This window comes from Artibeus jamaicensis, unplaced genomic scaffold, assembly GCF_021234435.1.
Source record: "Artibeus jamaicensis isolate MK-2021 breed Jamaican fruit bat unplaced genomic scaffold, CSHL_Jam_final contig_384, whole genome shotgun sequence".
Lineage (NCBI taxonomy): Eukaryota > Metazoa > Chordata > Mammalia > Chiroptera > Phyllostomidae > Artibeus > Artibeus jamaicensis.
Window position 1 is genome coordinate 12387197 of NW_026521810.1, and position 141938 is coordinate 12529134.

Genomic DNA, 141938 nt, shown 5'->3' on the forward strand with positions numbered 1-141938 from the left:
TCCAGCCTCCAGGGAAATAAAGTTCTATGGTTTATAAGCCACCCTGTGTACTGCATTCTGTTGGAGCAGCCTGAAGGGATTAAGACAATAGGGAATGGGACAGAGACAAACAGTGACTTGGCCTGGTACACGGGGGCTGCTCTAGAGCATAAACCATATTGCTAAGTTGCTCCCTCTGAGGCAGGGGGCCAGCATTTTGTACCCCCATGTCTTAGTTCAGGCTGCTACAACAAATACCATCATCTGGGTGCTTAACCAGGAAACATTTCTTTCTCACAGTTCTAGAGGCTGGGAGTCTGAGATCAAGGTCGTGGCAGGTGTCTGGTGAGGACTCTGTTCACGGCTAGCTGCCTTCTTGTGGTGTCCTCACATGGTGGAAAGACATTGTCTCCTCCTCGCTCTCTCTTTTTTAGTCCTGACCCGAGGATGTTATATGTTTATTGATCTTAGAGAGACAGAGGAAGGCGGAGAGAGAGAGAGAAACATCTAGATTGTGGGTTCACACACGGGAGGCAACCGATTGCTATCTCTCTCTTCCTCTCTCTCTAAAATCAATAAACATATCCTTGGGTGAGGATTGAACAAATGCAACTGAGATGCCAATCTGGACATAGCACCCTATGAAAGTGGGACACTTTTCTTTGAGATGTGATACAATCCTTAAATGAGCAGCCACTGATATGTGGTGTTTCCGACAGGTCGACCACACTGGTATCAGAACCTAGTAGTGAGGATAAAAGTGGCATTTCTCACTGCCCCACTGAGGAGGAGTTGTGATTTTTTTGCTGCCACATCTGGACTCTGTGAGTCTGGAGGCCCTCATTCCCAAAGCAGGGATGTGCCCATGGAGCACACGGAATAAGTCCCACTGACTATAAGGTAGTGGGTGCTGTGGGGCCCAGGAGCAGCCCCCTCCTGGGGAACTGCTTGGAGGTGGAAGACCTATTTTCCCTGGGGAGTAATTCCTTCCCCCAGGTGACCGTAGCCAACGACTGAATGATATGGGGTATGAACGGTCAGGCCTCCTCGCCTCTAGGGTCATATCCTGTGGGTCTGACCAGGTCAGATTTAACCTGAGACCACATTCTTGCCTCCTTTCCTCTCCTACAGGTTTTTCTGGAAGGGAACGTCTTCCATCATATGCCCCAAACCACTGTCCCAGTGACTGCTTCCAGACAAGCGGAGCTAGACCCTTCCTCAGTCTCTCCAGTGAGGGCTGAGTCCCACTCTCACCTGTGAGAGCCGCTTTGTCTCCAGAGGGGGGCTGCCTGTGTATAGGGCCCCCTGAGGGGTGGAGACAGTGTGCCCAAGTCCTGAAGATGTTGCTTACACCCTTGGATTCAGGCAAAAAGTCCTCCAACACACTCTTTTCTGTTTCGCTCAAACCATTTTGACTGGGTTTAAGAGGACTCTGGACACCCGGCAACCCCCCTGCTGCCCCAGAGCGACTGGGACCTTCCAGTCTTTACCACTGCAGGTGGTGGGAAGTCCTGCTCACCCAGGGGGAGGGGGGAGCTAGTAAGTACTGGCCCACTGTCTGAATTATCCAAAAAAAAAAGGTTGTTGTATCTAGTATTTTTTTTTGCTTTAGCTAATCTTGGTGTCTCGTGTTTAAATGGATCACTCACACAACGTATTTAGTACGGACTCTGATAATGAAATGTTTTAACACCAAAATGTATTATAAAATGAATCATTCTAGATAACAAAGAGCTTAACACCTAAGGAAAGGAAAACTTATCCCTGCTTCTGAATAAGCCAAAAATCAGCCACCCCCATCTCATGTCAGGAGCAGAGATGATTGACAACCATCAGGGTACAGCCCGCGACAGAGAACCACCGCGGGGGAACATGGCAGTTTGCTTACCTTGATGTGAAGACACTTTCCACACTCAAAGCCAAAGAGCAGATAGACAGGATTTACTTTAAATGTAGGAAATGCGGTTTGCTTTCTCTAACCAGCAACAGGAATCTATTTGCATCCACACTGCAGGTCAAGACAGAGATGCCAACACCTGTTAGCCGATGCTGCTGCTGACGTCACAGGTGGTATTGGTAACAAGCAAACATCATAACTTATGCATGGACCTCCCGAAGGTCGGCTGTTTCCACACCATTGGAAGTCCTGCTTATCTACAGGAATAAGAACTAGATTAGGGTGGGAGAAAGAAGCTAATGTTTTAATCCACCCAGTCATAAAAACAACACCCAACGATGGGTCCTCAAAAGCTCTGTTGAGGAGAATTGACAGGAAATCAGGCACTGGGGCCAACAAAGGCCAGGTGGCAAATGACTGAGCAGTTTAATTGAGTTGGCTTCTTTCTAGTTACTTCATGTGGATTTTCACAAAACTTTGGTTAGTGGGTGAACATTCCAGCTGCTGTGTCTTGCGAACAATAAGAGGAATAGCGGCTTACACTGGATGGAAATAGACTTAGGGATGCATTAGGTATGGGCTGTGTCCCTGGCTTTTTCCCTACGTCATCTCACTTATTCCGTAGAACGGATTAATTAGGTGTTAACAACTTCCCTTCACAACTGAGGAAACAGAGGTGGGCGTGTATGCACGGTGCCAAACCTCCGAGAATGATTTCCTCTTCAAATTACCACCCACCCCTTGACTGGCATTAAGTTCCTAAAGACTACGGTGTTTGAGTTGGGTCTGTCCAGGAAGACAGAAGCCACTTAAATACTGAAAGAAAAGTGAACTTGACGCAATGAATGAAGGACAAAAGTGTTGGGAGGGATTGTAATTCAGGTAGGACCCAGTTGAACTGAAGGACACCCAGCTGGTGTCCCAGGGGAAAATCCCCCAACACTGGTGTCAAAGTCAAGTTTCCTGTGTAAGTAGTAAAGGAGACAGGTTCACAAGAGAAAGAAACGCAGGAGGGAAAACCGGTGTTCAGCTCAGACCCAAACCCCCTTTTGTGGAAGGAGGAGCAGCACTGGGATGCACAGACGGCAGAGGGGAGCTCGTGGAGCAAGCTCACGGAAAAAAGACGCGTGTCCACAGACGTCTGCACAGCACGGCACGCCAGAGGAGCCCGCTGGAATCAGTCTGTCGGAGAGGCCGAGGAGCGTTTTCTCTTTTTTTTAGATTTTATTTACTTATTTTTAGACAGGGGAAGGGAGGGAGATAAAGGGGGAGAGAGACGTGTGACCAGTTGCCTCTCTCACACCCCCAACCAGAGACCTGGCCCACGACCCAGGAATGTGCCCCGATCAGGAGGAATTGAACAGGCGACCCTGGTTTGCAGGATGACACCCAACCCACTGAGCCACACCAGTCAGGTCAGAAGGAGCATTTTTTCTTTCTTTTTTTTTTTTTTTTTTCATGAGAGGAAGAGAAGGAGAAAGAGAGGGAGAGAAATATCAATTTGTGATTGCCTCTTGCACATCCTCTATTGGGGACCTGGCCCGCAACACAGGCGTGTGCCCTGATTGGGAATCAAACCGGCAACTGTTAGGTTCACAGGCTGTGCTCAGTCCACTGAGCTGCACCAGCCAGGGCTGAAGGAGCATTTTGAATTAAACCTTTCCTTTGCATGAGAGCTTTTCATTTTATTATTTAACTTTCTGGTTATATTTTAAAAATCTCATCAGTGTTCACAGAACCATTTTTTTTTCCAAAAAGTTTTTGTGAAGTTTTCTTCCTTCAGAAAGTTTTACCTATCACGGACAGGCCTCATGTGACAGACTGAAATATAGAACTGAATTGACAGGGCCTTTGACCTTGGCGGTTCCCTGGAGCGGGGTGGTGGGAGTGGGCACTCTTCCTCAGGGAGGGGCCCAAAGGCTCTGTCGAAGGGTGAGGCAGTTCCGCCTCCAAAGTGCGACAGAGCAACCAAGACCTCAGGCTGAAGAAAGAGTAGTAAGTCTTATTTCATTCGGCATGATTGTGAGACAAACAGCTGGCTAATTAAACGTTTTCATTACTAGGGACTTTATGATCCATCTGGGACATAGTTCATCAGTTTTGGAAGGGGTAATGCACACTCACCTTTAAAATTACATCCCACAGACTTTCATTTGACCTTGATGCTGACCAGGGCACTTCTAAGACTTTGGATGAAAGTGTGGTCAGTGTGGCAGGGGAAACTCAGTGGGAAGAAGACTTGACGGGAAGGCTGTAAATTTGAAACTGAGGATGCTGCTTCAATGACTGTGGCCATTTTGCTGTAAGGATAGACGTGATGACAGCTGTGTTTCGGAAAGATTATTTGGTCACGATGTTCACAAAGACTGGTGAGGTAAAGAGGATAAAGCATGAAGGGCTGGGAAGCATCAAGTGACCGTGGTGACATCGGAGACCATGAGGGAAAGACAAATTGGGGTTATTTTGGTGTCCAAGTATAGGACACAAAGACCGGAGAGAGGGGAGAGGGGAGATGGGGATTCTGAAACTTGTTTCTTAGGAGCGTGACCCTTGGGCCCATGTGAGAAAGGTCCTGGCTTTAGAGGCTCCCAGTCTGGCCCTACCCTAGCTGTGACCTTCCCGATGGGTGAGACGTTTGGACATCGAGGATACAGCCGCCCCTTTCTGGACTATGCTAGGTGTCTGAGAACCAGAATTCACTGTCTAAATAGCCCAGCCCACGTCCTGGGCTGCACAGGCTCCTTCCCTGGGCCCACTCTCCAAGGGTCAATGGCATTGCTGGCGTGCACACCCCTGGGCCTGGGTGCTAGCCAAAGAAGAGCTGCTTGTGGATTGAGCTTCAGCTTCCTGGATGCAGTGTCCCCATGCAGGCATGCATGGCCCCTCACAGGGTGGGATGGAGTCAGCGGTGGGAAGAAACCGGGGGTGAGCCCTGAGCAGAGGCTGGGGCCATGCCTTGCAGTATTACCAGGTTCAGGCATGGACCCTGTGAGTCTGAGAATTCCAAAGGTCCTGGCTTCCAGGTCCTCCTTACAAACACACATTAGTAAGGTAGGAAGGTAGACATTTTATTCAGCAGCCCATTGGCTTGGTTTATAACTTTTATTTTTAAGATTTTACTTATTTTTAGAGTGAGGAAAGGAGAGAGAAAGAGAGGGAGAAAAACGTTGATGTGAGAGACATCGGTCAGCTGCCTGCTGCACGTGCCCCAGTCAGGTACCTGGCCCACAATCCAGGCATGTGTCCCCACAGGGAATCGAACTGGTGACCTTTTGCTTTGCAGGATGATGCCCAGCCGAGCCACAGTGGTCAGGGCTCCTTTTTATTCTTTTTAATGGTGTCTTTTAATGAGTGGAAATTCTTAATTTAAAAGTCACCTATTATCAATTTTTTCCTTTATTCCTAGAGACTTTTGTATTCTTTCTAACAAAGATTTACCTTTCACATTTAGAGGAATTAACTCGCAATGAATACCACTGATTTTATGTGAGGTTGATGTTGGGATTAATTTTGTCTCCCAATGGATATCCACTGGCCCAGCTCCATTTATCAAAAAGTCCATCCTTTCTCCCACTGATGTCACCTCTACTGTGCACCAAGTGACTATATGTGGGTCTCTTTTTATTGGTCGATTTGTCTCTCCTTGTGCCAAAATAGTACTTTCTCAAGTACTATAGCTTTGTGGTTAAATACTATGTTTTATAGGTCTTGATATTTGATAATGTAAATCCTCCAATTTTCTTCAAGAATGCCTTTGCTATTCTTGGTCCTTTGCATTTCTGTGTAACTTTTGGACTGCCATGTCAATTTCCTCAAATAGCCCTGCCCACGCTTTGTTTGGGGTTGCACTGATCTACCCCTCAGTTTGGCAACAGCTGACAGCTTAACAGTTCTGAGTCTTCCAGTCACGCACGTGGTGTAGTCTTCCATTTATTTGTGCTTCAAACACTTCTCCCAATTACATTTTGTTGTGTTCAGTGTAGGAATTGCAGTTTTTCCCTTGTCAATCAACACGTTGTACTCCTTAACCAAATATAATGAAATATGTCAAGGATATCTCAGTTTTAAAGTGTGTATTACTTAATTTCCAAGCAGCTTAATTCCACTGAGGTCAGAGAAAGTATTCAAAATTATTTTGATCCTTTGAAATTTGTTCAGGCTTCCTTCGTGTCCCAGCATATAATGAGTCTTAGTGAGTTTCTTACATCCTTTGCTTCCACTGTTGTTATTGGCTTTATGTCCAGTTTTGGAAGGGGTAATACACACTCCTGAGGAGAAGGCATGCTCAAATTCTGAGGTCCAGACTAGTAAGAGATGCACATTACTTTGTTCACGTTCTGTTGGCAGGAACTTGCATGCCCACATGGCAGGGCCCACTGGAAAGCAGATGGCAAGACCCTGAATTCTTACAGGGTCTTCCCTCTGTAAGATTTCAAGAGAGCTGCAGGGAGTCTCACACAGTTTTCCAGCTAAGCAACTCCAGTTGGGAAACAAACAAAAAAAAGTCTCTCCATAGCTCTGGTAGAAAAATTCCAATCAGACTGGCCAGATTTGGGTCACTGTTCTGTGTTAAACAATCACAATGGCAAAGGAGATGGAGTAGTCCTTCCTGCTGGGCCCAGCCTAGGTCCCACAGACCCACTGGAGGGAGAGGAAGCCGAGCACTGTCTCCCAACTCTTATCCCCAGGGACGGAGGGTTGCCCGGCTGGAGCATGTAAGTGCCCCACCTCTTCTGAGCCGTCCCCATTTCTTCTCCAGAAAGTTTCCTACAGCCAGTGTGGTCTTCAGGTGGTGGCGGAGCTGGAAGCCCCTGGGGAAAGTTGCCCTTCCCACCCCAGAAAACACAGGCAGAAATGGGAGAAAGAAGGGCGCCTTTATAATATTCAAGGTAGATACCTGCATACAGGATAGTCAGGACAATGCCAAGAGGTACTGGGGTGTTTGTTTCTGTGAAGTGTAAAGAGGCACTCGCCTGCCTGGTGTGGACGATTGATTTCTAGGAGGGTAGAAAGTTTCTCTGTTCCTCAAATGCACCAAATATTCCAAGGGACTTTAAAAACCACTAAGGAACAAAATAAAAACAGAGGCATGGGTACATGGGTACATGGGTCAGCTGGACAGAGTCCAGAGGGAGGGTATTGGAGGCTGAGGGGACTGGAAGAAATTAGCCAAAGAACATGTGTGCATACTTGCTTGGCCCATGGACACAGGCAACAATGTGGTAAAGGGGGAAGGGGCGGAGGCTGGGTTTAGGAGGGCAAGTTGGGAAAAATTGGAGACCTCTGTAATAGAGTCAACAATAAAAATAAATAAATTTTAAAAATAATAACCACTTTCCCACTCAGAAGGGAAATCAGTGTCCGAAGAAGGGAAAGTGACGGCCCAACACCTGTCTGTCGCGGGCTCCTGGGGCTTGTAGAGAGACCTAAAGTCAACCCCCAGAGGGTCTCAGCAGGTGAAAGGAGTCTCGACCCCAGTGCACCACAGCCGCCGGAGCGCTCCGCGGGTCCTCAGTGATCCTAAAACAGAAAAAGAAGGGAAGCACATCTTGGACACAGCTCGGGGCCTCAAAATTTTTGTTTTTATTCACAAAATGTCCCTTAAAAATAGTAGGTGGAAAAATGCCTCTTCTGTTTGCACAGCGACCCCCTCCCCCGCCGGCTGTAACCTTGAGCTCGGGAGGACGCGGTCCAGGCACGAGTCCATCTCCTGCGCACCTCCCCACGCCTCCATCTGGGACTCACAGCGCCTGCGGCTCCCGCAGCTGTGCGGGATCCCAGGGCGGGGGCGGGGCTGCATGGGCCGTGACTCCGGGCTCCGGAGGGGCGGGACGGGACGCGGGGCGGGGACTCTGGTGACGGGGACGCGTGAGGGCGGGGCGCGGGCCTGTGCAAGGGGTGGGGCCTGCGCGCTGGGCGGGGACGCGGTGGGCGGGGACGCGGTGACCGGGGCCTTTGCACCAAGGCCCCGGGGAATTGGGAACGCGCCCGGGCCGGGACGCGGCGGGAACTGGACCCAGGGGGAGCGGGGACGCGCGGAGGCGGGGCGTGGTCGGAGTTCCGAGCCCGGTGCGCAGGGCGGTGACCCTGGTGACGGGGCTGGGACTCGGGGACCGGGGCCTCTGCGACGCGCCGGCGGGTTCCACGCGGAGCTGGTCTGGTCCCTGCGCCCGGTGCTGGCGGCCTAGCCATGTTCACCTTCGTGGTGCGCGACGAGAACAGCAGCGTTTACGCTGAAGTCTCCCGGCTGCTGGTCGCCTCCGGCCACTGGAAGCGGCTACGGCGGGACAACCCCAGATTCAACCTGATGCTGGGAGAGCGGAACCGGCTGCCCTTCGGAAGACTGGGTGAGCGTCCCGGTTCCCGTGCGCACTCCGCCCCTGGGGCCCGCCAGAGCCAGCGCTTTTGTGTTAAGGCCACAGATCTTTTCCCCGTCACTCCTCCGGCGGATAAAACACGCATCCCTAAAGGTCTAAACCATCGTTCTTAACTTAATGTCTCTGGTCTTCAGAATCGGATTCGGACCCGAGTCACCGCGCGGCCCCCAGTCCACGGCCAGTCCTGCAGCTCAGAGGGCATAGGCCGCCCGGCCCCACATCCCCCGAGCCGACGCCCCCATCCTCGGGCCGCACTCCCCGCCCCCTCCATCCCGAGGCCCAGCGCCCTTCCATGGGAGGCTCGACGGCCCCCATCCCCGGGCCACGCGCCCCCTCTGCCCATCCCCCGTCCCAGGCCTGATGCCCCCCTCGCCTGGCCGACACCCCGATCAGGCAGGTCCTCAGGCTGAGCGCCGGGCAGGGAGGCTCCAAGAAGCCCAAGAAGCCGGGCCCAGGGTGACATCTGGCTGGAGGCTTGCTCCCGGTCTGGTGTGGGCGCGGGAGGGGCACTTGTGTGTGGTGAAAACCCGGAGGATTCAGCTCCCCCAAGGCACGGGTGAATCGCCAGGGGACTTGGAAAAGATCTGGATTCCAAAAGCAGGAGGTTCAGAGGGGCTGGGGACTTGTGATTTCAGACCGATCATTAGATTCACCCAAGAAAGTGTGTGTTCACAATTGTGGGTTCACAATGGGGGGCTGCATGCAGATTTTACACGACGCTGGGTTCACCCTCTGCCCTGCTTCCTTCACATGGTTGGAGCTGGCTTGGCGCCACCAGGTGCACGTGGCCCTGGGGAGGCGGTGGGGGTATGGACCACTCTCACTGCTCTTTAGATGACGTAATCCAGAAGTTGTGCAGGGGCTTCAACTCACCTCCGACCAACCTGAATGTAGCCTCAGGCGTCTCCCCGCTGCACGGTCACCAGGACCTGCAGCCTCTGCCCCGACAGCAGCGGAGTTCTCTGACAAATCCCCCTGGGGTGGGGGCCAAATCGCAGGCCAAGACACAAGCAGAGAATCGGTAATGAAGAAAAGCCATCGCGTCTTGGAAGGCAACTAAACAGAGCAGTGTTCTGTGTCCAGGAGAAGAAACAGTTTCTAGAAATAGGTGTGGCCAGGGGTGGGGAGGTCGAAGGGGCAGAGACGGAAAACCAACTGGCTGCTGTGAGCTTAGAGCCTTTGAATGGAGAGCCTGTGCTTGGATGGTGTGGGGAGTGGAGGGTGTGGCAGCACAGCCTCACTGGAGTCTTCTTTGGAATGGAGCCGTGAACCGCTCTTTACGGTTATACAAGGTTATGACGCATGGTGGGGTTGGCTCTGCCACCCCTCCCCCCCAGAAATCCTGGAGTACAGGGAACTTGCCTGAGATCCCCCTTTGTTAACTTTCTCCCCAAGAAGCCCTCCTTCTCCACAGAGAACACCTCCCCTCAAAGAAGAAAATCTGCTTATAGTCCGGAACATTTATTTCCTCCTCGCTCCGTCTACTTCCCCGCCTGCCTGACTTCCTTCCTCTTTGCAGTGCCTGGCTGTAAAAGCTTAGACGGCCTCCTAGCACTGAAAACACAGATGGCTCTGGCAGGGTTGTAGCAAGGTCCATGGCATCGCTGTGGCGGTCAGGACTAGGAAGGAGGAGCAGAAACCACCCAGCAGGTCTAGACCCACACGAGCCCCACAAAGTCAGCAGATGAGCAGTAAGCGTTTGGTGTGTGGGGGAAAGGAAGCAGCATCCCGCCACCCAAATCGTTTCATGCCTTCGCTGCATACATATTTGCCTTTTGCTTAAAGTGCACCAGGGGGGTCCCAAAGAGAAATTGGGTAAGGGGTCAGGGTGCCAAGGCCCCAGGTGAGAAGGTAGGCAGCCCAGGTGTGAGCCAGGAAGCTGGTGACAGCCAGGTAGTGCCTGAAACTTTTTATCCGCTTGTCTACTGTTCTCAGGTGAATTATTCTTACCTTCGAACTCCCTTTGTTTGGCTTTGTGCTTTTGTTGCTGGAAATTCAGTGCATTTTGTTAGGATTTTAAACAAAAAATTAGACTTTTGTTTTTATTTGTATGTTTTCTGCTCTAATTTTATCGAGCAAGGGACCTGCCATAAGATCTATTGAAAATGAGTTTCCTTATGGGGAAAAAAGTCCACTGCCTTCCTTTGCCTTCTGGTGGCTTTCTTACAAGCCTGCAGATGCAAATATGCTGGAGGACAAGGCACATCAATTCTGCTGCCTTCCCTGATGGCTGTAGGGACAAGGCTTGGGAGGTCAGGGCATGACTCCGCTGAAGTCCTAACTGTACAGAGGTAACTCACAAGTCGGTGTATGAAGCCAGGGAGGGGTGCAGTGGGGGTCTGAGAGAGGTGAAATGGGAAGCAGCCCTCCACCTCAAGAACAGACAGCCCTGGTGTGGCTCAGTGGATTGAGTGCCAGCCTGCAAAACAAAGGGTTGCCAGTTTGATTACCAATCAGAGCACATTCCTGGGTTGTGGGCTAAGTCCTCTGTTGGGTATGTGGGAGAGGTAACCAAACAATCAAGGTGTCTCACACATTGATGTTTCCCTCTCTTTCTCCCTCCCTTCCCCTCTCTCTAAAAATAAATAAATAAAATCTTTTTTTTAAAGAACAAACAAAAGCAGCAGTGGTCTCAGACAGCTCTACAATGTTGATATTATAGCGTCCACTATGGGGAGGCTGGGTGTGCCAGTGGAATGCTCAGGCGAGGGGCCGTACAGGCAGGCGCAGGGCAGCAAAATGATCCCTTCTCTAATCGCCAGTCCTGCAAGGGAGAGGGAAAGCTGGCCGTGACACAGCTGTTCGCTCTCCTGTGCGCGGGTGCATGGGTGCTGACCGGTTCCCGCCCCCTTCTGAGCCTCCCTTTCGTTCACAGGTCACGAGCCTGGGCTGGTGCAGTTGGTGAATTACTACAGGGGGGCTGACAAACTGTGTCGCAAAGCTTCTTTAGTGAAGTAAGTGTTCTTTAAAACCTGTTCTTCTTCTTTTACATAAATGGTGTTAGCTTTCATTGTGAAGCACTTAAGGAGAAATGTGGGGTTAGTTCTAAAGGGCGAAAGTACTTTTATCTAAAACGCCGACACATATCAGTTTTGGAGCTTCCTCTGATGGAGCTACTTCTATTGCAATCCAGAACTCTGCCATCTAGCACTTGATGAAGCCTGTCTGTCTCTGAGGCCAGGCTCCCAAATGCACAGCCTGGGACAGGCTTCTTCAGTGAGTGTTTTGCACTCCAGTGTCTGTCATCCAGTGTCAGTGGTGAGAAGTGGAACATTTCTGGGTACGGCTGGTCCCTGGAGAAGGGACACGCACAAGCCCTTGGCAGCCATCACACAGCAGCCAGAGCCCCCTCAAGAAGGACACCTGGCGAGGCATAACCGCATCTGCCACACTGCCCCTCTCTGCAGAGGTGGGTTTGGCAGGCGTCCTAAGAACAGTATTCTAAGACAGAGAAGCAATGTTATCCGCTTATCTTGTAATCCCAACTCTTCCTCTTGGTGTAGGCAAATTTCCTCATCCCTCTAAGCCCCAGTACGTCCCTCATGGGTAGTTGTGAGGATGGAATAAGGTGATGCATGCGAAGTGCGGGCCACAGCGGTTTATAGTGAGCGTTCGACTCTTTGCCTTTGTTTCCTTTTCTGTAAAATGGGAATAATAATAGTAAGTGCCTCGGAGTTGTTGGGATTGAATTCATTTATGCAAAGACTTTGAATAACGTCTGCCGGGCAGTTCACCCTGTACAAGTGAAAGTTCTTATCGTTACCATGGTTATGGCTACCACTGCTCTTGTTATCATTTCAGTAGGGAAGGCGGGAATGGCCCTTAAACTCAGGGCTGCAGCAGGTTCCATGGTTTCCCTCCGATGACTGCTGAAGACGTGCGTGCTGCCAAACAAACTGTCCTGGGGAGGAGGCAGGGGACACACGACTCAGTGACTCGCTCTCTCCCCGCGCACGTTTCTTTCTGGACTCTAGATATTTACCGGGTGGAGTGTTCATAGGCACGTGCCCTGTTTTGTTCAGAATCACTGGCCCCAGTGACTTCGTGTGCACCTCTCTCAGGGCTGGGCTTTCCCGCTTTGCCAGCTACTCCTAAAGGAGACCAGGTTTTCTGAAGTCTTCTTCTGATTACATATTTATTATATATTCACTGCGGAAGTTTTTTTCACTAGAACTAGAAATGAGGCATGCTTGTTTATCCAGATTACTTATTTAAAGATTACTATAAAATGTTTATTCAGTCTTTTTTCTACTGTGATTTTTTTTATGTAAAGATAAAAGTAGAATTTTACTTTTATAAGTAGGAGCAGAAGACGCTGTAAAATATATCCTTCGTATTTGCATATTTAGCAGCTGCAGTGAGGTTGAGCGAGTACAGGATTGGAGTGATGATCATGTCTGAGCAGGCGGCTGATCCCTGGGACCTTGGACAGCGCCACGCCGACACCTGCCCCGCCCCCTCCCGCCCCGCCCCCGCCCCCGCCAAGTGGTCCATCTGTAAAATGGGGATTGTGGTCATCACCCCTGCTCTTTGCCCCTTGGTGGCATGTGAGGCAGCCTCTGATGTCTTGACTTACGAAGGCTGGGGTTGTCCTCACCTTCACAAGTGTCCTTTATTCTCTCAGGTACCCTGAGAAGGACTGTAGTAATTCCAGGAGGTGATGGATCCCTTTGTCATTCTGTCTCCTTCCCATAATTTTGCATGGCTCAAAATGGCTCAGAAAGTTAAAAAAAAAAAAAAAAAAGAAGCCATGTTAAATGGCAGCTCGCAGAGGGCAGCTGGATTGCCCAGGGCCATGGCAGTCGGTGCTGGGCCAGGACCCGCCTCGCCTGTGCTCAGGGGGCTGTGGGCAGGGCGCCTGGGCATCGCCCAGGGGCTCCCTACACGGGATCCTGTACGGCAGGCGCCTTCCTGCTGTCCCTTCAGGAAGCGTCAGAAATTCACGAGGCCGGAGGCCACAGACTCAGAGAGCCCTGAGGGCTTTTCTTTTGGCTCAGGTTGGAGACTCTTTTCCTCTTAAGAGCATTTCTTCCGTGTGGATGTAAATCTTCATTCATGATTTCTTTCCAAATGGGCTTATGAGGAAATGGGACCAATGCAAGGGACTTCTGTAGCAGCTGGTCTCTTTTTTGTATAGGAAATGAAGGCTTTCAAATCGAGGTTACCCTGTAGGCCAGCGCTGTCCAACAGAAACAGCATGCTAGCCACATGTGTGATTTTAAATTTCCTAGTAGCCACAATAAAATTAGAACAAAGAAACAGGTGCAATTTTTCATCATACATTTTATTTAACCAAATAATCTAAAATATTATTTTGACATGTCATTAATATAAACAAGCAAATTATGTATTTTATATATTTTTTTTAAATTCTGAGTCTTCAAAATCTGGTGTATATTTTATATTTATAGCACATCTTAATTTAGACACCAAATTTTCATTGCAAACCCCTTTTTCTATATGTAGATTTCATAAATTTATGCATAAAAACGATTTGTATACCCAAGTTGTTCCCACCTATGTAAAAATTTTTTGACAACTGAATTGAATACCCCAAACCATTTTCCTTTAATAATCCCATGCACATTGACAAAAAGGTTCATTTTATTAGAAGAATTCACTTGGCTTTAAAGCAAAAGCATATATCATTTTTAAACTATATCCAAGTTAAATAAATCTACCAACTCTTGTGTTAACTCCGTGGTACTATTATCAAATTCAAAAGGGTATTTCATAAACTGAAAAGAAACTCTAAATTTATTAACATCACCCGAGTGTTCTTCAACACTTTCCTTAGTTTTTGCAGCCAATTTGCCGTCTGTTACAATTAAAATCTTCTGCATATTAAGTCATGTTATACAAAATTTGTAAAATCATTATTATGGACTTGGATTACAAAGTTGGAACATAAACTTTCATGCCTGTCTGGCTGGGGCAATAAATAAGGTCTTCTCTTCCCTTCTGCGGAGGTTTAAAATGAGCTTGTAGTAGTGCGAGAATCACACTGCCAGTTGTAATCTGTGATGATTGAGTGAAGTGTGAATCACTGAAAATAATGATTTGTCAAGCATTCTTTTTATTTCAAGAAAACCTCAGTTGGAATAAACTGTACCCTAAATCTTTGCAAAACTCTCCATCTGACTATCCTTGGCAAAGAACACGGCATCATTAAACATTGTCCTCTGTGTCTCGTAGCAGTTCTGTATTTGCAAGTGTATACTGAACCATTTTAACAGCTGTATCCATGATACTTTCCATGGAGTGGGCTTCAGAAAACTGAGTGCAGATGTTTCCAGGATGTATCAGACAGTCGAATGAAGCAATAAAGGAAATATCAGTCTTTTAAAAAATCCCAGTGAATCCAATTTTAACCCAGCCCAGCTGGAGTACTGTCCATTGTGATAGAAACTGATGTTTCAAAGCAAGCAGGTGAAGGTCTTCTCCCACAGGTGTAAAAGATCAAAAAGTAGCTACACAATGAGTTTGCTATTTTGTAGCCTGCAATTTGACAATGTTTTTTCATATATTTGCAAATCCTTTGAGGGAAATACACCCAAAGCGTACTCAGGCAGCATCTCTTCCATCACACCGCTCATCTAACGTGAATTTCTTTTAGTTTTCAAGTTTTGAATAAATCTTTAATATCGTTAGAAGTGTTTTGTACACTATGGGCAATTACTTAACTGGCTGAACTTGTTCATTTTTTGTAAAAAAATTTTTTAGTCTTTTCCTCAAAATAATTTTTTTGATCACACTTCCATCTAAAATGATTTTCTGTTCGTGTGTAGACTCCAGGCCATTTTATAGCTGACCAACGTTACGGGCACAGATTGTTAAAAATTTGTTTACATTTCTTGTTGAATAGTTTAATTTATTTCATTTGTATTTCATTCACAAATTGTGTTGATTCTTGTTTGACTCTTGAGAGGAAGATGCTTATCAAACTCAGTGTGCATTTGCTGAAAACGTCTCCTGTACACAGCGGAGTTTGTTCCACTCTGCCACAATGAGTTGTAGTGGTCCCCATTTCCCCCATTGCTCTCCCCTGCCCTGCCCATCCCCTCCCCCACATAAAATCCTCCCCGTTGTCCTTGTCCATGGGCCCTTTCTTTATACGTGTTCTGTGCCTATTTTTTAACTGGAAACATAATTATATTTCACTTCAGTTACCCATTTTGATTTACCTAGCTATCACTGTAACTCATGTTGCCTGCATCATAGACACATTATCATGTTTCAAAAGTGCATGGAAACCCCACGGGGACTGAATCGATCTGTTGTCCCTGGGTGGAATAGCGATGTATTTATACGTGGCCCCGGGACAACAGCGCCGGACCGGACCGGACCGGACCGGACCGGCACGCGTGGTGCAGCACAAGTGGCCTGGGCCTGCAGCGCTGGAAGTGCAGTGTCCTCCGACCGGAACAAGGAAGTGGTGCTCAGTGGACAAATATTTTGTGCTTTAGTCTCTAAATTAAAACTAAATTAAATTTAAAATTCAGTTCCTGAGTCATATGGGCCACATTTCAAGTGCCCAGGAGCCACATGTGGCCACTGGCCACCCTATTGGACAATGCAGATAGGGTTGGCCATTCGGTGAATTTGAAATGTATTTGTCTGTGCCTCTGAGTTCAAGTGACTCAAATCCTGTTGTCTTTAACTTTTAAATAATTTTGTTTTCAATTGCAATTTTAAATTCCTTTTCATATTTCTGCCATTTGCTCATAGACTGGGTTTTGCAGGTGAACCTTAACACAGACTTAATCTTAACAGTCTGCAGAAGAGGGAGCCCAGCTTGGGGCGGGCCTGTGAATGTCTTTGGTTCCTCCCTGGCTCTGATCCCTAGGGAGTGAGGGTCAGTGCAGAAGCAGGACTCGGGATGTGGGGACTTGCATCCTGCCTGAGTCTTACTACCTCGTGGTATTGGGGAACATACTTATCTGTAGCCCACTGCCTGATCTATGAAATGGGGTGCTGGTGCCTCTCCTGGGGGCACCAGCTGGAGAGCAGACATGGAGGGAAGCCCTTTATAAGCCCCGCTGTTTAGGAAGTGCCTTGCCCAGAGCCTGACTTTATCTTCTGTCATGTCATGTGATTTGGGGGTATGGGGACTGGAGGTGTGTTTAGTTACAACCACTGGAGTCCTGTGTCCCATTGGAAAGATTCCTCTTTTAGTCTGTCTTGAAGCCAGGAAGGTATTGGCTCAGGATTATTTCAAAGTTAAGTCTCCTTGGAGATGCATTTTGAAAAGCGCTAGGTTCTGGACATTAGATCCCTTTTGAACCAGCTGACACAGGCCTGTAAGGTTCATGGATAGCTATGTGCACCTGATAGTGCATTGCAGGTCGGCCCCAAAAGGCCAAGAGCAAAGACTGGGACGAGAAGGAGACTAGCCCCTGGCCCCAGTTATACCCAGCCTCCTCGATGACCTCTGGAGGTAGCGCAGGCTTTTCTGAATAGAGGGTCAGATTGCTAAGAAGGGAGATTGACCCTCTGTCATGTTCCAGGCTAATCAAGACAAGCCCAGAACTGGCCGAGTCCTGCACATGGTTCCCTGAGTCCTATGTGATTTATCCCACTAATCTCAAGACCCCAGCTGCTCCCGCACAGAATGGAATCCACCCACCAATCCCTAACTCGAGGACAGACGAAAGGGAATTCTTCCTGGCTTCTTACAACAAAAAGAAGGAAGATGGAGAGGGCAACGTTTGGATTGCAAAGTCGTCTGCTGGTGCCAAAGGTGAGCTGGCATCGTCATCCCTTCCTCCTGTCTCTGTAGGTTCCCAGTACTTTGTGCAATTGCGTGCTGACTTTTAATGATGTATTTGTCTGTAGTGATTTTTAAGGAGAGGGGAAGGGAGAGAGAGAAAAAGAGAAACATCAATTTATTATTCCACTTATTTGTGCATGCATTGGTTGATTCCAGTATGTGCCCCAACCAGGGATCAAACCTGCAACTTTGGTGAATCGAGATGATGCTCCAACCAATGACCTACCCAGCGAGGGCTGGTGATGTACTTAGATGGGTGACTCTTCTAACCTGAATCCTTGAGGTAGTTAGCACATCTAGTTATATAGTCTTAAATATTTATCTACACACTAATGACTCATACATGGACATCTCCAAGCACGCACATCTCCACATGTGTACATCTCCAGTGAGGTCTTTCCCTGTAAACTCCAGATCCAGTTGCACACTTCTGGACATTCGTTCCAGAGAAATGAAAACACGTCCACACAAAGCCTGTATGTGGTTGTTCACAGCAGCTTTATTCATAATAGCCCGAAACCTAAAACAACCCAGAATTTCTGGGTTGATTAGCAAACTTTGAATGATTAGGGTGAATGGTTAAGCAAACTTTGGTGAATTAACACCACAGAATACTACTCGGCACTAGAAGGGAGTGAACTACTGCTAAAAGCAGCAACTTGAATGAATCTCCAGAGAATTCTGCTGTGTGCAAAAACTGGTTCCCAAAGAGCACATGCCGTATGATCCTATTTATGTGACATTTCTGGAATGACAAAACTATAGAAACGGAGAGCAGATTAGTAGTTGTCAGGGAGGGGTGAAGGGGAGGGAGGCAGTTGTGGCTTTAAAAGAGCTACGGGAGGGATCCATGCAATAATGGAGTTGTGTACAATGGGAGAAGATGCTTGCAAATCATATCTCTTATAAGGCATCTGTATCCAGAATGTATAAAGAACTCTTATAACTCAATAATAAAAAGACAGTCCAAATTAAGAAGTGAGCAATGGATCTGAATAGAAATTTCTCTAAAGAAGACAAATAAGATAGCCAATAAGCACATGAAAACATGCTCAACATTATTAGTTATTAGGAAAATGCCAGTTAAAGTCACAGTGAGGTACCACTTCACACCCACTAAGAAGGCTATAATCCTGCAGATCGATAATAGCAAGTGTTGGCAGGATGTGAAAAATTGGAACTCTCATATGTTGGGGGAATGTAAAATGGTGCATCAGTTTTGGAAAGCAGTTTGATAGTCAGTCTCTCAAAAAGTTAAACATAGAATTACCAGATTATTCCACTCTTAGGTGTAACTCCCCAAAGAACTGAAAACATATGGGCACAAAAAACTTCTGTGCAAATTTTTATAGCAGCATTACCCATCAGAGCCAAACAACAGTGGAAATAACCTAACTGTCCATCAATTAATTGGTGAATGGTTGAGCAAAATGTGATATAACCATACGGTGGCATGATATTCTGTCATATGGAGGAATGAACATGCTACAATATGGATGAACCTGGAAAATACAATGGTCGGCAAAAACAGCCCAACTCGAAAAGGCCACGTGCTTGATGATTCTACTTATATGAGACATCTAAAGCAGGCAGCTTCATAATAGGTTACTGTCTGGCAGGGGCCAGGGCAAGGAAGGAATGGGCAGGGACCGCTAGTGGATAATGGGGTGTTTTAGAGGTGAGGAAAATGTTCTAAAATGAGATTGTTGTGATGGCTGCTGGAACGTACTAAAACCATTCAATTGTATGCTTTAAAGGGGTGGATTTTATGGCATGTAAAATATATATTGGTGAAGCTGTTAATGTTATTTAATGTTGATAAAGCTTACAGATACTTTGAATGTAGCCAATTTTTTTCTGTCACAAAGCTTCAGGGAATCCACTTGTACATTTGTATCTATGCCCTAATCTTCCTGGTATTTCCATAAGATACCAGGAATTTAGAAGTGGTCGCAGGCAGTACATACATACCTCGTGTTTATCCTGGTAGCCAGTGATCGACAGGAGAGCAGCACTTATTTAGCATGCTTAGGCTTTCAGAGTGTCTTTCAAAATGAAACATCACGATCGGAGCTTGCCACGCCAGTGTTTACAACCCTATATAGAGAAAACGTGGAACGACCCCGGGGCTTCCGCGTGGAGGGGAGAGTGAGTGACTGGAAAAGGGAAGGTGGAGAAAGCAGAGTGAGCGGCCAGGAAGAACCTCCTGCCTGTGTTTCCTGCTGTCGGTGTCTCCCCTCTGTTTGCAGAGAGCGGTTCCTCTTCGGATGAACTACGGCACTAATTTTCACTTTGATGTTGCCCTGTTAGGCGAAGGCATCCTTATCTCATCCGATGCTGCAGAACTTCTGGATTTCATAGACAACCAGGGCCAGGTGCACGTGATCCAGAAATACCTCGAGCGCCCTCTGCTCCTGGAGCCCGGTCATCGCAAGTTTGACATTCGGTAATGCACCCAAGTCCGTTCTTTCACTAATCTGAAAAAAAAAAAATTCAGCGGCGTGTGGTGAGGAGGGTGACAAGGAATGTGAGGAAGTGTTTCGCTGTGTTTAGTGTGTTCCCAAAATTGAGCACAGCTGAATGGAACCGAGCTTCCGTACCTAATTCTCTTTTTCTTTCAATATTTTTTTCTTTTCTTTGTCCTCCTTCTCTTCCTTCCTTCTTCTTCTTCTCCTTCTCTCCCACCTCCTCTTTTTTCTTCTTCTTTTATTATTTTTTTTACTTACTATTCTCTTTGATGAAAATGACTCGTGAATCCAAAAGGAAGGGTATAAATATATGGGCCTTGTACAAGAAGCAGAGAGATACACACGGAACACATAATTCAGACACAACAGATCATGTGACTCTGACAAATATAACATGTCCTGACCTTATTGTATCCCCCTTTTTAAGGATTTCATAAACACACCCCAGGTTTCTGGACTTTAACTTTCTCAGTGAAGGGCCGGCTGAGAGAAGAGGGGCGGGGCTTTCCGAAGCCGGAAGGCCCTGGGCCCAGCCTGCTCTCTGCCCTGCTGTTTGCTCCCCAGAAAGGACATGGTCTCTGCTGCCTTTATGTCCGGTCAGCTATTCGGTGTCAGACCCGCTGCAGGATGAACAGTCTTTTCTTAAAATTACTTAAAATCACCAAACACAGCAAATGGAGGTTTTATAGATTAACCTTTAAAACAAACCCATCAGATGTCTTTAAAATGCTCTGTCTTTTGAATGGATCAGAGTGTCCTCGTCACTGGTGGGGAAATGTTTTTTCAGATCCTTACAGTGGTCATTCACTTTCTTAGCTAGTGGTGGGGGCTTCCTTGTGTACTTTCAGATCCTACCTTCGTCCTCTCCCTCCGCCAGGAAGATCAGGGTGTGAGGATGATTGATACGTATATTTCTGATTTGAAGGAACTGTGGAGGACTTCAGTAAAACTGCCTTTGTTGACTTGCAGAAGCTGGGTCCTGGTGGATCACCAGTATAATATCTACCTCTACCGAGAGGGCGTGCTGCGGACCGCGTCAGAGCCGTACCACGTCGATAACTTCCAAGACAAAACCTGCCATTTGACCAATCACTGCATTCAAAAGGAATATTCAAAGAACTATGGGAAGTATGAGGAAGGGAATGAAATGTTCTTTGAGGAGTTCAATCAGTACCTGGCAAGTGCTCTGAACATCACCCTGGAGAGCAGTATCTTACTACAAATCAAGCACATCATAAGGTAACTAAACTGTATCTTTTGGTTATGTGTGTCTTGAAGAAGCTTTGGGAGTTTGTACCTTTCAAGGAATTATTCCACTTAGGCTGTCTAATTTAAAGACAAAGCTAATTTATAATTTTTAATCATCCTTTTGAAGGATGTTTGTAGGACCTCTGATGATGTCACTGCTTTCATTCCTTACATTGGTAGTTTTTATCTTGTCTATTTTTCTTGGATGGATTGGCTAAGGGTTTATCAATTTTATTAATTTTTTTAAAAGGTCAGGTTTTGGCTTGATTGATTTTCTCTTTTCATGTTTTATTATATGATTTATGCTATTTATTATTTCCTACTTTCTGTCTTTACATGGTGTTTAATCTGTTCTTTTTCTATTTTCCTTGTGAAAAGTTAAAACATTTGAGAGATTTCATTTTTTAAAACTATAAGCATTTAAGCCAGTTTCCCTCTAAGTACTCATTAGCCATTCCTCTAGATTTTGCTATGTTGGCTTTTTATTTTCATTTTATTAAAATACTTTCTTTTCTCTTGTGACTTCCTATTTGACTTATGTGTTATTAGAAATTTTGCTTAATTTTCAAATATTAGGGAATTTTTTTTCAGATGTCTTTCTGTTATCGATTCTACTTTAATACCACTGCAGTCAGAGAACATAGTTTGTATGCTTTCTTGTCTTTAAAATTTGTTAGTTCATCTCATGTCTCAGATATGGTCCATCTTCGTGAATGTTCCATGTGCACTAAGAATAACATCTACTCTGCTCCACTTAGGCAGTGTGCTATAAATATGAATTTGGTGAAGGTGGATGCTAGTATTGTTTAAGTCTTTTATATCTTAGCTGACTTTCTGTTCTACTTCTTCATTATCGAGAAGTCTCCAAGTATAATTTGGGCTTCTCTATGTCTCTTTTTAGTTTTGTCAGTTTTTGTTTCATATATTTTGAAGGACTAGTGTTAGGTGCATATAAATTTTGCTCTTTATCTATGGTAATATTTCTTATTTTGAAATTGATTTTTTACTATTAATATAGCCACTCCAGCTTTCTTTTTTCTTTTTTAGAATTTATTTATTATTTTTAGACAGAGGGGAAGGGAGGGAGAAAGAAAGGGAGAGAAACCTGAGTGTGTGGTTGCCTCTTGTGCACCCCTCATGGGGGAACCGAACCTGCAGCCCAGGCATGTGCCCTGACTGGGAATTGAACCAGCCACTCTTTGGTTCGTAGGCCAGTGCTCAACCACTGAACCGCACCAGCCAGGTGCTCCAGCTTTCTTTTGATTAGTGATATTTCCTTTCTACCCTTTTACTTTGATTCTAGTGGGCTCCGGTAGACATCACAGAGTTGGGTTTTGTTTTGTTCTGAATCCAATATCATAATCTCCGTCTTTAACTTGTATGTTTATGTCATTTAGATTTAATGTAAGTATTGGTTTGGTTGGGTTTATATCTACCATTTTATTATTTGGTTTATTTGTTCCCTCTTTTTAAATTTTTATTTGCTTTCATGTCTTCGTTTCCTGACCTCTTTTGAATTATTTGAACTGTTTTTAGAGTTCCATTTTCATTAATTAGTTGAATATTTGGCTGTATCTATATCTATCTAATTTTAGTAGTGATTCTAGGGATTAAAAAATATATGTACCTAATATGTCACAGTCTTCTTAGACTTAATAATTCACCACTTCCAATAAAATACAGAAATCTTATAACCTTGTAGTTCACTCGACTCTTCTCTATGTTATAGTTGCTATATGTGCATTACATCCATATACACTGAAGTCACTACCACATGTTATAATTTTTGGTTATACACGTGTATACACATTTACAAATGTTATACACATTTTTAAATGTATATAGTCAGGTTGGATTTTTAAAAAATACAAGGCTAACCTGTACGATGTCTACAAGAAATGCATTTAGATTAAAATAAGAAAAAACGTATTTTTTACCCAGATAGTTGCCATTGTCTTTGCTCTTCCTTTTGTCCCAAGGCCCCAGATTTCTCTCTGGTATTGTTTCCGGTCAGACTCCGTCATGTGTTTTCAGAGCAGTTCCGCTTGTGATAAGTCCTCTTCATTTTCCTTCCATCTTCTGAAAATGTCTTTATTTCACCTTATTCCTGAAGGATGTTTTCACTGGACTTACACAAGCATCATGTCAAACAAAAAAGTAAAAAAATAAAAGCCGTGTACAAGATGTAGACAGATTGATTCTATTCATATAAATTGAAAACACAAGCAAAGCTTAGTAATACATCATTTAGAGGAAGGTATCTACGCGGTAAAAATGGAGAGGCAGAGGAGCAATAAATACAAAATGCAAAGCAGCGCTTATCTGCAGAGAGCAGTCGGGAGGGGGCAGGAGGAGGCCAGGGACTCTGGGTGCGGGCGCCTGAGTGGTCACTGATGCTCCGTGTGTTCTGAAGTCTCGAGACGTTTTTATGTTAATATGTACAGTGAATATTCATCTGCATTTCCCCATATATTTTAACCCTTCATGTTGCTTGCTTTTCATGCATGCATGTTCTCGCTTTTGTCTAGGATCATTTTTCTCTTAAAAAACTCATTTTGGTGCTTTTTTATAAAGTTAGGTCTGCTGATGATGAGTAATCTCAGTTTTTTATTATCTGATATATTTATTTTGTCGTCACTTTTAAAGGACATTTGCTCTGGAAACAGATGGCTGGACCAGCAGTTAATATTTTTTTAGCACTTTGCAGGTGGCACATGCTATCTTCGAGCTTCTATCTGCTCTGTTGAGACGGCAGCCAGCATCTCAGCATTGCCCTTCATGATTCTTTTCTCTGTTTTAAAGATTCATTTTTGTCGATTTTATTAATTTTACTACGAGACGTGTGTAGTTTTCTTTGCACACACTCCCGCACAGCTTTCACAGTGCATCGAGAATCTGTGGCTGCGTGTGTTTCTCGTCTATTTCGGAATGTGCGTGGCCATCCTCTTTTTCATTATGGCGTTTCCCCCATTTTCCTTTCCTTCTGCGTGTGTAAAGTATGTGGACATTTATCCTTTCCACTGTGTCGCACTTCTTCTGTGGTTTTTGTGTGTCATTTTATCTCTTTCTTCAGTTATCAGAACCTGTTTTAAAAGTCTAAAAAGTAAAAAGTCCAAAGCTGTTAAAACTGCTGTTAAACTCAACTATTAAGTGCTTGGTTTCAGTCCTACTTTTCAGCTTGGAAGTTCCCACTGGATTCTTATTTTTAGACGGCCGTTCTCTTTTGAAATTCTCCCACTTATCTTGTATTTTCTTGGACACAGCAGTGACAGTTTTTAATATCATTGTTCCAACAGCTCCCAAATCTGGGTTACCTGTGGGCCAAATCTGGCCTGTAGCCTGTGTTCACATGACTATAAACCAAAAACGGTTTTTACATTTTAAAAGGCTGTAAAATAAGAATAGAAGAATATCCAACAGAGACTGTATATATCCTGCAAAACCTATAAAAAATGTTGACAGCCTCTGACTTATCATTTGTTACCTAGTGTCTGTTTTATCTCCTGGTCATGTTTCTTAACATGCTTGGAAATAATTTTTAATGTTATTATTCATGTATTGCAGCTTGCCAAATCCAGTGGAGATTTTTTTTAAACTGAGATATATGCATGCAGTAAAGTCCACAGATCTTAAATGTACAGCATAGTAAAACTTTAATGATGCATATACTCACCTAATCGTAACACAGATCAGAATATAAAACAGAACCACAGAAGACTCCCTGAACCACTTCAAAATATGGACTCCCTGGCAAAGACGGCTACTCTTTTGACTTTTTGGATCCCATTGCTTGCTCTTAAACATTATGTAAAGGAAATTATACTCTATTTCCTGTTTTGTGTTCGACTTTTTTCAATATTGTGTTTATGGGGTTCATCCATCTGTTGCACATAGCGGCAGTTGATCCTTTATCCTTTTTTATTACTATGTAATATTCCATGGTGTGACTGTTCCACAGTTTATCCCTCTCCAGTCGATGGACCTCTGGGTTTTGTCTCCTTATTTCAGACTTGGGAGCGATCTGCATTACCGTGTGTCAGGTTTCCTGTTCATCACAAGGGTTTCTCATCGACACGGGCCGGCTTGTGCACAAGCTTGTCTTTTCCCCACTGCAAGGCAGGCGCCCTTGTTGCCCACCAGGTGGCCTTTCGCGTGAGGCTCTGTTCCTGGGCCCTGTGCCTGTCCTGTGGGTCTGTTTACCTGCTCTGCCATTACCGCCGTCATGAAGACTGAGCCTTTCTCCTTAAATAGTTTTACATAGAGGCCAGCAGAATAATTACAAGGCTCAGAGCTCCATTTCCTCAGGGATTATAAATGATTAGAATTCTGATACCAAATAAATCAAGTATGCTGAAGAAACAATTCCTATCTTAGGCAACACATTTGTTGGATATTCGCTCCGCCCCCCCCCCCCCCCCCCCTTCTGTGCAGGAACGCTGTTACCTTGGTGCTGGGGGCTCTGCTCCTAAGGTGTTCACCTGGCTACCCGCCCCAAACCGCCCACTCCAGCTGAACAAAGATTCCTGTGTAAACTCCCAATGATGAGAAAACCTGCTTTAAAGTGACTTACCCATCTTGAGGCTCCAGCAGATACAAAGCAGTATTCAGTTTGGTTTGGTTCTGGCTCTCAGTCTTTCCTCTCTGTGCGGGAGCATAACGTGCCTTTCGCTCTTGGTCCTTCAGTGTGGTGAGGTTTTTTCTTTTTCCATCCCTCTCTCTCTCTTTACCATGAGCATCTATTAAATATTTTTTCTTAATTATAATGTTTGTTTTTTTAAAGAATGTACTATCCAATTTATAATGTTTTAATTCAAACAAAAGTTGAGGGTATTCTATAGCATAGCAATAGGATATAGGAAAAAAATGTGCTATACGGCTTGTCCCGGTGCAGGTTAAAGAAGAATGGAAGAAGAAATTCTTATTTCAGTTGGCACTTAACTGGCTCACTGTCCAAAATTATAGTAATAACAATAACAATAACAATAATATTACTATTTTAAAGATTTTGTTCATTTATTTTTAGAGAGAGGGGAAAGGAGGGAGAAAGAAAGGGAGAGAAACATCACTGTGAGACAGAAACATCAATCGGTTGCCTGTTTTATGTGCCCTGACCAGAGACCAAACCCGCAACCCAGGCACGTGCCCTGATCAGGAATTGAATTGGCGACCTTTCGCTTTGCAGGATGATGCCAAACCAACTAGCCACAGCAGTTAGGGCTCCAAAATTATTTTTAAAGGGTTAAACATACATATAGAAATATTCTCATTTTCGGGTAAAATAAAAGGAACCCCGGCTGAGTGGCTCAGTTGGCTGGAACATGGTCTCGTGCACCAAAGGGTTGCAGGCTCCATCTCTGGGCAGGGCACATACCCAGGATGCGGGTTTGCCCCCTGGTCTGAGTGTGTACAGGAGGCAACCAATGGATGGATGTTTCTCTCTCTCTCCCTTTTCCCCTCCTTCCTTCCCTTCCTTTCTATCTAAAATAAATAAACATATCCTTGGGCGAAGAGTAAAAAAATTAAAAATAAACACAGGGCAGTCGATATTTGGAGTGAGGGGAGTGGTGGAGAGAGCTTGGAGAGCAGGACGCTGGCCCCACGCTCACAGAGGCCGTGGGTCTCTGCAGTCCTGAGTGGAACCCGCTGCACGGACACGTCCTGGTCAGCCACAGGGAAGCCTGCACGTTTTTCCTTCTGACCGTCCCTGTGAGAAGGAGGACAGCTGTCTCTGGTAACTGTAGGGTCATCACAACATATTTTATTGCTAAGACAGGCATTTCCCCCAGCATTCAGTTAGGGTGAAATCAGGGAAGAGCTTCATAAAACAGAAATGGCCGAAGCACTCGGGTGGCTGTACTGGAGAACAGTGGTTTATCATGAGGTTCCCTGTGGAAGCACCTCGTTGGCCCCTTTCAGCACCCAGGGCGGGCGTTATTTCACCCCCGACTTTATGGAAGTGAGAGCCTGGCTTCGAGAGGCTCAAACACTGACCGAGGTTCTGGCCTCAGCAGGCTGACCGCTGACCTCACTTGCTTATTCACTATGTTTCTGAGATTCACTTTCAACTTTTAAATTTTGTTCTTCAAATGCTTATGTATTATATTGTGTTTTCAATTTTTCTGTGTTTTTTCATTTTTTCCAAGCAGTTGTTGATGTTAATAATTATTCTATTTCAACATATAGTTTCAATACATGTAGCTCTTCAATCTTTTAATTAGTAACGATTTGGCAATAGAAATGGAATAAGCTAAAGAAATGAATGAGGCCAATATTCTTTGTGCAAATTCTGCTCCTCGCTGATGAGTGGTCCATTTCCTTTATATGGGAAGAGGACATGAAACTGTTTTATTTATTACAAACAAAACGTGGCAGCTGCCATCCTGTGGGGAGGGACCCCCCACGTTTACAGGGGCCAGGGCGACAGCACCAAACTGAGAAAGCAGCCTCTACTTGTGAACACATGTTTGGTGGCAGAGTCTTCTGACAGGGTGCTCGACAAGGACAATTGTCTTGAATAATCTACTGGTAACAACTGTGAAAGAAAGAGTTAAGTCGAAGCTGATCTGTGCCAGCACATTGGACGTGCAGCCATCCAGGCCCATCTCCCGTGCTCCTCCTCCCTCGCACCCCGCTCTCAGCTAGCTCTCCCCTCTGCCCCGCAGGAGCTGCCTCATGAGCGTGGAGCCTGCCATCAGCACCCGGCACCTCCCGTACCAGAGCTTCCAGCTGTTTGGCTTCGACTTCATGGTGGACGAGGAGCTGAAGGTCTGGCTCATTGAGGTCAACGGCGCCCCTGCTTGTGCTCAGTAAGCCGAACACTGCTTGGTTGTAACAAGGGACAGTTGGTTTTGCAGTTGGAATGACTTGTCTCAACAAGGTGGTGGACTCGCGTGACCCTTGACCACCGTCAGGGGAGGCAGTGACTGGACAGGAGTCCCTGGGGAGGACCCGCTGGTGGGGGCTTTGCTGAGGCTTTTCCTTTCCCATTTTCTTGAGTGTGTTCAGCAGTCAGACTACTCATGGTGGGGTCGTTGCTGTGAGAGTTTCAAACAAAGCTAGTAACTGCCAGAGGCCATGCTCTTGGGTGACAAGTTGGGTGAGCAGGCTCCCGGAGTAGGGGAGATCGTGATGACCAAGAAGGGCAGGGCTCCCTGGGCAGGAAGTGGTCTGAGAGGCATCGGAGATGCAGTGGAGCTGGAGCTGGGATGTGAGAGGAGTGGGACCAGGGGACCAGGGGGAGCCCGTGGGAAGGGGACACAGCGTCCAGTGGGACCTTGCTCATTGCCCGGCTCCGTGAGGTGCCCTCGGAGAACCTGCCAGCCCTCGGAGAGCTCCTGCTCCTCCCAGGGAAGCCTGGTGTCAGTGTGGAGGCGTAAGGAGCAGGGAAGGGTCAGGTGAGCCAGGACTGTGCCGAGGAAGGCCGTACGCCGGAGGGAAAGTCGTTTGAACTTGACCCTTAAAGGCTGCTGATTATTCTGAGATCCACTTTCATCTCTTTCTCTGTGTCCCATCCTGGAAAGCCACATAAAGGTGAGTGTTCTCAAGGTCCTCAACTGGAAGCGACAGGCAGGCACTACCTGGTTAATTACCGTATGAATCGTGTTGTTACCAGCCTATAATAGAAACTAAATAGATTCGGTTTTAGGTATATGATTTTGAGAGGGGAGGACTTCAGGACTTGGGGAGGGGGCAGGGCTTACAGTGAGGTGGCTGGAAAGCCATGGGGGACCTGGGCCACACAGAGAGGGAAGAGGCAGTTGATGTGCCAAGCCCAGTTTTAGTCACCACCAACACTGCCTCACAGGCCTCCTGTCAATGTCCCTTATAAGTGGGAGGCTGAGTGGTTTGGAACATAGACGCGCCAGCCTTAGGGCACTAAAAAGGGACTGGGGAGTGGCCGGGGTTGGGGAGAAGGTCCTGTGTTGGGGAGGGTGACAACAGGGACCTGCCATTACATTGGGAGGGTGGGAACCAGATTTCCAATCTGCCTGGTGGACGCTGGAATGCAGGACAATAAAACCTCTGTTTTTCTAGAAAGGGGTGGCCTGGGCATTGCCCTTGGCTCCAGCCACCTGGATTCCAAACGTGTCTGGAGCACGTCCGGTGGGTGGCCCAGAGCATGATCCTGACGGTGTGGGTTTTCTCTCTGGACCACACATGTCTCATTTTACCCTGCGTTAGAATCAGCCCTGCAGGCAGTTTCAGGCCTCGTGGTCTTGGGCCTCATGAGCTGCCCCCGGAAACAGGCAGAAACCCTACAGGGATGAGTGGCCGTGGGCGATGGAGGGCCTCGTTCCTGTTCCGAAGGCACTAGATGGGAAGTTTTCCCCCGTAGCCTTTTTGCTTTGGTGCCTCCATTGGTCTGGACTAAGTCCAGACCCCTGGTCATGGCATCAGGGCCCTACGTGGCCAGGCCGGTGCCTTGCCTGCAGCCTCAGCTGGCGCCGACCCACTTCCCCAAACACCTGGCTTTCTCTCCTTCATGCTTCTCCTTACATTGTGCTTCCCTGTTCCCCTTCCCCAGCTCACTATCTCTCTGCCCCCTCCTTTGTTGTCTTCGTGTCTGCCTTTGCTCTCCTTCGTCCTCTTTTCTGCCCTGTCCTCCATTCTCTGTCTGACTTTGTTCATTCCCCTGGTCTCAGCTTAGCTGTCGTTCATAGGGAGTCTTTCCTAAAGTCCCCTCAACCACATGGAGTGAGTGCTTTTCATGGGGAGGCCTGCCCCTCCATGTGTCCCTACTGAAGACGCCAGGGCAGTCGACTGGAATTGCCAATCATCCCTGCAGTTCACGTGGGAGCGGGAGTTCTCTCTGTTCACCCGCGAGGCCTTCCAGAAACGTGGCAGGGGGCTGCCTGGTCTTCCCAGGGGGCCCTGTGCTATCTGCGCTGACGGTGGAAGCCAGTCGCATAAATGTGGTCACGGGATGGAATTTCTGTGGAAGATCCTGGTGAAAAAACTTTGGTTTTTTGCTTACACTTCGATGAACTTCCTCAATAATATCTTTTTAAACACGTTTCAGGAAGCTCTACGCAGAACTGTGCCAGGGTATCGTGGACATAGCCATATCGAGCGTCTTCCCGCCCCCCAGTGCCGAGCCACAGCAGAGCCAGCCGGCTGCATTCATCAGGCTGTGACCAGGGAGAAGCGCGGGTCCTGCTCCGGGGGAAGCAGAGAGGTCCGATCGCTCCACCTGAAGCCAAAATGAGAAAGAGGCCGCTCATAAAGACGCGGTGGAGGAGAGAGCGTGAGAGCGAAGGTGACGCCCCAAGGGGCTCTCAGGTGGCGCTCTCTGCACTACTGTTGAGATTTGAAAAGTGCAGCAAATTTCCCCCCAAGGGGAGAGAAGAATGTTCTTCTAGGGGGGAAATGCCAGGATTTGGTCCTTTTCTGTTTTTATCCTTCAAAGAGCTGGATTTCCATCCCAAGGCAGTGTTGTGGCCGCGCCTCTTCCTCCTGGGGACCACTGGACCTCTGCTTGGTGTCTCCATCTGCTGGAGCCTTTGTGCCTTAACTCTGTGCCCAGCTGCAACCTCTGTCTGCACGGGGATGGGATGCTAGAGCATTTGGGAGCTTGCCATATGTCCTTGCTGGTCCCCCGTGACACTCTGCCTGTGAGATCTGGACAGGCATGCACTGGCAGCCCGCGGCTCCGTGCTGCACGCCGCCTCTCAGGGCAGGGCGTGGTCCCCATCTCGTTCCTGATGGCACTGGGTGGGTCTCCTGCCAGGGTTGGTGCAGGCTGGGCGCCAACATACCCCACACTGTTCTCAGTCTTCTCTCTGCATGTTTTAGAAGCTGAGCAGCAAGTTTGCCACAAACTCGTTAGCATCAAATAAGCATGAGAGGAAAAAATTATGTCTTGCTACATAGTTGGGTGTCCTTGAAATATGGTTGGATCTGTTATCTGTTTTAACCAGAATTCTTCATGCACTTTTGCAAAATTCCCTGCTGCTCACTCTTTTTTGGTTTTCACTTTTGTGAAAACCCCTCTACAGGGAGGAAGAAGGTAGAACTCCCCTCCCCAGCAGGGGGCACTGTCCCCGACACAGGCTTCTCTCCAAGCACCTTCTGTGGGAAGTGGAGAGGCAAGTTTTGTTCCAGCGAGGAGTCTGTTTCGGGGAGAGGCTCTCAGTGAGTGTCTGCCTCACCTGAATGAGAGTCTCAAAACAAGAAGGATGTGGTTTTAGAGTTTCACACAGCATCTCGTAGGTCAACAGATGTGTCCCGTTAGGTGTGGTTTTCACTTACTGGATTGAAGAGTAGTATTCTACAGACTTTTCAACGAGGCCACGTGGGAAGAATGAGATCCACTGGTGTTCGCTGGGTTGCATGAACTGCCCTCCTTAGGGAGGGATGGGGTCACAGCAGACCCATCGGCAAGGCACCCCCCCTCGGGGCGTGGCGCGTGCTTGCTTCCTGTACGTGGGTACTTCGTTAGGCATTCTACTTGCACACACACACACAAAAAGCAGTTCTGTAATTGGGAGATGTTTTTAAAAAGAAGAAAAAGCAATAGTTCCTAAAATCTGATGAGATGTGGAAGCTTACACGTGGGCATAGGTTGTGAAGGTGTGATGTCCGGTGAAGTGGAGAAAGGCCCAGCCAGGCTGCCCGCATGGCAGGGGATCTGGAATTACAAAGTGAAGTCCTGGTGACCCAGGGTGCAGACTGTAACGTTGTGCAGAGCACAGCAAAACTGTCTGTGACTAAAGTCACTTCTGGAGGCAGAGTAGCTGCTGGGCTGGTGTTTGGGGACTTAGCAGATCGTGGCCAGGTGCACACCGGTATAGAGAGTGTAGGGTACTGGATTTTTAGGAGGTCTGTGTGAGCTGGAAATGGGGAGAGCATGCAGGTGTTTGTAGCACTCGCCCACATGAACACAGATGTGCAGTAATCTTTGGGACCTAAATCAATTACAGGAATGTTGGAGGGTTTTCCAGCTGCTCCCGCGACAAAGCTAAGGATTCAGATGTTAGGAAGTCTGGGACTGGACGGACTTTGCTAGCAGACCTGAGTCAATAGCATATATGTGAAGGAAGTGAGGCTCTAAAAAGAAAGTGATACCTCATCCCTTACATCTTCTCAATAAATATCTATTTTATGTGTTTATTTCCAATTGGGGTGGTCAGCTCAGAACTCTTCCATGCCCTTCCAAGCTCTCCTTGCACAGATGGTCCTGCCTCGCTGCCCAGTCGGTCTTCTTGCCTGTGTCCATGTTCGTGTGGCCAGCTGCTGGGAGGAGGTGTTGTTCATTGGAGATGTCCTCTCCAGTGGTGGCTCTGTCATTGGCTGCTCAGGGTCAGATGAGTCGTAACCTCTCTGTGCCTTAGTTTCTTGTCTCATGGAAGAGATCGTTGCCTGACCCAGGACTACCTCACAGGCTTTAGCGAGGACAAGTGAGATTAGGGAGACTCAAGAACCTGAAGTGCCGAGGTTCCCGAAGCTGGCTGTGCACTGGAACCACCGGGAAGCTTCTACGTGTTGGCGTCCACACTGTGCCCCTGAGCCCACGACGATTGAATCAGAACCTCGGGCAGCAGTGTGCTTTGCGGCGCTGTGAGAAGGAAGGACAGACACATTATTATTTCCTTGGAAGAATCAAGGGCTTTAAAAAATTCCTTTTAGAAGAACAGGCATTTCTTTCCGAGTGACCAGGCGTTGCCATGTGTATTCATGCTACAAACATGCCATCTAAGCAGGTTCTCTCTTCGCTTCTTGTCACACATGCCTCCATCTACTTAAACAGTTTGTGAAGCCTTGGCAACAAGTGTAAACAGACAGGAATTTATAAAACCTGATAAATATGCATTAATGTTATTAATTAATGATTGAGAGAAAAGACGCTTTCCTCACACTTAACTCCTGTGCTATTTACGAACCGAGTTTCCACCAGAACATCCAAGTGCCTCTGTCTTTCCGGTGTGATGGAGCAGGTGCCTGCACACTCACGGCCGACGCGGCTTTTCCCTAGCACCTTGGATGTTCGTCACAGACCTGGAGTCTGTGGCAGTGCTGGGAAGGCGTGGGGTCCACAGAACTCAAGGGGCAGCGAAGCTACAAAGTGTGTTTCCCGGTTGAGGTCGTGCCGAGCGGGGAAGGTCCAGCCCTGCGGTGCCTGTGGCGGGGACTCTGCTAGAGGAGACGAGGCCCCGGCGTGGTCGCCGCAGCACGTGGGTGCCGTAAAGGAAATTCAGTGATACGCTTGTCTCTGATCCGGGACACAAACTCTGTACCTAAGAGGAAATGACTTCTTAAAGGAGATGATTTTATGAATGTTTTAAATGCCTGGAGCATTAAAGTAAAGTAATAGTATTTCAAATGCTTTTGTCCCCTTTGGCTCTATCGTCTTATTCTTGCTGTTGGCTGTCCTAGGGTATCACTGATTGGTTGAACCCATGATTCCGTTACCCAGAGGAAGGCAAACTGTCTGCAGAGGGCCAGATGATAAATATTCTAGGCTCTGCAAGTAATAAAGGGGCTTTGGTGCATTTTCTGCTCCCCCCCCCCAACTCTTAGGAAATATAGAAAACATTCTTAGCTCAAAAGCCGAACAGAAATAAGCCAGATGTGGCCAACACTGGCTGAACCCAGCATGTCATCCAATACATAAGCCAACAGATTTTCCCCATATCTGAGATGTACATAGGTTTTGAAAACCTTCGACATATTGTTTAAGAATACAAAAGGCCACTCACATGTGGAGGGCTGTGTGTGTGCCCAGGGGAACCCTAAATTCCCTCAGCTTTCACCTCTGTCAGACCAGGAGGATCTTCACAAGCAAGAAGCGAAGACTAAGGCAGAGCCGTAACCTGTTTCCTGAGCATGAAGGCACGCCACACACACAGGCGTGCACACACACACACTTACGCACACACACACAATCCCTTGGCAAAGACTAGGAGATTTACTGGTTGCAGGCACTTAAGGAAATCTCTATTAAAGCAAAGAGCCACTAAGTTAGCTGAGCAGAGACTTCAGTGGCCACACACAACAAAGAATACAGGTTTTACAGGATTAGTTAGAGCTACGGCAATGGATCCTGGAGAGGTGGGGGTATCTGGTTTCCAAAGTTTCCCCCTTATACTGTTAAAATTTTCCAGTTTTCAACACAAATTATGGGATGTGCAAGGAAGAAAGTATGGCCCACGAGGAGAAAGGCAGTCAATAAAAACGGCACCTGAGGAAGCCCAGGCATTGGAGTTATCACACAAACGCCTTCACTCAGCAAACTGTGTTCAAAGAACCAAACGAGACTGAGAGTGATGTGTTATCAAAGGTAGAATATCATTAACAAGTGATAGAAGTTGTGTTTTAAGTAGAAGAAGTAGGAATTTTGGCACAGAAATAGGAAAAGTACAGTGATACAAATAAAAAATTCAGTGGAGGTGTTCAAAAGCAGGTTTGAGCTGGCAAAAGAAGGAATTGGTGAATCTGAATTGAGTTGAGATTATTCAGTCTGAAAAAGAAAGAGGAGGAGGAGGAAAATGAACAATGCTAGAAGAAGGAGTGGAAGAAGAAAGAAGGAAGGAGAAGCATAAGAATGAACAGTGCTCCAGAGCCCAGAGACATGTGTGCAAACCAACATCTGTATAACAGGGGTCCTAGAAAAGAAAGGGGAAGAAAACATTGGAAGAAATAGTGGCCAAAAACCCATTTCAATGAAAGACAGTAAAAATACATGCAAGAAATTCAACAAACTCTAAATAGGATATGCTCAGATTCAGAGCAATACACATTAATCACTAAGAAATAACTTTAAATACATAGTAGTAGAAAAGGCATGGGAATTAGAATGTTACTCTAGAAAATGCCAAACAAAAGTGAAGGCAGTAATGAAGAAATAGGGAGATAAAGGCAAATAGAAAACAAGTAGCAAAATGGCAGACATAAATCATACCTTATTAGTAGTTTCATTAAATGTAAATGGATTAAATACTTTGATCAAAACTTCAATCAGGCACAGATGGCAACCTGGCCAGTGTGGCTCAACTGGAGCATTGTCACATACACCAAAAGGTCACAGGCTTGAGTTTTGGTTTGGGCAGATACCTAGGTTGTGTGTTCAATCTGGGTTGGAGCACCTGTGGAAGGCAACTGATCAATGTTTCTCTCTCACATCAAAGTCTCACTCTCCCTCCCTTCATCTCTCTTTAAATAGCAATAGAAGAATGTCCTTGGGTGAGGGGGGAAAAGGCACAGATGGTGAAATGGATTAAAAAAGAAAACCAAAACTACCATGATCCACTCTATGCGGTCTACTGAAGATGCATGTGGGTGACAGTAAAAGGATGGAAGATGTGCTGTGTAAACAGTAACTCAGAGGGGGCTTCAGTGGCCATACCAATATTAGACAAAATGGGCTTTGCGGAACAGAGTTGTTACTACAGGCAAGAGACATTTTTTATTTTTATTTTTTCCTTTTTATTGAACTTATTGGGGTGACACTGGTTAACAAAATTATACCAGTTTCAGGTGCACAGTTCTATACCACTGTGCACTGTGTATTGTGTGTTCACCATCCCAAGTCAAGTCTTTGTGATTCACCATTTCTCCCCCCCAGACCTTCCTCCACTTCCCTCCACCCTCCTCCCCATGGCAATCACCACACTTTTGCCTATGTCTATGAGTTTTTTCTCTTTTTCTTTTATGCTAAATCCCTCCACTACCACCCCACCCAGCCCAACCCCCCAGCAGCCATCAACCTGCTCTCTAGGAGTCTGTACTATTTTGTCTGTTACTTCATTACGTTCTTTAGATTCCACATGTGAGTGAAATCATGTGGTACTTGTCTTACTCTGACTGGCTTATTTCACTTAGCATAATGCTCTCCAGGTCCATCCATGCAGTTGCCTTTTTTATGGCCACAAAGGACATTTTTTTAAATAATAAAAGGATCAATCCTTCAGGAAAAGGTAACAATGATAAACATATGCACCTAGCAACAGAGCCACAAGATACATGAAGCAAAAATTGGCAGAATTGAAGAGAGGCAATTCAACAATGTTAGTTGAAACTTTCAATTCTCCAATCCTCACTAAGTTAAAAGTTATCGAAATCATACTATATCTGTTCTCTGACCACGATTGAATAAATTATAAATCATTGAGAAATTTAGGAAAATCACAAATATGTGGAAAATTAAAAGTACAGTTTTAAATAATCCATGGACCAAAGAAATAAATTACAAGGGAAATTAGAAAGTAATTTGAGATAAATGAAAATAGAAACATACCAAAATTTATAAAATGCAGCTAAAGCTGTGCCTAAAGGGAATTTTATGTCCTTAAATGGCTACTTAAAAAAAAAAGATCTCATGAGACTTTTGGTCAAGATGGAGGGTTAGGTAGATACACTGTGCCTCCTTGCACAACCAAAAGAAGAACAACAACAAATTTAAGAACAAAAAACAACCAGACCTGACAGAAGATTGAACTGTATGGAAGTCCGATAACAAAGGAGTTAAAGAAGAAACATTCATCCAGACCAGTAGGAGGGGTAGAGACAGGCAGCTGGGTTGGAGAGGACTCGAGGTAAGGCAGTGGCTAGAGGACCAGGGTGGGTGAAGTAGCTGGCAGACTGGGTGGTCCCACATTTGTGGGATGATAACCTGGGAGGAGCGACTGGGGAGCAAGACAGACTGCACAACCTAGGTTTCTGTGGAAGGGAAGTAAAGCCTCAAAACCTTTTCTGAAAAAAACCTGTGGGTGTTGTGGCAGAAGGATAAACTCCCAGCCTCACAGGAGAGGTCAGTGGAAAAACCCACAGGGTTCTAGAATGTACACAAACCCACCCACCCAGAAATCAACACCAGAATGGCCCAATTTGCTGGTGGGTAGCAGGGGAAGTGACTGAAAGCCAGCCAAGAGCTGAGCAAGTAGCACTGTTCCCTCTCAGACCTCTCACCCATACACAGCCACAACACAGTGGCATGGGTTGCCCCACCCAGATGAATACTTAAGGCTCCATCCCTTACTATGTGACAGGTGCACCAAGACCAAAAAAAAGGCCCAAATGAAAGAGCAGATCAAAGTTCCACAAAAAATACAATGAAGCAATGAAGAGATAGCCAACCTATTAGATGCAGAGTTCAAAACACTAATGATCAGGATGCTCACAGAATTGGCTGAGTATGGTCACAAAATAGAAGAAAAAGTGGAGGTTATAAAAAGTGAAATAAAGGAAAGTGCACAGGGCCCAACAGTGAAGGGAAGGAAACTGGTACCCAAATCAACCATTTGGAGCAGAAGAAAGAAACATTCAACCAGAACAGAATGAAGAAATGAGAATTCAAAAAAAAAAGGAGGAGAGGCTTAGCATAAGCCTCCAGGACAACTTGAAACATTCCAACATATGAATCACAGGGGTGTCAGAAGGAAAAGAACAACAGCAAGAAATTGAAAACTTACTTGAAAAAAATAATGAAGGAAAACTTCCCCAATCTGGCAAAGGAGACAAACTTACAGGAAATTGAGAGAGCTCAGAGAGTCCCAAAGAAGTTGGACCTAAGGAAGCACACACCAAGTCTCATCATAGTTACATTACCCAAGGTTAAAGATAAGGACAGAATCTTAAAAGCAGCAAGAGAAAAGGAGACAGTTACCTACAAAAGAGTTCCCATAATGCTATCAGCTGATTTCTAACAACAACAACAACAACAACAACAACAAAACCTTACAGGAAAGAATGAGCTGGAAAGGAATATTTGGAGTTATGAAAGGCAAGGACCTCCATCCAAGATTACTGTATCCAGCAAAGCTTTCATTTAGAATGGAATGGCAGATAAAATGCTTCTGAGATAAGGTCAAGTTAAAGGAGTTCATCAACACCAAACCCTTATTATATGAAATGTTAAAGGGACTTAGCTAAGAAAAAGAAAATATCAGAATTTGAACAGTAGAATGACAACAAACTCACTATTATCAACAACTGAACCTAAAAAAAAACTAAGCAAACAACTACAAGAGGAACAGAATCACAGAAGTGGAGATCAAACGAAGGGTTATCAGCAGGGAGGGGAAGGGGGGAGAATGAGGGAAAAGGTAAGGGTAATAGGAACCATAAATTAGGCACAAAATAGACAGGGGGAGGTTAAAAAGAGTATGGGAAATGTAGAAGCCAAAGAACTTATATGTATGACCCATGGACATGAACTAAGGGGGCAGATTGCTGGTGCCGGGGCGGTGGGATTCATGGTGGAGGGAAATAAGGGGGAGGGTGGATGGGACAACTGAAATAGCATAATCAATAAAATATATATATTTTTAAAACCTCAAATTGCCCTGGGTCAGTTAGTTGGAACATCATCCTGTACACCAAAATGTTGCAGATTCGATCCCTGGTCAGGGACATACCTAGGTTGTAGATTCAATCCCTGATTGGGGTGCATACAGGGGGTAAGTGATGGATATTTCTCTTTCCCATGAATGTTTCTCTCTCTCCCTCCCTCCCACCCTCCCTCCTTCTCATCAGAAAACATTGCCTCATGTGAGGATTAAAAAAACTCAAATCAATAGTCATTACATTTTTGTTCCCATCTTAAGAAACTAGAAAAAGAAGAGGGTAAATCCACCAAAAGTAGAAAAAATAATAAATATTACAATGGAAGTGAAGTAAATAGAGAATAGAAAAACAATAGAGCAAATCAATGAGACCAAAAAAGTCGATGCTTTGAAAGATCCTCAAAATAGATAAAACTTTAGCTAGACTGACCAAAATCTCTCTCTCTCTGTATGCCAAATTCTTTGCATACATATATATATTGTGTATATATTATATATATATTATATATATAATAGAGAAATCAAATTACTAAAATTAGGAAAGAAAGAGGGGCATTACTACTACACAAATAAAGAATATTGTAGAGAAACTCTATGAACAACTGTATGCCAAAGAATTTGGTAATTAACACGAAATGGGACATTTTCTAGAAAGACAAACCTAATGACACTGACTCAACAAGATAGAAAATCTGAATAAACCTAACAAGTAGAGAGACTGAATAATCAAAAATCTTCCCAGATGGAATAGCCCCAGATAGCTTTACTGGTGAACTCTACCAGGTGTTCAAAAAGGAATTAACACCAATCCTTCACAAACTTTTACAAAATATGGAAGGGGAGGGAACACTTCCCAAGTCATTGTATATTAATAGTCTTGATATCAAAACCAGACAAAGATATCACAAGAAGGCAAACAACAGGCCAGTATCTCAGGAAGTAGATGAAATGGACTAGAAAGAGAGGTTCCAAAGGGGCCGGACACTGAGGAGTGGTGTTTTAATTTTTTATCTTAATTGTGGCAATGGCGTCACGAGTGTATACACAGGTCAAAACCTATCAATGGGTACAATTTTGTGTGTGTGGTGTATTGTCTGTTGATTTTACCCCATTACCACACACACATGCACACGAAATTGAGACACCTCAGGCCTGATAAATTCCCTGTTAAGTCCCTATTCTGAGATGGTGATTCCTAGGACTCAGACCTAAGCAGGGGTCCCCACTCCCAGGCGACTGGCTGGGTGCTGGGGGCAGCACAGCAGGAGGTGAGGGTCTGCCAAAGGAGCGAAGCTTCATCTGTGGTTAGAGCTGCTCCCCTTCACGAGTTTTACCACCTGAGCTCCGCCTCCTGTCAGATCAGCAGAGCCTGTAAGATTGTCATAGGAGCCGAATCCTACTGTGAACTGCAGGTAGGAGGGATCTCAGTTGCCAGCTCCTCATGAGAATCTAACTCCTGATGACCCAAGGTGGAGCTGAGGCGGGGATGCTAGTGCTGGGGAGCGGCTGCAAATACAAATTATCCTCCCCCACCCCAAGATGGGACCAGTTAGTTAAAGAGAAACAAGCTCAGGGCTCCCACTGATTCTGCATTATGGTGAGTTGTATAATTATTTCATTATATATTACAGTGTAATAATAGTAGAAATAAAGTGCACAATAAAAGTAATGCCCTTGAATCATCCTGAAACCATCCCCCATCCCCACCCCATGTGGAAAAATTGTCTTCCGTGAAACCACTCCCTGGTGCCAAAAAGGTTTGGGTCCGCTGGGAGGCCCCTAGGACGCTGCCATACGCAGTCCCCCTGGACTCCGCCTACAAGACGAGGGGGGCTGAACTGGCAGCGAGGGCAGGCCATTTCTCGGCCCTCCTGTGAGGAGCCTTTGCAACTCGAGTTGGGTAGACAGAGCAGTCAGCCAACTTTTCCCTCGAAGCCAGGATGCCATGGTCTGTCCAGGGTCCGCGCCAGCAACAGTCGGAAAACGGTCTAGGGGAATAAGGGGGATCTTGGCAGACTGGTCTCCCCGGGCCCTGACTGATGGGGTGAAGGAGAGCCGCAGGGGAATACTGAGTTGGGAGGGACGCACTCTGTCACCGTACAGTTTCAAACCGGCCCCTTCACTCCACGGTTTCGGTTCCAAGTCGACCCTATAAAACGAACGGGCTAAGATCCGGCGGAAATAGAGGAGTTGCGTTTTCCAGCAGGCTTTGGAGCCTGTTTCTCTTTCCGGCGCTGGGCAGGCTCGCTGGCAGCCGGCGTGCACTACTGCATGGATCCTGGCGGCCGGTGGCGGGGCTTGCCCAGCGGGCCCAGCCTCAAGCATTTGACGGATCCCTCTTACGGGGTCCCGCGGGAGCAACAGAAGCCGGCGCTGCAGGAGCTGACTCAGGCGCACGTGGAGTCCTTCAACTACGCGGTGCAGGAGGGACTCAGCCACGCGGTGCAGGTGAGTGCGGCACCTCCAGGCTCCTAGCAGCTCGGCGCTCTCTGGCGCCTCTAGGTCGAGCGGAGGAGAGGGCCCAGAGGAGCTGGAGGTGGGCGGCGGGTGGGAGACCCGGGAAGGGGAGACCCAAGAGGCGGAGTGGGGCACAGGGTTCCAGACAGATGAGTTGGCTGAGAGGTCACAGTATACTGTAATCCCAAATAGCCGTGCTTACTGATCGTGCCAGGCTCAGCCCCAGGCATGAGCTCAAGTCGACCAGAAGATGTATTTGTGATTCTTGGATTTATATGGAATTGGGAACCATAGTGTTTTGTAGGACAGTGGATACTGTGAGAGTAAGTGCCCCGTATGGGTTGAGCTTCCCAACCATAATAGAATGTTCATAGTTAATATGTAGGAGAGCTCAGTGGAACAGCAAAGCTTTCCCCAGGGGGTAGAAAAGCAGATGCTGTGAAAGGAAAAAAACTCACCGTGGTAGCACCTTTCCTTTTGCAGGGCTCCAGCTTAAGTAAGAGAGTACGCAGAATGAAATGTACAAATATCAGCCTAAAGAGTGGCATTAGAATGTCAGGAATTGAATCAGTTGATGCATCCATATCCTTGCTTTGTTAGCAGCAGTCCTTCCAGTCTTGCTATGCATGTAGAGGATGCAAGGTAAGAACAGAGAAGGCACTTCTTGATTCAGAGGACAGCTTTGTTCTGTACGTCAGCGTATCCTTAGCGTCTACCCAAGAATTTTACACATGGTAATCTGAGTTAATGCCTTATGCTTTTTGGTGCATGGTGAGGGTATGAGTAGCCTGGATGTAGCTTTAACTGTCTTTTTAGCTGTGTCACAGTAGCATTTTAGGCAACAATATTTGTAGAAAATTTATGGTATTAGTGAAAAGGAACCTTGGATATGCAAGCAATTAATAGTGCAACTTGTATTTCAGGCTATACCTCCATTTGAATTTGCTTTCAAAGATGAGCGTATCACTCTTACTATTGTGGATGCTGTCATCAGTCCCCCGACAGTCCCCAAAGGGAGCATCTGCAAAGAGCTCAACATTTATCCTGCAGAATGCCGGGGCCGGAGGAGTACCTACCGGGGAAGGTTGACGGTGAGTGCAAGTGACAGTGTGTGACTCACACACTGTACATGTCTGAGAATATTGCTGTCCCTTAAGATGTAACCAGAATTCTGCTTTCTTAGTACTGTCTAAGAGATCACGGCTTTTAAACCTGAAACATAAGGTCATCTAATATGTAGTCTTCTTTCTCTTTTAAAATGTTCATTTGTTCTTGTAGATTGAGATACTTTTCTTTTTTTGTAAGTAATTTTTTTTTTTTTTCATTTAGGCCGATATCAGCTGGGCAGTGAATGGAATCTCAAAAGGAACCATTAAGCAGTTTCTTGGTTATGTTCCCATCATGGTGAAGTCCAAGCTTTGCAACTTATATAGCCTATCTCCAAAAGCCCTCATGGAGCACCATGAGGAACCAGAGGTAATTTCAGGGGTTCGGAGCATTGAATGGCCAGGTGACAGTAGAAGGGGGCCCAAGCTGGGAGTGAGAAGATATGAAGCTTGCCAGTGGGAATCAGTTTTCTTTCTCTGCCTCCAACTGTGGGCAGGTAAAATGGGACATGTATATCTAGTCTGCCTCCTGTGCACGACTCATAATGAGTTCCAATGATGCAATGTATGAAAAACTGGCTATGCAGTTAGAGGATATGTTATTGTGGGGGAAGAATTGGTCGGTTTTAACCCCTACTTTTCTGAATGGTATATATTTAGAGACATATTTCTGTTTTTAAAGCCATCTTAAATCACAAAACGTCCAAAATATCTGCTTTACAGATGATAAGATTCTGTGAGTATATTAAATGCTTCATATGCCTTTCCTTTGCATTTCTTTTTAGTTGCGTTAGGTGGCTTTGCGGTATTGTGTTGAAGTAATCCAGTATATGCAGACTGCCTACAGTAGAGACTGTTATCTGGTGGGAAGAAGGTTTTGGTGTCAGATCTGGGTTTGACACTCAGCTGCTACGCTTATCAGTTGTACGGTGACTTTAGGAAGTTAGTTTCCCCTTGTCTGGTTCCTCTCCTAAGAAAGGGCACACTAGCTGTCTTACTCGTTGTTGTGAGGTTAAACATTATGATAACACAGAGCACCTAGTGTGACCTGCTGGCTTCGTAGTAGCTCTTTATTTATTACAGAAATGTTATATATACTGGAGGGATTAAAAGTACTTTTCTGTTCATTTGAATTTCTGGTTTTCAGGGCTTTCGTATGCTCATCAGTTTTTAAACTTATTTACGAAACCATACTTGTCTGGAAGGAAAATGGTTACTATTTTCACTTTTAGACTTTTCTTTGGAATAATTTGTTTGTTTAATGTCATTTGCAGATTTAAGTCATTTTAGGGAACAGAAAGGCAAGTTAGATTGAACCTGTCTGGTAGAGAAAGTCCCTTGACTTCCGTCCATATTTTCTCCCAGGCTCCTAGACCTTTTCATGTGCTTGAGAAGACTTAATTTGCACACTGACAGTTTCCCAGGGACCCATGGCCTCTTCCCCTACATGTTCCTCCTTTTCTGCACGTTGCTCTGTGTTTCCTGGGAGTGGAGTTGGTGTTGCAGTGGGTCAGTTTCATGTTTACAGTTAGTTATATTTGCTCACCAAATTATAATTCATCTCTTTGGTAGGAAATGGGAGGCTATTTTATAGTCAACGGCATTGAAAAGGTCATCCGAATGTTGATTATGCCTCGGAGAAATTTCCCCATTGCAATGATCAGACCAAAATGGAAAGCCAGGGGACCTGGCTATACTCAGTATGGTAAGTTGTAGTGATTTTTTAGAATGTTCTTTTAGAAAACTTTTAAACACCCCCCCCCCCCCGCCGCCTTTTTTTTTAAAGGAGATGTGCCCTGACTGGTGTGGCTCAGTGGGTTGGGCATCATCCCACAAAGCAAAGGGTCGCTGGTTCAATTCCCAGTCAGGGCACATGCCTTGGTTGCAGGCCAGGTCTCTGGTTGGGGGCTTATGAGAGACAACCAACTGATGTTTCTCTCGCATTGATGTTTCTCTTTCTTTCTTTTCTCCTCCCTTCTCCTCTCTCTAAATAAACAAAATCTTTTACAAAAATAAAATTTTTTAAAAGGAGATGTATCTAAATAGAGTCTTTGATATTTTCCTGTCATATACAGGGGTGGACCAAAGTAGGTTTACAGTTGTTTGTATGGAAAATAATACAATAATTAATAAATAATCATATAAGAATATACTCTGTCTTGTGTACTCACAACTATAAACCTACTTTTGCCCACTCCTGTATATAAATTTTTGTTGTGTTAAGCATTTCTATGTTAAGATTTCATAATAGCAGACCTACGTTCTGTTACCTTTCAAACCGAAATAACGTGTATTGATGTTCCTGCGTCTGAAGCTGAAGGCTGGCCTGACTTGGCCAGAGGTGAGTGTGGGCCCCGTCTTCTGGTTCAGGCACCGTGGCACTCCCCTGGGGGTCTCTGGTTGGCAGCCGCCTGGCCTCTGACGGAGATTTTGTACCCCGGGGGAAATTTGGCAAGGTTTAGAGGTATTTTTGTTTGCTGGTCTTGGCTAAACTTAATGATTTGGCTCTAATTATTTCTAAGAAAGTAAAGATAGCTCAGAATAAAATAGTCGAAGCAGGTACAGTGTTGCTGAGTTTCTGCCTTTTTGCTCTGTTCCAACAGGAGTGTCAATGCACTGTGTGAGGGAAGAGCACTCTGCTGTCAATATGAACCTTCACTACTTGGAAAATGGCACGGTTATGTTGAACTTTATTTACCAGAAAGAATTGTTCTTTCTTCCTTTGGGATTTGCACTTAAGGTGTGACTTAGTGAATATATATTTTTTGTCAGGAAGAGAGTCGTTGGAAGTCACGTCCTGTGAAGAGGGAACAGGTTTTCCTTATCAGAGCTCTTGCTGTGCTAGCTCTACCTTCTGCTCTGTGACATGGTGCCATGCACTTCAGGGGTTGAAAACACATCAGTGAATATTTCTCTCTCCCAGTTTCTTTGGTCAGGAATATGGGCAGCTCTGACCCGGGTCCCCAGGTGGCAGTGCAGTGTTGTGATGGGCTGCAGTTGTGTAGAAGGCTTGACCAGGGCTGAAGAATCCACTTCCAAGGCGGTTCCTTCCTGGCTGGAGGTCTCAGTTACTCTCCACTGGGATTTCCTATATAGGCTGCTGGGGACAGCCATCTTCCCCAGAGAGTTAGCCAGGAAAGTGATGGGGAAGCCACATTGGCCTTGTGACGTGGCCTTGAGAGTCAAGTGTTGGCATTTTAGCCATGTTCTCTCAGTCACATAGGCTGTGATTGGGTGTGGCAGGAGACTGTGCAAGCTTGTGAGTTCCAGGAGGCGAGGATTATTGGACGAAGGTGGACACCAAGATGCCCATCTTATAAGCAGTGCCTTTCAGGTTAAGTGTAGTGAAGTGCTCATTTTTCTTGGGTGTTGAAAAAAAAGGAGACACTTGTTACCGAATGAATTGGCTGGTTTAGTTATTATTAGTGATTCAAAAGAAAATCTCTTTTCTATTCTAGGCACTTGTCAGCTTTTCCGATTACCAGATCTTCCAGGAGCTCATTAAAGGGAAAGAAGACAACTCTTTCTTTAGGAACTCGGTTTCTCAGATGTTAAGGATTGTGATGGATGAGGGCTGTTCCACACAAAAGCAGGTCCTTGACTATCTGGGTGAACGCTTCAGGGTAAAACTCAGTCTCCCTGACTGGTGTTCGAATGAACAAGCCGCGGAGTATCTGTTTAAGTATGTGTGCTTTTACCTAAACTGTTTTTGGTGGCTGGGGAGGGAGGGGCTACTGGTCCTTCGTGTTGATGTAGTTGGGGCTGAGGAGTCATCTGGGAATCCGAATGGACCCGCGGGTAGAATTCTGGCCCAGCGAAGCAGCTTTGTTTCTGTGGCTGTCTCCACCTCCTCTGGCTTTGTGGTAGTATCAGTTTATTCTAATGTACTTTTTAACTTTTGTTTTGAAATAACTTCGACCTTTCAGAATTGCTGCAAAAATAGTACATTGGACATGTATACTGACTGACTATTAACACATTTCACATTGGCTTTACTTCTCTATACATAAATGTTTTTCTTTCTGATCATTTAAACGTTGTAGGCATCCCGTCCCTCTATTATCCAAGGCAAGGGCTCTGTCTTTGGCGACCTGCTCTGGATTGACATGGTCCAGTCCACAGCCACGGGCCATGTGGAGCACTTGAGTGGCCAGTGCAACTGGGAAGCTGAATTCTTAATTTTATTCCATTTAATTCATTGAGACTTGAATTGTCCATGTGGCTTGTCAGTACCATGTTGGCCCACACAGCTCTAGACCTTGTTTATGACTGTGTCCTGTTCTTTTGCTGATATTGCCTAAAAGATAAAAAGGGGTTTTCTGAATATGAGTAAGAACTTTTAAGTAAACATGAGTTGGAGGCCTTGGTTAGTAGAACGGCAAGTAGTAGTAGCCTCTGAATCATTTCAGCTTTTTCTTTCTGTTTTGACAGACAGTGCATCTGTATCCACTTGAAATCTAATACTGAAAAGTTTTATGTACTTTGTCTCATGACCCGGAAGCTGTTTGCTTTGGCCAAAGGAGAGTGCATGGAGGACAGTCCTGACAGTTTAGTGAATCAGGAGGTGCTCACACCCGGACAGCTCTTCCTCATGTTTCTGAAGGTGGGTGTGTGCCGGCCACGTTCAGCCGGGCCGTGTGCCTCTGTGGACAGGGGACAGCACCCGGTCATGTTGTTTCCTGCATGTCTATAATTTCTCATTCTGGCAACGTATGTCATCTCTTTTTCCCATTTTTTGTTTATCTACCAGTAAGGTACTTAATCAAACATCCTAGCTTGTTCCGGGTTCAGAAATGCCTGACATTTTTATGTGAGTCAAGTAGAGACAGCATCAAATCCTGGTCATGACATTGATGATAAAATGTAATCGGCCTGTGTACATATAGTGCACAGTCCCCTTCCTTTGCAGAGACCCTGCTTCCAACTCCCCTGCTCACAGGGATTTACTTGTAGCCCAGCATCAGCGCTCGCAGCATTTGTGGTCCTCCTCAGACTTGCATGGAGGGTAAGATTGGGGTGTTTCAGTGCCCATGCACCCCCTGAGGCCCAGGAGGTGATGCTTGGCCATCTCGCTTCAGCTTTCGTACTGTGAACAAGAGTCTGTGTGGGATATTTTTGTGTTTTTTGGTGGTGATTTTGTTTAAAACAACCTGCAGGCGTAGTGCTGAATTGCTGCGTGGGGTCCCTGAGCACAGGAAGGCAGGGACGCGCCTTATGAGAATATTCATGCATTGGATGAACTTCGTTCAGTCGTGAGTTCTTGCTGCAGGTTGTGAGTTCGATGGTAGTGAATCTGCAACATAAAGCAAGGCATTTCTCATCAGAAACACACAGGAAACAAGCTTATGTATTGGTCAGTTGATGAGAATGTTGTGACTTGAGGACTTCAGGAACCTAATCCTGTGTGCACTCAGGAGTAATGGCTTTGTGCAGGGGTGTCAAACTCATTTTCACTGGGGGCCACATCAGCCTCCTAGTTGGCCTTCAAAGGGCTGAATGTAATTTTAGGACTGTGTAAATGTAACTACTCCTTAACTGTTAAGCAGCTGAAATTACATTTGGACCTTTGAAGGCAACCACAGGGCTGATGTGGCCCCCAGTGAAAATGAGTTTGACACCCCTGGCTTAGTGCCTTAGTGCCTTAGTGCCTTAGTGCTTGCTAATTCAGCGTTCACAGCAACATTGCTGAGCGTAGTTACTGTAAAGAGAGCTGTGTGTGTGTGTGTGTGTGTGTGTGTGTGTGTGTGTGTTAGAGTGTTGGCACTGCACAGACAATTTCACAAGTTGGTTCGGTGGTATTTTATATTTTGAGTATTGGCCCTAAAATGATTTAATCCAAGAGATAACATACTGGGATGAAAGATGGAGAAGAATAAATTAAAAATCTCCCAGCTCCCTATCTAGTCAGAAGTTCTTATTTAAATTCTTACTGAGAGATTAAAACTTTTGTTTCTGTCTGCACTAGACATAAAATTAGATTGAAAATTGATACTGGGCAGAAGTTTTCTGTTACTGGTAGTTTTAGTATAGCCTTTCAAGTAAACTTTTAATTTTTTTTTATTTCAGGAAAAAATGGAAGCGTGGTTGGTATCTATTAAAATAGGTTTAGACAAGAAGGCTCAGAAGACCAATATGTCTATAAACACTGAAAATTTGATGAAGATTTTAAATCTGGGAACAGACCTTACAAAACCGTTTGAATATCTTCTTGCTACTGGGAATCTGCGTTCTAAAACAGGTGAAACTAAATAGATAGGCTTCGGAAAATTACTGTTCATTTTAGTTTTGTTTTTCAAATTATTTGCTTAATGTAGATTTTTATCCCTGCCAGAGGTTCTATTTATATAAGGGAACTGTTAAAGTCAGCTTTCACGTTACAAGTTCTGACAAGTGTGTGAGTCTGAAGGGCTTTCGACGGAGCCCGAGCGGCTTCAGTCCAGCTGTGATGATCCAAGGAGAGTCGCCCGCACAGGTGGCCTGAAGGGGTCTGACTCGTGCCCTTCCCTAAACCGCTTCCATCAGAACGGCCTGGAAATCTTAAAAGTGGCAATCGAGGGCCCAGAAATCTGCATTCTTAAACAGATGAAACTAATACAATGTCTTTTTTTAAAGATTTTTAACTTACTTATTTTTAGAGGGGAAGGGAAGGAGAGAGGGAGAAATATCAATATGTGGTTGCCTCTTGTGTGTCCCCCACTGGGAGCTGGCCTTCAACCCAGGCATGTGCCCTGAAGTATTCCTGTTCATCTAAATGAGTAAACTTTGTAATAACCCACTGTGTGATTTACGGTATGCTCCAAGGTTTTTCATCAGAGCCTCTAAGAAAAGCTTTTCTGTTGTTAAATTTAGCATGTTTTTGAATGCCTTTTGTTTTATTAAGGCCTTGGCTTCCTGCAAGATTCTGGACTTTGTGTTGTGGCTGATAAGCTGAACTTCGTCCGCTATCTCTCCCATTTCCGCTGTGTGCACAGAGGGGCTGACTTTGCCAAGATGAGGACCACCACAGTGCGCAGGCTGCTGCCGGAGTCCTGGGGCTTCCTTTGCCCCGTGCACACCCCCGATGGGGAGCCCTGTGGTTTGATGAACCACTTAACTGCCACGTGTGAGGTCGTCACGCAGTTTGTGTACACAGCCTCTATTCCAGCTTTGCTCTGCAACCTGGGTACGTGACAGGGTAACAGTCTCGGGTGTGTGTGTTTTCACAGGGTAAGGTTGTGAAGTTACACTGCCTGAGGGGCTGAGCAGAGAATTTCTGCAGGAGTTGTTTTTACTCTTCTGTGCAGGAATTGGGCCCACAGCCTTGGCATGTGCCCTGACTGGGAATCAAGCCTGTGACCCTTTGGTTCACAGGCTGGCACTCAATTACTGAGTCACACCGGCCAGGGCAGGTGGAAGACATTTTTAGCAACCAGAAAGTCATTGGATCACGAATCAAGAAATTTCCGCTTAAAAGTGTTACTGCCAGTTAGACCATGGCCTTTCAGAAGGGATCCCCAGCGGAAGTAATTCACAATTGCTCAAGGTTGAAAGGTCGTAACCAGTGTAATTTTCAGGTTCTCTCTCTACAAGGAAAAGAATCATTTTGTTTGCTACCAGTGATTAAATTGTCAGAGTTCAGGAAAGGGTAGAAAGGAGGAAAGAATGTGGAGTTCTCTACCTCTCCAGGTGGAGAATGTATCCCATGCAGAAGAAATGGGAAGGGCTCTGGTACTGGGAAAGAAGACAATGGAAAATGCCCAGAACCAAGTGGGTAACCTGTGATACCTTGTACACTTGCTGCGTTCAGCAGGGGTTTATGGATTGTGGAAGAGTATTCTGTTTTTACTTAATTACAGTTGCTTCCTTATGCCTGTGGTATTTCTGTTTATAAAGTCACAACTAACCCTGGATATAGGGAAAAGCCACTGCTCCCAGGGGCAATAAAGGTTCAGCTCCTACGAGCCTCCGGTCACATTTCTGTTATGAGTTGATACACAGCCTTGTTTTCTGTGTCTGTTCATTGTGCTTCACTAAACTTGAGGTCACAGCCAGTAGCACCATATGCTGCTCTAACACATACTTTTCTCATGGGGCACACGCAGCCTGCGCTTAGCCACGCTGGGTGGCTCTGTGCTGGGGCCATTTAAACAGTGAAACCCTCCAGCAGAAGCACAAGAACGCCGTGCACGTGGCACTGAGAAGCCTGCCAAGAGGGTGCTTGTTTACAGTCAGCTGAGACCGGAAGACGCTGGGCTGCAGCTGGGGGCGTGTGTGGTGGTGCAGTGTGGTCACTGAGTGACCCCCAAAGCGCCATTAGTTATTGGTACTGGGGTTACAAATAAAATTTACCGAGTAGGCAAATTCGCCAATATGGACTATGTGAATAACCTTGGTCAAGTGTAGTTTGATTATTGGGAAAAGTTACTATGTTTTCCTGGCTCAGAAATGAAATACAAGGTGTCCACAGAAAGCCTCCTGCACTCCTGTCCCTGCTGGTCTCCCCACAGGCCAGAGTTACTAGTTGTCATGCGGCCTCGCTGAAATGACTTAGAACCTTACTTAAGAAGTGGAAAAACATTCTGGTTTAGAAACAAGATAACTAGATATCTAAAATGATAGTAGAGCCATGGACCCATCTGGAAGGAGTTTCTAAAGTTGGAAACAGCACCCTGGGGTCATGACCCTGTCTGTTCCTTCCCCAGGGGTCACTCCCGTTGACGGAGCGCCACACCGACCTCACGCCGAATGCTACCCTGTCCTGCTGGATGGTGTCATGGTTGGCTGGGTGGATCAGGAGCTCGCTCCTAGCGTGGCAGCTTCTCTCCGACATTTTAAGGTGACCTTGAGTCTTTGTGAATTGTTCCCTCCCTTGATCTTAGGCTTCAGTCCATGTATATTGTTGAGGTAGCCCCAGGGCATTCTAGAGTGCTCACTAGTCTGGGGGGTCAGGAGCTGATTCCGAAAGTGCCTCCCAGCCCCTGGTACTGACCTCGTAGGTTGGGGTCAGTGACACACACCGGACCTGTTCACTTTTGTTTGTCATTTTGGTAGTTTCACTGAGGCCCTTGTCTGCTAACCTAACAAATTTTAACTTCTTTGTAAATTCTAGTGGCATGTAGGGGACCTGAAGCATGAACTTTACTTGATATTTCAAGTAATGTCAAAGATATGTGAAATATAAGTCACCCTGTTGCCTTCTTGGTCTTGAAAATGTATTACAAAATCGAGGAGAAATGACATTCTTTGGGATTTCCTTCTAACACGAGTCCCGGCCGTTAGAAGACTTGTTCTTTGGCAGTTCATGGTCTGTTTTATTTCATTTAAGTTTCAGGGTTTTTTGTTTTGTTTGTTTTTTTTGTTTTTTGTTTTAACCCATATTTTGTAATGTATAATGTACACTTTTTTTGCCCAAATTATTGAGGGGAAAGTAAGGATGTGCATTGCACATGGGTAAAATATTCTTGTGTATAATTCACACAAAATGTGGGCACGCATTATATATGGCAAGATATGGTAGTTTTTAGTTTTTTTAATTGTCTTACTTTGATATAATTTTAGACTTAAAAAGTGTTTGGACAGCACAAAGAGCAATATGCCCAATGCTCAGATGCACCAATTGTTATCATTTTTCCGCTCTTTATAAACATGTACGTTTTTTTCTTCTGAACCTTTGACGGTAGTGTGCAGACATGTCCCCCTTTCCCACAAAGACTGCGGTGTATTTTACCACAAGCACTTTTCCTCTTCAGTAACCGCCGTGCTCTTACCAACCTCAGGGAGATCGGGTTGGTGCAATCCACGGTGGATGCTCAGCTAACACAGTTGTCTCAGTCATGGCCTTCGGTGCTTCTTTCCCCTCCGCTCTGTGACTGCCGCAGAGTCCTGTGGTGCCTGTCCTTGTCGTGTCTCTTCAGTCCCCTTCGATCTGGAACAGTTCCTTAGCCTTTCATGTCTTGACCTTTTTTTTTTTCCTAAGAGTGCAGGCACCTGTTGTATAGACGGTCCCCTAATTCATGGTTATGTGTCACTTCCTCATGGTGCCATGTCAGGGGGCTGTGATGTCAGCTTGTTCCATGACCAGCGATATCAATGTTTGATCACTTTGAGGCTGTTCTTTTTTAGGTTAATCTACTGTATGATTACAGGCTTTCTCTTACCAGTAATTTGTGGAGAGATAATTTGGAAGCCCTTTTCTTTTCCTCATCAAATTTCCATCCAGTAGTTGATGTGATGTGTCCTCTGCAGAATTGTTACTATGCCATTGATGATTCTTTGCTGAGTTCATTATTGCTGTTACAGTTGCCACATGGTTGTTTTCTAACCCCATCATTTGTTCTGTTTGTTGCCATTCTGTAAGGGAGAGCTTTCCTTTCTCCTCTGTTTATTTATTTGTTCATTTGTATACATTTGCAGAGATTGTATAGATGCTTGTTTTATTTTGTGAGTATTCTGTTACTATTGTTTATTTTGATTCTCTAATTATGTCAGTTTTGACTCTCTATCCTAGTCTCTGTAGGGTTGGTTGTGTTTCGTTTTTGTAACTATACATAAAATTTACCATTTAAACCATTTTCAAGTGTATATAGTTCAGTGACATTAAGTACATTCATGTTGTTGTACATCCATCACCCTGTCCATCCTCCAGACTTTCACGTCGTCCAAAACTGGAATTTTGTGCCCGTCCCACGCTAACTCCCCACTGCCCTCCCCACGCTAACTCCCCACTGCCCTCCCCACCTCCTAGCAACCAGGTATCCCGTACTGTGTGTGTCTGTCTGCCGCTGACGGACACCTGGGTTGCCCCTACCCTTCAGCTGTTGTGAGTTGTGCTGCTGTGCGCATGTGCAGATTTCTGTTTGAGTCCCTGCTTTCGTTTTGTTTTTTTTTAGTGTATATCTAGAAGTGGAATTGTTTCATCCGAGATCCTGTGTTTAATTTTTTGGCATCTTTGTGGAAAAGTTATAAGATTTTTCCCTTAGACGTATTAGGTGTATTAATTCGTTCCCTAATAATAGTGGTGAATGATGAGTCTTAAATTCCTGGAATAAATCCTACTTTGTCATGTTGTGTTCTTTATTTAAGAAATATCAGTAGTTTTGTATACTAATAACTTATGAAGATTTTTTTAAACTCCACTCTATCAAAAGAACGAAGGAATGTTCCGTAAGTTTTCAGTGCTCTGGAGCAGTTCGGGGAACATTGGGCCCCACCTAGTGGCGGGTCTGTGAGAATCCCAGTGAGGGGTTGCTTTGGCACATTTGTTTCTAGTGTGGAAATGGGTTTTCTGTGAGCTTTCTACCTCTGTTGAGGTTTGTTCTCCTGACTCCATTTTCTGCATTTCTTCTTGGTTTCCTAGAGGTATGCAAAGTAGACCCATAATTTCAGGCTTTATCTTTATTATAGTTTCTTTACCTATGCTTTTTTTTAACTTTTAAGAATTTAATTCACTTATGTTCATTTTTTAAATTGTATTGTAGTGTCTTTGTTCTGATATATAGGTTTTCTTATTTTTTTTTCAGATTTCTGTAATTTTTTTTTTTTTTGCCCTGGAGTTAACTCACAGAAGGTTCTTTTATTTTTAATTCTTAAGTGGAAGGGCCTTTCATTAAATACTGTATTTTGTGGACCATAAGACGCACCTAGGTTTTAGAGGAGGAAAATAGGGGAAAAAATTTCGAAGCAAAAAATGTGGTAAAATATTTAGTACCATAAATAACATAATATTTCACCAATGTAAATGTAAACAGAACTCAGCAGCAGCATTAACAACCATTATTCCTCCCAAACTTGGGGGGGAAGGGTGTGTCTTATAGTTTGAAAAGTACAGTACATTAAAAAATAAAACCAGACTGTATTTTTACACATCAGACAATAGAATTTCCATTAGTATGTCTGCACGCACATTCTTGGTTTACCTTTTTCCCGTGGTCTGAGTCTTTAAGGCAGCGTCCATTTGCCTGATAGTGGGGCTGAGCCCTAAGTAAGCAGAGCTTTGGCCAGTGGGTAGGGGGGGGGCGGGGGGGTGTGGCATTCTCTGAGGGGATGGGGCTGGCAGGGCACTGTGTTTGTTACCTGATGTAAATTCTTAAGATACTTCTTTTTGTGTTTCATCTCCTTCCCCATTCTGCCTGCTTCCCGGGTGGCAAGGGATAGATGTAAAATGCATCACTTATTCTGGTTTGAACTCTCTTTTTGTTGAAAACAGGTGTTGAAAGAAAAAAGAATTCCTCCCTGGATGGAGGTGGCCCTTGTGCCCATAACAGGAAAGCCAAGTCTGTACCCAGGCCTGTTCCTTTTCACCACTCCTTGTCGGCTGGTGCGGCCCGTGCAGAACTTGGAATTGGGCAAAGAAGAGCTGATTGGAACTATGGAGCAGGTGTGTGGGCTGTGTGTTTGGTGGGTGTGTGTGGTCATGTCACACACAACTCCACAGACTTCATCTGTTGCTTTGTAAAGTGTTATTGTTTAATAACAATTCGGCATTTGCAAGAAATCAAAAACTTCCTTCTGCCTCCTCCGGGACCAACTGGAAGCAGTTTTCACGTGCTCCCCCTCCACTCACACATCGAGCCTGAGAGAGGTGGTGTCGTGTTGCCTGCCCTTTCCATCCTGCCCAGCTCCCTGAGCTCCTTGCACCCGGCTCTGCCTCGGGTGCTGCGGCTAAACTGTTCCTTTCCTTAGTTTCACTCACTGCCTTTGCCTACATCTCTGCTGTTGCAAAACTACACTTTGTCCCACTTAAAAATTTTTCTTTTCCTCCACTCCCCCTTCACAGCACAGTGGGTCCAGAGTGGATTTATAATGCAGTGTGTAAGGCATGTGGTAGTGCTGACTGGGGGCTTCCTGGGGCTCACTCTATGTTCAGTGTGCTGGGTGGGGAAGTTTCCTCTCCACACTAGGAGTGCTGACCTCAGCGAAAGAGCTAATGTGAGCATTCGGCCTTCCTCTCCAGCTCTTCATGAATATCGCTGTCTTTGAAGAAGAGGTCTCTGCTGGCGTGACCACCCACCAAGAGCTCTTCCCTCACAGCCTGCTGAGTGTCATCGCCAACTTCATCCCTTTCTCCGACCACAACCAGAGTCCGAGGAACATGTACCAGTGCCAGATGGGTAAGGTGGCTTGGGCGTGATGGCAGGCACACTTACAGAAGAGAAGTGCGTGGGACTTGTGTTAACTTTGAAATAATTTCAAGCTCAGAGAGAAGTTGTGAGACCGGTAGAAAGAACTCTGTAAACCCTTACTGACATCTTGTTAAAATTTGCCCCATTTGTACTGTTTCTGTTTGAAGGTAAGTTGCAGGCCTGGCGCCTCTTTACCCTAAATATTTCAGTGTGTATTTCCTAACAAGGATGTTCGCTTGTATAACCACAGGCAATTATTAAAGCCAGGAAATCTCACATTGCCATTCTCATACCATTTTATAGTCCCTATTCAGATGTTGGCCAGGTCTACCAGAATGGGCTTATGGCCCATTCCATGTAGCATCTAGTCCAAGGTTACACCTTATAGTTAATTGTGTTGTCTCTTTAGTCTCCTATGAGTTAGAACAGAACTTTAGCCTTTCTTTGTTTTTCTTGTTATTAACATTTTTGAAGAAAAAGGTAGTTTTTGTAAAATGTTCGACGACTTGAGTTTGTTGAGATGTCGTGATTCCATTTTTGACGGCTACAAGCCGCCACATCCCTCTCTCCGGCACTCTTCGTTCCTTCCGACGTTACCGTGCTGTTTGCTAGTCCTTACTGTTTGCTAGTCCTTACTCAGTCTTTGCCTGACTGCATCAAACGCGTGGTTTCGTTTTCCTGGAGTGTAATTTCCCTTTGGCCTGAAAACTTCCTTCAACATTTGTTACAGTTGCAGGTTGCTCGCTACAAATTCTCTTAATTTTTCTTTCTTTGAAATACTCTTTATTTCCTCTTCCCTTGAAGCAACTGGGTATACAATTCTGATTTGACAGGGCTTTTCCCCACACGGAAAATACTAGGTTAGCTGTCTGCTGTTGGTTTCTCATTTCTAGTTAGTAGTCGGTAGTTGGAGGTTGTTTCCCTGTATTTAATGTTACTTTTCCTCTGTCCTTAAGGTTTTCTCTTTATTTTTGGTTTATAGCAGAATGACTATGGTGTGCCCACATAAGACGTTCTTTGAGTTTGTCTTGCTTGGGGTTTGCTGGCCTTCTTAAGTGTGTTTTTTTAAAAACTTAATAAATTTATAAGGTTTTTCTGCCATTATTTCTAAAAAGAATGCTTTTGCCCCATTTTCTCTGTCCTGAGATTTTAGTTATGTATCATGTATGTTAAACTTTTGATGTCCCGTGAGTCACTGGGTTTCTGTTCTCTTTTTTCATCTTTTTCTTTCTCTTCAGATTGAATAATTTTTATTGATCTGTCATCATGTTCACACTTTTTGTTCCATTTCAGATATTTCATTTTCCAGAATTTCCATTTCTTTCTTTCTTATGGTTTTAATTTTCTCTGAGATTCTCATCTTCATTGTGAACATATTTTCCTTTATATCTTTGTATCTTTTCCTTTATATCCAGTTAGCAATGGGTGTTTTAAAGTCATTGTCTGTTAATTCCAGTGTATGGGTCATCTCGGGATGTCATCATTCATTGCTTTTTTTTATTTTTGAGTGGTCAATTTCAAAATGGTTTCCTTTGTCTTTTATGTCTAGTGTTAATAATACTGGATCATATGGACATTGTGAATGAGTGATGTGTTTTAAAGACCATGGATTCTGTTATGTTCCTTTGAAGAGTGTGGGATTTTAGATTTCGTGGTAGAAAACTTAGCTGAACACAGAGGCTGCAGTCGCTCTTAGGGTCTGCTTGGAAAGGTCTCATGCGTGCACCACGCAGGGCTCTACCCATGATCTGGGATCAGTCCATGTAAAGAATCTAAGGCTTTTCCTGCGTGGTTCTCTCCTTTCTGAAATTCACCCCCTTTTCAGTTGCTGTAGTGCTCTGAACTCTGTCTCTTGGCTCTCAAAGCCAGTCAGACCGGGCGGGGCTTTCTATCTGAGGTGACTGGGCCGATAGGCCAAAGAGTAACAATAACATCAACAGCTGACCTGGAAATGCACCCCGTGTAGTTCCTTTTGCCCAAATGTAAATTCCTCTCCAGTTTCTGGCTGCTTCTGGTTACTGTCCAGTACTTTCAGGTGGCACGTATGTGTATGTGGTTGGTTTTGTTTTGTCTTTTTCTGGGTCTTATAATTACATGTCGAAAGTGGTTGTATAGGAGGAATCCTCTACTGCTGGCAGTCTCCTTGCCTATATTTTAAAGAATTTCACTGCATGCATATTCATTTTAGTTTTTAAAATCATTTGTGTTGAACTGATACTATAAAGAGGTACAAAGAGTCTTAATACTCCCTGTACAGCAGAACCCAGAATTCACAAATATTCACATTTTGCCCGGTATATAAGAAAGTAATTAAATAATAGTTACTGTCCCCTTTTACGCCTTTTCCAGTAATACCCTGTAGTGTTTATGTACCCTATACATCCCCACTCCCTTCTATTATATTACACACGGCCATAAACTGGTTGTAGCACTGCTACCTGGGGTGTGTTACAAATATGTGCAAATGGTATCACATTAAACACATTCCTGTCCTTTTTCCCTCTCGGCACTGTTTTCCTGGTCTGGTTGTGACATTTGCATGTTGCAACACTGTAACACTGTAAATGTAACTGCCATGACTGATTTGTTCATTCCTGTCCTGTGAATGTTTACTTGTTCCCAGTTTTATGCATCACTTTATAATCAGGGGGAGAAACGAAATGCTAAGGTGTTTGTCCTTTTGTAGGAAAGCAAACGATGGGTTTCCCGCTTCTCACTTACCAAGACCGATCGGATAATAAGCTCTATCGTCTTCAGACCCCACAAAGCCCCTTGGTGAGGCCACGCATGTACGACCACTATGACATGGACAGCTACCCCATCGGGACCAACGCCATCGTTGCTGTCATTTCCTACACTGGCTACGACATGGAAGACGCCATGGTAAGTTTTGCCAAGGATAGTTCCGTTCTTTGAGCATTTTACTATTTTCTTTACTGTTGGATCACTGAAGGACTATTTCTGTGTCCCGGGTTCCTAGTATTTGGCACGCAAGTGTTCTGTTAAGCGGTCAATTCCTGGTCTGAGTTAAAAATGGCAGCCTTGAGGGTTATGCCCTGAATGTTCAGATAAGCATATTTCATGCGCATTTGAGTGTGTGGGTGAGCAGATGTTGAGTGAACTCGAAGTAGTCTTGGATAGTCTGCCTTTTGCATTGGTGTATGATTAGGTTTTAGGCCATTAATAAGCAAGCGTCTGGGCTTTAGTAGTTAGGGTAGGTGCCCGGGAAAAGGTGCTTAGTTTTTCAATGGAATGCCAGTTAACCTAAACCAAGTATAATTCTGATGAGTTTTATTTTGAAAATCCTCATTTTTATTCACTCCCTTGATTCTTTGACCTCACAGATTGTGAATAAGGCTTCTTGGGAACGAGGCTTTGCCCATGGAAGTGTCTACAAGTCTGAGTTCATAGATCTCTCTGAAAAAATTAAACAAGGAGATGATAGTTTGGTGTTTGGAGTCAGACCTGGTGACCCGCGGACTGCGCAGAAGTTAGATGAGGACGGCTTGCCCTTTATTGGAGCGCAGCTGCAGTACGGAGACCCGTACTACAGCCACATAAACCTCAACACGGGGGAGAGCTACGTGACATTCTACAAGTAAGTCGCGGTGCCTGGTGCTAATGCCGGAGGCCATTTCTCAGTGAAATTGCTGGAGGTGGTTGAAAGTAATCTTTTAACAGGAGACTTTTCAGAGACATAGGAGTGGTAGCTCAGTTACTGATGCAGGCATGAGTGAATCGGCGTTTACACAATTGCTGTCAGCTGTGCCGCCTCTGCTTGGCTCCTGGTCGGTTGTCATTGATGAGAGCTCTGGTTTAGTTTGCAAGTGTATTATTCAGGCTTGACCATCTCTCTCGTGCATATTAGGAATGTTTCCTAGCTAAAATGTTGAGTTTATAAATAATTGTTTAGCTTATTTTATATCTCTAAAAAGGGTTTTAACAGTAGGTCTTCATACCAGTTTCATAATAGTTGTTCCAAGGAACAGAGTTCTGTAGTGAACATAACCAGTAGCCCTGTTCCTAGATACTCTTAGGGATACCAACTGTGTTCATATTAGAGAAGAGTGTTAAGAAAAAGTTTTGCGAATGCCCTTTATGAAGCACTAATTGTATATAAAACTTACATACCTGTGTAAGTTTAGAGAGATGGTTTGACCTTTTGTATGCTTTCATTTTTCCTAGGAGTAAAGAATACTGTATTGTGGACAACATCAAAGTGTGTAGTAATGACACCGGCAGTGGGAAATTCAAGTGTGTTTGCATCACAGTGAGAATCCCTCGGAATCCAACCATCGGAGACAAATTTGCCAGCCGTCATGGTCAGAAGGGCATCCTGAGCAGACTGTGGCCAGCCGAGGACATGCCCTTTACTGAAAGCGGGATGGTCCCAGACATTCTGTTCAACCCTCACGGGTTCCCCTCCCGGATGACTATTGGTATGTTAATTGAGAGCATGGCCGGCAAGTCTGCAGCTCTGCATGGTCTCTGTCACGATGCCACACCCTTCATCTTTTCAGAGGAGAACTCGGCCTTGGAATACTTCGGTGAGATGTTAAAGGCTGCTGGCTACAACTACTATGGCACCGAGAGACTGTACAGTGGCATCAGTGGGCTGGAACTGGAGGCGGACATTTTCATAGGTGTGGTTTATTACCAACGGTTACGCCACATGGTCTCAGACAAATTCCAGGTCAGAACCACAGGAGCCAGGGACAGAGTCACTAACCAGCCCATTGGAGGGAGGAATGTGCAGGGTGGGATCCGCTTTGGGGAGATGGAGCGGGATGCTCTCTTAGCTCATGGAACTTCTTTTCTCCTTCACGACCGCCTCTTCAACTGTTCTGACCGGTCAGTAGCCCACGTGTGTGTGAAGTGTGGCAGTTTGCTCTCTCCGCTGCTGGAGAAGCCACCCCCGTCGTGGTCAGCCATGCGAAACCGAAAATACAACTGTACTGTGTGTAATCGCAGTGACACCATCGACACCGTTTCTGTGCCTTACGTGTTTCGGTATTTTGTAGCTGAACTGGCAGCTATGAACATCAAAGTCAAACTGGATGTCATTTAATTTGATGTGGCCTCTTGGGTTAGGGGTTCTGTCAGATTAAAATAAAATGTAACTTCACTGAAGATGTTGCTGTGTTACTCTGAATTTTTGTCGGGGTTGTTAGTGCTCTCAGCTAAGACCTGACAACCGAGAATTCAAGGTTCTGAGTCTTTGTGGTAATAACCAATAAACAACAATAAGGTTGATTTTCATTGTATTTGTTCAGAATTTCCACACCGATAAGTGGGATGTACGACTGGGGGGGTAGTTTCTAACCCCAGCTTCTTACTGTGGTGCTTTCACAGGCAGTGATTGTCACTCACTGTCCCTCAAAGAGATTGAGAGTGCAAACATGGTGTAAGCCATGCATGGCTTTGTGGTTTTCCAGTGTTTTTACATTAAAGAGGAAAGGTAGAAATATCTTTTAACAGCTTTATTGAAGTGTAATTGTACCAAACACTGCACATCTTTTGTGTATTCAGTTCACCAGTTGGGGTAATAAACATCACCTCCAAAAACTTCTTGTGCCCCTTTGAATTCTTTTTGATTTGTTTTTATATATTATTTCATGTTTTCTAGCTTTCATTATTTGTGAACACTAAACCTGACATCTGCCCTTTTTAGGAACTGTTAGGTGAACCAGTGCGGCATCATTACACAGCGCCTTGTATCAGTGCTTCCTACCCACTGAACAGCAATTCCCCGCCTCTGGCTCTGGCCAGCCACTCGTAACCCCTGTTCTACTGTTTATGCGAGTTGGACTATTTCAGACACCTCACAGAGGCGAGTTCATGCAGTCTTCATCCTTCGGTTGACTGGCTCGTTTCACTCAGCATAGTGTTCTCTATAAGTTCATCCAAGTTCTGCAGGTGGCACTGTGACCTTTTTAAGGCTGAATTACCCATTGTGTGCATATAGCACATTTTTTAATCCATTTACATCTTGATGGGTATTTAGGTTGTTTCCATAACAAATACCATTAATACTGTATTTTATTAAATGTAATGTAGCCAGAATGTCATTTCAGCATGTAGTAAATATTAAAAATGTTGAGATATTTCACATTACTTTTTCATACAATGTCTCTAAAACCCAGTGGCTGTTTTTCCCTTCTGTGTGTGCATCACTTTGTATTTCATTGTTCTGTACTCTGTTGATGGGTATTTATTTGGGCTGTTCCATTCGTGGCTGTTATAAAGTGTTGGCAGTAGATAGCTTTGTATACTTGGGCTAAGTATAAGATGTTACATAAGTTAAACTTTTCCTAGGATGATTATTTTCTGAGTCTGGCTATAGGTGTCTGTCACCAATTATGGGGCAGATAGGACTACACTGAGAAATATCCATTCAAGGTATATCCTGGTTTTGCTTCATGGAATTTGAAAAAAAATGAAGAAAAAGACCTTGATGTTTTAGCTGACACCTCCCTTTGTTAGTAGAATCCCAACTAGGTTTTTTCACCCCATTCCAGTCTGCCTTACAATCCCTCAGCTGAAATCTGTTCAATTTTCTTCAGATTTTTTTTAGCAGCACCAAAAATGGCAAAAACAAAAAAAAATTTTTCTAGCTTTTATTTAACGTATTTATTCTTTAAATTTATCTTTAGAGAGGAAGGGAAGGAGGGAGAGATATCAATGCGTGGTTGGTTCTCCTGCTCTCCTGCTGGGAAATGGCCTGCAACCCAGGCATGTGCCCTGACTGGAAATTGAACCACGATCCTCCGGTTCACAGGCCCGCACTCTAGCTTTTGTTTTAAATTATAGTCACAACTGTGAGACTGACACTGAGACAATTTACAGAACTTGGCCCCTTTTCACCAGTTTCACACGCACTCATTTGCGCGTGTGTGTATAGTTCTGCTCACTTTAGTGCAGTTGGATGTGACCACCGTGGTCAAGGCAGAGGTGCTCTGTCTCCACGGGCTCTGCCTTGTGCTCTTCGCTTACAGCCGTCCCCACTGCAAATCCACCTTTAATCCCTGGCAACCAAGAATCTCTCTCTCATGTCTAGTTTTAGTTCAAGAATATTATATAAATAGAATCATAGTTGTGCCTTTTTGAGATTGGCCTTCCTCTCCACCTGATTGCCTTGAGCTGCACTGAAGCCCGTTGTGTAGTACATATTCATTCCTTTTTGCTGCTGGGTAGTCCTCCTTGGTGATGTTCCACCGGTTACCTGTTAGAACACATTTTGGTTGTTTCCAGTTTTTGGTGGTTACAAATAAAGCTGCTCTGAACACTCATGCAGTTTCTGTGTGAACGCACATTTTTGTTTCTCTGGGACAAATGTCTAAGAATGAAATTGCCAGGTCATGTGATAGTGGTGTGTTGTTTTGGAAGAAACTGCCAAACTGTTTTCCAAAGTGGCTGAACCATTTTACATTCCCACCAGCAGTGAATGATCATTTCTTCGACATGCTAACCAGCACTTGATGGTTCTCCTGTGCTTTATTTTAGCTGTTCTGATAGGTGTATAGTGATGTCTCATTGTGTGTGGTTTTGTTAAGATTTTATTTGTTTTTCGAAGGGAAGGGAGAAAGAGAATCATTAGTGGTGTGCTTGCCTCTCTCACGCCAAGCCAGAACGCAAGTTGTGGAGGGGTGGGCAGCTAGGCTCCAGTCGGGTGTCTGGGATCGTGTGTGGCTGTGGTCCATGCACCACAGCCACCCGCAGGGCTGAGCAGCAGGTTGCCTTGCTGCGGAAAAAATGCCGTGCCGCCCAGTATTTACTTCCGGTGGAGTCCGGGGGCCACCGAGGCAAAGCCGGAAAAGAAAAGGCTGTGGCCAATGGGCAAGCAGCACTGCCGTTGCTGCGGCTGGGACCGGTAGTGATTAGCAGGGAGCTGCCATTGCAGGTCTGGGCGGAAGTAGAGTCAGAGAGCCTCCAGGGTGGGTTAGTGCTGAAAGCAAGTAGGGCAGCTGGGCTGCTGTGCTACCGGAAAAAAAGGCCGGAGGGCTTACCTGACAACCTGACACCGGAAAAGGCTGGGCTCTCGCTCTTTCCCCACTGATTCCCCCGCACGCATCTCGATATGTGAGTAGCTAGCGGGAGTACCTGTCGCGCTTGCTGCGCACATCTTGTCCGTGACCGGGACCTGGGAGGAGGGTTGGCCTCTGTTACTAGGAGCTCTGACCTCCAGACTCAGCTCCCTTACCCAATAACCACGTGTCTAGGCCCCGCCCCCTCATCGGAACCCAAGACTTTGAAGTTCACTGTTACACCCACGCGGCCCGCAGGACCCCAACCCCGGCCTTGAAGTGTTACTTTCCACCACCCCACCCCGGGTCACCCCACCTTTTTGCTTGAGCCTTTCTTATCTGCCCAGGACCCCACAGCCCCGCAACAGGCCCACAGATTCGTTCCAGACGCTGGCCCTGTGGTTCCCTCCAGAACCGGTCCCAAGAGCTCACTTGTATATAGGATCCTCCAGACATATCCGGGCCCCAGCCTCATCCAGCGCTTCTAGATAGTGCCCCGAGGACCCTGTGTCCCATCAGGGCCTCCAGTGCCCCTGTTCTAAGAGCTTTACCTGGACTCCAGGCTCCGACATCCACCTGTGGCTCCCAGGCCCTTCCAGGTCCCACTTGTAAAGTCCCGTGAGGAAATGACTGGGCTACAGGACCCTCTGCTAGGACCCCAAGCCTGCCTTAGAGTAACCAGACCTGATTAAGGGCTCCCACCACCTACCCTGAAGCCCCCGGCCCGCTCCACAGACCGGCACCCGCGGGCCTTGTTCCTGGACCCACCAGACCAGGGGACTCACCCCAGAGTCCCCTCCACCCCTACCCAGACCCAGCTCAGAACCCTTTACCCGCATGTCCTACAGGCAGGCGGCCTTGGAGGTCACTGCCCGCTACTGCGGCCGGGAACTGGACCAATACGGCCAATGTGTGGCTGCTAAGCCTGAGTCCTGGCAGCGGGACTGTCACCACCTCAAGATGAACATAGCTCGATGTACCTCCAACCAGTGAGTGTGGGACAGGGCAGGGAGGCAGGCAGTGTGGGGGTAAGCAGCTTGGAGAGTGGAGAGGTGGCTATCGCGAGGTTGGCAGTTTGGGGATAGTGTGGGGGAGGGGTTATTGGGTGAGCAGTGGGAGCGTGGGGGCAGACAGTGCCAGGGACATTTCAGGGGTGTTGGAGGTGGGCAGATCTGGGGCAGGCCACGCAAGTGGGGGAGGGAAGGGTGGAACAGGCAGTACAGCGGAAACCTAGACGCCTGAGGTACCCTCCCTGCAGCCCAGTCATCCGTCAGATCCGCCAGGCCTGCGCGGAGCCCTTTGAGGCCTTCGAGCAGTGTCTACGGCAGAATGAGGCAGCTGTGGGCAACTGTGCGGAGCACATGCGCAGCTTCTTGCAGTGCGCTGAGCAGGTGCAGCCTCCAAGCCCATCCGCGACTGTGCAGGTAAAGACCTGGTGTCACCCTCAGCCCTACCCTCCCAACACAGACCTTGATGTGCATCCAGAATCCACAACACTGTCACTTCTTGCCTCATTCACTGCCCCTGCTTTAGGCCAGCCGCATGCCTCCCAGGATATCTATCCTACTGCCCCCCTGGCCTCCCTGAATTTTTAGGGAGCAGGAGAGCACTTAAGAACTAACAGCTAGCCTTGGTTGGGTGGCTCAGTTGGTTGGAGCATCGTCCCATACAGCGAAAGGTTGGTTTCGGTTGCTGTCAGGGCATATACCTGGGTTGCGGTTTGACCCTGGCAGGGCATTAGGATAAGTTCAAAGGTTTCCTTATAATGTATATGGTATATAAACAGATGTAGTATGCAGATGTAGTATGTTTATGGTATTAGAATTTCATGGATGGGCGCAGTTTAAAATAAATGTCCAAAAGTACTCCTTGGGGGGCGGGCAATATTGAAAAAAAGTTGAGAAACCCTGATTTAGTTGTTACAGGACTGTGAGCTCCAAAGGCAAAGGTCACCTCTTCACTAGCCCCACTGACACTCTCTTCTCTGCCCATCTCTGTCCCTGCAGCCCTGTCTTCCCTTCTTGCTCCCAGGAGAGAGGCATTCTCTTGGGTCTCTGTGCTCCTCTTATTCCTTCCAAACCATTCATTCGCTGTGATGGTCCCCAGGTGTTCCGAGGAAGTTTGACTGTTTTGCTGTACTTAAAAACCTTCCCACAGGCAGGTCTCAACTCGGTGCTGCCTCTGGGCCTTCATCCCCCATCTTAAGCCGTGTGTTCCAGCCCCAGGAAATGGGCACTTACTGGAGCCCATGTCTGTCCTGCTGCCAGACTTTTATCCAGCTGTTTTCTTCTGCTTGGATGCCCCCTAGTCCTGCTGGCTGATTCCTACTCTAGCTTAGATGTCACCTCTCAGAAAACCTCCCCCAGTGGCCCATACCCGAGGCGGTCCCACAGTCCTTGAGCTCCCTCATAGGTCTTACATGGCACTGCTTTGTAACCACAGCCCTCCTCCCATCACCTGTTTTAGAGGAGTTCTTGCTAAAGGCGGGACGGAAGCCTGTCCCCAGGACCTGGGGACAGGTGTTTTTATGAGGCAGGGATTAGTGAAAGATTCAAGCCCCAATAGCTACTAGCAGGAAGGACTTTTAATTCTTCTCAGGTAACATTCAGTAATGATCACATACTGTTCAGGCTAGTTTCTTAGTCATATGTTGGTGATGTTTCTTTGAAGTTGTTTGAGCATCTGAATAGTAAAGACCTCACCTTCCCATTCTAGGACCAGTTGTTTCTCCCTTCGTGGGACAAGCAACCAACATGTCCCCATCTCGTAACACATGCCGTTAGAACACCTCATGTTCGTGTAGCCACCAATTTAAAGTGTCACTGCTGTCCCCCCACACTCGCCTCTCTGCCCTGACTTTGCTTTCTTTGTAGATATTGTCAGTTGAAATGTTTTTGTTCATTCGTTGTCAGTCTCCCGCTAGAGTCAAGGATTCGTGCCTGTCACATCCCACGCTCGGTCCCCACTGCCTGCAGCAGTGCCAGGCGCACGGCAGGTGTTCAGTACCTGCAGCAAGGCTGCCCTCCCTGCTCCCACGGACAGTTCACTGTGACCCGTGTTCGTGGGCTCTGCAAGGGCAGCCTCCCCGTGGTGGCCCCCGGGCCGGGCAGGAAGAGAGGCTGGCACGTGATGATGTGGTTTTCTCCCACAGGCACAGCCACTTCCTGCCTCCTGAGGACTCTGGACCATATGAAAACTGGACAGGGGTGACTGGCCACTGAATGCCCCCAGCCCTGAAGAGTAATCAGTTACTGTCCTGAGGGCCTTGAACGTGGACCTAGTCTGTGGACATTAGGACTCACAATAAATAAAGACTGTGTACACCAGGCTTGGATTCCTGCCTTCAACACTTGTGGGCCCTGGAGAGCTGGCTGGGCAGAAACACCAGTCCTCTGTCACCAAGTGTGACAAGGAAGGGCCAGTCTCTAGGGCCAAGGTCACCCCTTTCCCTTGCTAACTGCTACAGCCATTCTTGTCCCCTGCTGCATGGACACGGGGACAGGTCTTTCCTCCCTGCCATGCCAGCACTTGCCAAGTGTTTACTGAAGAGGGCATAAATAACACACATCTCCTTCCTGAGTTGAGAGCCAGGGGAGCGATAGATTGGGCAGCTGGAGCTAAGTCCCACTGGGGACCTCTGGGAGACTGCGCAGTACACCCCTCAGTTACTGTCCAAGGGGCAGCTCCGCATCCGCACGGAGGGCTGTTTTCGTGGGTGCCGGCCATCGAGCACTTCTGCCCGCGCCGTGTGGTCGAGTGGCCACTGCCGTTAGAAGAGCCCTGAGCAGAGGGAGTTGGTGAGCAGCACTCAACACGCAGAAGGCAGTGCCAAGTGGACCTGCACAGCGGCTGCTGCAGGGGCTTCTTGTCTCCACAGGGTGTCAGGTTCCCTGGGCACAGCTGGTGGTCACAGGCTGCCACAGGTCCTAGAGGGTAGGTCTGCAGGAGAGGGATCCCAGAGTGCTGAGCTCAGCATGCCCAGAGTCACCCATTTAGATGAGTCTCCCCGTGGAGGTGACTCCAGACTTCCAGAAATTGGAAGTGATTGGCCAGTGCTCATCAGACTGGCCATTTGGAAGCTGAGGTTGTGCCCTGGCTTGGAAGAAATGAGCTGGAGTCTGCCCTGGGGGTTTGACCTTCATGACAAAGAGAGCTTGCAGTTGGTGTAGGAGCTAAGGTAGGAGTCCTACTGGTGGTCCCTGCAGGGCTGTGGGGACCTGGTGGCTTCTGTGCCTAGCTCCAGCTTCCTCAGGCTGTGGACCTAGTCCTCCAGTCTCTGTGCGTGTTTCGGCCAACCTTAGTTTTCCTGAGGGCGCTCTGCTCCATGTAACTCAGAAGTGTGGTGACAAACGAGACTGAGACTACGTTTCAGAATCCCCTCCACTAGGCTAGATCCGCTCCCTCTGCAGTGACCTTGGGGGCGCAAAATGGAAGCCTTAAAACCACCACACTGTTTGTCAAAGCAAGTCCTGAGGCCACCCCAGGCGAGGGGGTCGGGTGGAGGGGCTGGCACCTCTTGATGGCATTTAGCTGCAAAGGATTTTTGTCCATGTTTAAACTACTGTGAAACTTAGTAGTTCCTATTCCTGTGTGTTGGTAAGCTATTTCTAAGAGTTTTTCACATGATATGAATTTTCAGATTGCCATAAATTTCTTGAGTATCATAATTATTTTTTTAAGGTTTATAGAATCTAGTGAAAGCCCCCTTTTCCTTTTCAGTTTTGTTTAATGATTTTAGAGAGAGGGGGGAAATACTGATTTGTTGTTTCAGAGAGCGAGGAAGAGAGAAACATCAATTTGTTGTTCCATTTATGTATACATTTGTTGGTTGATTCTTATATGTGCCCGGACCAGGGGTTAAACCCACAAGACTAATGCATCAGGGTGATGCTCTAACCAGCTGAGCCGCCCAGCCAGGGCCTGGCTGCTTCCTGTATGTGCCGTGACCAGAGACTGGGTCGGCCACCTTGGCTTGTTGGGACAGCGCCTCTTTTCCTTTCTGATGTTGGTTATCTGCACCCTCTTCCTTTTTTCTTCAGCAATCTTGACAGGGCTTTATCAATTTTATTAACCTTTTCACAGAACCTGTTTTTGGGCTTTGTTAATGTTTCCTTTGTACATTTGTTTTTAACTTTATTCTCTTTTTTATTATTACCTTTATTTCTGATTTAATTTTTCGAATGTTTTTTTACACGAATGTTTTTTACACGAATATTTAGTGTACTGGTTTTCAGTCTTTTTCTTTTCTAACCCCTGCACTTACAGTTCCCAAGGAGTGTGGCTTTCTGTTTTGCTTTTTTTCCGCTTATCTCAGATTCAGTTTAAAATTGTATTTCTTAATTTCTAAACATGGGAATTTTTCTAGTCATCTTGCTTTTTTGCGTTTGGGATGGGAACATGTTTTGTGATTTCAGTTTTTTTTTTTAACATGTTGCTAACTTTATGGCTGGGTACACCGTCAGTTTTGTGAATGTGCAACCTGTGTTTCAGTCATAATCCTTGGTTCCTGGTGCACTGTCTCCGCCCGGGTTCTCCCAGAAACAGGCTCGGGCCATGGTTTTGAGAGATGCTCCCAGTCTGCATTAGAGGGCAGTGGGCAGTGACACAGGGCAAGAGAAGCAGTACCCCAGGGTCATGTGGTCAAGCAGTACCCCGTGGGTAACAGGATTATTCTCTGGGGACAGTTGAGAACACGTTCTTCCCGCTCAAGGGATGAGGCTGTTTATACACTAACCCCCACCAGTCACCCAAAGTTGTTGAAGCTACTGGAGTTGTTTTTTCCTTTTTATCCTCCCTCGAGGACATGCTTATTAATTTTAGAGGGGAAGGGAGTGAGAGACATCATTTAGAGAAATGTTGATCAGTTGCCTTTTGCCTTGTAAGTCCTCTGACCGGAGCCTGAACCTGCACCATAGGCATGTACCCTGAGTAGAAATCGAACCCAGTACTTTTTGGTTTATAGGATGACATTCCAACCAACTGAGCTACACCAGCGAGGCCTGGAGCCTAGAGTTTTAGTTCTCTGCCACTTCCTGGGTCATGTCAGTGGTGGCCACATTGTGGTCAGTCACTTCAGTGGCTACTACCTGTTGCCGCAGCTGCCATTGCCTCAGCTTGTTTGTGGTTGCCTCAGCAGTAGCTGCCATCCATCCTCTGGACCACCCTTGCTGCCATCACTGCCACTACCCATCACTGTCCATCATAGTCACCATTGGTGGAAGTGTTGCCATAACAAGAATACCTTCAAAATGCTTAGCTTAGTTCTCAATGTGGTCACACGCATCTGAGGAGGCCGCCTAGAACTGGGCAAGTGGGGAGAACTGGGTGGGGAATGGGGATAGGTCGCTGCGCTGGGGGTCGTGTGCAGATGCTGAGTGGACTATGTGGTCAAGGAGTGAGGAGGGTCTGTCTCCAAGAATCTGCACTTCACCTTCGATGGTAGAACTGACTTTGTTGACAAAGATAATCATTCTAGTGATGAAAAGTATTCCAGTCGGCACTTAGACTTGCAGTGGGAGAACACCTTATGTTGCCAAAACTTTCAGGCACAATGTGCACAGACAGAAGCCAGATAATCTAAGGAAATTGCTCAAAGTAACCTGGTGTCTACCATAAGGTGTGCTGCTTTTCAGGAGCCCTGTGCCTTGCCCCAGACCAATTAAATCAGAGTCTCTTGGAGGGGAGACCCAGACAAAGGCATTTACTTATTTTAGAATTTATTGGGTGGGCCCAAAAGTCTGTATGATTTTTTTCTGTAAAATAAAAAACTTTTTTTCATTTTTATCAATAACTTTATTGATTTGGATATTTTGAGTGTGTCAACTATCTCCTGCTATTGGCTTCTAGTGGGTAGAGGCCAGGGGTGCTGCTAAACATCTTCCAATGCATAAGACAGCCCCGCAGCAAAGAATTATTTGGCCAGAATGTCAATAGTACCAAGAAACTTGCAAACCACTTTTGACATGTTCAATCAGTCACAGCACCTTCTCCATACACTGCACAAATATTTTTTTGCTCTTCAGTTGCATATTTACCTTTCTTGAAATAGTAGAACATAATACGTGAAATAAGTTGCATATCCTGTTCCATCTTCAACATTAAAATAACTACACAAAAATTTACCAATTTTGATAAGTTTCTTTTAAATGCACGCTGATATAACAGCTGTCACAATACAATCTAATGAAATTGTTTCAAATGAATTTAAAGACAACTAAGCACTACTAGAACCATCCTATGGCAAAAACTAAACAAACTTTTTGGCCAGCCCAATACTTCAGCCGCCTCCTCCCAGCTTGTTTCCCTCCCACCTCTGAGCACAGTAGCCAGAGGGACCCTTTTCTGTATGTGGTAAATGACATTTGAGCAGAGACTTGTTGCCATGTCATGGGTATGAGATCAAATCCTGGGTAAGAGGCAGCACTGGGATATGGCAGAAGTTCATTTCTCTGCTCAACCCAGTGATACTCTAGGGCTCAGAGTCCTCTAGCTGACCTTGTGCTCATATCAAGCACATGAAAAGAGAGAGTTCAAGGATTGTGGAAGACTTTAGGTGCCAGTTCTAGAAGTACTGGTGTCTGTCACCACTGCGGTCAGCCAGAACTTAGACCTTCCTCACTGCAAGGCATGCTGGGAAGTGCAGCCTACCGTGAGCTCCAGAGGGCAGTCAGTAGGCACCCAGCACACGCTGGTACCTGGCACAGTTCTGGGACAGTACTTAGCACTGTAGCATTCTTGAAGTCACAGGCACACACTGGTGTGAATGGAAGAGCTGTGTGGCCTGGAACAGCCTTTCAGTTCGTAGAGAGGCTATCTTGTAACCTGTGTTCATGGAGGAAAATGACCTTGAAAAAGGCTTGCTCAGCTGTGTAGAGCTTTCCCTCCACCCACGTTTTTACACAGAGGGGTCAGATTCCAAGTCTTCCCATTGTTTCTAAACCAGTTAAACTCGTTGTCATGGCAAGGCCCCCATCCCTGAAGACAGGCTGGAAGTCCATCTTGACCTGATCAAATAGTGCCTTTGTCTCATGGACTTCATTTGAAGGAGCTGCTCTCTGTCTTTCATTTTAATCTTGGTTACCTAGCAGACTTGATAAGGAAAAGAAAAAGGGGCTGATCTGATCGCCTAGATTACAAAGCAGAAACAAGTAGCTCCTAGCTCGCCCCCAACATTTGCAGCCAGGGCTAGAGTGCAGTGGAGGCCCTTAAACCAACATGTCCAGTATTTAAAATTAATACGTCAAGTCCTGGATAGTGTGGCTCAGTGGATTGTGCACTGGCCTGCAAACTGAAAGGTCACTGGTTAAATTCCCATTAAGGGCACATGCCTGGGTTGCAGGCCAGGTCCCTTTCTTTCTTCCTCCCTTCCCCTCTCTCTGAAACTAAATAAATACAATCTTTGAAAAAGTAATAAGTCAATCTAAGAAGATGTTAAATGAAATATGTCCTGTTCTTCTGCCATGATAAATATTAAAAAATTAAAAACATGTGAAGCTATGGCTCTTATATACTAAGTGTTGTCAACATCTCAAAAGTGACCACATTTAATATTTATTGCTCGTGCCTGGGTGATTGGTGATGGTTGATGAGTAATAAAATAAAGTAGCAGAATTATTAATGATTTCATTAAATTATTTTTTGCCTTCATTTCAGCAAAATCACCAACTTGTTAAAAGTTAAACTTTTTACATCTTTTGAGAAGCAAGAAAGTGGGTGCATGGCACTACTACGCAGCAATCTATAGGTCCTGGCCAGGTTGCTCAGGCGGTTGGAGTGTCATCCCGATACCCCAGGGCTGCAGGTTTGATCCCTGGTTGGGACACATACAAAAAGCAACCAATGAATGCATAAGTAAGTGGAACAACAAATCAATGTTTCTCTCCCCATCTCATCAGTTTTTTAAAAAAAATTTTAAAAGCAATCTATGGAATGTATTATATACATTTCTATTAGAAATGTGAAGTGCAACTACTTTGGATAACAGTCTGGTAGTTTCAGAAAGTTGAACAAGGAGTTGCTATAACCCAGCAATTCCAATCCTGGGTATATTCCATCCAGGAGAGCTGAAAACAGACAAGGTCTGTCCAAAAGAGATCCAGCCATGTAATGTGAAAAATAGAAACATTTATTGAAAAAGACATAAAATACAAGAAGCATTGTACACAGGACAATGACACCACAGTCTCTTTCAAAGTAGGCACCTTGGGACCTCACACAGTTCTCCCAATCACTATCAGCTGCCCCATTGTATTTTCCTGAATCTCATCAACTGTCTGCAGTTGGGATGAACCCTCGTCCCTTTCAAAGGGATTTTAGTTTTGGGAAAAGCCAGAAGTTGTAGGGCGCCAAATATGGACTGTAGGAGGGCTGAATCACCTGGGTGATTCGATGTTTCGCAAAAATACTGCACGAATGTGGACTTCTGCCCAAGATGGAGGCATAGGTAAACATACTGTGCTTCCTCGCACAACCAAAAGAAGGACAACAACAATTTAAAAACAAAAACAACCAGAACTGACAGAAAACCGAACTGTATGGAAGTCCGACAACCAAAGAGTTAAAGACAACACATTCATTTAGACCAGTAGGAGGGGTGGAGACAGGCAGTTGGGCAGAGTAGACTTGTGACTTTTGGCAAGGTGAGGCAGTGGCTGGCAAACCCAGTGAGGTGGTAGATTGCAGACCGGATGGTCCCACATTGGCGCGCAGATAAACCGGGAGAAATAACTGGGGAGCAGAAGGGACTGCACAACCCAGAGCCCCAGCTCAGGGAAATAAAACCTCGAACCACCAATTGAAAACACCTGTGGGGGTTGAGGCAGTGGGAGAAACTCCAACCTCACAGGAGAGTTGGTTGGAGAGGGTCCTAGAACGTACACAAACCCACCCAAACGGGAATCAGCATCAGAAGGGCCCAATTTGATTGTGGGAAGCAGGGGAAGTGACTGAGATGCGGCAGAGAGCAGAGCAAGTGCCATAGTTTCCTCTCGGACCCCTCCCCCACATACAGCATCACAACACAGCCACGTGGGTTACCCTGCCCTGGCAAACACCTAAGGCTCTGCTCCTCACTATGTAACAGGCCTGTCAAGGCAAAAAAAAAAAAAAAAAAAAAAAAATTTTTAATGGCCCAAATGAAACAGCTCCAGAAAAAATACAACCAAGTGATGAAGAGATAGCCAACCTATCAGATGCACAATTTGCAAATATGGTTGCAAATTAGATTAAAAATTAAGGCTATGCTAAGTGGAATAAAGGAAAATGTACAGGGAACCAATAGTGGTGGGAAGGAAGCTGGGACTCAACAGTGTGGACTGGAAGGAAGAAAGAAACATCCAACCAGCAAAGAATAAAGAAACAAGAATTCAAAAGAATGAGGAGAGGCTTAGGAACCTCTAGGACATCTTTAAATGTTCCAACATCTGAATTATAGGGGTACCAGAAGGAGAAGAGGAAGAGCAACAAGTGTAAAAGTTATTTGAACAAATAATGAAGGAGAACTTCCCCATTTTGGCAAAGGAAACAAACGTCCAGGAAATCCAGGAAGCTCAGAGAGTCCCAAAGAAGGTGGACCCAAGGAGAAGTACACCAAGGCACATCATAATTACCTTAGCCAAGATTAAAATGAAGGAGAGAATCCTAGAAGCAGCAAGAGATAAGGGGACAGTCACCTACAAAGGAGTTCCCATCAGACTGTCAGCAGATTTCTCAAAAGAGACCTTACAGGCAAGAAGGGGCTGGAAAGAAATATTCCAAGTCCTGAAAGGCAAGGACCTACATCCAAGATTGCTCTATCCAGCAAAGCTATCATTTAGAATGGAAGGGCAGATAAAGGGCTTCTCATATAAGATTAAGTTAAAAGGAGTTCATCAACACCAAGCCCTTATTATATGAAATATTAAGGGACTTATCTAAGAAAAAAGAAGATAAGAAATATGAACAGTAAAATGACAGCAAAGTCACAGTTATTAACAACCATACCTAAAACAAAAACAAAAGCAAACTAAGCAAATAACTAGAACAGGAACAGAATCACAGAAATGGAGATCGCATGGAGGGTTATCGGGGGGAAAGGGAAAAGGAAAGAGGGGGAAAAGTACAGAAAATAAGTAGTAAAGATGGTAGGTAGAATATAGAAAGGGGGAGGGTAAGAATAATATAGGAAATGTAGAAGCCAAAGAACTTGTATGTATGACACATGGACATGAACTAAAGGGGGGATGTGGGTGGGAGGGGGTGTGCAGGGTGGAGGGGAATGAAGAGGGGGAATAGGACAACTGTAATAGCATAATCAATAAGATAAAATTTAAAGAAAACCCTGCACGAATGTGACACATGAGTGGGTGCATTGTCATGATGAAGCTGGCAATCACCAGTTGCCCATAGCTGCAGTCTTCTGAATTATCTGAATAGTTTCCGCAGAGGAATGTTCAAGCTTAATGCAAAATTTGATGCAGATTTGTTGCTATATTTGCTCGGTCATTTTGAATGTGATGGCTACACAGTACACACGCTCACTCAACGGTGTCTACCACCCCCACTAACTACAGTGAAGTTGTCATTGTTCACTTATGTGCATTCCAGCCCATTCTCCTTGGCTGCCAGGTTACATCAATGTCACTCAATCCATTCTTGTTATATTTACAATGGCTGAACTTTTTCCAGACAGACCTCATATTTGTGCAAGAATGTTCACAGCAACATTATTCATAATAGCCAAAAAGTGTAAACAACTCAACTATTCATCAACTGATGAGCAGATAAACAAAATGTGATCTATTCACACAGAGGGATGTTACTAAGCCGTAAGAAAGGATGAAGTACTGATACCCACTACAACTTGGATGAGCCTTGACAACATGATGCTGAGAGAAAAGGCAGACGCCAAGATCCACGCCAAGGTCCATCGAATTGTACAGGTTTCTTTTCTTTTCGTTTCTTTTTTCTCTTTTCTTTTCTTTCCTTCCTTCCTTTATTTCTTCTCTCTCTCTTTCTTTTTTAAACTTTTATTTATTTAGAGAGAGGGGAAGGGAGGGAGAGAAATACTGATTAGTTGCCTCTCGCATGCCCCTAACTGGGACCTGGCCCACAACTCAGACATGTGCCCTGACCAGGAATCAAACCTGCAACCTTTTGGTTCACAGGCCAGAGTTCAACCCACTGAACCACACCTGCCAGTGCACTAGAGTTTAAAACTAACACAGAAATGGACTAGAGTGATGACCAGCCATCCAGCCCTAATGGCAGCTCTGGAAGACCAACTGCAGTAAGGGCGGTAACACGATGGGTTCCTCAACCTCATCTCTATTGACATCTAGCCTGGATCATTCCTTGTGGTTGGAGGATGCTGTCCTGAGCATTATATTATGTTTAGCAACATCCCTGGCATCTACCCTCTAGATACCAGTAGCACCCAACCCACAGTCCTGCTACTCAAAACTGTCTTCAGATGTTGTCAGATGTCTCCTGGGAAACAGAAATCACTCTTGGTTAAGAACCATTGCCTAATGATACTCTCAGAAGCAGTCATATATTTTTACTGGCTCTTGGACCGTCCCCAGTGGATGAGCCATCTGCTCTGTTCCTGGAAAACTACAGATCGGCAAATTAAAGACACTGTTCTTTGGACTGCAAACTGTGAAAGAAGTAACTGGTTGATGATCCAACATACTGGGCCCGGGGTAAGGGCTCTTTTCCTGCTGTGACAGAGGCAAGCTGCTGGTTGAGTCTGTGCTGTCCAGTGTGCCCTGGATCTGCCACTGTCCCGAACACAGCAGTGCACCACGGCCACGCACGGAACCCGAAGGAAACAGCTGTTTCTGATGGACAAGACTCTACTGCGTGCCAGACTTGAGTTTTGCCAAAAGTTGCCCCCTTTATCTCTCAGTGAAGGAAGCCATGTGCAGGATGCTTTGGCCCCACCTCCTCCTGGCAGATTGACAACACTGGACCTTTGATTCTCTGGCTTTCCAAGGATGCTGTTTCAGTGTGGTTGGCAGACTCTGGGCACACCATTGTGACCTTTGAAACTGAAGTGTCATGTGTTTTGTTCCTGTCGTGGATTATATACAATCTGGCATTGTGCACCTATTGTAACGAAGCCTGCAAAGCCACCCAACCTTGGACTGAGAGTCAAGGTATCCAGTGGCCCTACTCACCCTCTGTCATCCCCACTGGTATATGAGCCCCTGGACACTGGCATCACCACCCGATTCTGTTTGTGAAAAGCTACCATCTGGATTTGGTTCAGGCCAAACGTGTGAGTTAATTGAAGATGGGGTGGGAATCACTAGCTCTGCATCTTCAGAGTGCGGGGTGGCAGCCCCATCTGTGGGGCCTCCCCTAGGGGCTGGAGGCCCTTCTTGGTTTGGGGTCTCAGTAGTGAGGTGGGCAGGGGGCAGTTTCAGGAGCTTCGGCTTGGCCTGGCCCTTCATGAAAGACTTTCTTCTTTGGGTCAGGGGAGAAATGTGGAGATTCTGTAGGTCATGAAATGTGTCTGAGGTGACTGGGGAATAAGATTTGGTCCAGGGTCTCTCCGAACCTGCTGTGAACTGAATTCCAGCCAGAAGTCGGCCTGTCTGCTGACCACAGGGCACTTTGGCTCCGCAGAGATTAGGGTCAGACACAAGCCAGCATCTGCTGTGTTGTTTCCGATGGAATGACACAGGCTTCGAAAGGGACCAGGATCTGATTCTTGTGCTCACCTTTTTCCAGAATTTTTGGGGGTAGGGAGAGACAAGATCTTTAAGCTCCCAGTGCCTGTTTGCTCATCTGTAAGATAGAGATAATGATCCTCACTTAATTGTTGGGAGAATCCGGTTAGATGACCAGACCCCAATTAGGTGTGTCTACTGTCGCCTAGAGCACAGTCTTACGATAGCAACACCACCTGCTGCTTCGGAAAAAAAAATACCAGCCTCAGTCATTCTCATTCCTTCACCAATGTTAGTACTTACATCCATGGTGTTTTCTTATTTTCCAAATTTACTTTCAAATGTTTTGCGTCATTTAATTATATCTTGGAAGTAGGTTGAGCTGATATAAATTTCCACTAGAGAGTACAGATGACTTGCCCCTTATTTCCAAATAATGAACTATACAATTTAACTTATGATTGTATCCCTATAGTAGTATTTAATTTAGAAAATGACTCTTTTCGAATGTCAGTGAGGGTGCAGGGATGTATGTGTATGGAATCCTGCACCATGGTGGACAGCTGGGCTTGTTGATCAGGGACCTAGAAGGAGCAAGATAGGAAGATTGGAGCCAAGGGGGTCTGAGGAAGACTGCTGGAGGAATCTGTGCACGTGGGTATGAGATGTGAGCACAAAGATTGTGTTTCCTCTCAGTGCCCACCAAGGGCATCCACCTCAGATGACATACTAAAGAGACAGGATGACTTACCTGGGGGTATCACCTGGCCGCCCTCCGTTACAACTCCAGTGCTTGTTTGGTTGATATTCAAAGACCCAGCATGGGCTCCCTCTCCCCAGGGCTGACCTAGCTCAACATTTATCTGTCACCAGCTGAGACCAGCACTGTGCAATACAGAGCCATCTCTGGGGAGCACACTTCTGGTGGCAACTTGGTTACATCGGACCCCTTCTATTCTGGAGGGGACAGTGATTTGTTGTTACTGACACCTGCCCCACACGTGGCTGTGCTCTGCCAGCACCACTCTGTGAAGGCTCGCTGAATGCCTGATTTTCCAGCGTGGGCTTCTGGGTAGTGTCACCTCAGAACATGGGATGTGTGAGTGTGAATGAGACATAACAAGAGGACCGAAAATGGGATTCACTAGTTCTTCCATATACCATTCCATCCAAAAGCATCCAGCGAGGTAAAAGTTAGGAATGGCCCATTAGACATTCAGCCCTGGCACTGTCTTGGGAACAACTTTCAGGGTGAGAACATTTTCCTCCCCCGCAGGGTTGCTGTCTGCACTGGACCAGAATACACCGGTCCCGGTCCTGGAGTCAGGAACAGAGGTGAGTGTGCCTTTTTTCCCTGTCAGTCACAGGGAGCCAGGAGCGTCCTTGTAACTTGAGGCTCTACTGGACCCAAGGGCTTGGTTCACAGAAAATGAACACTGTGCTAGGAGAAGAAGTAAGATTTCAACTACTGTGGATTTATTTTGCCCCTTTTACAACTTCTTAAGTGGGATAGTTGCATTGGTCTTTAATTTTTAGCCTTTATTTGTTCTCTAACATTATCCTTTAAGGCTATACATCCTTTAGTGGCATTGTCATTGTTTTGCATTTCTGCACACTAAGCGATTTCTTCCATGGTTTCTTCTTTGGCACGTGAATTATTTAAAAGTTAGTTCATGAACCTCCAAACATGGTGTTTTTCTCATTTTCCTTTGGTTAATAGTTTCTAATTTAATTGTACTGTAGTCAGAGAGTGATCAGCTCTTCAAGATTTGCTGAAATATGCTCTGTGGATATTTTTCCACGACAGCTCTCTGAGATTCAAAACAATCTGTACTTCACAGCTGTTCTTCTATTTCTGCCCCAAAGTTAAGCTTGTTGGCTGCAGAGTTTACTCAATATGGTAACATCATGATCCAGCCCTTGTAGACAGTGATGTGGGGGACATGGCGTGAAAGGTAGCACATTTGTCCCTGTAGTGCCGTCCATTCTTTATCGATATACAGGGTTTTGATGCTGCTTAGTTAGGTTCACACATATTTGTATTAGTTTTGCCTTCCTCCAAATTCAGCTTTTAACATCATATGGTGATCCTCTTTGTTGCTAGTGATGACTTTAGCATTAACTTCTATTTTGTCTGATAATAGCATGGCTACCATATATTTCAGACCATAAAATGTGCCTAAGTTTTAAAGGAGGAAAATAGGAAAAAAAGTTTTGAGGCAAAAAATGTAAAATATTTAATAACATAAGTAACATAATATTTCACCAATGTAAATGTAAACAGAACTCAACAGTAGCATTAACAACCACTATTCCTCCCAATTTTGGGGGGGGTGCGTTTTTTAGTTCAAAATATATGGTATATGTACTTTCCTTATGTTGGTTTGTCTAAATATATCCTTTTGCATTCTTTTACTTTAAATCTTTCAGGAAATCAAGTATTTAGATGTTTCTTGTCAATTATATTAAAGCTGTATTTTCTGTAACCCATTCTGAACATCTTTGTCTTTTTTAAGTGAAAAATTTCAGTTAAAATTTTAACTGTCCTTCAAACTGTATGTGGGCGTCTGAACACGTCAGCCTCATACCCTGCCCAACGTGTTGTCTGTCTCGTCGTTTGCCGCCCTGCAGACGTTTGAGTGCCTGACACCCTCAGTGCTCTTCACCCCTTCCTGTACCTCCCATCTTTTTTCTGGATCGCTTTCCTGCTGTCTAAAGGACACCCTTTAGAATGTACTAAGCTCTCTTGGGAGCAAACACAGTATTTTGTACCATGAGGATGCCTGTATACAGCAGGCCTGAGACTACTGTCCTTGGAAAGGCCTGCTTGCAAGATGGGCCCTCGGTGGCATCTGGGCCGTTGATTTTGGAAGGGTCCCTGCTATTCTCTGACTGATGAGTGGCTCCCGGGGCCCACCCTGTTTGTATAATAAAGTTTACTGTGGCCATCCGCTTTCCTGCCGGGAGTCTGGAATTTGGGTCCATGCTAGCTGGTCACGCCGCATGGCCAGTTCCCAGTAAAAACCTCACATGCAGAGCCTCTAATGAGCTTCCCTGGTGGACATTTCATTTGCGCACCTCATCTCGCTGCTGGAGGAATTGAGTCCTGTGTGACTTTCCCGGGAGAGTGTGGTTTCCTCTGGCCGGTGTTCCATGTACCTTTTCCCTTCGTTGATTTTGCACTGAATCTTTTTACTGTAATAAACCATAATGGGGATCATCTCGTGAACTGCTGGGCCTCAGGTGGTCCTGAGACCGCTGGCACTGGGTATGCTCATTCGTCATCTTCTGGCAAGAAGTTAGCTGTAGGTCTGGAGGTGTTACCTTTACATTCTCAGCCCTGGCACTGTGATTGGCATATGGTAGGAATGCAAATACATCTCCAAAGGATGGAGAGAGGGAATATGTAGAAGAGACCTGAGTTTGTTAAATAACCAGAGATTTTCCCAGTCACCCTAACTTGGCCTGGGGCTGCCTGAAAGATTACTCAGGCCTGAATCTAAGCAAAAAACCATCCCCGGGTAGATGGTTAGAATGTTCTTTAGGGGAAAGATGGACAGCTCTGGGGCATTTGCCTGTGTCTGCTGAACTCACATCAATGCCTCCTGGCAGGTTAAACGGCTTTCACAGACCAGGAGCCTTGGAGGCTGAGGGTCAAGCACTGCTGGGATGCCCATGGTGGGGGAGGGGCATTTGGGGCAGGGGTCAACAGTGGAAAGGCAGGAAGAGGCTGGAAGTCCCTGCTTAACTTTAGGTGGGAAGGAGCACAAGCTTCCTGTTTACAATGGCGGGGTCTGCAGAGCAGAAAATTGGGTCTCGGCTGAAAGGCTGACAGAAGTAACCCTCCCATTGATTCAAGGTGTCTGGCCCAGTCCATCCCGGTGAGGGGAGTTGTGGGCAAGTACTGGGAGTAAACACAAATCCCTAGACCTTGTGTCCCTAAAGGGACCCCAAATGCCCTGAATGCAGTTCCAGGGAACACTGTAGTTGGTGTACTCTCAACTGCAAGATATTACAGTTGACACTGCAAGATATTTTTGACCTAACCCTGACTCGCTCTCAGGGCCTTTAATTCTCCCCCACTCCCTCCTTAATTATAACCAGAGTGTGGGAAAGTTACATGGGCAAGCCTGTAAATTCCTAGTCGGGATGAGGAAGAGCCCTTTGTCAGACCGCTGACTGCTGCTGCGTACCTGATATCCACACACCTGCCCCGAGGAAGCCGACTGGATGCGTCCTCAGGCTGAAGCAACAACATTTGGGGCTACTCTGGCTGCGGTTGCAGTCAGCCACTGCCTTCTGCTGCCAGGCAACGGCCCCTCGTCTCTGGAGGACATATTCCCAGACCCCCCCATGAACACCCAAAACCAGGGACAGTATCAAACCCCATACATACCCACATATGATAAAGGTTAATTATAAATTAGGAACTGTAAGAGGTTAACGCAACAGCTACATAAAATAGAACAGTTGTCACACTATGCCATAATAGTGTAAAGTTATGTGAATGTGGTCTTTCTCTTTAAAAACATCTTCCTGTGCTGATTGTACAGTGTGGAGATGCTGGACAGAGGGATGACTCACGTCCTGGGCAGGATGGAGCAGGATGGAGCAGGACAGGGGAGATTTCCTCATGGTGCTCAGACCGTTGTGCATTTTAAAACTTATGAACTGTTTACTCCTGGAATCTTTTATTTAGTGGTCTGGACCACAGCTGACTGCGGGTAACCAAAACCGCAAAAGGTGAAACCCAGATGAGGCAGGCCGACTGTAGAACTGGCTAGTGCACCAACCAGATGGGATTTCAGTGGGGTGTGGCAGGCGCCGCCCCCCTGCCCTGTCTCATCTCTGTGGGGGCACTAGTCAGTGCCGATCCCCGCCGCCTGTGGGATCATCTTTGATATATTATTTTGGTCTGCAAAGCAGTTTCAGAGGCTTCCACTCGACTTTTCCACTATGACGGTTTTCCCATATAGGCCGAGGACCACGTGGGGGTTATTCCAACGGTCAAGCACGTCCTCTCCGCTTATAACTCTGTAGATGGGAAAGTGACCATCAGGAGGACCCATGGCTGAAATGGACCCACTGGGTCTCGGCCTGGCCCAGGACTCCATTTATTCCCCGGCCCCTGTCAGTATGCTTCAAGTGTCTGGTTTTCAGAGTTAATTCACATCCAATAGTCGTTAAAATGTCTGGTTGCGCCCCTGTCTTCATGTCTAGTTATCTAGCGCGTGGTGCCCGTCCCTTTGGAGAAGGACAGAGGGGCCGTAAGCATTGCATGTGCCATGATGACGTGGCATCCTTCCCCCTGCAGCCTGGCTTCCCTTTCAGCCAAAGGTCTGAAAACTAGGCGGGGGATCATAACTTGTTAGGATGGCTGCTTTGGGCCTTGTCTCCCACCCAGATTCCCTTTGGTCATGCAGATGAAGCTCTGTCTTGCCCTCAGGAGCACCGTGTCCCCTACCGTCTTGCAATCCTCTCCAGAGACAGACCTCTCTGGCCAGCTCAATGGCTTCTGTTCTGGCCCTGAGTTAGTCATCCCATGCACCTCTCTGGCAGTCAGTGTTGTCACCTGGCTTCTATTATTCCAGGATCCTGTGACTCCCCACCAGGGTCAGGAGCACAGTTCTGTACCAGCATCTCCCACCCCCACCCCTGGTCCAGAGAGAAGCCCCCACTGAGCTCCCCTTTCACCAGCACACTCCTCAGCCCTGGGGTTGATGGGATGTCCTCTAGGTTCCCCTGGGGACCACAGCCATCTGGTGGCCAGGCTGTCCTCAGACTGCAGCATGCCTGCTTCTCTGAGCCTGCTGACCCCCTGTCTGCGACACGTCATGGCAGCACTGACGGGTTCGTGGGGCGTTGCTTTTTCTAAGCTCGTCCCGCCAACCCTGTACAGCAACAGCACCACGTCCAGCTCCCGGCCAGGTATTCAATCCTGTATCACAGGAGAGCAATTCTAAATCAACAAACTCCTCTCCCGACTTTCTGTGTGTTTCACTCCATGCAGCACGAGGAGGTCCGGTCCCATGTCTGCTGCCCCCCTCTCCTGCTGGACATGGCCTGCAGTGCCCTGATGTCCATTTCTTGCCTCCTTGGCCGGCCCAGGACCATCCCGTCCAGTGGCCGAGCAGGCCCTAAGCAACAGCACAGTGGCTGCAACTGTGAAGGGTCAAGCCCAGAGCGGGGCACGGTGGGCGTGTTTGGCCAGTAAAGAACCAACGAGCCTTTTCCTAGGTTAGGCAGCTTACTGCTCATATGGAGACAGACTGTATGAGTGGTCAGAGGCAGCAGGTCCCTATGGTCACTGTGCAGGGCGACACCAAACAGAAGGGGCCGACGACAGCAACGTGGATGGTGGTGGCACCCCTACTGGGCTGCAGCCCTGCTCTAGGTGGGAGGGGATGGGAGGCAGCATTCTAAGTGGCCCTCGAGACCTCTGCCCCTGCTGCACACGCCCCGTACAGTTCCCCCCACGTGAGTGTGGATGCCACCCCTGAACGTCGGAGTGCCCTGGGTGGGGAAGCAGATCCACACCTGGAATGTGTGTGTGTTAACTTACCCCCATTCCCCGTACCATGTGCCTTTTTAAAAACTCATTACCTGCCCTGGCTGGTGCAGCTCAGTGGATTGAGCATGGGCCTCTGAGGCAGAGGGTCGCTGGTTCAATTCCCAGTCAGGGCGCATGTGCCTGGGTTGCAGGCCAGGTCCCAGTAGGGACACGTGAAAGCCAACCACACGTTGATGTCTCTCTCCCACTCTTTTCTCCCTCCCTTCCCCTCTCTCTAAAAATAAATAAATAAAATATTTTGGAAAATATATTAAAAAATAAAAACTCATTACCTGAGAATATTTTTTAATTGATTTTAGAGAGAAGGGAAGGGAGAAACAGAGACAGGGAGAGAAATGTTGACTGGTTGCCCCTCCCTGCACGTGCCCTGCATGTGCCTCAACCAACCGAGCTACTCGGGCCCGGGCCCCTGGGTCTTTTGCACTGATGAAGCTGGTGATGTCAGTGCAGAGGCCGTGCAAGTCACTGGCCCTGCATCTTTCAAATTTTTCATGGAAGTAATGCCTACAATGTCACCAGGGTCACAGAGTTGCTTTTAGGTTATTATCATGGCTGTAGGAGGCCCTTTCAAGGACTTCAGACCTCATTCCTCCAGTCAGGGAAGCAAGACTGCAAAAGAGGCACACAGTGTGTCTGGGACCTCACCTGGCCCTCTGTGAGTGGACTCTGTCTCCCTCCTGAGTCCTTGGGCCTCTCTCTCCAGCGAATCGCAGTGCTCCAGGGATTAGGCTCAGATAAGCACCAACATCTCCGCCTGTGGCCTTCAGCAAAACAGCACAGAATGCTTCTCTCTTTTGCTTGGTGTTTACCAGGCAAGATGCTTAAGGCCCGGAGCATGTTTGCTCATCTGCAAATTACGGCCAAAAGTATTCTTCTGATTGTTGTTTGCACTGAAGTGGTAAGATTATATATCGAATGATCCACCCACTGCCTAGAATATAGCCTAACAGCTGTCAATACCATTCACTTCTGGAAAGTATAAAGAGGAATAGAAATGCGTATTACTGTTTATCAGTACATTAATAACTCCGCTTATGCATTTTGAATTCGGCCTCATGTGGAAGGGAGAGAGGAACAGATGTGAGAGAGAAACATTGACCGGTTGCCTCTGGTGTGCTGCCTGACTGGAACCAAACTGGGAACCTTGGCACGAGCCCTGACTGGGAATCAAACCAGTGACTGGCCCTTTCCCTTTGTGGGATGATGCCCAGCCAACTGAGCCACACTGGTCAGGGCCAAGGTTGTCCGTTTCTAAAAACAGAATTTAAGGACAGGAATTTAGGACCAGGTCAACCGTCAGGTTGGATGAATATTCTTACACAACAGATTCAGTAGTCTAAGGCTTGATCCTGATTTTCAACTAATTGAGCTATAAGATTTATCATTTCCTTCTGAACATATAATCTGTAGCCCTGTCAAGGATTTAATTTGGAAAAAATTTTCAAAATTTTGTAAGACTAGAAAGTGTGTGTTGTGACCATAGCTGATGAAGGAGAGCCAGTGTTGAGGTTTGTTAAACGGCAGACTTCCGGCTCCGGACCCTGGAGTTTCTCCTCACGTGGACGTGGGGCGGGGGTCTACCCTGATGCCGCCGGCCCACAGAGCTCACTGAGAGCTCGGCATAAATGAGGGTGAGTAGCCGCTACCCCAGCAGCTGCTCCGGAAGCTCCCAGGGCCAGTCACCACACTCACCTGGTCACACGGGGCCTGCCCCCCAGCGCCCGGGAGTGTGGTGTTCATGAGGATCTGCAGGAAAAAGGCAGCAGACTTTCTGGGGGCAAGGGAAATGGGGGAAGGAGTTCGAGTGGGCATAACTTTTTACCAACTCTGTTCAGCCCTTTTGATTTTTCTTACCAATCGTTTAAAACAGGACAACAGCCCTGGCTGGTGTGGCTCAGTGGATTGAGTGCCAGCCCATGAACCAAAGGGTCGCTGGTTCAATTCCCAGTCAGAACACATGCCTGGGTTACAGGCTGGGTCCCCAGTGGGGCAGCACGTGAGAGGCAACCACACATTGATGTTTCCCTCTCTCCCTCCCTTCCCCTCTTTCTGAAACTAAATACAATCTTTTTTTAAAACACAAGGTAATCTGACCTTTAAAAAAGAAGACAGCAGACCCAACATGGATGCGATGCTAAACCCCATGTCACCAAACAGAGACTTACCCGGTACCATAATTAGTGCCAGCTTTCCCAGAAATGGAATCTCAAACCAGTCCACAAGCAGTCTCCATATCAGGACTACCTGAGCAACCTGCCTGAGAGATCCCTGACACGCCCCCCCAAAAAATGACCTTGCAGTAACCAACCCACTTTTCTGCCTTTATGACTTGTTCCCCCTCCCTTCTGGCTATAAAAGTCCTTCATTTTGCCCAGCTTCTCGGAGCTTCTTTCTGTGTGCTGGACGGGAGGCTGCTGATTTGAACAGACTTTTGCTCACACTCTTAAAATTTTTAATATGTTTCCGTTTATTTTTTAATACCTTCCAAAAGGTTAGATCCCTATTTTTGATTAAGAAAAACAAATTATAAGGAAAACAGGCACAAAATGAAAAAACAGAGGGGGCACCCGCACACGTGCGCGCACACGACTATGTAGATCACAGGACAGAACTGTGTGAGGGCCTGAGACAGTCCGGGATGGAAAGCCCCTGTTTACTGAGCATCCTGCTGAGTGGCCCTGCGCCCAGACCTGAGGTCCCACCCCAGCCCCGATCTGAAGCAGGCCCTGCCCCGGGCTAACCCTAGGTCTTCCTCCTGGAAACCAGAACTTTCTTCTGGTCCATCCTATTTGCAAGTGTCAAGTAACAAGAGTTAGTACTTATGAGGATGGGGGGAAAGTGGAGGCAGGTAGACAGGCCTATGGCTTCTTGCAGAAGGAGGGAATATCTTTAAGTCCAATGAAGTGAAGGCCAGATGGGAATCTGGGTGTCCGAAAGGGAGACAGAGGACACAGAGAGAGAGGAGGGAGAAGCTGTGGACTAGTTCTGACATGATTTGTAAGCATCCCCATGGAGAGCGGGTGACTGGGTGGAGGAATTAGAGGAATTAGCAGGGATGTCTCGGGCAGCGTTGGACACCAGGTGAGGCAGTTTGAGCCGGGAGAGCCAGGCAGAAGCACTTATCTGTTAGAGGACTTTCAGGGGGAGGGATGATAAGCTGCTATTGGTTTCCCAAACAAAGCCGGGAGCGATTTCTGCAGCAGGAACTGCTGACCCACTTATTCATCCAATAAAAATTTACTCAGCACATTGTTGTGTCAGCCCTTAAATCAGGAAAATCATTTTGGTTAAATACAGAAGACTTAAGTGACTCAAAAATATCTTCCTAGAGACCTTCTAGAAGGCACTAATACCACAAGGAGAAGCCGAGTCTTCCCGGGACGGTGGCAGGAAAGCAGCAGGCTGCATCTTCCCCTCCCCCCTCCCAGCCACAGATGGGAGAGGGCGACTCTTGCGCACTGGAGTTTTCTGTTGCCTCCGACCCCACAGCAGCTGCTGTGCTTCCCCCAGCAGAGGGCAGCCGGGGCCTGACGCCACTTTTCTAGGCACCTGCTTCGGAAACAGGACAGATGGGTACCTAGCACCTCACCACCCGCCCACCGAAGACTGGCCACAAAGCCAACCTGCTGGTAGCAGCTGCCCTAGAGAAATAGGACACATTGGGAGGCTGTGGAAAAAAAAAAATGTTTTGAATTCTCCCTGAGCCGTGTGGGTCCCACCTGGAAGATGCTGGGCTGGTACCCTTCCCTGCTCACCTTTGAGAGGATTCTGAGATGAAGGTGTCACAGGTGGGCACAGGTAACCAGGTTCTTGGTAAGTGCAGACAAAGTATTGAACCAAACACAGAGAATTTATAGCAAGGAGAGAGAGAGAGGATATTTATTAAGCAATAGTATACTCCACTGCTTATGGGAGTGGGCCAGCTCCAAGGAGAGATTGACCTCCAGCACCAGCAGGGAGTCTGTTCTTATTGGACAGGTATTTCCTGGTTAGTTTTGGGGGGCTTTTATTGCACATGTGTGAGTAGTTATATTACTTTTAAGCTACTGTGCATGAGATCTCCCATGACTTTCCTTGATTGCCTACTTTGGGGTGGGGAGCGCAATGCTAATTTATTGCAGTGCTGTTATAATAGAGCAGGGGTCACGCAGCACGTTCTGCGCAGATGCATTCAGGAGTCACCATGATTCAGTGCTTTCCCAGGAAGCAGGGCAACCGATCTTAGAACAGGGTCTCTGTTCTGTGTCGGTGTCCCCGTCCTAGTCCTGGGCACCTCTGGGGTTTCCTCATTCCTGACTATCTCCTGCCTCGACTTCCTCCTGAGAGACAAGGTTCTCAAAAATATCGTGGGGGTTGTTGAAGGGCGATGATTATTCTTCTGCAACTCCTTCCAGCTTAGACGGACAGTTGTCCCTGCGTATTGAGAACCACGAACTCTCTCTATATTCTATCTAGACGTTTAAGAGGAGCTCCTGAGACCGTCAGGGATGCCGTCTGTTGTTCAGCTTCAACATCACCCCTAGGGATTGGTTGGAAACCCTAATGCATCATCATCTTGATATGGAGCTACGTAAGTCTAGAAGATACAAATTTAGCAAGTAGATTAAACAAACAAGGTCCTAAAATGATAAGAACAGTGATGTTACTAAGAGACCTTCAGAGGAGTAGTAGCCACATTAAGCTAGGGAGCCAGGAGATGAGGGTATCCCTAATTCCTTGGCCCTGTTTGCTATATTTATATAGCCACGCTGCCTGTTCATAAATTTTTCTTATGCTACTTTCAACCATTCCAGAAACATTTACATAAAAATACAGTAGGTCTTACTGATGATAGCACATACCCCAAGGGTGAGGCGGTTATCCGTAACTATGTTTGCCAACGAATCTACTGACCTTGATAGTCCAGCTAGAGAATCAGCGGTATCTTTGGAGACTTCTTCTATAATCCTAGTGAGTTTCTGTAGGGCGGCCTCATGGCAGGCAAAGCCTCCCCAGGGGCTGCAGCAGCTGCAGTGGCAGCAGCTCCGGCTACTACTCACCAAAGACTTGCTTTCTTTTTCTGCTGAGAGACTGCCTTCCAGGACCCTGGGTTATGTTTATAACGGTAAGGTTTTGAGGTGCCAAAGTCCCTAAGGTACAGTCATTCCCATGTTTAGAGTTACTGAGGTGTGTATAAGCACTAGCTTCTTGAAGTTCTGAGTGATCTGTTAGCCAGTTCTTGGGAGTCCCACAGAGCCAGACGAGGCCGGGGCTGCTGCAGTGACTGTGACATTGGTGGAGTTGTATTTGTTAGGGAGGCGTATGGCAGGGGGGAAAGGCAGTCCTTTAGGGGACTGAAGCTATTTCCCTGAACTTCCCTTTTCACACAAGGTGGTAGGAATTTTGTTAATATCCCTCAAAGGGGTTGGCCCAATTTCCAACCAACCTGCCCCATGGTATCATTGGTATCTGCATTATTAGTTTTGTCAAAGTAACAATGGATATTATTAGGAACGCAGTGAGAATCATAATTTGAGTAGCATACTATATGTGACCAATTCAAAGGTTTAAAACTTTCTCTCTCAGAGAGATTCTCTAGAGACCTGGGACTTGAAAGAGAGCCCTGGGCTTCAAATGAGTTAATGGCCCCTGTATGAGTATTATTATAACATGGTACTATCACATTTAAGAGCAGTCCTGAAGTAATGTAATGACTTTTATTCTGGTGGGGTCACATGGAAGCACAAAGGAGGGTTCCACTCCCATCTGACTCTTAAAGAAAAAGGAACATATGTAATTAGCAAAAGAGTTTGAAACATTAAGGGTCCATTAGCTGCTGGGTAGGCTTTTACATGAATCTTGTATCTAGAAGTTTCTGGGTTAGGAGGACATATCCAACTTTGGGCCAGATTTTCTCCTGCTGCTAAGGTTTGAGAAGAGGTTACTAAAAATTTTCATGCCATTCCCCTGTGCAGGGTGCAGGCGAGTAGAGAGTGGTCAGTAGAAACTGCGAAGAGATTCTCACTTCGGACACTTTTAGATATGATTCCACCCAGGAGGAAGTAAACAAGTGTCCACACGGAAGACTAATAGAGAAATTCCAACATCATTCATCACTCCTCCTCTCTTAGGGTTTCCTCCTTTTAAACAGGAACCCGAGGTCCTCCAGTGGCTCGCAGGTGTGGTCTGGGCTTTGGGTCTCCAGCCGGTCCTGAGTCAGATCGGGATCAGTGGGAGCTGGCTTTACTCTGGAAAGATGAACCCAACTATTGATCCCTGAAAGTTTTACAGCCATAGCAGTACTCAGGACTCCCGGGTACGGTCCTTTCCATTTAAGGTTGAGTTGGTCTGCTGGTGATCCCTTCTTCCAAGTTTTAAGGATTGCCCAGTCCCCTGCCGATATAACAGTTTGAGGTTTCCCTTCTGGGGCTGGTAAAACTTTGTTTCCATATTCCTATAAAGTATTTTGTACTTGCCCTAAGTTTATTAAAGACTTAACTGCTTGATGAGTCTCTGTAACACATAGTAGATCTAGACTTAAAAAGGGTTGCTCATGCAGCATTTCGAGTGGGCTGAGGCTAGTACTGGCCTCAGGGGAACCCCTAATTCTCATGAGGACTATAGGTAGCAACTTATCCCAGTTCTCAGAAGTCTCCTGGCAAAGTTTTGATAAGGTCCTTTCTTTTTTTTTGGTTTATGAGAATTTTTATTTTATTTTTTTAAATTTATTTTTTATTGATTATGCCATTACAGTTGTTCTATTCCTCCCCTTCATTCCCCTCCACCCTGCACACCCCCTCCCCCACCATTCCCCCCCTGTAGTTTATGTCCATGTGTCACAGTTCTTTAGATTCTATATTTCCCATACTATTCTTGCCCCCCATCTATTTTCTATCTACTGTCTATGCTTATTTTCTGTACCTTCTCCCCCCTTCTCCTCCTCCCACTCCCCTGTTGCTAACCCTCCTTGAGATCTTCATTTCTATGTTTCCACTCCTGATCTAGCTGTCCTTCTAGTTTGCTTTTGTTTTAGGTGTGGCTGTTAATAACTGTGAGTTTGCTGTCCTTTCACTGTTCATGTTTTTTTAACTTCTTTTTCTTAGATAAGTCCCTTTAACATTTCATATAATAAGGGCTTGGTGATGATGAATTCCTTGAATTTGATCTTATCTGAGAAGCACTTTATCTGTCCTTCCATTCTAAATGAAAGTTTTGCTGGATAGAGCAATCTTGGTTGTAGGTCTTTGGATTTCATGACTTGGAATACCTCTTTCCAGCCCCTTCTTGCCTGTAAGGTCTCTTTTGAGAAATCCACTGACAGTCTGATGGGAACTCTTTTGTAGGTGACTGTCCCCTTAGCTCTTGCTGCTTCTAGGATTCTCTCCTTCATTTTAATCTTGGCTAATGTAATGATGATGTGCCTTGGTGTGTTCCTTCTTGGGTCCAACTTCTTTGGGACTCTCTGAGCTTCCTGGATTTCCTGGAAGTCTATTTCTTTTGCCAGATTGGGGAAATTCTTCTTTATTATTTGTTCAAATAAGTTTTCCACTGGTGGCTGTTTCTTTACCCCTTCTGGTACCCCTATAATTCGGATGTTAGAGTGTTTAAAGATGTCCTGGAGGTTCCTAAGATGCTCCTCATTTTTTTGAATTCTTGCTTCTTCACTCTTTTCTGTTTGGCCATTATTTGCTTTCTTCTGATCCGCTCCATTGATTTGAGTCCCAGTTTCCTTTTCATCGCTATTGGTTTCCTGTACAATTTCATTCATTTCAATTAGTTTTGCCTTCATATGTTTCTCTAATTTGTGACTATAATCAACCAGTTCTGTAAGGATCCTGATCACCAGTGTTTTAAACTGTGCGTCTGAGAGTTTTGCTATTTCTTCATCGCTTAGATTTATAGGCTCTGGGGCTTTGAGATATTCTTGAGCCATATTTGGTCTGTTTGCGTCCATTAAGTATGAGGAGCGGAGCCTTGAACTCCCAGGTCGCTGGGTTGTGACTCTGTATGTGGGGGCGTGGTCAGAGTGGGGAAATGGCGACCCCCTCTGCTATTTCGTGCCGCTGGGTGAGGAGCTGAGCCTTAGGTGGTTCACCTGGGCCGGGGCACTCAGAGTCGCTGGGTTATGACGCTGTATGTGGAGGCGGGGTCAGAGCAGAAATGGTGTCACTCTCCGCTGCGGCTAACCGGGGGGACCTGCTAGGTCCTGTCCAATCGCCCACTCCCTTGCTTGTCTATCTGCGCACGAATGCGTGACCACAGTCAACCCGCAGCCCTGCTCCCTCGCTGTTTCCCCGAGGTCGCTCGCTCGGTCGCTCACTAGGTCGCTCACTAGGTCCAACCCTGCAATTCCGCGCGTGCCTGAGTCTGTCTGACCGAGTTTTCCTGTGCTACCCCGCTTCGCCAGCTGCGGGTTTTGCCCCTCTTACCAGTCAGGCTGAAGAATTTGTTGTTATCAGACTTCTGAAAAGTTCAATTTTCTGTGTTCTGGCTGTGTTTTCTGTTGCTAATATTTAGTTGTCTCTAAACTTGGTTGTGTGAGAAAGCACAGCGTCTCCACCTATGCCTCCATCTTGGCGGAAGTCCTGATAAGGTCCTTTCGAGGCCTGGTTCACGCACTCTACCTTCCCAGAGGACTGTGGCCTCCACACAGAGTGGGGATAATATTCTGTGCCTAGAGCTTCAGAGACTGCTTGAGTGGTCCTAGTGAAGCCAAGGATGGCCCGTTATCACTTTGTAGGGATTGTGGGAGACTGAACCTGGGAATTACTTCCTTTAGGATAGCTTTGCTACTTCTATGGGCCTTCTCCATCCACGTTGGAAAGCCTCAATCCATCCGGTAAAGGTATCTGTCAGGATTATCAAGAATTCATATCCTCCACAAGGAGGCATTTTGGTAAAACCAACCTGCCAGTCCTTTCTCAGATAGGTCCCTTTTCAATGAATAGGTTCTATCCATGGGAGCAGGGACAGCTCTTGCCCAGGGTCATTGTAGGCACAAAAAGTACAAGCCCGGCATATATTCTTTGTGGTAGTAGCCGCTCCCCTGCCTATGATCAATTTATTAACCATTGTTGGTATAGCATCCCTTCCTATGTGGAAGGAGTCAGGCAAAGCCTATAAGAATTTCCACTGAGAGGCTTGGGGAAGGAAGAGTTTCTGGCTTATATACATCCAAGGTGTTCGTGCACACCACCTTGTTTGGAAGTGCAAGATATTTCCTCAGGTGTAGAGTTGGGCTTGTTATCTGAGCCGTTCACAGAGGGGAATAAGGCCGCTTGTTTGGCAGTCCCTAGTGCTGCCATCTTTGCCTCTTGGTCTGCCTTTGTATTTCCCTGGAAGATAGGGGACATATCCTTCTGGTGACCTTTGCAATGGATGCTGTTGGGAACTGCCCTGCCTGGTTTCAGGAGCTGTAACCGCCCCTATGGCTAAGGCTGAGTAAGCGACCTTCAGACCATAAACCACTAAGGAGATAAAGCTTATCTCCCTGGCAGGAGCACTGCTTCTGCTCCTTTTTCCATAAATGGCCTCCAATGCTTGATCAGTTAGCCAATGACAAGTAAGATTCCCCAAGGGGGGAATCACCTAAGACAGGCATGATCATGTGGACGCCCCAGGGAAGGACTTGGGGGGCTATGTAGTAAGGGGATGATGGACCCTCGTCCCTCGGTTTTGACATAGCCTGAGTCCTCATTCTGTCCGCAAGAAGTTTCCTAATCTCTTGGCTGTCTTACTTCCCCTGCCTGACTTAAGCCTGAAACAATGACAGAGGGAAGTGCAGCCCTGTCCAGGAAAGGGTGGTCTCCCTGGGAGATCAGGCCTGAGAAAGAATATGTAAAATGCTGTGAAACCTGCCTTGCTAAGAATGCTCTCAATTAAAAAGGGTTCAAGCAGGAAATGAGTTTGTTTCCCAAAGTTTTCTAGCCCTGTAGCTAACAGACCCTGACCCAGTATAGGCCCCCAGAGTTCTTTGTATGCTATCTATTGTTGGATCCTTACTGCCTGACAATGATTGATGAGCTGTACCTGTATTCCTGTGCAAATTAAACCCAATAAAAGCCTGTCTAGGCAAGGGTCAGCGTGCTCTCCCCTTGAGGGAGTAGCCGTGCCGTCCCTTTTCCTCCACAGGACTCCGGAGTCCAAGTGAATTTGTCTCATATCTCATCCATGACACCATGGGCTCTGCAGGTGGGTGTCTGCGTCATACTGCCAACAGATTTAGGATTTCCGGTCCATGTTTAATAGGGGAATTCTTAGCAGTGAGGAGCCCTCATTCTTTCCATGTGGCAGTGTGAGCGTGTAGAACAAAGAAAGTATATTTGGAATCTGTACAGGTATTAATCCTTTATCCTTGTCCTAGCATACGAGCTCAGGAGAGAGCCATAATTTCAGCATCTTGGGCCGAGGTCGAGGGTGGGAGGGGTTGTACCTCAATGGTGTCACAAACTAACTACAGCATATCCTGTCTTTTGCTGCTCATTCTGTACAGAGCTGCTCCCACCAATGAATCATTGTTCATCAGGGTTTTCTAAGGGTTGGTCTAGCAAGTCAGTCCTTCTGGAGTGAGTAAGATTAAAATTTCTGAGCAGGAGTGGGTCAAATCTGAGGATGATTCTATAGGCATTAAGGCAGCTGGATTTTTATAATTAATTCAGGATTGTCCAGATGAAGTTCCTGATATTTGGTCAATCTATTTCCTGTTAGCCAGAGATGCCCTTTTATTTCTAATATTGCTTATACCTGATGTGGAGTTAAGACCTCCAACTTCTGCCTGAATTTTATCTTCGCAGATTCCTCGGTTAGTTCCTCTGTTAGTATGGCTGTGGCTGCAACTGCTCTTAGACATGGCCGACACCCGGTTGCTCCATTGTCTAGCTTTTTAGAGAAATATGCAACTAGTCAAGATGTATTCCCTAGTCATGGGACTAAGACCCCTAAGGCTACTCCTTGCTTCTCTGCTACGTATAGAGAGAAAGGCTTGTTTAAGTTAAGGACACCTAAGGCTGGGGCTTTGACTAGGGCCTGCTTGATTTTATTAAAAGCTGGATCATATTCCTTTTCTCATATAATGGCGTCAGTGTCTGGTGCATTAGTATCTTTGTGCAAAGGTTTAGAAAGTAGTCCAAAGTTGGGTGGGGATAGAAATCCTGCCAAATCCTGCCATTCCTAAAAAAAAAAAAAAAAAAAGCTGTTGTTTAGTACCAGGTGGAATTAACTCAGTAATGGCTTTAATTCTCTTCTGTGATAATTGCCTAGACCCAGGGGTCAAAATATACCCTAAATAACCTACTTTTTGTTTGGTAACCTGAGCCTTCTTCTTTGATACCCAGTATCCATCCTCTTTCAGCCAAGAAGTTCAGAGTCTGCTTGGCGTTTCAATCAGAAGCCTCCTTGCAGAGGCTGCAGATGAATATGTCATCCACATATTATAAAATGGCTCCTCCTTCTAACTGTACCTCTTTAGACCCTTTACTAATAATACCCCTGCAAAGAGGTGGGGACTGGCCCTGAACCCTTGTGGCAATACAGTCCAGGTGTGTTGCTGGTGTATCATCGTCATCTTTGGATCAGTCCACTCAAAAGCTAACACATACTGAGAGTCAGGATGCCAAGTGATGCAAAAAAAAAAAAAAAGAAAGAAAGAAAGAAAGAAAGAAAGAAAGAAAGAAAGAAAGAAAAAGAAAAAAAGGCATCTTTTAAATCTAGTACTGAACACCACTGGCCACCATCAGGTGTTTGTGAAAAGAAAGTGTAAGGATGAGATACTGCAGGATGTAAAGGAGCTGCTGCTCATTGACTAACCTTAGACCCTGGACTAGCCTGCACTCCCCACTGGGTTTTACCACTGGGGCAAGCTTTCCAAAGGCTTTCAATTAATAGGATACTGCTTCCTGTGAGAAAGTCCGATCCCAGCTTTACCTGGATTTTAACCAGTAACGAAGTCTCTGCTCTTCCTGGAATCCCCGACTCCCAGATTAGCGGTGTTACTGTGTGCAGAACCGAATCTGGGGTCTCCTCCTGGTTTCCGCTCCTACTGATTATCATGACCTTGCTTAACTCAAGTGGCTCTTCAGGGAACAACAGGATGGTTCCCACACAGGCTAAAAGGTCCCGACCTAACGGAGTGGTAGAGCACCAAGGAAAAATCAAACAGGAGTGTTTGAATATTTGACTCTCAAATTGACAAGCGATGTGGAGTGTATGAAAATAGGCCTTAAGGTTTCTTTTGACCCCCATTATCTTAGCTGATTTGGGGGAATGAGGTCTAGAGTAAGAGTTAAGAACAAAGTAAGTGGCCCCAGTATCAGCAAGAAAGTTGCCGTTCTTACCTGCCACACCCAAAGTTGCCTGGGGCTCTTTGGTAGAGGTGGGAATATGAGTATTCGCTTGGGCCAACCTATCCCCAGGGCAGCCTCAGTCTGTGAGTGTAGACCTGATCTTAGGCAATGACCCCTCTCCACTCTGGGAAGGAGGGCAGTTGACCTTCTGGAGCCAGCAGTTAGAATTGATGTTCTCACATAGAGGACAGGGTCCTGGAGGTGGTTGAGTTCAGTTCTTTGCCCAATGTCTGAGGTGCTTGCACTCAAACAGGTGTGATCCTTTTGCCTCTGAGTCTTTTGAGGCCTCCCTGTGCTCCCCTATGTAGGGCTGGTTTCTGTCAATAGTGCTACTGAAAGAGTGCAAGGAGCTCGGTTTGCTTCTCTCTTTGCTTCTTTCTCTGCTTTCTTTACTCCAAATCCCTATTAAAGACTGAAGAGGCCATATCCATAATTTGGTCTGGGCCAGGGGGCGGTGTCTGTGGGCCCATTTGTAATTACTGAAACTTCCTATGAATATCTGGGGCAGACTGGCTTATACAATACTGTCCTATCAAGGTTTGACCCTCCAGGGAGGATGGATCCAAGTTTGTATATTTTTGGAAGGCTTATACTAATCTGTTTCTGAAGAGAGCTGGGTTCTCTTCCTGGCCCTAGGTGATCTCTGACCTTTTCATCATTTACAGGTTCATGGATGCAGTTTGGCTTTCCCGCTAACAGGCAATCTATCATTGCATCGGTACACCGGATTCCCAGCCGGGACCCTGGTCTGGGACGGCCTGGGCAGCAGGCTGGTTAGCATTGGGATCTTGGGCATACAATTGGTCTGCGTGTTTAGGTCTCTCCATGATGTATCAAAGGCCAAAGTAAGAGCTTGGAAGTTACTAGTGAAGCATGTAGGGTCCTCCAAGAAACCTCCTAGCCTGTCCTTGCACTGTTGTAGATCCATTACAGAGAAAGGCACTTGCAGTCTTGTAGGGCCTTTGGCACCTGCTACCTGCCTCTAGGGTAGGAGTGTAGGAGTGGTAGGGAGATGTGAAGCCCCACTCCTAGTACATCCTGCTGGGCTGGTGTTTTCCTCAGCTGGTGGCTTTGGGCAGACTGGAGGTAAGGTGGTGAAGAGGTCAGTCTCTCTGAAGTAGGAGCAGAAGCTCCTGGACTCTGGGGTCCACTTAGTTCCCCCTGAGAGGCAGGTGGGGAACAAAGGAAGGTATCTTCTAACTGCTCAACACTTGAGGCTATAGGTTCTGCTGAGTGGGTTTGGAGCAAAACAAGGGATCTCAGTACAGAGCCATAACGGCCTTCATATGTGGAGTTTTGGACCATTTGCCTTCCCTGTGGCAGACTTGTAGTATGGTATTATAATTATTACTCCCATTCTCAGGTCATATCTCTGTCCTCTAATTTATATCGGGACCAGGCACTTAGTTGACAAAAGAAAACTAACCTCTCTTTTAAAAAATGTTAGGGTCAAATTTATCCCAGTTTCTAAGAATGCAACCCAATGGCAATTTGATAGGGATGGCAGGTGTGGTTCCCATGTCAACCACGGTGATCCTAAAGAGCAGAGAACAGGAAGATACTCCCTTGCAATCTGGAGGCGTCCCTCTTTGCTTGCCTCAGGAGCCTTTCCTAGTGGGCCGTGGGATGTCCCGTAGGATCCCACCATCCTACCAGACGTCGCTGGCAAAAGAGGCCCTAGTGAGTGTTGGCCGACAGAAATCTGAGAGTTGAGAGCTGGATCGCCATGGACTAGCTCTATTTCTTTTCTTATGCTTGATTCAGACACTCCGAATTCCCTGGACATTATCTGCATAATTTCTGGTCCTGGTGAGTGTCCAGGTTGCAAACTATAGGGTGGGAACCGCTCATCCCTACAATCCTGAAGACCCCAGGCCCACTGCTCTACCCAGGTGGCCTGAAAACTTTTCCATTCCTGTATCCCCATCTGCGGAGACCCTCATCTTTCTGTAGGCCTTCAAGTCTGGGGCAGAGGAAGATTCTTACTAGCAAAATAGTTTCTGGCCCCATAAACCACCAAGAGGGACACCAAGATGACCTTATTATAAAATGATCCTTTTCCAAATCACAAAGAGGACACTTGGGTATTCTAACTAATCTTTCCAGAGATTCGAGAAATTGTAGCTGAGTCTGAAATTTCCCCAGAAGGGACAGCAAGAGGTGTCTAAAAGAGGTCCCTTCTTTGCATTGGAGGTGGGTCTCATAGCGGGATGACTGCCAGAGAGGGGAAGTTAAAACACCCCTATAGAGGTGAGTATACCAATTTAGAATTTTAAATTTAACTCATTGGGTAAGAGTGTCCCCATGTGGCCATTTCTGGTAACAAATGCCAGCAGGTGCCTGTTGAGAGGCTCTGACGACCTTGCTGCTGATAGTGTATACATGTGAAATAGGGGAGCGACCCATTCCTGCAGCTACACTTAGCCATGGGAAGATGGAAAGAGATTCTAAATATAGCAGGAACAAATACAGCAGGAACCCTTCCTACACAACAGGCACAGATGCAGGTATAAAGGCCAAAAGTAGCTGGGGAGGACTAGTGTAAAAGACTATCTGTGGGCCTGACGAGGAGACTGCAAAAGGAAGCCACTGTGCAGGCGAGGCGGTAACTGGTGTCTTGCACGGAAGGCCCCACTGTGCCTGGGAGGATGCAGCCACAGGCTGGGGCGGTGCCTTCTGGTTGTTCACAGTGTGCCTGACCGGCGTGCGGATGCATTCTTGCACTGGCAGACTAAGTGCTCACTCCGATCTGCACCCAGGTTATCCTCTCACTGGTGCCTTCAAGTGGTGGGAGCCCTTGTGGCTTTTAACTGCCTGCACTGTGCCCACAGTTTAGCAGCCCATCTTCCAACAGGGAACATCAGATTCACCAAAACAGAATAGGAGCATACAATCAAGTAGATGGCAATGGAAAGGGGATGTCGCCAAGCACTGGGACAGTGAAGGGGACTCAGTGCTCCAGTGTCTTCTCCTTGGCTGGCTTGCCAAAATCTGTCACAGCTGGGCACAGGTAACCAGGTGCTTGGTGATCATGGACAAGGACTTGAACCAAACACACAAAGAATTTACTGCAGAGAGAGAGGGCAGATTTATTGATAGTATACGGGAGCACAGCAACTCCGAGACTGGCCTCAGTGATGACAGGAATTGTATTCTTATAAGGCAGATATTTTCTGGTTAGTTTTGAGGGGCTTTTATTGACAGGTAGTCGTATGACTTTTAAGCTACTGCGCATATGATCTCCCATGATTTTCCTTGATTGCCCACTTTGGGGGGGCACAATGCTAATTTATTACAATGCTATTACAACGGAGCAGGGGTCATGCAGCACCTTCTGCACAGGTGCGGTCAGGTTCACCATGACTCAGTGCTTTTCCAGGAAGCAGGTCTTAGAACAGGGTCTCTGTTCTGCATCCATGTCTTTTGTTTTAGTCCTGTGGAACCTCTGGAGTTTCTTCATCCTGACTATCTCCTGCCTCCAAGCGTCATTTGCTTCTCATTTCGGTACAAGCTGCTGGCCCTGTTTCTACAACTGTTCAGAATCTGTTTCTTGGAGTGCAGACCCCTAGACCCCCAGAACAGGAAGCGACCTGGGAGCTGCTAGTTCAGGACTCACCACCTCAAATACCTTCCAAGGCAGCAGCTAAATGGTGAAGCCCCATTGGGTGAGATGGGGGGGACAATGGTGGCTGCAGCGAACTGGAGAGACAAGCATTGTGCAAAAGCTCCTAAACCCAACTGTCTCATGGGAGTAAAATAACACATGGCCATGGACGGAGTTGGGACACTGGCTCCAGGTCTCCTTTTCTTCATATAGTGAGAAAAACAAGGTCCAGAGGGAAGTTGCTGCTTGCGCAAGAGAGGCCCCCATCCCCTTCCTCCCCAGAATCCCCTTCCTTCCCAGAATCCTTAGTGCTTGTGCCTGGGGACATGGGGTCAACATCAAGCTGCCATCTGTGGGGATAACTTGGACTTCGGGGTCTGCCAGCCCTTGGCTTTGAAGGAGACTTGGAGCCTTGGATTGCTTCATTTCCTCCCTTGGCCCCCGATCCTGTTTGGAGAAAGCAGCCTCCCTGAGAACAGAGGGTGCTCCTGTTCTTTGCAGTGAGTCAGCCGCTGAGCCGACTTGGGGCAGCTTGACTCTGAGACAGATTCCTTCCGTCCCACTGCTTTTTCCAGCGAGTGCCCGCAGGCGCCGCACTCCACTTCCTCTGCCCACCTCCCTGTGGCTAGGAACCTTTATTTGCTCGGATTTGTTTCCTCCTTAGAATGAGGTCCAACTGAAAAGTACCCAGGAACCTTTTAACCTCCCTCGATTTGTCAGATCTCACCAAGAAATAACGATGAGAACCATGGAGTGCTGTTTTCTCATCACATGTGACCTGCAGGATGCAGCATGTGGTGGATGTTTTTTTGTTTTATTTTTAATTCCCTTTTACACTCAGGCAACCTGGCACTGTCCTCTCGGCAGGAGGAGCAGACAGCCACAGGGAGGGGCGGCCCCTGGCTTTAGTCTCAGCCTCCCAAGTGGCAGGAACTGGGCTGTGGCCCCATTACCGGTCATGGGAACCCCCCTGGGACCTGCAGCAAGTGTTTCTGATGGAGCCGGCCACGTGAAGACATCAGCGCATGCTCACCGCGACTGACCCCGTCGTCATGGAGCCCCTGCTTGCAACACCTCCCAGGCAGCATGCGCCAAGGGTTCTGAAAACCTGGTCTCAAGAACATCATTTGAGAGGAAGAAATAAGGACGTTTACTCCTTTATTCAGGGAAAAAGAAACAGGGTGGATGAAAAAGGGGCCACACACTGAACCTGATGAGCTCGGGGTGGCCTGTGTGCTTGCTTGGCCTCACACACTCAGGGACAAACTCAGGAACCACGTAGGATGGTCTGAAATCCTAGGCCAGCATTTTTCTCTAACAAAGGTCAATCTTTACTTTAACTGAGCCTGTCTGTTAATAGTCTTTTTTTTTTTCACCTATGATAACAACATAACTTTGGAATATCAAAATAATTTTCTTTTTTTTCTAGACCGCTCAAAGCAGAAACACCTCCTCAGACCAAAAACCATAAGCCCCCCTCAGTGTGAGTGTTATTGCGTTAGTTGGTGACTGTTAACGAAGCATGCGTCTATCCTTTTGCCTTTCATCCAACGCCACAGACTCAGCCCTCCCTTTGGCTTTTCCTGCCTCCCTAATCTATCACCAGTGGATTTCAGGTAACCCCTTCATGCCTTCTCCTTTAATTATAACGTATTCAGTATAAAATAAGGTGCTAAACTGCCATTCTCTGGAGCATTTTCTCAGTCCATTGAGATCTTGCTTCTCGGCAATTGTCGTCACTGTGGCTCAGATAAACTCATAAAAATTCTTATAGGGTTGGACGTTTCTTACTTTGACAAAAGAAAGAAAAACAAAGCAAAACAAAAACAGAGATAAACTCGATCAGCCACCTGCAGGGCGTGTTGGGAAGGGGGGGGGGGAGGGCCCAGAGGACATGTCCTCAAATATTGTCTTGTCCTAACTTGAGTTTTAGAACCCTTTTAATGTTTATGTGTCAAAAATAAATAAAACTCACAAAGATAGGGAAAACCCTAAAATTGAATATACACAGAAATAAGCAAATGGAAAAGAAAGCACTTTAACATCTACTGTACTAACTGATAGTGAAAATAATTGCCCCTTTACTACGGGTTAGACGTCTGCTTGTGGTTTCACCACAAGCCTCTGCGACATCTCTGAGTGGTGGGCGGCGTCCCTGCCCGGTTAGTGAGAGGATGGCGGGCGTCAGCGGGACTAAGGACGGGGCAAGGCCTTGAACTCAAACTTCATTGCTGACTTGTATTAGATCTCAGTACTGAGCTCCTGTCATCTCATTCAGCACTGCGTCAGGCACGGAAGTGTGACTTAATGTCCCTGGGTTCCAGGAATCTATGGTCTCCTTGATAAACAAAGGATATTGGGAAGCTGAAACAAAGGAAAAGAGTAAGTCCCTTATCACTTTGAAAGACTCCAAGCCCACAAGAACTTTCGGAATTCTGAGCACTCCTGTGGGCTGGCTTCCTAGAACACAAGGCACCTGAATCAGACCTCGCAGGGAGGATTCTTGCAGGCGTGGAAAAGGGCGAAGGAATTTCAGGCAGCAGAACCGCTGGAAGCAGAGGTGTGGAGAGGGAGGGGCCTGGTATGCAGGAGCCAAGAAGACCAGCCTCTGCAGATAGTCCACACCGAGGTCAGCTGTGACGTGTGGAGCTCAAAGTGGGGGTGACTGTGTGGGAGGAAGGGGTCCACTGGCAGCTGGGTGCACTGGGTGAATCCCCAGCCCCCTAGCATTGGCCCCTTGCAGCGGCACACGCATACTTGCCTTGCCGTTTGTCAGTCCGTCCCAATTGCTGGGCTCCCACACTACTGGGAAAGGCAGACACTGTATTCTGGATCCACAGGTAAAAGCTGTTTTGCATAAAGGGGAGATAAAATGAAATGGCTCCTTTAGTTGCTTTGCTTTGCTCTTCCACCTCTACTTTCTCAGCAGAGACTTACAGGCAGGAAGAGGCCACTCCCTGTTTGCTGAGCTGGGAACCAGCCCTGCAGTTTCTTTCTAAATCTCCCTTTAGGGGCTGCTCATGGGTGTGTGCAAAGAGGCGGTGGGTGGTCCTTGTGTCCTCCCCAGCCGGTTTGGTGCTCATCAGGGGCAGTGAGAGGAAATAGAAGGGAAAGCAGGGAGGCTGGGCTGGAGGGCAGACACCAGCTCTGTGCCTGGCTGAACAGCAAGGCGGAAGCATGAAGAAAATCAAAATAGGAATATCTGTATCGCACTAGTGATGGACTGTATCCTAACTTTTCATCAGAACCAATGTTCAGAGAGACCTGAAAAAAACCCTTGAACACGTGCAGCACTGGCCCTCACGGCACCACTCTCCACGCCCTCAGCATCAGGAACAGCAGCAGTCATCCCACAGGACAAGCCATCACGTGTCCCCGCCTGATCTCTTCACCCCTGTGTCACCACCGTCCCTGCACCCTTCCCCCACGCCCCCTCCCAAGCTCTGTATTCACGCCCACGGGACGCCATCCCCCCTCTTCTCCCAGCCACCCTATAGGAGCAGTCATGGGCCACCTCCTCTGGGAGCACTGGGACCCCTTTTCCAAGAGTGCAGCTTTCTCATCCTTCACAGTGTCCCAGTCTTTTCACCCCAGATTCAGAGCTTCTTAAGGGCAGAACCCAGGTCATGCTCTTCTTTACCCTAGAACATGAAAACAAGATACAGTTTTTGATGATATATTTTTAATACTGGTGAATGGGTGTTTGCCCCTTAAAGCAATGTTTCTTAAACTTTTTTAACCACACCCTCAGTGAGAAATATTTTTTACATGTGAGCCAGTTGACACAGACTCACACACATGTATCATGGAAATAAAAGTGTCAAGAAACAGTATTTACTATGGTGGATGCATTCTGAAGTTCCTTTCCTTTCCTTTTTCTTTCCTTTCCTTTCCTTTCCTTTCCTTTCCTTTCCTTTCCTTTCCTTTCCTTTCCTTTCCTTTCCTTTCCTTTCCTTTCCTTTTTCTTTCCTTTCCTTTCCTTTTTCTTTCTTTTCCGCTTATTGGGGTCAGAAGGTAGAAAGCCAGGATCCTCAAGCACAAGCAGAAGCTGTCGTTGCTAATGTGAGAAGAGTTTCCCTTCCATGTGGAGATCAGGTTAGGATGAAGCGGCCGGAAAAAGGGCCCCAGCTAGGATGTGGATGAGTCTGGGCCTTCAGCTGCAGGCGACAATGTCCTGGGCCTGCCCTTAGCAGTTTTCCTGTTCAGCCCTTTGTAACTTTCCTTCACACAATCATCCCCGTCTCAAAGCATTCCTCAACAGCTTGCTGCCTGGCTGTATTCTGTGCCAACCTCTCTGATTGCTCTTGTTACACTGGGCTGCAATGCTGGTCCTTTCTAGGCGCTGGCTGCTTGGAAGAGCTCCTGGAGGGAGCCTGCCCTGGGGAGGCCCACCACCAAGCAGGTGTTGTCTGACCGACAAGACAAGTGTCAGTGCACATGGGGTCTGTACCGTGCCTGTGTGCCCCCATCACTGCCTGGGCAGAGGAGGCAGGCCTGGGAAGCTGCCTTGGAGCAGACCAGGGACTGAGGTCAACAGTAAATGTACAAAACCCAGTCCTCTCTTTGTACAGAAAACTCACAATTAAGACATTAAGACAATGAACCTGGGATTCAGGTTGAACTTTGGCATTCAGAAGTGGCTCTTAGGACTGGAGTTGCTGAGGAAGCCAGTGCGAATGGCAGGTGACAACCAAGGGCAGGACACCGAGAGTCCCAATGTGACCTGCCTCACTCCCTGCAAAGTCACCAACTCTGGTGCCTTCGGAGCACCTACCACCTCCCTGCGCGTCACCCTGAGCTCGAGTGAGTGGAACACTGTGTGGGAGGGTGGGCGCCCCACCCCCACCGCCTGCTCCTGCAGACCAATATTCCATTTGGAAAACTTAGTAACCATCAGAACGACACAGATCAGACACGCGACTCACAGCATTGCAATGGGGACAAAGTTGCGGTCCAGTTTGTCCTGTGATGGCGGTAGCCACACGTCTTTCATAAAGAAGGAAACCACAACTGTCGGCAGCTGCATTCGATAGCAGGTCCACCACCTCAGAAGGGAACCGGGTCAGAACATTCCAGAATGTTCCATCTCATTTCTGCCCTTGTCTGGGCCCTGCTTATTTTGTACTTCTGTCCTTTCAACCTTATTGAATGCCTTCCAGGAGAGGGAGTTTAATTTTTAAAGTGAATTTGAGCAACTCTATAGATTAAAAATAAACAAAATCTAGTAAATGTTCCTTTGAACCGCTTACCTAGCTCTGTGCTGTCACAGGCCCTGGCTGTGACCCATCACACGCACTGTCTGTCATGTGAGAGCAAACGCGGCCCTTGATCCCAGGAACTTGCTTTGTCGTTTAAGTAAGGACGGAGCGAAGGCCTGCCCTGTGCGGTACGAAGGGCCTGAGCTAACATCGTGCTCTGCCAGCCGCAAGCCCTGTGGTCCTGGGCAGAGACTGATTGCTCCTGAGCCCCAGTTTCTTGTCGCCTGTGGAGTCGGGATAAATGAACTGTTCCCAGGCTGCGAGGGGGGGAGGAGGAGACACACACAGGAGTGGCTAACATTCCTGGGGGACTTTCTGAGGGGACCACGGGAAACCTCTGGCCTCTGTGCACAGAGGGGAGGTGGAGCTGATGAGCCAGATGGGGCAGAGTAAATTTTTCCTGTTGGGAATCAGTGGAAAATAAAGCTGATGGACAGAAGAGGCCCTTGGTGAAAAGCCCCAGCCAGACAACTAGACAGAGCTCAGTAGAGGGGAGAAAATTCATGAAAGAGATGGTTTAACAGATGAATGTGGCCCCCTGGGAGGCTGGTTGCAGGTGGGATGAGGCTGGAGTCAATCGCTGAGGGTCAGAGGCTGAGCCCTGGACTTAGAAGGCTGGAGCTGTGAGATGGGGGGGCCACAGGAGGACTTAGATGGGGTCCCCTACTGCATCCTTCTCTTGGTCTTTGCCTTTCTCCTCCATGTTCTCTGTCCCTACCTCTCCATAGCAGCCTGTGTCTTTCTATCACCTGAGTCAGTGAGTCCAGAGGTTCAGCAAATGCTTCAGATGAGAGATGCGGCCAGTAGGCCGTCCAGGGGTTGACTTGGTTGGGCTGGAGTCAGCAGCAGGAGGGGCTCTGAGGATGTCATGAGCCCACTTTTTCTCTGGAATGTGAGTGAGAAAAGCTGTTGCTGGTTAGACCTCACAGGAAGCTAGAGCCAGTTGGGAGCACCTGGCACCAGGCGCAGCGCAGCTGCTGGGTGAGAAGAGGAGGTGACACCTCGGGTCCCGCTGAGGCACTTGCTCCCTTTGATTCAGGCCAAGGAAATCAGGTCACCCTGCCCCCCGTACACACTGCCAGACACTGAGGGACCCACTGCTGCCTCTGAGGAATCAACCCGAAAGGAGGATCATGGAACAGCAGCCAGGGCAAGCCCCTGGTGAGGCTCTCAGCCTGCTTACCCTGCGCGGATGGGCTTTGTCTGGTTTGCACATCTCCACCTAACCCCCAGTTCTGAGATGTTATGTACCCCCCTCTCTCCCTTCCTGCTTTGTGTACTTGCCTTCCATCTCACCCCAGAGCCTATGAATTTACATTCCCATCCTAGCAGGGCATGGAGAAACTCAGAGATGCTCCAGGACCTTTTGACATGGCTGGGAAAACAGAACAAGACAAGAGGGCTGAGCAGCCAGACCCAACTATCGGGCAGAGCCTGTGTTCTGGAGTGGAGTTCAGATGAGACTTCTCCCACTGTGGCCACGATAAGAGGGTGTGTGGAGGGAGGTGCAGAATGGGCCTTGCTAGGAGGGGAGGGTCAGGAGAAGCTGGAGGAGGGTTCCTAATGGAGAAGGTCTCCAGAGCTGGGCTGCCTTCCACACACAGGGGGACCTCTGTGGTGTGTGCTGGGGGCCGTGGGGGTGAAGGCACAAAACCAGGAAAGGTGAGGGGTGGGGTTGGGAGCTGAAAAGAGGCACCAATTAGTGAGAAATTTTGAAGGCTGCAAGACTCATGCAGTGTGTGAGTTGAAGGACTCAGAGGAAGGGAGTCTTGAGGCCTCAGAGCATCCTACAGACAGACATAGGGAGGTCCTGAGAAGGCTGTGTGGGAGGCTGCATGAGTTGAGAGTCCTTGCTTTAAATGTGTTCCATTTGCTGGAATTTGTAACTGTGGACCAGGGAGGTGGACGTGGTGATCGAGGGCAGCAGCGGATTAGGTGGGACTCCAAGTGAGATTCGGAGAGAGAGACACTGCGGTGGGATGGGAGGGGGAGCTGGGGAAGAAGGCTGAGTGGAGGTGGACAGGAGCCAGGAGAAAAAACCACCTTAGGAAAGAGGTCTACCAGCATTTTCTACTGCAGAGGCCATGGGAAGAACAGAGCAGAGCAAAGGTTTTCATCAGGTGTGGACAGGAGGCAAGGAGAGCAGGTGGAGAAGAAGGAAGGTGATGAACACGGACCATTATCTCAAGGAGTGTGGGTAGGTGGACGTGACGGTGGAACAAAAGGGAGCTCATGGATGTTGGAAGGCAGAAGGAGAGAACGCAACTGTGGGAGAAGTACTGACTCTGCTAAGCAGACAGGCGGAAATGAAGAGAAGGGCCAGTTGTGGTGGAAGAGTAGGCGGAGACGCTGATGTTGGGTTTCGCAACAGGAACACCCTGTCGCTCCTCCAACTGCTGTCAGGGCGGGGCCCCACCACTGCCTGTGGCCCTCGGTCTTGCAATTGGGCCGCAGAGGGAAGTCAGGCTGTTGGCCGGGCTGGGCAGCTTCTGGGACCCAGAGCGCCAGCCATTATGCCTTTCCCCTTTGCTGTGGAGTCCTCTCTCTCTTCCCTGTCAGTTCTTCCCCTCAGAACTGGTGGCCAGAAATCACCCAGACAGTTGTAAACATTACTGACACCCTCTGATGGCCCTTGTTTCAGGTGCCCCAGAACAAGCAGACAGATGGGAAGTGGAAGTGGTTAAGCCCCGAGGAAGGGAGGGAGAGGACTGGGTTAATCATCAGAGTTCTGGGTAGGGAGCACTCAGCCAGCCTTTGCTGAGATACTGAGTAACTATGGGTTCAAAGTTGTGAGCAGCAAAGTCTGTATCTTCAGGGTCTGGTTACCCACGATGGTTCTATAGTAACAGATATGCCACTGGGCCTGTGGAGGGAGGGATATCAGCAGCCAGGACATGACTGAGAGCAAACATACACATGGGGGGAGGGGCTGCTAGCAGTGGGCTGAAAACTGTTCTGAGGTTTGAAAGCCTGAAGAGGATGCGTGGAATAAGCAAAGAGGACTTCCTGGAATGGGGAGGGACTGTACTGGGGGAGAGAACAGATTAGTGCAAGAAAGATAAGAATAAAGGGGAAGAGAAGGAAAAAGCCTTGCCCTCTGAGCAAGAGTGGAGAGGTGCTCAGAGGGAGGGTGGCATTGATAAAGGAGCTGTGGGTGGGCCCTGAGGCCCCAAGCAAGTACCACCTGAGGATCTGAACATCCCCAGGCTTCAAACTGGTGTTTCTGCTTATAGACCAGCTGGGTGTCCAACCGGCACAGTTTGGCAATACCACGAGGGATGAAACCATTTTCGGAGCCCAGGAACTAGCCCATGACCCTCACACCAGGACACACACAGTCAGTTTATCATGGACTTTGTGCTGATGTTAAGAGACAAGAATCAGGGGCTCTGTGTGCAGTTTTCTGAGACCAGGTCAAGTGAGAAGAGCAAGTTACATTCCTGTGCACAACATGATTTCATTTGATGAAAACAATGGTATTTATTATAGTACAGAAAAATATAAATACCTTATGTGTTTGTCTGCGTGCAACACAGAATTTTTTTAGAAATCACTTTTTTGTGGTATGATTGACATATAAAAATCTGCACATAATGTCTGCAACTTGAGAGCTCACAAGAGCGGTCAATAGTAGTTGTTTGGGGTTCGACTGGAGAGCCAGCGTTCTAAGGAGGGGCACTTCCGAGGGGTGTCGTTTTTAGTACAGGCACATGGCAGTTAGCCTGATGTTTCAGTGACCACATTTTGTGATCTAAATAGGAGAACTCAAGTTGATAAGTATACATTCTTACGGGGACCATGGAACAGAATATTTCCAATGACATCATCCTAGAAAACAAAGTACTCTCTCCTGTCTTTCTCTCTTATGTGGCCTGAAAGCTCCACCCTGAGTCACTCTTGTAGTTTAAATCTGGAGGGAACACGGAGCAGTGGGAAGGACACAGGGCTGGGGGTTTCACCGAACCCCCTGCCGGGTCCCACTGTGCCAGGACCCCAGGCCCACCCCTCCTCACCGTGTGGTCATGGGCTCTCAGCGTGCACTTCCCTGTAAGCGAGGTAGCAACTCTGGCTTTGCCTATGTCACGCAGATGTGAAGGTGAAATGGAACAATGCTTTGAAGGTACCTGGAACCAGGAGGGTAAGAGCCCCACACCCAAACATAAGGTTTTTATAAATCATTGTCCAAGGAATTATCCAAGGTCACAGTTAAAAAGCTTGATTCCCTGCAGATAGCGGGTATGGAATAAATTACGTGTTTTGGGGTAACAGTAAGTTGCCCCTAGGAATAAAGTCATGTTTGGAAAATAAAACTGGGAAGAATCTGTATATAGTAGATGAGACTACCAATTACAGAAGCATTTTATGCTAAAAGATAGTAAATGTAGTTTATAGAAAACCTGGGGACACCCAAACCCAATGAGCGTCCGAATGTATTAATTGCTTGTTAAACTCCAGGTATGGTACTAAGCACTTTACTTATTTAATCCTTCCAACAACCCAATTATCTCCACTCCACAGAGGGGGAAATGTGAGGCAGAGAGAGCTTTAGTGATTTGCCCAAGTTCATAGCAGGTAAGGGTGGAGCCAGGAATGTAACTGCAGCCAGTGTGGCCCCGAGGCCACTGCTGGACCACTGCTTAGCTAGAGTGGCAGATGGGCTCGTTCAGGAAAACAGGACTTCGTACAGAGCGGCAGTTATTCAACATCTGTCTGAAAAAGGATGTGTCAATGCAGTTCCTAAATTTACCAGGTAACGAGAATCTTTATTCTTGTACATTCATGCACGTATAATGCCATTTTGGGCAATGACTCACTGCATATATGGTGGTCGTCTCATAAGATTATGAGGGAACTGAGAAATCCCTATTGCCCAGTGACGTCAGCGCCACTTCCAGGTCAGAGCGCCACTCACTTCCCACGTGTTTGTGGGGACGCTCGTGTGAACAATACTGTGCTGACAGTCATATAAAAGTAGAGCAGGTACAATTCCGTGTGTAATCCTTGGTAATGATAACAAACGCCTTTTTACCAGTTAGTGTATTTACTATACTATAACTTTACCACTTTAACCGGTACACTTTCTACTTAGTAAAACACGTGCTGTACAACAGTGTGCTGTGTTTTGCCGGCACACAGGGACGCAGGGCTGAGGAAGAGGCGGGAGGAAAGGAACCCCTGAGAAAACTCGCAGCGAAGGTTTAGCAGAAGCTTTTGCAGACCTCAACAAGCTCCTTGAAAAGTTTGGAAATAGGCCCTGGCTGGTGTAGTTCAGTGGATTGAGCACAGGCCTGCAGACCAAATAACCGTGGTTCGATTCCCAGTCAGGGCACATGACTGGGATGCAGGCCAGTTCCCAGCAGGGGACGCACGAGAGGCCACCAAACATTGATAGTTCTCTCCCCCCTCCTTCCCTTCCCTTCTAAAGATAAATAAATACAATCTTTTTAAAAAGTTCGAAAATATGGACCCCAACACCAAACGATTTTTATTCAAAGAGGAAATATTCATGGTGCAGTATCTGTTGATAAGCAAATCTACAGTGGAGCAAGGAACACACCGGGAGAACCACCACGGCCAGACTTCCGCAGGAGACAGCGGCTCGAGAGGAGCCGCGGACAGGTCCTTCGGGAAGCGGCCCAGAGGAAGGAGTTGCCGACAGACGGGGGCCGCCTGCGAGTTCTCGCCCCAAAGCTGGTCCAGAGGGATCTGCGGCGGGGGCGGAAGACGGTGGACCGAGGGTCCTGAGCCTGTGCGGGCCCAGACTAGTGTGTGCGGTTGTGTCTTAGTGTTTAACAATGAAGTTTAAAAACAAAAAAAGTAAGTAGGAAGAAGCATATAAGAACATAAAGAAAACGTTTTGGACAGCTATACAATATGTTTGTGTTTTAAGCTATGTTATGACAAAAGAGTCAAAAAGTTGGCAAAATTTAAAAGTTTGTAAAGTTAAAAAGTGACAGTATCCTAAGGTTAATTTATTATGAAAGAAAAAAATTGTTTATACACTTAGCTGAGCCCTGAGTGTGCAGTATTTGTAGAGTCTCCAGCGGTGCCAGCCACGTGCTAGGCCTTCACATCCACTCACCAGGCGTCCCCTGCCTCGCCCAGAGCAGCTGCCGGTGCTGCACGCTCCATTTATGGAAAGCGCCCTCCACAGGTGCCCCAACTCTTACGTTATATTATATTTTACTGTATTTTTTCTTTGTTCAGATGCACAAATACCATTGCATTACAGTTGCCCACAGTATTCAGGACAGTAACCTGCTGAAAGCCTATATAGCCCAGGGGCAATAGGCTTACACCACACAGCCCAGGTCTGTAGTGGGCTGTGTCATCCAGGTTTGTGTAAGTGCACTCCGTGATGTACACACCATGACAAAATCACCCAACAACATATTTCCCAGAACATATTTGTTGTTAAGCACGATGTGACTGATTCCGGTCTGTAATGTGCGTGCGAACCTCAGGGGGACCTGGTTAATGTGCAGACTATGCTTCAGTAGGTCTGGGTGGGGCCCGAGATCATGCAAACACCCTTCCCTCTGGCCGGCCAGCAGGCCACGCTTTGAGCACAGCAAGGCCGGAGATAGAGGCAAGAGAGTCCCCATCACTGGAAACAGATTTCCCCACTGAAAATGAAAAAACTGGATGCTGTTCAGAACTGCAGGTGACCGGGAGGCAGTTCCCAAGAGCTGAAGCCCCTCGTTGAGCCCCAGAATTCCTTAACTTCTGGTCAGTGACCAGAGTGTGCAAAGCTGAGGAGCAGGCCCAGGCTCTGGTCACTGTCCCAAGACAGGCAGCCTTTTCTCCAGCTTTGCCCACCAAACCCTGAGGGGTTCTCTCCTCAGAGAGCTTTCTCCAGCTGAGGGTTCAGATGAGGGAGTGAGGGGCTCTCAGCTGGCTGGGGGTGGGGTGTCCAGTGGAGAGTGAGAGGTTCTGCAGTGTGGGAGGGCTTCGAGATGCATGTCCTGGCGCAAGCTATTGTGCTCTGGAAATGTTTGCTGGGAGAGTGAATGATAAATGAGGCTGGAAGAGAAGCTGTGTGGCTGGATACAGGAGTGGGCGGTCTGGTGGGAGTAGAAGGTTGACTTTGCCTCCTTGGCGATGATGTTCATGCCTGGGCTTCAGTGTGAAATTCCAGGTGTAAGGAGTTTGTGTTTTGTGAGGGCATGGGCTGGTCAGTCTTGTTGATCCATCAGATTCATAGCAGACTATTTGTCAAATGAATGAATTAATGAATAGAAGAAGAGCTAGGGAGAGAGAGGGCGTGCCTGAGGCTGTTGCCCTTCACCTCCTCCTTGGGCTGGCTATGGGAGTGACTCACATCCTGCTGCCCACTCACTCTCAGCCTGAAGCCACATGTCCTGGGGTGTGTGGCAGTGAGCCGACACTGCCTGGTTTCTGCTACAGGATCCTCAGGACACAGAATTCCTGGCAAGTTGCCTTTTATCCCTGCTTCCCTGATAGTGCTGAGAAGCTCTGCCTGGAGAAAACAGGGTCTCAGGTTAGGGTTCCAGAGAGGTCGTTTTGAAGAAGCGTTCAAGGACGCTGGGCTGTGCTGAAGCTGGCTCAGGGGGGAACCGGCCGGCGACGTAGGGATTATTTCAAGCTCCAAAAGCTGTGCTTCTGCCCCCTCCGTCTGGGTCCTGAGTCACATCACACCCAAATGTGTGAATTCAAAGCCAAAGGGAAGAAACTAGGTGGTGAGCAGTTGGGGAGGAGGCACGTAAAGTCTGGAGGGGGTGGGCAACCGCCCATGCCTTGTGTCGGTGGAGGAAAAGGCCAGTTTGCCTGGCAAAACCAAAATCCAGCTCTTTTTTGCTGTGGGACGCTGGCCCGAAACCACCCTAGCCAGTGAGTCTCTGCATCACAGCTTGGCTGTCTGGGTGCTTGAAAGCACCCTCCCCCTGCATGCCCTCTCTGTCTGGAACTTTCTGTGGACCTTGTGGGGGCAGAGCCATGGATACTGGGTGCGCAGTCCTTCGCGATGCGGAGTGAGGGTGACCACAGCCAGTGCAGACGGGAAGGGGCGGTGGTGATGGTGATATCCTCAAATAATGTCCTTGAGACTTTATTTTAAATTTATTGCGGTAGGACTTGACCATAGGTGGGGCAAGACAGATTTCCTTTTCATTCCTTTTTTTTTATTGTATTTTTCCCCATTACCAATTAGTCTCCTCGTACTCCCTGCCCCCTGCAATCACCACACTGCTGTTCTTGCCCATGAGGCCTTTTTCCTCCTTGCTTAAAGATTTCCTTTCTTGAGAAGTCTCAAGAGAACAGTTTGCAGTAACTCTAAGACATGGTCGGGCCACTGCGTCAACTGTACTTCTGAAGAGAGCGTGCGCCCTGGCTTCCTGCCTCTTCTCACTGGGAAACTCTGGACAGTCTTGGAGTCAGGTCTCCTAGAAACGCCCTTTTCTATTCCAACAGGATTTGGAGAGGCTTAAAACACAGGCTGTAAAAGCAACAGAGTGAATTAAAAAATAAGGAGAAAAAAGGGGGAAGTAAATGTGTTAACCTAAGTGCAAATAAGAGTTAACACCCAAGGGCATCATGTTTGCTTCTGCCCTTACTGACACCCAGGGAAAAATAGCACTTAGAAACTTGAGCTTTCTTACATTCCTCACTAGTTTAACTGCTTGCTTCATCAGCAGTGCCTCAGTTACTTTGCCTGTAAAATAAGGTAAAAGTATATCATCAGAGGGATACTGAGAAGGTCACATAAGATAATACACGCAGAGCACCCAGAATGATGCCTGGCACAATAGGCATACAATTGCACTGGAGATACAGTTATTACTGCTTCATTCGTCTGAGACTGCAGCCAAGCAGAGGGCAGGGGTGGGCAGAGAGGCGGATGTTCTCATCTCCTCAAAGTCTTCTACCTTCTTCTCCCCGGGTGTCTCCCCACCTGCCCCTCGGCTCTCATCCAAGTCCTCATGGGCAGCCTCTGAATTGCCTGTGGCCCTGACTCCACATGTTTGCATCCCATCGAAGTGCCCCTTCATCCAAGTTGGCTATTTTCAGGATGCTTACTTTATGCCCATCTTTAAAGTAAAACAAGAAACTAGACATCGCTGTGCTATTGCCATTGTTTAGCCTATTATTGTTTAATGCTCAACTAGCTGTATATATTGAGTTACTAAAAAATATATATATATATATATATATATATATATTTCTATTATCTGGAGCAAAGTATACTTTTAAACATTTATTCTGAAACTTGCTTTAGAGGTAGCCCCTCGGAGCATGACGAACATACTTTCTTAATCTTTGACTATAAGCTATGTGGTAACCAAAGCAATTGAAACATTTAGTTAAAGCCTACACCTTAAAATTCTAGCTCTCCAAAATACTAGGAGCACTAAAATCTCAAGGGGCTCAGCTATAGTCTCATGACTAGTGAGTAGCAGAGCTGGTGGTCTGGCTTTATAGTCGGTGTTTTAACCAGTGGGCCAAATGGCCTCACTAAGGTCCCAGAGAGTATGTGCCAGCGCCTAGATTCTAACACACCCTTAGGATCTCCGCCCTCTTCCCTGTGTTCAGCCATAAGGTCAGAACCCAGGGTGATTGTGTGCAAACTCATGGTCCTCATACCTCCTCTTTTCCCCCACTTTTGAGGCACTGTAACTTCTCTCCACAGACAGAGCCCTGCTTTTCCTCCCCTGGGGGGAGATGCAGGCATCCAGACCAAGGCCAGTCTAGGCCTCTAGAGGCATTTCTCCCCAGGTGAGGTGGCAAGGACCCACCTCACTGCCCTTTTACTGGGGTTGGCAGAGGCACTGAGTTGTCCAGGGGAAAGGATTAAGATCATTCTAGGGCCTGAATATGTGGACAGAATTCACTTGTAATCTCCCACTCTCTCAAACCTACCCAAGGGGCTTGGGCGGTACTCTCTCACCTGGATGAATAGTCATCTGGCTGGATATTGGAATGGCTGCCCCCACCACCTCCACCACCTCACACAGCGTTTGTCCAGCAAGTGTTTGCCAACTTTAAAAGCTGCACCACAGATGGGCCAAACTACGCCCATGGACAGAACATAATGGGAAGACTTCTAGGCAATTTCCTTATAACTGCTTTGAAAATTGTTTAAATGGCAGAACTCTGAGGGCCTTTAACAGATGAGTCCTTTTATTCAAATTTTTCATAACCTTGAAATGAAGCAGAATTGCCCTGGCCAGCCTGGCTGGGTTGGTTGGAGCATCATTCTGTAACCAAAGGGTTACAGGTTTGATTCCTGGTCAGGGCACATCCCAGGTTGTGGGCTTATCTCCTGCTGGGGTGTGTGCATGAGGCAGTCAATGGCGTCTCTCTCCCACATAGCTGTTTCTCTCTGCCTTCCCTCTCTGTTGAATGAGAATAAAATAAACCTTAAAAAAAAGTAGGTACTTATTTTCTCTACCTTCTCCCCTCTTCTCCTTCTCCCACTCCCCTATTGCTAACCCTCTATGAGATCTTCATTTCTATGTTTCCACTCCTGATCTAGCTGTCCTTCTAGTTTGCTTTTGTTTTAGGTGTGGTTCTTAATAACTGTGAGTTTGCTGTCCTTTCACTGTTCATCTTTTTTTATCTTCTTTTTCTTAGGTAAGTCCCTTTAACATTTCATATAATAAGGGCTTGGTGATGATGAACTCCTTGAATTTGATCTTATCTGAGAAGCACTTTATCTGCCCTTCCCTTTTAGAAGGGAAGGGCAGATAAAGTGCTTCTGCCCTTTATCTGCTGGAAAGCTTTGCTGGATAGAGCAATCTTGGATGTAGGTCTTTGGTTTTCATGACTTGGAATACTTCTTTCCAGCCCCTTCTTGCCTGTAAGGTCTCTTTTGAGAAATCTGCTGACAGTCTTATGGGAACTCCTTTGTAGGTGACTGTCCCCTTCTCTCTTGCTGCTTCTAGGATTCTCTCCTTCATTTTAATCTTGGCTAATGTAATTATGATGTGCCTTGGCATAGACAGTAGGTAGAAAATAGATAGGGGGGAGGGCAAGAATAGTAGGGGAAATATAGAATCTAAAGAACTTGAGACACGTGGTCATAAACTAAAGGGGGGGATGTGGAGGAGAGGGTGTGCAGGGTGGAGGGGAATGGAGGAGGGAAATAGAACAACTGTAATGGCATAACCAATAAAATATATTTTAAAAAAGCAGAAATTAGCATTCTTTCAAGAACTTAAGTCAGTCTTTATAGCCACTATAAAGGGATCTTGTCATTTAATGGCTAGAAGACTGTCAGTAAATCATTGAATTAGAGTATGTTATTTTTTTTCTTTTTATTTAAGGCAGCTCTGAAATAAGCTGAAACTTTCTTTTTTAAAAAAGAATCTTGCCCTGGCTGGTGTAGCTCAGTGGATTGAGCGCGGGCCTGTGAACCAGACAATCAAGGTTCGAATCCCAGTCAGGGCACATGCAAGTGCTGCAGGCCGCGGGTTCCCTGCAGGCCAGTTCCCAGCAGGGGATGCATGAAAGGCAACCACACATTGATATTTCTCCTCCTCTCTCCTTCCCTTCCCCTCTAAAGATAAATAAATAAAAATTTTAAAAAAGAATCTTAATTGGAGCTCCCTATACAATGTATGGTTCTTCAATAAATATTTATTAAGCACTAAAAAAAAAAGTAGGGTGGAGGGAGAGGGGTGAATGCCACAATTGCATCTGAATTGTACTCTAGGATCAGTGCTCAAGTGCTCCTGGACTTGCACTTTGTTCCTCAGGACATGACCTTGAGACCAAGGGCCTTAGAGCTTTGTAAATTACTCATACGACTCGATTATAGGTAGGTTAGAGGATGCTCAGGTGGAGTTTAACCTTCCATTGTTGGCTCAGACATAGCAAAGACTTAGAGTATCTTTGTTTCTGCTCTTCAATGTGCAGCTGCTAGAGGTGGCAAGGGGAGGGGGAGGGCTCTAGAAAATTCTAAGCCTGCTTGGAATGTTCTGGTTGGAATTCTTTAGTCTTACTACAACCCTGATAAGAGACCACGACCCTACTCTTTCATGGCCTGATTGTCTTAATCTCAAGCTGTATAATGAAATGCCACCAAATGTGCAAAGCAAATTTTATTAAGGTGAAAACCACACCATAGAGCACATAGAGAGCACAAGTGAATATATCTTCCGGGTGAGAGGCAAAGAGAACATGACCTTCCATACTTTCCTACATCCTAAAACAGGTATATTCAGGGACTAGTGAACCAGGAATTAGCATTTACTGATTTCTAGTTACACTGAGGCTGGGACCACGCAGTTCCTGTGACTAGAACTCAGTTCCTGCTCTGAGTTCTAGTCACAGAGACACAGAGACACTGAATTCCCGCTACAAAGCAGGTACTTATCTCTAACAACTGCCATTCGTGGCGCAGCGGGAGATTTGGGTGACGCAGTGTAGCGAGCAGGAGTCAGGAGTGGACTCCGAAGGGGTGTCCTTTTTCATACACCGCCGCGCCGCAGAAATCGCGGGCGTTCGTGGGCGTGCACGGGGGACCGTCAGCTCTCGAGGATGGCTTATTCCCGTGGCTGTCCACTCCGGTGCTCGGACTGCAGGAGCAAAGCCAACGCGCGAGCGTCTCCTTCCTCCAGGGCGGGGCAGCACCAGTCTGGCCAAGGGCATCACTGGGCGACCACTTGCAGGGACTAAACCCGCAGCGTCACCGACCAGGTGTGGACTCCAGACGCAGCGGGTTTCAGATGCGCATGAAGTGCGCCTTCAGCACGGCCTGCTCGGTAAAACCGCAGCTTAAGGGAGAAACCAAGAACAATCCTGGTCGCATCCTCTACAACCCCGCAGATCAGCCCGGCAGCCAGCCGGCTGTGCTACCAGGCCCGCGGGGCGCGGCAGCTCGCCTCCTCCCAGTGTGATCAGCTGTTCTTGGGGAAGTAGCCTCCAGCACTCCACCGGCCAATGAGCGCCGCCGCCGGGTTTTCCCGCTGGGCCTGCCCGGCCCGCGGGCTTGAGTCATCCGGGGCGGAGCTCCGGCCGCTCTCGCGCGCGCGCGGGCGCGCGGCGGGTCACGTGGGCTGCGCGCAGTCTATAAGATGTGGTGGCTGCGGGTGCTGTCAGGGTGATGGCTGCTGGTGTGCGTTCTGGGTTTGCCCTCCTCGGTTGCTGAGATTCCGCTGCTTCCCGGAGGTCCCAACCCCACTTAACGTGTGCTCGCCGCCTGGACCTCCCCGTCTGCCCTCCGCCCTGGTCTTCTGTGGTGAGTGGGGCGCCGCGATGACTGCACTCCCGGGCGGGGTTCAGGCCTCGTGCTGTACACCTCCACCCAGAACGCGGCCTTTTTGGCGGTCACGGCGCGCGGGAGCTGGAGCTGCCTGTTCTGGTGGCCGCCGAAGGCGCCTGGGCTGGCGCGTGGAGGGGCGCGCCACGTGTTGGCCGCGAGTCCTGCCGTGGGCGGTGGGCAGCGGGAGGTGGGCGTACGCCAGCGTGGTTTCGTGTCCCCCCAGGATGATCCCGCGTCCCCGCGTGTCCCCGCCATGGCCTTCCGCGCAGCGCCGCTAGTCCCCCGGAGCCCGAGGCGTCCCGGACCTCAGACACCCGCGCGCAGCGTATAGCAGTGACCGGCCCGGTGTCTGCCGCAGTTTACAGTATTTAATTTCATATAATATATATATTATTTATTAGAGCGTTTGTGATACCTCATACTCATTCTGTTTACACGCCTGAAAGCCGCGCAGTAGTTGTTAGTTAAGGCCGCTGCTCTGAGGATGGCGACCACAGCGACCACGCTGGCGGCCAGCACCCTGGCTGCTGACTCACTGGTGGCATACCGGTGGATGCTGATCCTGGGCTTCATCATCGCCTTCGTGCTGGCCTTCTCCGTGGGCGCCAATGACGTAGCGAATTCGTTCGGCACGGCTGTGGGTTCTGGGGTGGTGACCCTGAAGCAGGCCTGCATCCTGGCTAGCATCTTTGAGACCGTAGGCTCTGTCCTGCTGGGAGCCAAAGTGAGCGAGACCATCAGGAAGGGCCTGATCGACGTAAGCATGTACAAATCAAGCCAGAAGCTGCTGATGGCCGGCTCAGTCAGTGCCATGTTCGGTAAGTTCTGTGACATGTCATCCTCTCCGTGTGTTGGGTGAGCAAATGCCCGTCCTGTACTTTTCACGTGAGAGTGCAATGCGTACATAATGGAATTTTGCCATTTACTGCTAAAACTTGACTGTGTTTCAGGTTCTGCTGTCTGGCAACTGGTGGCGTCATTTTTGAAGCTTCCCATTTCTGGGACCCATTGTATTGTTGGTGCGACCATTGGTTTCTCTCTTGTGGCAAAAGGGCAGGACGGTGTCAAGTGGTCTGAACTGGTAAAAATTGGTAGGTTTAATTCACAACGGCTTCTTAATTTTTATTTTTGGCATGGTCCAGGGTATTACCTATGGGAGAATATTGTGTAAAAGGGAGGGACACACTAAAGTTATGAAAACAATACTGAAATTGAAAGTGTGTTTTGGTCCTCTTTTTCATTAATTGACATTTTTCTTAATGTGTTCTATTCCAGTACTGTCTTGGTTTATTTCTCCGCTGCTTTCTGGTATCATGTCTGGAATTTTATTCTTCCTTGTTCGGGCATTCATCCTCCGTAAGGTATTCTTCCCCCCCCCTTATGACCTTTAATGAGTCACATTCAGTGGTATTCAAACCAATAGCATTCTTGCAAATGTGATTGATGTGTGGGTATATAGTCTCGGAAAGTTGAAAATTTCTTTAGTCTATACACCTTTTATATGTTGCTATATTCTCTGAAAGAAGCACGCTTTCTGTACCTAAGAGGGCGTTCGGGAGGGAAAATTGGATGAGTGCTGTGTTGTGCCAAGGAATAGGGGAGGCCGGGAGTGGAAAATTAGGGAAGTGTATTTAGCATTGCTCTAACTGTATGTAGATTATTACTGTATAGGATTTTTTACAAAATTAAATTTATTGGGATGACATTGGTTAATAAGATCATACAGGTTTCAGGTGTACATTTCTGTGATACTAGGTCTGTATATTGCACTGTGTGCCCACCGCCTAAAGTCAAACCATATTCTGTCACCGTATATTAGGCCCGCCCTCCACCCCTACCCCCCCCCCCTTTCCTCTGGCAACCACGACATTGCTATCTGTGTCTGTGAGTTTCAGTTTTATATCCCACATAGGAGTGAAGCAGATTACTACTTTAAACCACTATCGTGCAGACGGTTTTGAATCGTAAGCTTGGGGTTCAGCAAGTCACAATGTTCCCTGTGGCTTTTTATTAGCACCGCTGAAATAGCGTGGGTCTGCTCAGTTAATTCAGTAGAGCCGATTATCACAGCCTCTTTATAAGCTTCTTGGTGGGGAGTCTACTTCTCACAGTGACTAGGCTCTAATTTCTCCCACTAGGTAAAAAGAACCAGTAAAGGTAGTTTTTGTTTTGTTTTTCTTGGCCAGGAAAATAATCCAGACAGCCATTTAATTTCCTGTCCACTTGAAAATCCCTTTTCAGGGACCCGATAGCGTCTCTTTTATCAAGAAGTCTGATGCTGGCTCCACAGTGGACAAGAAAGGGTGTTGTCATTGGGCTGAGTTACAGCAAGAATAAATGCATTTTTCTAAGGAAACAAAGTTGTCCTTTTCCTGAGGTGAATAGCTCTTAACTGTCCATTGTAAGTTCATAAAAATGCTTCTAAACTGTAGAAATCTGAGTGAAGGAAGATAGGTAGCTTAATCCTCAGGAGTAACAGGAATATGTTTAGACTCACTTGTTGGGTCCGGTTCTAGGCTTCTCTAGGGAAGGATTTGAACCCCTTCTCTATAGAAACTGTGACTGGTGAACTGATTCTTGATCACTGTTTCCCATGGCATGAGTCTGGCAGAATAAAGCAGTTCAGTACTTTGAAAACTTAGATTTGTAGCCCAGAATAATTTAAGCGGAAACAGTTCATTGATATTTACTGACTCAAGAGTTTGGTGCTGTTTATACAGCAGGCCAGCGTGACTGCACCTACTCTTCCCCTTCCCACAGCTGTCTCACCTGACGACATGATGCTTAAAGTGCAGGCTGACCACTAGGCCCGGACCGGAGGTGTTAGTGTTCTCGTAGAGTTGCACAGCCTCACACCAGAGAACCTGGGGAACTGACGGAATCCCTTGGTAGCGATCCTGTTTGTGTAAAAGTTTTACACAGGTCTGTTGATTGGTTATTGGGAAGTAGATGCATCTGATTCTGGAGAGGGGTTTTGTGGGTCTTGGGACAAAAAAACTTGCCTTCTTTCTGGGGAGTGGTGGTACTCGGAGGTGCAGAGCGAGGTTTTGAGGCGCCCAGACCTCTTGTTTGAGGAATGCATGCCAGATAGTTTTACCCCCAGTTACTGAGAACTTCAGTTAGATGTATTCCCTTCTTAACCCTGCATTCCTTGTTTCGGTATGAGGGCGGACATGATCAAGAGTGATTGAAATAGTGTTTTAAAACAACATTGAGGATCTTCCTTACCTTTAACCCCCTCCATCTTTCTGCCCTGGGGTGGTTGTTCTTACACATCCACTCTGTGTCCAGCGTTTGAGTTCCATGAGTTTTCAGGCAATCAGTGTGCATACTTCTGGTAAGGTAGGTTTTAAATCTCAGGAGACACCCTTAGGTAGCTTTTGAGGGTCCTGGCTGTTAAAATCTTCCAACCTAAGTTTTTGTTTTGGAAATTGTCATTGAAATTGCTTGTTAAAAAAAAAACAACAACAAAAGTTATTTTTGAAGAAAGGAAGGGAGGGAGAAAGAGAGAAATATCAGTGTGCAGTTGCCTCCCATGTGACCCCCCTCTAGGGCCTGGCCCCGAAACCCAGGTGTGTGCCCTAGACTGGGAATTGAACTGATGACCCTTTGTCCTCAGGCCAGCACTCAATCCACTGAGCCATGCTAGCTAGGGCTGAAATTGCTTTTTAAGAAGTTTCTATTCTCTAAACTGTTCCAAGGGCATTGAGTAGTATAGTAGGAAAAAAACAGAATGGAGCTGAGATACCGCTCTAAGGGCTAGGGCAATAAACAGGAATAGGGGAAAGGGAAGTTTTCCTGTTGGGTATTTAAATTCTAGTCAAAGAAAATGGGTCTTTCAGTATTCTCCCTTCTATTAGGAATCACGTTGACTATATCTAGGACATCTTTTCAAACTCAGAGGAAGGTTTTCTTTTAGACAAAACTTACTGAAACGTTCAATATGTAAAATATAAAACTCTTCTGGTTAAAGATGGGAGGGTTATGGAGGTCCCTTTCCTAATCCACGTAAAAGAATGATGAGACACATTTCCAGGTAAAGTTTTGGGGGTGAGGTATAGGAATAAATGGTAATGCGGAAAATACAATAAAAAACGAATTAAAAAAAGGTTTAAGGGAGTGTTAGATGGGCCACAGGGTAATAAGTATTTCATAAAATTGTCAGTCCTGGTTACCTCTTGGGAGTGACTGAGGAGTCTGGAGTAAAAGGGAGAGCTAGGTTGCTGAGGTTTTTCCTTTTTCTTGGCCTTTTATGAACCTTGACTTTTTAAAACCATGAGCCTTAAGGGGAAAAAAGGGGAGGGATTTGGAGGAACAAATAGGAAGGACACAGGGACGAGAACTAAGGGGGGTGGAAATGGGAGGGAGGTGGGGAGCATGGGGTGGGGGGGGCTGGGATGGGAGAAATAGACAAAAAACTGTACTTGAAAAATAACTAAATAAAATAAAAAAACTAATAAAACCATGAGCCTGTTATTTCATAATAAGTTATTATTAGTGTCATTCATTCCCTTTCCTACCCCCAGGTAATCTATTACTGGTTATCTTGGAATATGTAACTGTGCTATGCAGAAAAATAATCAAACACATGGGTTAATTCCTCTTTGACCAACCAGTTACAGTTTGATTTGGTACCAGAATACCAGATATTCTTTGCAAATCTGTTAAGAGAAATCCCTACTTAAGTCTGTGGAACCCTGATGAGTTTTGATTGGGGCGGGGGTCTTAACTTCCTTGGAGAATTTTCTTAAAACCATGGATAGTTCTAAAAGAAAAATGTGTATACACCTCAGGTTCGTAACCTAACCTATCAGCTGCCCTTGGGGGTATGGCCCACATTGTTGAGTTGCTCAGGGGTGTTTAACAGTGCCTGGGCTCTGTCGTTTCTTGTTTTCATTTTGGCTAGTGATCTGTAGAAAAGGGGCTGAAACTCCAGCGTGCTTTTCAGTGAGGGCCCATTTCCACCAATGTGGAGCTAACATCGTTACAGTTTAGCCTTTCCATGTTCAGGTCCACACTCTTCATTCTTTCAAGTGTTTGACTTCAGTGGTTTCCTGTAGAATTCATACACATTATTTATCAGTGGGACTCTCTCCTGTTGAATTGGCCTCTTTGCAGGCCCTTAAATACTTCAAGCTTTTGCCTCAGGGACTTTGCACTTGCTGCAATTGTCTGGAATGTCCTGCCTGCCCCCGGCCCCCGCCCCCCACCTCCCACCCAGGTACCCTAGGTGTATACATGCTTGTTGACCTACGCGTTTGAGTCTTTGCTCCACTGATATTCATCCCCTCTTCTTGAATTAAAACCTCCTCCTTCCATGACTGCCCCCTTACCTACCCTTTATTTTTCTTTATGCCTTTAGTCAGAACTTGGTATTACCCTGTGCTAGAATGTAATCGTTAGTTCTTTGAGAGCAGGAACTCTGTCTCATTCACCTCTGTATTTCAGTACCCAGAATAGTGCGTGGCCTGGTCTGTTGAATGACAGGTAATCCAGCACATGATTGGTTTTTATTTTAGCACTTTGGTAAATCATTAGTAATGGTGTGCTTATCAGATATCTAGATGAGGTGGTTGTTAATAGGTAGGTATATTCTACTACATACTGTATTTTTAAGAAATCTTTGCAGGTATATAGTCAGGTGGGAGATGTTCCAACATCTCATTGTCTGCTTCTTGACACCTCTTATAAATGTCTAGTATACCTTCAGGTGTGTGCTTAGATTTATATATGGATAACAGATTTATATCTGTTCCTAAGCTATATAGATTTATATCTTAGAACCGTGGGTGTTGAAACTGATTTTTAGGGACATTGCCTACCAGTCACTAATATAGGCAGTCTTATTAAAACCTGGGCAAAACAAATAAACAAAACAAAAAATACGCCCCTCCTGCAAAACCAAACATAAACTTGAATTCAGGCAGCTGGAGATCAGCTTTGATGGCCAGACTTACAGGAACAGAGGTAGAAAGAGCCTCACTGGCTTTGGGAACGAGTGTGAAGGAGCAGGTATTGGCACTGCAATTCCTGAACCTGCCCTTTTACAAGACTCTGTAGATAGGGGTTCATTTTCACAGCTTATCAAGGTGTTAATCTCAATGTTATTTTACAGGCAGATCCGGTTCCGAATGGTTTGCGAGCTTTGCCAGTTTTCTATGCTTGCACGATCGGCATAAACCTGTTTTCCATTATGTATACCGGAGCACCTTGTAAGTACATATCAGAATATTTAGATGTAAATTTAAAGTTGTTTACAAAACTTGCATTAAATGCCCAATTTACCCCTTTTTGCTTTACAGGGCTGAAATCTCCTAGAAGGTGGCTGGCCTGCACCCATTTCAGAAGGCTGCAGGCTAGTGTATGCTGAGTTAACCTAGATAGTTTTTCAACCAGAGAGACCTGCTCAGATTCTAAATCACTACAGACCTTTATTCTTTAGTCTTCACAGGACCCAAGATAATACGGTCTTCTCCCTTCCTTCCTCCTGTCTATGCTAAAAGTACTGGCGTTGGTAGGGGCCTCAACTGCCGACTGCTGAAGAGACCTTAGTTTATGTCTGGTCTCCAGTAATCAGCCATTTAGCACTGGTGTGCTGGATATTCTCATTTTTCTCTCCCAAACGGAGCTACTTTTGTTTCCAAGTACTAAATTTACTCCCCCCGAACCTGCTCGAATGAGAAGAGTTGGGATGTTTAACACCTGGTCTGAGTGCACGTGGAAGAAGAATTCATACAGCTAAGAGGAAGAGTAATTTATGAGAATGTAAAGATCGAAGTACTGATTGTGTTGGGGCTAAGGCAATTTATGGGTTAAATTATGATGCATGTTTAATTTAGCAACTGAAAAAGATGGACAACTTGTGACTTGTCCGTTAAGGCTGTGCTTGTGCTGATCAGTTCAGTCATGTGTCCAGACTCATTGGGCGTGAGGGTCTTTGACCTTCAAGTCAGTGCTTTCCAGTTTTGACTGATGCGCTGGACGGAATACATGTGCGGTGTTGCCCAGGACACATGTGCACACAGCAAGGAGGAGGGGAAAGGGGTCTGGAAGCTATGTGACTGTGCAGTGATGCTGTGCGCTCATATTTTCAAATAATCCTTTTTAGTTTAGTTATTTTTTTTTAATACTTGTGGCCCACTAAAATGATTTTATTTCTGACTGATGGCTGATTACCTCACTGAAGTAATCACCAAACAAAAATGGAGTTAGCTAAGTATACGGAACCTTTGTCTTTATTCTCGTAATAGTCAGGAGAGAAGGTGGACACCTTTATGAGACTACCGGTCTTCCTCAGGGCGTATCAGCCCCTTTCCGAGTAGTGCAGGCACGGCGAGTTCGTGCAGCTTTTCCATTCTGTTTTCAGCTGGGCTCCTCGTGCTGAACGAGGCCGTTTCCGAGGCTCTCAGTGCTGCTGCTCATGTGGCGGCAGCAAAGCTCGTAGTTCAGTGAAGTTAGAAGCTACACTTGATGACATTTTTGAAAAGGGAACTTGGATATTTTTGTTCTGACCCTTGTGGATTATTTACAATAAAAAAGCAGTCTCGTTTCCCCTTTTTGACTTGGAATGTGGGCAAATTTAAATTCTGTTGGAAATAGATTGAATTTCATGTGTATTTTAGTTTGTATGACTTAACTACACGATCAAGCTTGATAACAGGAATTAAAATGGAAATATTATAGACACTGTAACACTTTCATTTTGAAGGATCCTCAGTTTATATCTGATTTTTAAACAGTAATCCTTTTGGGGATGCCAGAGAATTTCTATTTTTTATAAGTAATTTACTTCCTAATAAGCAAAAGAAAGGAGAACAACCATAGCAACTAAGCTCTTCTTGGATAAACTAGAAATTATAATATCTTGTAGGCTTAAACAAGATTCTTTGGTGTTTTGCTTTTGTTATTAATAATACACTTGAAGCCTGTTGGCATTTCAGTGATAAACAGAAGGTGACTAATACTAATGATTCCTGAGCCTTATGAAAAGTAGACAAGTTTCTCAGATGTGGCTTGTGAGTGACGCTACCACTAAGCTGTTTTCCTTCTGTGAAAGACAGCCTTCTAAGCTGTTCTAACTTTTCGATAGATAATAATCCCCGTTTTTTATCTTAGTTTGGTAATGAGTCTAAGAGATAACCTTGTTAAAGGATTTTGCTGAAGGCCAGCACAGTGGCTGTGATGACCCCACAGAGAATGACATTAGTAGGATGGATGTGACTGTGGGCACCCTTCCTACGAAATCTGCTTAACCCCCATCTGGAGGCGGTGGGGTTCCATTTTTTTCATAATTAGATTCTCAGAGTATAGTAATCCCTACCATCGTGGAAAGCAAAAGAAAGGAAAAAAGCTAGTTTGTGCAGGAGCTTGGGAGACATCAGTCTAGCAGGTGTTTACAGTGGGCTGGAGTGATGTGAGTTTCAGGTGACAATGGGATTTCCCTCCTGCCTGTATAGCCACAAGAACAGTAGTAGTAGATCCTGGGGACCTGAGGCTGGCAGCTGCTGTCAGGGTGTGGGGCTGGCTGGGGGGGCCTGAGTCCCCGCAGGAGGGTTTACTCACTGTTACAAGGGCTGTAGCCCTGGGGGTTTCAAGATGCACCATTTTATCTCCTAGTGCTGGGCTTTGACAAACTGCCTCTGTGGGGCACCATCCTCATCTCGGTGGGATGTGCAGTTCTCTGTGCTCTTATCGTCTGGTTCTTTGTATGTCCCAGGATGAAGAGGAAAATTGAACGTAAGTAACAGTTTGTAGCAGAAAATCTAACTTGTGATGTTGTGCTTATTACTTCTTGTTTGGCCGCCTGTACAAATCCACTGTTTGGTTAGATTGGCAAAGTCAGAAATTTTAAGTGGATATTTGAGGGTAGGGGGTTATTGTCCAAAGTTCTTACTGACTTAAAATGACACGAGACTGGTCCGAAGCAGTGTGGTGCCTGTGCTTTGGACACACGCTGGGCATTTAATCTATGATTTTACTGTACCTTGATGGCTTGCCAGTGATAGACAAATACAGACTTTGTAGCCTACAGTGAGTGATAATACTTAAGGACACTTAAGGGTGCCTTACTGGAAAATGAGGGGCAGGTACAAAATGCTTTCATAGAGGAAACATTTCCTGAATTCTGTGTGTAACTTTAGATTTAGACATTCAAAGCTATGGTTAATATATGTATCTGAATTGACAGTTCTCAGAATTGTAGCACAAACTCTAAAGGTGAACATTTTCAAGCATCAGGCATCATTCAGGCAGGCTGTCACTACACATAGTATTGTGTAATTAAGCACTGAATAAATTTTGATTAGTGTCAGTCTTAAATCTTGTATTTTTTCCTTCCTGGTGGAGTTCTCTTAATAGAGCCTCTCTCTGCCCTTTTCACTTGCAAATGCTCAGTTAAGTGGTTTAGTTTGCTCTCTGGAAGGGAGGCAGCCCTGGCCGCAGTGGCCTTGGGAGCAGCGCCGTGTCACGCGGCTGCGCAGAGGCGCCTGAGTGTGCAGTGGGAGCGGGGCCCTCAGTCTGGGAGAGGATGACACAGGTCTCACTGATGTTGTATATCCGGGTCTGTAGCGTGACTGCGATGCCCGAATGAACATGTAAGGATGCTAGGCGCTGGCACGACGGGCAGAAATTACTCCCGCCTGGTTGTGGAATTTAGAATCATAGGTATACCTCTGTTTCACAGAAGTGGAAGTTCAAGTTGTCACCTTCAGCTGCCCGCAACTGAACATGTTGCTTGGCTTGAAATTATGGAGGGGATTTTGGGGGAATTCCTTTTTTAAAAACATGAACTAGATACAGTCCAAATTTTTAACCCTTTACCAGGCCTGGTTTGAGTTATCTTTCACTACAGAACAGGCTGGCAGGGAGCTAAGCACGGTTTAAGTGTAAAGGGTTTGTAAAGCACTAGACGCAAGACTTACTCTGGCCCTTTATGCAAACACTTTGTAACCTCTGATGCCAGGTGTCCTGCGTTGCTGATTTCCTCCCAAGAAATAAGAGATGTGGCAAGTACAGACAGGAAGGTGATTCTGAGTTTTTACTGAAGTTCACATATGTTTGTATTTTGAGATGGATTCTTTTTGAGGTGGAGAAAAGGGAGAAGTGGAATAAGTTGGTGTGGTCAAAACCAAACACACACTCCTCCTTTTCCAGGAGAAATAAAGTCTAGTCCTTCAGAAAGTCCCTTAATGGAAAAAAAGAGTAGCTTGAAAGAAGAGCATGAAGAAACAAAGCTGTCTCTCGGTGACGGTGAAGCCAGGAGTCCCAGTTCTGAGACGGGGCCTGCCGCCGTGCCCCTGCGGGCTGCGCTGGAGGAGAGGGCTGTCTCCTTCAAGCTGGGAGACTTGGAGGAAGCGCCCGAGCGAGAGCGACTTCCCAGCGTGGACCTGAAAGAGGAAACCAGCCTGGATGGGGCCATGAATGGTGAGTGGAATTTCTTGGGTGGGGAAATAGTTTCACTTTTCTGCTGGTGTGGAGGCTCACTGGGTCCTGGTGCTCTTTGGGTTCAGTGTCACCTTTCGTACTTGACCAGGTACAGTGCGGCTGCCGAATGGGAACCTTGTTCAGTTCAGCCAGGCCGTCAGTAACCACATCAACTCCAGTGGTCACTACCAGTACCACACAGTGCACAAGGACTCCGGCTTGTACAAGGAGCTGCTGCACAAGCTGCACCTCGCCAAGGTGGGCGACTGCATGGGAGACTCTGGTGACAGACCCTTGAGGCGCAACAACAGCTACACTTCCTATACTATGGCGATCTGTGGCATGCCTCTGGATTCATTCCGTGCCAAAGAAGGGGAACAGAAAGGTGAGGAGATGGAGAAGCTGACGTGGCCGAACGCAGACAGCAAGAAGCGAATTCGAATGGACAGTTACACCAGCTACTGCAATGCGGTGTCAGATATTCACTCGGCCTCTGAGATGGACATGAGCAGCAAGGCAGAGATGGGCCTGGGTGACAGGAAAGGAAGTGGTAGCTCTTTGGAAGAGTGGAACGACCAGGACAAACCAGAAGTGTCTCTCCTCTTCCAGTTCCTGCAGATCCTCACGGCCTGCTTTGGCTCGTTTGCCCACGGTGGCAATGACGTCAGGTCAGTGGCTTTGAAGTTTTGCATCTCTCTTTCTGTTTTCATGCTGCTCACGTTTTCATAAGGCAGAGAGTGTGGCCGCGGTACTGGTGCTGTCTTTGGGGCTCCGAGGGTCTAGGTAGGATGAGACAAAAGCAGTTGTGGACTTAACACGCACTAAAATTTTTGTCTTTAGAGCAGTTTTTTGGATGATAAACACAGATATTGTTTAGAGAAGTCTTTTTGTATATGGAGATGGGACCCAGTTGTTTGATAAGAAATTTGGGGGTATAAGATGGCAAACTTACATTAATTCCCTGGGGGGTGAGTCTGTAGGCCGTTGGCCTTGGTTCTGTGGCTCACAAACTGTCATTGGAGCCCTTGGTTGCTTTAGGCTCCCTGTGGGCAGTCGGGCCCCCCAGCGCGGCGCCCTCCCCCAGCAGCTCTCCTTGCCTCCTGTTCAGTATGTGGGTGTCACTCATTTCCTGTGAGACAGACCTGTTTGCTAAGTGAGCTTCAAGCTTCACTCAGGATAACTAGTAAATTACTGAGCAGACTGGAGCTCGTCATTTCTTTCTGAGAAGCTATCTCTGCTCTCATTTTTCTTTCAGCAACGCCATTGGCCCTCTGGTTGCTCTGTATCTGGTTTATAACACAGGAGATGTGGAATCCAAAGAAGCATCTCCAATATGGCTGCTGCTGTACGGTGGTGTCGGGATCTGTATTGGTCTGTGGGTCTGGGGGAGGAGAGTCATCCAGACCATGGGCAAGGACCTGACGCCGATCACACCCTCTAGGTAAGCTGGGCAGGCGGGCCTCGTTCCGAGGGACGTGGCGCTGTGTGGTGCCGCCACACCAGTCACTCTTAGGTGAAGTAACCCAATTTGTAGAAGATTTTGATGTTCTTGTTGCTGTGAACTATTTAGATTTTACTTACTGTCTGGCCCCTAAATTTAATTTTACTCAAATACTTACTCAGCTCCAGTGGTCTCACGACAGAATTAACTTTTTCTGGGGAAATAGGTGTGCCAAGGGTGAATTGCTGTGCATGCTCAGCCTTTGTTTTATTTGGGAGCCAAGACTGATGTTTTCCAATTCTTCAGAATAAAGGGTAAATGTTATCACTGGGCTTCCAGAAAACCTTCAAACCTAAAACGTTAGAGAAAAGGGAGAAGAGAATCCCCAAGGACTGATGGAAAGTAGATTTTAAAGACTTCCAGCAAATTAAAGATGCCCGTGGAGGCCTTGCCACTGAGTGGGCACCGTGAGACGGCAGTGGCCGTGAGGGGGCGTAGGCTCACGCAGAAGTCCGATTCCAGTCTTGACCAGCACCTCTTTTTGTCTGCAGCAGCTTCAGTATTGAGCTGGCATCTGCCTTCACTGTGGTGATCGCATCCAACGTTGGCCTTCCCATCAGCACCACACACTGTAAAGTAAGTGGGGTGGCATGCGCTGCGTCGTTTGAATGATTCTGGGATTAGGTAGGCTTTTTTTTTCCCCAACCCATTGGTTTAGAAAGTTTTATGCAGTGGGGCGTTGGAAGAGTGGCCAGTGTAGGATATGTGTCAAGAATAGGAAGGCTTACGTTTTATTGTTTCTTCTGTCTGTTGCTCTTACTGAGGCAGATCATACAAATTCTCCTTATATGATGCAGAAGTCCTATCATGTGTAGCCAGCAAGTCTGTGAGGCCTGCTGGCCAGTGGAAGGGCGGGGCAGTGTATTTAGAGCCTGTTGGGGCTGAAGCATACGTGAACGTATTGAGCCCTATGGTTGCCTGGCGACCATGTAGTCACTGCAGGGACAGGAAGAGACACTTCCCTAAAGAGGGGAGTTTAACTTGGCTCAGCTTGTGAGTCACCCTTTTCTTTCAGGATCTCTTGCCAGGTGATCGGCTATTAGATCTAACATCACCCTCCCTCTAGAATGATGTTTGGAAAACCTACAGCTTAAAGTAACCTATAAAGCAGCTAATTATTATTAGTGCAGTTCACTAAATTCCAGTAGCTCAGAAGGGGAAAAGGAAGTGTTCCTTTCCTGTCATATTTTACCCCAGTTAACGAATTTAACGATTGGGTTTTCATGTTGCCTTCATCCTCCCACGAGTTATCTCCTGAACCGATCACAAACCAGCTTCCATGGGCTCAGTCTGGTTCAGCAGTCTGGGATTCTTTATTTACTTTAGGTCGTGTGTCTCTTTACCAGGCTACCATTGGCATTTGGGTAACCATTGGTAACCAGTTCCCTTGCTTGTTTTTCTCCTAGGTGGGCTCTGTGGTGTCAGTTGGCTGGCTCCGATCCAAAAAGGCTGTTGACTGGCGACTTTTTCGCAACATTTTCATGGCCTGGTTTGTCACAGTCCCCATTTCCGGCCTAATCAGTGCTGCTATCATGGCGGTCTTCAAATATGTCATCCCCTGACAAGTGGCTCGGTTGGGCATTGTCCTGCAAAGCGAAAGCTTGCCAGTTCATTTCCTGGTCAGGGCACATCCCTAGGTTTCGGGTTCTGTCCCTGCTTGGGGCACGTGTGAGAGGCAACCAGTCAATGTTTCTCTCCCTCTCTCTCCCTTCCCCTGTCTCTAAAAAATAAATTTTGAAAAATGTTATCCTCTGAGCGGAAAGCCATTCGAGACGAGAACCGTGCCATTGTTTGGGCCACCTTCGCATTCCTGCTTCTCCGAATGACTGCAGTGTTACAGAAGACCCAGGACAATATTCAGGATTTGGGAGCTGTGAGAAGTGTTACTTGTGCTACAATTGCTTTTGTGCTAAATATGACTTGTCTCAAAATTAGCTACTTAAATAGCCAGATCTCCACTGGTTTCTATTGGCTGTGACTTCCTGTACATATTTATCTACTTTTTGTACCCAGCTGCAATTCCATTATGTTTTAATGAAGATGACTCGTGATTTTTTTTTTAAAGCCATTCAGAGCCATTTGACAGTGTGCTCTGCTTGGTGGTGTCACCAGCTTCTGCCCGAACACGCACGGGGACTTAACAAAAACATACCCGACGCTTCCCTTGTAGCCTCTTAGACAGACAGTCCCTTGCGCTCCGCCCTCCTCTCGGCAGCGGCGGGTCCTGCTGGTGTTGGTGGGAACTTGTGGAGGGACAAGGTTCTTGGGCACAGCGAGACTTTCAGTTAGTAACTTCTTTGCAACCAATTTTCTGACTTGCTGCCATGAGGAAGTAGGAAGAAAAGCCTCTGGCAGTTGTGGTCGTTTCTTTAAGATTTCTGGCAGCGTGGGACGAATGAAGAATGGAGCGTGAACTCTGGGCAAGTTAGATGGGACAGCCTTTCATGTTCATCTGTCTACCTCTTAACTGAATAAAGAAGCCTACAGTTTTTAGAAAATCTGTTCTCGTGGTTTTTGTTGTCTGTGAAGCATGGGGTTTCCTGATCGGTTGATCCTACGCCGTTAACAAGTGGGACCTGCACCCAACGTCAAGTTCTTCACTCGTCCCTGTCACGGTTCCTGTGGTCGCAGGACACCTGACACCCACCATGGGGACTAGAGGAAGTGTGGCATTTTTCCCTTTGAACATTTTTTAAAAGCATTTTTCCAATTACAGTTGATATTCAGTCTTATGCTAGTTTCAGGTGTATGCATTTTTTCTTTAAATAGCACAGCCTGGACATGTTCATGTTGGCACATGCAGATGTACTCACTTTTTAACATGCACAAAGATTTCCGGTTCGAATGGACTATTTTATGATTGTTTCTAGCTTTGCCATTAGAACACATGCTCCGGCGTGTGTGTGTGTGTTTGGTGGTCTCAGTTTCATTTAAAAATTCTCGGTGTTGGGTTTTTCAGTCCTGACCATCATCTCTTACCCCTGGTCAGGATTCTTAATGGAAAGTGTTGCTTTGCACACCAGGCTGTGTTGGGGGCTGGGATAAGCCTGACACAGGCTGGTACAATTAGGCCTGAGAGATAAGCCTTGAATGGCAGGATGTTGCAGTCAGGAGCCATAAAAACCTCCCCTCCTGGACATGCAGGTAGCACACCAATCAGTGCCTTGGTCATGCGCCCACCATGCGCCCCCCGCCCAATCGTGGGCTAGAGCACGCCTTGAAGCCCCCTATCCACTGCACTTCCCCCACTGCCCTCCTCTATATAACTCCCTCCATTTTGAAATAAAGTTTGCAGCTTGATCAGAATCTTTTGTCTTGCTGCCATTCTTCGCGCCTCCTGTCCCATCCCCCTTCATCCGTTACAGGTATATCGGCGGACCCCATTGACTGCCTCGCGGGCCGAGGCAAGGCTGATGGGTTCTGTTCCGAGAGCTAATTTTGGGAGGACGTTTTTGGCAACCAGACTGTAACAAGGATAAGGTTCTGCCTGCCTGTACCTGAGGGATCAGACCACTGGCAGTGCGCGCGCCATGGAGCTGCTCAGACTGAGTGTTCGTCAGGCCCTGCTCTGGGCTTCTGTGCACATGTAGCCCTTGGGACCTGCACAGGGCTCACCCTTATTTTACAGATGATGAAAGAGGCCTGGAGAACGTCTGTATGTTTTACCATGTATTTTAGCAGAAAACGGAAATTACTTTTAGCCTTTGGGGCTGGCTGGTGTTTGAGGAAGGAAGTGGGGCTGTGGTAAAGGGGAAGCTGGTGCCACGCCCTGAGCTGAGGGTTCTGGGGGCGACCCTCTGAGCTTTAGTCCTGGCTTCCTCTCCTGGAGCCCGATGGCCCCACACTGTCCAGACCCTGGCTACCCTGTGATTGAATGGAGAATAGTAACCCTCCTCACCCTCTTCCCAGTGGCTCCGGGAGGGACAGCCGGGAAAATAGTAGAACCAAGGACGTGAAGAGCACCTGGACCCTGGGGAAGAGGGACCCCAGGAACAAGGGAGAGACCGGAGGAAGCAGTTCCGCACAGCGCGATGCCCGTCATGGCCAGGGACGTGTGTGCGTGGGAGTCCTCACCTATTTTCCTTCTGCATGTATATTGTCTTTTAATAACTGTCCCCTTCCCCCCCAAAAATGTGTGGGCTTTTTTGTTTTTTAAATGAAGGTCGTATGTGTGCATATTAAGGATTCAACTAGGCTCGTGATGACCATGGGTCCGCCTATGCCATTTTCGACTCTCCTAAGGCTTTCAGTCCTGGTTACCTCTATCTCTGACGCTGGGTCCAGACTTCCCTTTGCATACACAGACCCTAACCCCCCCACTTGCACTGTATAACTGAGTCTTACTTTTGGTAAGATCAATATTCTGAGTATTTAAAAAGTGCCGAGCTGCTGAGTCATACAGTGACTGTACTGTGATCACTTTTCCTGACATTTTGTTTTTCCTGCAGTAGGTTCTCTTTTTGTTGTTGTCACTAATTCATCACAAAGCTCCACTGGTTGATTTTGTCTCAGGACCTTCACAAGTGACAGGAGTGGGCTCCATCTCTTAGGGAAGCTTCCCTCACAGCTTCTGATCTGCTCCAGTCCAGACAGGTTGCACATCTGTGTCCTGAACTCTTCTTTATCATTCTGGGGATTTCTTTGATCTCCCGTGTTAAATGTCTCATTTCCTGTAACCCATTCTTCTCTTTTTTTTTTGTTTATACCCTTGTGTTGTGGAGAATACCCTCTAGCAGCTTCCTGAGAAGTGTTGGGGAGGATTTTTTTGAGACTGCATCTGCATGTGTTTTCTATGTTCACATGCAATCGACAATTTGAGCACGGAGTCTAGGTTGGAAATAATTTCCCTTCAGAGTATTGATGGTACTGTGTTACGTGCTGCTGTGAAAGTTCAAATCCTATCTGATGACTGTGTGTGTGACCCACTTTCCTCTTGGAACCTCTTTGGGATAGTTACTCCTTACTGTTGGAAATCTGACAGTGAACTAGTTTATATTTCAATGGGCTGACTACCTCACTCCTTTGAAGCCCAGAATTCACATCCTTCTGTCCTAGAACTTCCTCAATTACCTTGGTATTCACCCCTCCCTCCCTCCCTTCCTTTTCTTTCTTCTTTCTTTTCCTCTAATCTCCCAGTTTTTTTGCTCAATACATTTTTGTTTCTCTGACCTTGTCCTTCACAAGGACGATGTCCTATTTTGTGGATGCAGTCAGTATCTCTCTTTTTGAAAATAACGATAATTTTAACTAATTGAAATGCTTCCTATTTGTCACTCTGGCCTTTTGCTGTGGCCTGTGTCACGCCAAAGGCTTTCCTAGGCTGTGTCATCTCATATTTAAGAGCCGACGAACATGCTGGCGGGAAACTCAGTGTGTGGGAGGCATAGCTGACGCTGTGGGGCCTTTGTCTCAGGCAGAGGTTCTCACTAGCTGTGACGTTTGTTCCCCTGCCCCCCAGAATATGTGGCGGTATTGAGAGTTTGGGTTGTCCCAGTTGGAGGATGCTTCTGGCCAAAGATGTCATAAACACCTTCTGGTGTACAGGGGCGGCCCCCACAACAAAGGATTATCTGTTTAAAATGTCCAAGGTGTTGAGGTGGGGAAACCCTGGGCTGGTCGATCTGGTGGACAGTCAGGTCCTCATCTGACCTGACCTCGTCTGACCCCAGGGCTGTGGAGCTGGGGGAGAAGAGGTCACTCTGCCTCTTGTGCAGTTGTGAGTACACAAAACAGTGTATTTTTGCATTATTATGTACTAGTGACTGTATCAGTTTGCAGATGAACAACTGTAAAGCCACTTTCGCCTCACCCTGTATTTGTATCTCCCTTTTTTCCGTGTGGGTAGCTCTGGCTGTGTGGCTGCAACATGTATGAATTCGATACCACAGTTTGGGTAAATGCGCAGTCACCCAATGACATGGTTCAAGTTTCAGCTGCTGTGGCACATTAATGGGAAGCACGTGCGTGATGCACAAATGTGAATGCTGGCTCTTCAGTCCAGAAATTGCATTTGCAGAACAGATGCACATCAGCATCAGTGACCTACCGAGTTTGTTGGTGTTTGGCTGCTGAGCATCCGTTACTCCCTTCACTCACAGGTGACAGAGCTTTTGTTAGTGTCACTTCCTGTTCTCCCAACAGTGGAGATGCTGCAGGGATAGTGCTTTCAGCAGCACTGATGGGTTGGCTCCAAATTCTCATAGGGGCTTGAATGAAAGGGTAAAAACACGTTTTTACCATCAAACACAACTCTCACCAGTTCAGCCAGTGGACAAAGAAGTTATTTCAACTTTTCATGAACTTTGGGACAGGTTTTTGATGGTACAACTGGAGATTTTGCAATTTCTGTAGCTGAGGCTTGGAAGAGATCATAAGCATCATGGCAAGAAGTGACCATCACATGCAGTGTGGCATGATTCACAAGGAACGGAGACAGACTTGTGTGTGACCGTCAGTCAGAGGGCTGACACTGCTGCTGCCTTCACTGCTGCCACTAGTGAAGGTGACCTCCCCGCCTGAGGGAGGAAAGTGATGAAAAGGGTGCAGATGTCCCAGAAAAAGGGACCGCCTGAGGCTGCACGTGCAGGTTGCTTGAGGTGCTTCACAACAGTGAAGAAAAGCTATGGTGTTGGAAGCCCATCCCCAGACACTTTAACCCTGGTAGTTCTAATGATTTAAACTACAGTGCACTAAATAATAGTTTTGCTACTATTTGATTTCAGTACACATTTATGACTCACTTTTTTTTAATGTTTTGACAAAAAAATTTAAAGCTTGCGGGACAACCAGCTACCCGTTGATTATTAGGTCACCTCATGTGGCCACGTTTGCGGACCACGGCTGCTGTGCAGAGCAACGGCTGCCCTTGTGTTACTTGCCCTCAACCCTGACTGCTGCTTCCCACCTTCCATCGTGCCCTTCATAACATACACTTCCAGCTAACGCTACATGGAGGACAGTGCCTGACTGCAGCAGGACATAGGGCCTGGGGGCTGAACTGCTGCTTAAAAAAGTTTTAATTGCACAGACTTTAAATGTGCCTGAAAATAGAAGAGTGTAACATGCCCCCCCCCACCCATCTCCACGAACGACATTCTGCTCTCGTTTCTGTTCCTCTTTCTCACACTTTAAAAAAAATCTTCACCTGAGGACATTTTTTTTTTAAACTTGCTTTTAGAGAGAGAGAGAAACACCCACGTGAGAGAGAAACATCAACAGACGTTCCCCCAACCCTGTCCGTGCCCAAACTGGGGATCAGACCTGCAAGCCAGGCACGTGCCGGGGAATCGAATCCTCACCCTTTTGGTTTACAGGAGGATGCCCAACCAGCTGAGCCACACTGGCCAGGTCTCACTAGCATTTTCTACTGGAGTACTTTAAACCAGACATCATCTCCCCTGTATATTATGTGAGGATATGTCCAGAAGATAGCGTTTTGTTCTTAAATGTCACCACAAGGTGCCCTGGCTGCTCCCTAGACTCCCACCCATTCTCGTCCCCCCCCCCCCCCCCGTGTCTCTTCTGGAGTTACCTGTTCTCTGGTTCAGAGCCTTTCGGGGGCCAGCTTAGCCTCGGCCGTCTCTGGTCGGCCACCTGTTCCCACGTGCTGTCCAGCTGCCACACTTCTGTGGTTTTGTCTCCCAGCCGATGATGACTGTCTCTGTAACAGTCTCTTACTGCCATTTTGGTGGTGTTTCAGAGGGATTGTAAGGTAAATGTTTCGATCTGCCTTTATCCAGGAATTCTTGACTAATTGATATTTTAGTAATGTTTTTTTAAAAGTGAAAAATCTTTTGGAATGTTTAAATTGAAAAGATGTTTGAACAGTTAAGCATATCGGGTGGAGGGTGAAGGACCCTTGCTTTTCTTCCACTTCCTAGTCCCGTTACCCAAAGGTCAACACTTGCATATCTTCTTAGGATTTTGCCTGTGCATTTGTGGGTGTATGTGTGCACATGGGCACGTGCACACACACACGCACGCTCAGCACCTTTCTGTGTGATGAAGCTGCTTCCTCCTTGATAAAGCCCCCTTAATGTCCAAAAGTTAAACGGTGTCATTCACAGGTTAAACAGGTCAGTGTTGAGGCCTCTGGTTAACTTGCTACAGGAGCTGAGAACTAGGTACATGTTACACAATTGTGCACTTTTTTACTTGCAAGCGGCCATGACCTTTGCGAGACAGGTTAAGCTTTAGGCCCAGCTGGTGGTTTCAACAGTTCATTTTCTGACTGGCCAGGAAGTACTGTAATGGGTTTGCTGTCACCCGGCCGCACTCGACCTTAGGCAACTTCAAGCTGCCTGAAGAGCAAAGGGGACAGTTAAGACTTGCTCCCTGAAAGTTGGGTTGTGCTGTTTTCTTTTTTTTTAAATTTTTTTTATTGATTATGCTGTTACAGTTGTTCTATTCCCCCTTTCATTCCCCTCCACCCTACCCCCCATCCCCACCATTACCCCCCTTTAGTTTATGACCATGTGTCTCAAGTTCTTTAGATTCTATATTTCCCATGCTATTCTTGCCCCCCCATCTATTTTCTATCTACTGTCTATGCTACTTATTTTCTGTACCTTCTCCCCCCTTCTCCTCCTCTCACTCCCCTGTTGCTAAGCCTCCATGAGATCTTCATTTCTATGTTTCCACTCCTGATCTAGCTGTCCTTTTAGTTTGCTTTTGTTTTAGGTGTGGTTGTTAATAACTGTGAGTTTGTTGTCCTTTCACTGTTCATGTTTCTTTAACTTCTTTTTCTTAGATAAGTCCCTTTAACATTTCATATAATAAGGGCTTGGTGATGATGAACTCCTTGAATTTGATCTTATCTGAGAACCACTTTATCTGTCCTTCCATTCTAAATGAAAGTTTTGCTGCTGTTTTCTGTAAAATGCAGTGGCATTGAGACGCCCCGTCTATTAACCCCTTCTTCACCGTGTTGGTGCAGCATGTAAGGTTCGCCAATACCTTAATTGCCAATGATTTTCTCTTGCCTCGCACCTGAATCTTGTTCAATGCTCTAAATTTCAGTAAGGCTACTGAACTCCTACCCCAAGGTGTGAAAGTCATTTTTCTTCAGCATTGCTTGCCTCTGTGTGAGAGACTGGGAGACCTAAATTCTAGTTTTGTAGCCATTCGCTGTTTAACCTGGGACCCGGGTTTCTAAAAAGCTGGGAAGGGTCAGCCAGCTGGAGCCTGCTGAGTCGTTCCTACTGAACTGTGACTGCTGTGACAGATGGAGACTTTTGAGACTATTTTCTATGAGACTAAAACAGCAGAGCTGCTGACGGGCAGTAGTCCTCGCCCTTCTAATGACCGCGCTCTTATGCGAACCCCTCTTGTGATGCTCAGACAGGTGGTGGCTTTCTCCCTCTCATCTGAACAGACAGACGGTGGTGCAGCAGAGTGCTGCTTACTCAGAGGAGCAAGAGGGTTGCTTTCCGGGACTGCTGGGATTACAGCACGGCCTCCCCTCCCGAGGGTTACTGCCGAAGACCTAGATAGCGGGCTTCTACCTCCTATTCATTTCTATTTCTAGAAGCAAGCAAATGCTCTCTAATTGCAGGCTCGGGCTGAATGCCTCAGCCGTGTTTCTCACTGTGCTAATTGGAAAAGTATAATTTTCAACTCACTGTGTCCTGCTTTGCAGAATAATAGTTGGCAGCTGAGTTGCCAGTTTGGTCCCTAAATGAAACACTACTATTCAGCACTAAGGATGATGGGCCTCCGGAAGCCCCGGGGAGACCTGTGCTGTGTACAAGGACTATTAGAGATCAGACTTCTGCCTCCGACAACCAAGTGCCTATTGATTTGATGTCTTTTTCTGGGACCTTTTATTAAGTTAAATTTCTGTTATAAATTTTGGGAGGCCAGCTTCTGGGAATATTAGTCAACGCTGCCCATTAGTTGAACAGTCACGTGATGGATCTTGTGTGTTTCTTATTTGGAGGGGAGGTAATTTTCCTTAGGCTAAGATCTCGGCTTCCAGCAGCCTCTCCATCAGCCGTAGTGTGGTTGGCCTTGCCAGCTATTTGGAAATACTGTCAGCTTGTGAATGTAAAATTTGTGTGACACTTGGTTTTTCTTTGGGCTCCATCACACCCACACAGAATTGCTGTGTGGCGTAGAGAAAGGCTGTGCACTCACAGTTTCCACAGGCGTCAGATGTCTTAAAGGCAGCTGGGCACCTGCTGTGCCCAGCATGGTGTAGTGGTCAGAAACAGGAGCTCTGCAGCCGGGCCTGTCTGGGCTCTCATCCCAGCCCTCACTCCTGGCTGTGTGTTCGGGAGGTTATCTCACCTCTCTAAGCCTCAGTCCCCTCCTCTAAGGATTGCTGATAATAATGGTACTTACGTCAGCAGATTTTCATGAGGATTAAGTAAAATAATGCACATAAGTGTTCAGTGCCTGATACCTCCTTAGTGTTCATTAACTAATCTTAGCATTCAGGTAAATATATGTAACTTTTCTTGACGTAGTAATGTTCAACTGGTCTCTGATTCCCTAGATACCTTCTTTGGTGTGACAAGTAATCTTCCTTAATGATCCTTGATTTCTTCAATCTGAAATGAAGGACTTAATTTAATGGCTTGCCTTTGAAGATGCATATATAAGACATTGTATACATTAGGATTAGGTTAAATCTAGTGGCAGAAAATACCAAGAGCAGAAGAAAGTTGATTTCTCCCCTAAGTGTAAGAAGCCCAAGTGCTGGTGTGGCGGTGCCACGGCCACCAGGGCAGGAAGACGGGCTCCATCTGCAATGCGGGTTCGCCCTCAGGACTTCAGGACCCAAAGACGTCAGCTGGTGTTACTGATGATGTTAAATTTGCTCACTAAGAATCCCGAGGCCTTGGTGAGAAAAAGGCACATGACCAGAGGGTGCTGTGGTAGGAGCCCCACTCAGTACCAACCTCTGCATCAGAACCAGTCGGAGGATAAAGCCACAGGTGTCAGACAGAATTTAATCGAGGAGTTGTCAACCGTGTAACTGAAACGGCCCAAGGCAAACACTAAGGTGTCATCGAGGTAGCAACTACAGAGGCCGGGAAACACAGGAGAGGTGGGAGTTACTAAAACCTCTGGAGCTTGGACAGGAGCCCCGAGAAGCTGGTAGACCTCTGGGGAGGGGGCACCGCTTGGCTGGTGCTGGCATCTCAGCTTGGAAGAGTTGGTGGGCCTGGGACCCACACCTGGAGGTGGGCATGGTGGCGGCTGGTAACTTGGAGAGGCTGACTCTGTGAGGCCTGCAAATCCACGAACAGGATCAGCTGCTACAGAGGAGCGAACTGCTGCATTGGGGTGAAGCGATGCGAGGCGACCTTCACAGGGACAAGCAGAGAGTTGCTCTCTCGGCAGGCTCCTCTCAGCTCCCCTGTCACAGATCCCAGCGGGGAAGCAGCTGTGGACAAAGGTGGTCCCAGGAGTCCCTGGCCCCAGCGTCACCACAAAGTACGGAGGCTTTACAACTGGCACAGGGTGTCTGCCAGATTTCTCCACTTTAAAGTACAACATCTTTGGAATAAGTACCTGATCATGGGCTGAACTTTCAGATGGTATGAATATTCGATAGTCTCTCATCCAGTGGTCGTAGTGTCTGTTGATGAATCTTGCCGAATCAGTTATTACTTAGGTGGTTGTAATAAGGTGATTTTCTATGTTTCTCTGTCCTTGTACATTTATTAGTTGCCATCCCGTGGGGAAGGAGAGCTTTCCTTTCTCCCTCACCCCTGCCCTGGGAAGAGTGTTTCCAGCTGGGTGGCCCCGTGGCCAGAGGAGCTGTACTGCCGAGAGCGAGGAGAGCAGACACCGGCCGGCGCTGGCCTCCTGCTCAGGTCCAAACCCAAGCCATGTAATCGCTGCACCTAAAGCCACAATTGACTTGAATTGTAAAAACTCCAGAAGGAATGAGAAGGAATGAGAAGGAATTAATTAGTGTTTTACCTAGGAAAGCATGAGAGAACACAACCCGATTTTACAGGTGGCATCTGGTGTCTTGGGTTGTCATTCTCCTGAGAGGACCACATGGGCCAGGGGTCCTTGGCCTGGGCTGCGCACTGGCCTCCCCTGGAGAACTGGGGCCGGGGTTGCACCCAGCGCACTGGGATGAAGCCGGCAGAGGAGCGACCTGGGCATCAGGACTTTCAGAAGCTCTCCCGAGGATGCCGGTAGGCTTCCAGGTTGAGCACTCTGAGAGCGGGAGCACAGACCGCTCGCAAGGGTGAACGAGTGCCCTTTGTTGTTCCATTAGGTGGGATGAGGGAACTGAATGAGGTTTACTGGCAGATCTTGCTTTCACATCAGCATTTTCAAAACTCTGCCCACTGTTCATGTTTGACCACATGGCGTATTTGTACATTTGATTTTTCCCTTTCAAAAAAACAAGTTGACAGTTCTCAAAATGCCACCTGCCTCAGCCGGTCCAGATTCAGACAACCAGTTTTAGAGAGCCTCTTGTGACGTTAGTCGCAGACTCATGTGAGCTTCGGTTAAAATGGAAGCGTGTTTCTCTGCTTTAAGGATGGGGTGAAGGAGAAAGTCCGCGGTGAGTGGATACTCGGGCTGGGCGGTCGGAGTGAAAGGGGCAGCCATTGCTATTCTGTGCCGAGCCTCCGGCACAGCCCCCACCTTGTGCTACACACTTAACATAAAGCGGGCATTTAAAACTTAAAATTTGACATGAAGTATTTCATGCG

At 46.7% G+C, this 141938-nt stretch overlaps 4 protein-coding genes across 4 annotated transcripts; all 4 read left to right on the forward strand.

Moving 5' to 3' along the window:
* Positions 1 to 7843: 7843 nt before the first annotated feature.
* TTL (tubulin tyrosine ligase) lies at positions 7844 to 33052 on the forward strand. Its single transcript, XM_037136198.2, has 7 exons — positions 7844 to 8223; positions 11129 to 11207; positions 16761 to 16993; positions 19334 to 19469; positions 20461 to 20730; positions 27402 to 27545; positions 29759 to 33052. The coding sequence occupies exons 1-7, from the start codon at positions 8067 to 8069 to the stop codon at positions 29871 to 29873; spliced, it is 1134 nt and encodes a 377-aa protein (XP_036992093.1). The 5' UTR covers positions 7844 to 8066; the 3' UTR covers positions 29874 to 33052.
* Positions 33053 to 39911: 6859 nt separating this feature from the next.
* POLR1B (RNA polymerase I subunit B) lies at positions 39912 to 59811 on the forward strand. The gene is made up of 15 exons (XM_037136197.2): positions 39912 to 40466; positions 41399 to 41566; positions 41805 to 41951; positions 43154 to 43286; positions 44185 to 44321; positions 45040 to 45263; positions 46013 to 46184; positions 47648 to 47819; positions 48462 to 48743; positions 50263 to 50396; positions 53766 to 53936; positions 54513 to 54669; positions 57368 to 57564; positions 58026 to 58279; positions 58867 to 59811. Exons 1-15 carry the CDS (start codon positions 40290 to 40292, stop codon positions 59747 to 59749), a joined length of 3408 nt encoding a protein of 1135 aa, XP_036992092.2. The 5' UTR covers positions 39912 to 40289; the 3' UTR covers positions 59750 to 59811.
* Positions 59812 to 62581: 2770 nt separating this feature from the next.
* CHCHD5 (coiled-coil-helix-coiled-coil-helix domain containing 5) lies at positions 62582 to 66033 on the forward strand. The gene is made up of 4 exons (XM_037136207.2): positions 62582 to 62760; positions 63554 to 63694; positions 63964 to 64129; positions 65857 to 66033. Coding segments are annotated over exons 1-4 (333 nt in total). The 5' UTR covers positions 62582 to 62758; the 3' UTR covers positions 65881 to 66033.
* Positions 66034 to 117136: 51103 nt separating this feature from the next.
* On the forward strand, positions 117137 to 131753 carry SLC20A1 (solute carrier family 20 member 1). Its single transcript, XM_037136196.2, has 11 exons — positions 117137 to 117308; positions 117556 to 118150; positions 118283 to 118423; positions 118608 to 118693; positions 123448 to 123544; positions 125949 to 126068; positions 127485 to 127754; positions 127864 to 128422; positions 129010 to 129195; positions 129747 to 129831; positions 130662 to 131753. The coding sequence occupies exons 2-11, from the start codon at positions 117817 to 117819 to the stop codon at positions 130815 to 130817; spliced, it is 2034 nt and encodes a 677-aa protein (XP_036992091.2). The 5' UTR covers positions 117137 to 117308; positions 117556 to 117816; the 3' UTR covers positions 130818 to 131753.
* Positions 131754 to 141938: the final 10185 nt, after the last annotated feature.

Excerpts from the sequence above, each read along its gene's own strand:
- SLC20A1 (XM_037136196.2), top strand. The coding sequence starts at position 117,817 with ATGGCGACCACAGCGACCACGCTGGCGGCCAGCACCCTGGCTGCTGAC. Across the intron at positions 126,069-127,484 it reads GATGAAGAGGAAAATTGAAC|GAGAAATAAAGTCTAGTCCT; the intron begins GTAAGTAACAGT and ends CTCCTTTTCCAG. Across the intron at positions 129,196-129,746 it reads ACGCCGATCACACCCTCTAG|CAGCTTCAGTATTGAGCTGG; the intron begins GTAAGCTGGGCA and ends TTTTGTCTGCAG.
- TTL (XM_037136198.2), top strand. The coding sequence starts at position 8,067 with ATGTTCACCTTCGTGGTGCGCGACGAGAACAGCAGCGTTTACGCTGAA. Across the intron at positions 16,994-19,333 it reads GTCGTCTGCTGGTGCCAAAG|GCGAAGGCATCCTTATCTCA; the intron begins GTGAGCTGGCAT and ends TTGCCCTGTTAG. Across the intron at positions 19,470-20,460 it reads CATCGCAAGTTTGACATTCG|AAGCTGGGTCCTGGTGGATC; the intron begins GTAATGCACCCA and ends GTTGACTTGCAG.
- POLR1B (XM_037136197.2), top strand. The coding sequence starts at position 40,290 with ATGGATCCTGGCGGCCGGTGGCGGGGCTTGCCCAGCGGGCCCAGCCTC. Across the intron at positions 40,467-41,398 it reads GACTCAGCCACGCGGTGCAG|GCTATACCTCCATTTGAATT; the intron begins GTGAGTGCGGCA and ends CTTGTATTTCAG. Across the intron at positions 58,280-58,866 it reads AGCTACGTGACATTCTACAA|GAGTAAAGAATACTGTATTG; the intron begins GTAAGTCGCGGT and ends CATTTTTCCTAG.
- CHCHD5 (XM_037136207.2), top strand. Across the intron at positions 63,695-63,963 it reads GCTCGATGTACCTCCAACCA|CCCAGTCATCCGTCAGATCC; the intron begins GTGAGTGTGGGA and ends CCCTCCCTGCAG. Across the intron at positions 64,130-65,856 it reads GCCCATCCGCGACTGTGCAG|GCACAGCCACTTCCTGCCTC; the intron begins GTAAAGACCTGG and ends TTTCTCCCACAG.